The sequence below is a fragment of the Tamandua tetradactyla genome, chromosome 17 (assembly GCF_023851605.1).
Source record: "Tamandua tetradactyla isolate mTamTet1 chromosome 17, mTamTet1.pri, whole genome shotgun sequence".
Lineage (NCBI taxonomy): Eukaryota > Metazoa > Chordata > Mammalia > Pilosa > Myrmecophagidae > Tamandua > Tamandua tetradactyla.
This window is the reverse complement of record NC_135343.1, coordinates 49,593,544-49,737,722: the sequence shown is the minus strand read 5'-3', so window position 1 is coordinate 49,737,722 and position 144,179 is coordinate 49,593,544. Positions and strand designations below refer to the sequence as shown.

The 144,179-nt window shown below is 38.1% G+C and overlaps 2 protein-coding genes across 5 annotated transcripts; one reads left to right on the top strand and one right to left on the bottom strand.

The window, feature by feature from the left end:
* The first annotated feature begins 54,593 nt into the window (after window positions 1–54,593).
* On the top strand, window positions 54,594–116,234 carry GCFC2 (GC-rich sequence DNA-binding factor 2). Of its 4 annotated transcripts, XR_013164401.1 has the most exons (20): window positions 54,595–54,964; window positions 56,045–56,194; window positions 66,447–66,671; window positions 67,547–67,644; window positions 71,183–71,301; window positions 73,571–73,757; window positions 75,299–75,422; window positions 76,583–76,664; window positions 77,151–77,263; window positions 78,034–78,233; window positions 84,201–84,339; window positions 88,865–88,986; window positions 93,585–93,661; window positions 95,024–95,090; window positions 96,787–96,933; window positions 99,471–99,595; window positions 100,380–100,479; window positions 113,642–113,682; window positions 114,720–114,767; window positions 115,845–116,234. XR_013164401.1 is itself a non-coding variant. In XM_077134692.1 (17 exons), the coding sequence occupies exons 1-17, from the start codon at window positions 54,748–54,750 to the stop codon at window positions 100,495–100,497; spliced, it is 2,310 nt and encodes a 769-aa protein (XP_076990807.1). In that variant the 5' UTR covers window positions 54,595–54,747; the 3' UTR covers window positions 100,498–103,144. The 4 variants fall into 4 exon arrangements, 3 of the variants coding, with proteins under 3 accessions (XP_076990809.1, XP_076990807.1, XP_076990808.1); XM_077134692.1 differs by lacking the exons at window positions 113,642–113,682; window positions 114,720–114,767; window positions 115,845–116,234 and having other exon boundaries at window positions 100,380–103,144; XM_077134693.1 differs by lacking the exons at window positions 100,380–100,479; window positions 113,642–113,682; window positions 114,720–114,767; window positions 115,845–116,234 and adding an exon at window positions 99,889–100,365.
* Window positions 104,706–119,243, bottom strand: MRPL19 (mitochondrial ribosomal protein L19). The gene is made up of 6 exons (XM_077134695.1): window positions 119,110–119,243; window positions 118,840–118,957; window positions 115,772–115,890; window positions 115,427–115,561; window positions 110,347–110,528; window positions 104,706–110,228 (listed from the first exon to the last, which is right to left on the bottom strand). The coding sequence occupies exons 1-6, from the start codon at window positions 119,210–119,212 to the stop codon at window positions 110,007–110,009; spliced, it is 879 nt and encodes a 292-aa protein (XP_076990810.1). The 5' UTR covers window positions 119,213–119,243; the 3' UTR covers window positions 104,706–110,006.
* Window positions 119,244–144,179: the final 24,936 nt, after the last annotated feature.

The window sequence follows — 144,179 nt, the reverse complement described above, 5'->3', positions numbered from 1 at the left end:
GCGGGCAACGGTGGCTCAGTGGCAGAGTTCTCGCCTGCCATGCCAAAGTCCCGGGTTTGATTCCTGGTGCCTGCCTACGCAAAAAAAATAAGGAACCCTGAGGAGAACAGAGAGGTCAGGAGAAGATGCCATCACGTGCACTGTCATGTGATAGAAAAGCCAACGACCCAGGATTGCCAGCAGCCAGCCCTAGAATGCCAGCATTTAGGAAGAAAGCATGGCTTTGATGGCACCTTAATTTAGGACTTCTCCTAGCTTCAAAAGTATTAGCCAATAAATTCCCATCGTTGAGGTCCAACCCATTGCTTGGTATTCACTTTAACAACAAAGAAACTATAACATAAGGTAAAAGAAAAATAATAATTTCAGAAAAGCCAGCTTCCTGAAAAGTGAGGCCTTAATAAACCCTCTATGAGAATTCTGGGTGATTCCACTGGACATCCTCATTTGAAGAATACTCAAAGGACTACTTTGAAATTTGTCATTAGAGCTTTTGAAAAGGATCAACACCACCAGTGTGTGGACATGGACAGATTCTGATTAAAAAAAGAATGTTTCATCATTTTTTACCCAACTTCTTGGCTATAAGAACCCTCAGTCATTTTGCTAAGACCTTCACTGAGGTGTTTTGGAACTAGTCGGACTTGCCAAGTACAATTAACAATGGTAGGGGGCTGAAAAGCACAAACATTCCTCACTGCAGGTTCCAAGCATAAAAAAAGAAGATGTAAAATAAAAGGAGAGGAGAAAGAAAAAAAAGAAGGCTACATCTTTGCCTTCATTTGCAAAGGCAGTATTGGGTACTGGACTTTTACCCAGGAATTAGAAAATCTAGATCGTTTCTTCCCAGCACTGCAACTTTCCAAAGAGGTGTTTAACCCCTCTGCCCTGCTGAACCACACCTTTCATTTCTGCAAAATGAGGGAGTTAGCATAAATGAGCTCTAATTGACTCTCTTCCACTCTAACCTTGAGCCTCTCAGTCACAGCAATGGATTAGAAAGCTTCACAATGAGTAGGCAAAGACAGCTAAAAGTATCATTTCGGAGAGCCTTGGAAGACTGGCAGATTTGGAGGATTGCTCTTTGTCTCACCGGATGGGAGAGCCAGGTGGCGGGCCTCTGCTTTGCAATGTCTGCTTCCACCTGCCCATCTAAGCTCGTTGCACACTCGGAGCTCTGATGGACGTTAATGGAACCACGAGCTCCTGTCAATGCCAGGAGCCCTGGCTTGTGCTCCTGACATGCCTAGCATGGAGCCAGAAGGAAAACTATGACTGCAATGTAAAGCTTGTGAGCAGACAGAATTTCATTTTTGAAGGAATAAAATGTCCCAATTTTATGGTTCCCCTGAGAACATTTATACTTACATTTTACCCTATGGGGAGAAAATAAAATTAGACCCCTTGTTTTTAGTGAACTAATTCTCTCAAATTGATGAGTTCCAAGACCACCAGTGTCTTCCAGTGCTTCTGCTTTCCCAGTGTGGCCCACAAAATCCCATGATAATATGGGATGTGATACAGCAGAAAGAGAATGCAGAACTGTTTTTAAATAACCATTTTTGTCTGTTTTCACTAAGTAGCATTGACAGAATTAGCAGCACCTGGCACTAATTATGGACCTTTTACCCAGGAATTAGAAAATCGAGGTTGTTTCTTCCCAGAACTTTAAATTGCCTTTGCAGTTTCTGATAAAAACGAATTTGGTGATCAGCTGGATACCGTCAGCACACAACAAAGCTTGAAGATCTGAGGAGCAGAGGCAGAACATTAGTAATCATTTCAGAGCCTTTGGGGGCAAAATACAATTTTTTTTAAACAAGTCGTGGGAAATCGAGAATAAATATGATATGTATAATGTAGAATAAGGTTATGCTAAATAAATGATGTTCATCATTTTGTAAAGGATCAACATCACCAGCGGGTGTGGACCTAACTATCCAAATTTCCAATCTACTGCTTTTCAGATGTCCTGAGTTTCTTCCTTTGGGTGCAGCAGCAATGGCAGCTTTCCTGTTCCTGACACCATTTTGAAGATTTCACTTGTATGTTCAACAAACAGCTGTGGGGCACAGACTCCTTGTCTGGTTCAGCATTGAGGCTTAGGCACAGAGCTGTAAAACCCTACGCCACCCTCACCCTCCTTAGCCCTATACTCTAGAAAGGGAAGGAGAAATAGAAGAAACACACTCATCCATATATTATCACAAACTGTGACTACTATGCTGAAAAAGATTTTTTAAGATAACCCCATAGAGTGTATCCTAAGAAAGAAAAAGGATACCCTCCCTGAGAAAGCCCTAAAGGAAATCCATCAGGCAGCCAGGGAGGGGAAAGCTCTTTGCAGACCCACAAAAAAGCATGGGCAAAGGTTTTTTGAGGTTGGGACTATCCCTCCCCCGATTTAGCAAAAGTAAACTGATGTTCGGAAAGATAAACTAGCATTACCTAAGGCAATGCAGCTGGTAAGTGACCTGCTAAGTCAAATGCAAGTGGAAGGCCGGAGCTCTAATAATGAAGGAGCCCATGGAAAATAATGGAAAGTTCATTCTCAATCGTTACACTGGTTAGTTCATCACATCATATGTTTCAGCTCAAATGCCTCTGCTCTGAAAGCACTGGGAAAAAACGTGGGGACGTCATGCAGAGCATCTTACAATGCCTGGGCAGATCATTATTACCATTATTATTATTTGGCTATTTCAGAAGCCCCAGGCATTGGAGCACTGCCAATGACAGGAGATATGAAGTTCACTGAACTAGAAGAATCGTATCATAAATCCTGATGCCATTTTGAGAACAGTAAAAAGCAAACAACCCATTACATTATATAGCAAGAGCATGAACAAATATCACCTTCCCCCTGAATATGAGAATAAGTAGAAAGCTGGCCATCAGATATAAAGAACACAGCACTACTGGTAAAAGACAGGTGAACAAAATTAATCCCACTCTCCTGACCTGATAAGCCAAGTTATATGTTGGTTATCTCTGGAGTCCTCAGAGGACTTTGACCAGGCTCCTTTCTGAATCAGTGTCCATTCTGTGAATTTTTCCTAACTAGCATTTCAAAATCTTAACCAGCTGTTAGCAAAAGGGTCCCTCCAAAGTCACACAACCACAGTTAGAACTGAGATGGAATTGGGGGATTCAAGTAAGACTGGATCTGTGCCAGTTGTTAAAGGGTAATTTTCCAAATAGGTAAAGGACTGACTCTCATGGAGATAAAATAGAAAGAACACATACTAAAGATTTTATTTATTTAACTCATTAATTAATGAAGGAGGGAACATTGGTTCAAGAGGACTTTCATTCAGACTCTCTTAGACACAGACTTTCTCAGCCCTCATTCTAGTCTGGCATTGGCATAAAGGAAACTAACTTGTTATAATAACTATTATAATTCCCCCTGTAACCAGCTAATGGTAAAAATAGACATCACCCCCAGTATTCTAACTAGAACCATGTTTAAAAATTTAAAAAAATAAAATGTTAAAATAAAAAAAGAAGTCAAAGACTAGACACATTTATAGGTCAGGAAGATTAAAATAAGTGTGGAAATGGAGGCAACATTGTCCTCTTCCAAGTGGAAGGTAGTCATTTGAATTCATATTAGGACAGAATTAGCAATGCAAGAATTATTTTGCATTGCTATCAGTTATCTACAACTTATAGTTATAAAATAGCTGAAAGACAATGAAAAACTAGAATTAGATAATCCTGAAGAGGGACTCTAGAATATGAATAGATTTACAATGAAACGCACATTTTCCAAGTGAGATAAAATGGCCACCTGCATAGCAAGTTGCAAAGAGAAGACCACTTTTGAGAAGGGCTGGTGCAGAAGACAAAAACGATTGGCTGAATGCAAGAACGAGGTTTCTGGTGCAGAGCAAATTGAGCACCAAGACACAGGAAAGATTTCTTTTCCCACAGATCTTGATTATGCTGAGAAAATTAATCTCAGCCCATTAAGATTTCTCATGCCACTTTTCCCAGGGCTTCAGTTAGGTTTCAGTGGCTTACAGAGTACAAGGCAAGGGGAGGGAGCCATCTCTGGTTCTCTATGTCTTCTATCCCAACAGAAACTCTCGCATTTGGCCTATGGTCATCCGTTCATTTATCCCCAAGGTATCCCTTCTCCCTGTCACCTGGGCCTCTTCATTTCCCTGCTTTTGGTCACTAATGGCAGCTTTGGCTTAAGAGTGGTCATCTCTATGAGGCCATCCCACCACACCTCTTGTAGCCCCCTTCCCCTAAGTCGTTCTGCCTCCCCAGAGGCTCCTCTACACAGGAAATACTCCACACACATCTCTGCTCTCATCTCTTCCCCTCTGTCTTTACTCTTCTTCCACCAACTCTAGGAATCTTGGAAAGACACAGATGATGGAAGCCATTCCTACTTCAAACTCCCAGCTCTCAAACAATCAGTTCATATCTCCCTGGTCCTCTCAGCCTCAGTTCTATTTTAATTCTTGGCCAGATCATTCGTTGTTTTGGGGACTTGTTCTGTGCATTGTGGAATGTTTAGCAGCCTCCTACATGCCCAAAAGATGCCAGTAGCACCCCCAGCTGTGACAACCAGGAATACCAAATGTTTCCAGAATGCAAAATTGCCCCTGGTTGAAACCAGGAGGAAAGTGCCTGAATATTTCTTTTCTGCTTGCCTCTTCTCTACCCTGAGGCCCTGAACTAAGGACAGCTTACCTGTGTTAGTGAGGGAAGGAAAAAGGAAAGAAAATATTTAGGGGTGGGGATATGAATTAATACGTCATAGTATCTCTTTACCTGAACATTCCATCTCAGTGCTACTCAAACTCACCTGGGGACTTCCTAACAATGAATGCAGAATCTCCACCCCATACCTACTGAATGAGAATATCTGGAGGTGGGACCTACAATCTGTATTTTAAGGTCTCTAGATGATTCTTACACTATGTAGAAATAAAGACGGACAACCAAAGGGGTCAAGCAGAGGCTACTTCTTCAGAGCTTGCTATAGAAAAGGAGTCGATCACCCTGACTTACACTTGGCAGAGACTCAAAGGTGAGCAGGGGAGTGGGAAAGCTTTGTAGCATGAAACAAGGATAGCTTCAGGTATGCGCTCTTTGGAGGCTGCTGGCACGGGGAAGCTGGGAGTGAACTGCCTATGTGATTGGTTTGGAGAGCTTATTTGGCTTTCTCTGGACGGTCCCAAATTGGAAGAGTGGGCAAGAAATAGTGATGCTGGCAGTTATTTACCAACTGCTGACCATTCTGGACTTATTTCTAGGGAGGCTATACTTTGGCTTCCCAGACTATTTACTGCAGAAGCTGTGGTTCAGAACTCTACTCTCATGTGTCTCTGTCCATATACGAAACGGCCATTGTCCATTCATTTTTCAGACTCTCAGCCATTGAAGTTTGAGAATCATTGCTCTTTCCGAAATTCCTGGAATTTCAAAAAAATCAGAAGTCTCACGGCTCTCATAAGAAGGTAACTTCAAGGAGCTGATAATTTAGCAATGAAGAGTAACACTAAAACTACGGTCCAGCAAAGCACACTGAGGCAAGGGCCATATAGGAGGCAGAAGTGAGGTGCCCTGAGGGCAAAGTGGGGAGTAATTCCTTCTGTCAGGGAATCCAGGAATGTCTCCCAGATGGAGCCACATATGTGTTGAACCTTGAAAGATCCGTGAGATTTCAAAACAAAGAGGAGAAATAAGATAAATCTGCTACTTTTTAGAATTATATAAGATTTTTCAGTCAAGGGAAAGAGACTTCCAGGCTCCAAAATAAAAACTGGTCTCTTTAGGTTAGAAGCAAAGGATTGCTCTCACAATTTTCATACAACCCACGTATTGTTCTTTGCTGTATCTGTCTTTTTGTATCAGATATCAGGGCCAGTTAGAGATGTGTGCACATCCAGAAGCAATCAGCACTGGCCTTCTGGCAGGGAGCATCTCCGCCCTTGACCAGCCATTTAAGACAAAAGATGCGCAAATAGCAGTGCATGTGTAGTGGGAGGAAAACCCTAAAAGAGGAAAAAAGGTTCACATGAGCAACTTGTGGAGATAGGACAAATAAGTTCAAGTCGCAACTAAGAATGGAGCAAACTCAGGGACAAAAAAACTGGAAAGGCAAAAGGAAAGCAGAAGGAGAAAGGAAAGGTCAAAGGAGGAGGAGCACTCTACCAGAAATACAGGAGGGAGAAGGTAATAATGTCTCCAGAGGGAACAGGAGGACACAAGGGACTACTTCATAAAATTAAGGTTATAGAAAAGGCACCGAACTGGCATATGATCATGTCCCCAGTGTCGTATCCCCTCATGGGCTCCAAACCTATTCCCTGCCCATCCTCACTTTAGCAGGAAAGTGGGGAGCCAATAGTGGGTGGGGGGAGGGGGGTGAAATTCAACAGATTGCAAAGGATAGTAAGAGGGAAAAGAGAAGCAGGAACAGGCAACACAATGGTCTGCTAGCTGCTAGCTTCCCGGCAGTTCAGGGGACCCCAACAGCCTTTCTCTGCCTACCTCCCCTCTTTTGTTCCTAGGTGTCCAATTTTTATCTTTATTATACAAGGAAAACAAGAAGGGATAAAGCTAATCTTCATAGCTCTCATCTTCCAAGGGATACATTAAAAGAGAGATTCTCTTAGATTTCAATCAAGGCACAGACATGGATATTTCCTCATATCTTCCTCTAATTCCAACATCTTCCTCTAATTCCTTTGTCAACAGAAAACATTCTGATTCCTACTAGTTTTTTCAGTGAACATCCTGAAGGAAAGAGATATTACATATTGGTCAGGCAAGCTCAATTGTCCCTGAGAGAAGCAGCCCTCGGCTGAAGGCTAAATTAGGTATAATTGCTCCTTCTATAAGGGAAAACCAAGGAAGGAAATTAAGGTTTGATGGCAGCTGTTACATGCCAGGGACTAGAATCAGCACTTTTATACAAATTCATACTTGAGTTTTCAAAAAACCTGTTGGTTTAGTTTGAAAGCTGCTGGAATGCACTATACCAAAAATGGGGCAGCTTTTAAAGAAGGGAATTTAATAAGTTGCAAATTTACAGTTCTAAGGCAGTGAAAATGTCCAAATTAAAACAAAACTATAGAAATGTCCAATCTAAGGCATCCAGGAAAAGATATGTTGGTTCAAGAAGGCCAGTGACATTCAGGGTTTCTCTCTCACCTGGAAAGGCACATGGTGAACATGGCAACATCTGCTAGCTTTCTCGCTTGGCTTCCTGTTTCATGAAGCTCCCCCAGGGGCATTTTCCTTCTTCATTTCCGAAGGTCTCTGGCTGCGTGGGCTTTGTAGCTTTTTTCAAAATGGTTCCCTCTCAAAGAGCTCCAGTAAACAACTCCACCTCGAATGGGCAGAAACATATCTCCATAGAAACTACCTAATCAAAAGTTACCAGCCACAATTCGGTGGGTCACATCTCCATGGAAATAATCAGAAAGGTCCCACCCAGCAATACTGAACGAGGATGAAAGGACACAGCTTTTCTGGAGTACCCAAGATTCAAAACAGCATACTTGGAAAGCAAAGTCACCACTATGATTCAGATGGACTGCCAGAAACACTGAGGCTAGCCAAGTGTCTGTTAGGGATTGAACCATGTACCCCAAAATAGACATGTTCAAATCTTAATCCTTGTTCTTGTGGTTATGAACCCATTTGTCGATAGGACTGTTTTAGTTTTCCAGGCTTCCCAAGCAAATAGCATGAAATGGATTGTCTTAAACAATGGGATTTTATTAGCTTACTATTAAGAGGCCAGAAAAAGGTCCGTATCAAGGCATCATCAAAGATATGCTTTCTCCCCAAGAGTGTGGAGTTCTGGGGATGGCTGCTGGTGTCCCATGGTCCTTAGTTTGTCACATGGCAATGCACACTGAGGCGTCTGCTGATCTCTCCCTTCTTTTCTGGGTTTCAGTGATTTCAGCTTCTTGCTGTTCCTTCTGTGGTTTTCTCTCTGTGTTTGAATTCCATTCTCTTATAAAGGGCTTCATTAATGGGATTAAGACCCATCCTAAAAGAGGTGGAACACACCTTAACTGAAGTAGCCTCTTCAAAAAGTCCTACTTAAATGGATTCATAAAACAGGTATGGATTAATTTTAAGAACTTGTTTTTCTGGGGTACATACAGTCCCAAACTACCACAAAAACCTTTCGAAGACATTGTGGTAATTTAAGGTGTGGCCAAATTGAATCAGGGTGGGTCTTGGTCTGTATGACTTGAGAGTTTATAAAGAGTCAATTCTGACACTGTCAGACAGGGGAAGCCAGAGAGGAAAGTAATGGCCATATAAGGGAAGATGGCCATCACCAGAACACTACTGAAGAGAAAGCTTGTCTTGCAGACACCTTGATTTTGGACTTCGAGTCTTCAAACAGTGAGCCAATAAAATCTTCTTGTTTAAGCCATCCTAGAGTGTGGTAGTTGTCATAGCAGACTAAAATGGTGGCTAACCAAGCCAAGCCATCCCTTCAGAAAGTGGTAGAACTGAGGTCGGACTCTGCTCTGCTGAATCTCAATCTTCTGTCCCCTCCTTTTGCCTTCATGTCATATCTGCTTCACTTAGTGTTCAGCCTTCAAAATGTTCCTCAACTCTCATAGAGCCTTGCTCCTTGTGAAGGATTTGTTACCAATCATTTACAGCTTAGTATCATTCCAAAGTGAAAAGTATAGGTTCTATTGGCAAATAAATTGGAAATGAGTGGGCTAAACAAATTTAAACAGACGTTTTTACTGTAGGAGTTCTCAGAGCCTTGATTATGGTTGGTAAAATGAGTGGATATAGCAATAAGATGGAGTGAAACATCGAGAATGTGCCTCAGGACTCTCCAAAGGGGAATATTGTAAGGCAATATAATAGAGTGGTTACATTCCCAGTCTCTTGGGCCAGATTGGTTAGTTTCACACCCCAGATCTGTCACTTACCAGGTGTGAGGTCTTGGGCAAGTCACTTAGCCTTTCTGTCCTTATAAAATGAAGATAAGAATAGAATTTAGCACTTTCACAGAGCCTTGTGAACACTACGCAAATGTGCCTCTCAGATGTCCTGCTGCAGGGGTCAGAACTGACTGACAGCCCCTGCTGCCACTCCTCTGGATCCACAGTGCATTTGTGCTGAGGCCATGTTTTCTCGTACAATGCTCAGCATGGTAACCTGTGCAAGCCCATTCCTACGGGAAATGAACTCTTCTAACAGTGACTTCAGCTCTAAGATTTCCATCCTAGGGGGGACTTTCTTAGTATTGCAGTGTAATCATAGATTCTTTCTAACTAATTCTCCTCCTTTCCCCTGTTCCTTTTCTACCCACTCCTGCATCCTCCCCTTTATTGTGCAGGCATTTCCTTTATAAATCTCTTGCAAGTCTAATTCTGTTTGGACATCTGCTTCCAAACTGACATGGCCTAGTATAGCCAACAAGAGTCCTCAAAGTTGCCTATGGAGCCCCTTACTCAGAAAGCAGGAGATGTGACACATTGCATGCAACATACTTTGATAAATGAATGAATATATCTGTATGTTAACTTTACCCATAAGTGAAGGCATTTAAGCATTAAGCATAGAAAGGAGGAAAAGGGGAGACAAAAGCAGAAGGACTTCTAGTGATCCCCAAATTAAATTTCATACCAACTACCCAACTTAGCACATATGACTGGCTCTGTCTGGCATAATAAATAGTCTTTACTGATATTTTGAGACATGAAGTAATCCTCTATGACTCTGATGTCCCTTCCTGCAATAGGAGTCTGTGAACTTGAATTAGCTCTATGAGAATCCGATTTGCCCTGGTGAAGTTAGGAATAAAATGTGTCAGGGCCCCAGTTCTCAGTCATCTAGTCACTCATTTGTCCATTCACTTATCTAACAAGCAAGTCTGGAGTTCTCACTATGCACTGGTTTTGTTCCTAGGTGCTGGAGATAAAGTGAATAAAAGCTAATGCAAGATTCAGTTGTGGAAACAAATAACTCCAATAAAATGTAGCAAAGATTCCCTATAAGAAGGAATTAGGGCTACAAGAGTGCACAGGAAAAAGATTCTAGCTTTGCCTTACCCTTAGAAGGAGACTTTCAGAAAAATAAGGAGTCAGGGCACTCCAGGCAGAGAGACTTCCAGATTCAAAAGACTGGACAGTTTTGCTCAGAAGACTGGGGCTGATCATAGTGTCTAGAATCAGAGACTATGATGTGGTGCCAGGTGACAGGAAAGACAGACAGAGGTCACATCCTAATGGGCTTCCTATGGATCACTAAGGAACGGGCACTCCCGCAGGTCAAACAGAGGGCCAAGCATTTCTGCACGGAGCTGAGCTCCAACCACTAAATGTTGGAGTACTGGGAGCCTCCCTTAAGTGGCTTGGGCCCAAACTGGTAGCTGTAAAGCTTCATCAGTTCATGATATGGATGTAATAAAGTAGGAATGGAGCACATGAGAATTTGCACGGGAATACATGTGCTTATTGCTTTGCCCCTTAGAAGCAAGTAAGCCCATTCTGTTGAAAATCATTGATATAGAATTGATTTCAAGCACTTACAAGTAATAGAAATGCCTGTGTTTTCTGGGATAACAATAAAATAAATACCACCAAAATATGACTTCAGGGAGAGCTGAGGTTTCAAAGAAGCCTCTGAATTTTCTCTTTAACAAGTGCCAGGGTAAAGTTTATTCAACTGAAAAAAAAAGTTCTAAATCTGGAGGAAAAAAAATAATTTCAGGGTCCTTGTATCATGTCACTGTTCCTTTTGTGCCCTTATTTTACTCTGTGCTCACCTTTTTTTTAAATCCTGATTTTAAAAGCTCATGCATATTTTATAAATTGAGCCTAAATGTCCCATCATCACAAATTCCTAGGACTCTTTCTGCTCAGGAATGGATCATTAATGAATTCATTTTGTATTCTAGTGGCTGTCAAAGGCAGTTCTGAAGGTGTTACATTGAATTCTGACGTTAATTGATGAACACTTAAGCTCATCATAACTCTGCTGGGCTTCAGAACAGCAGGAATTAGAAAGATGAATTTCAGGAGATGAATCCATTCAAAAGAAATGTGACTTCAGAGTCATTACTGTTGAATGCTCAGAGTTCCGTGACATCCACACAGAATGCAATAAGGGCTCCTAGCTGCAGTCAAGCCAAAGGCTCTGGTGGGAAAAAAGGGTTATTCTGTGTGGATCAAGCACAGCTGGAGCAAATCAGCAGCTCAAATTCATGGTCCTCTATCCTGGGCACAGAAAAGAACTAGGTTTGCCTTGTTCTGTTAACTAATTAAAGATTAACATCTTGAAGAAAGAGGAAAAAACTACTTAAGAGGAAATTATGAAGAATTCTTATTTCTATTATTTCAGAGGATTTAAACAAATGGAAATGTTACTCTTAGACTAGCAAACAGCAATTGGGGCCATGGAGTCCCATCAGCTTTGAAAAGCTAGTATTAAATAAAGATGCAGAGCTAAGAGGGAAATAGAGAAGTTTTCCTTGATGAGAATGGGTGCTTTTCACCTCTGTTACTTGAATAGCTCATTGGAAGCTCAGTTAGGTTCTTGACATTACTGAGCTTCCTGAAAACAGGACAAGATGATGGAATGATGATTAGACAGGTTGAAAATCAATAACTATTCAAAATTCACAACTTCCCTGTCAACATAGCTCCCAACCTCTCTGGGGTCACGTTCTGGGGATCAAAAACCCAATCAACGCAAACACTGGCATTACTTTTTTCTTTCCTTCTGTTTAACTTTATGCTTCAAAACTCTGCAAAGGGGATTTTTTTGTTTTCTTTTGCTTTGAATGCTTACCTTCAGGCTTTCAACTGGGCACAAAAAAAGACTATGAGCCAAAGTTATGGAGGAACACGTAGAAACTCAGAGGGTTTCATGAAGACCTTATCTAAGTGAAGGCAAGAAAGTGATTACCCAAGTTTTTAGGAAATTCTGAACTCTTTAGAATAAGTAATATTCTCAATTATATCTTGACCTTTCTCTAGGTCAAAGAGCTAACCTCTAGATTTACTTTGTGTAACCTCTGTATGAGGAAAGAAGTACACTTATTTTTAATCTATAAATGAGACTTGGAGAGGTGCAGTGAATTTTCAAGCCCACAAAGCTGGTAAACTGAATTTTCGAGGCCACATAGCTGAAACCAAGGTTTCAATCACAAGCACCATATACTCAGAGTCCAGTATACCATTTCATCTCCAAAACATGCATTCAGTTGATTTATTCATTTGAAATGTGGGGTGAGCACTTCCAGTGGAGTCCTTCTTACAAAGGCTAGTGCTCTGTGATGCTTAATGGCTGATAGAAGCCATGTACTCAATATATAATAGTAAGTTTTTAGCCATAATAATGATATATATTACATATATAATTATAATAATATAAAATGATCTATGATTATAATAATATAGATCATAGAACTGTCCAAGTCTTCCTCTGAGTATTGCATTCAATCTTGCCTCTCAAAACCATTTCTAAATTTGGAAGTCAAGTGAATAAACCATCATCAGCATTATATTTTCTTGAATTTAGCATTCACCTCATATTCATGTGAGTTTGTTGCCTGTTTTCTGTACTTCTAAATTTTTTTCTTATAGTGAAAATAATATGGGCTAGCACAAAGGATCTTAATCAGAGCTCTTACCCTATTTTGAACCTAGATAATAATTTCAAGAATACTGGTCATCACATGGCACAGAGAGAGCATGGAAAAGTCAGTAACTGCCAACACCATGTAACAGGTTCTTTCTTGTCACTTTGGGGCATGCTCTGACTCAGATTAAACATACAAGATCTTATGTGATGAGTGCAGATATAATTTGCATAAAAGAGGGCTAATTTCTTCATGAAACATCTCTAATTTATACACTGGGATTGACATACTTTATGTGACATCTCCCAGTGAGCCATCTCCAAACCCTATAGATTTCAGACTTATTTACTATAAGCAATCCTAGCTCAACCAGGTACTTCTTTATAAAAGTATATCGTAGATAAGGAATCTCCCACTATTAAATACCATTAATCTGTCTGCCAGAAGTTCTGTCATTAGCATGTTTATAAAGGGACTTGACAAGGTCATCTTTCTTTCTTTCTTTCTTTCTTTCTTTCTTTCTTTCTTTCCCCAGGCATCCCTCCACAAAATGAGAGAATAAATGCAAGGCTGTTGATATTCATTTTCTTCCCAAATACATACTCACTGGAAACATGTTTGAAAATATAGAAGAAGCAAGATGAAAATAGACAAACTTATAATTACTAAGCATCAACAATCCAGAAATATTTACTATGAAAAAATGCACTGTCGAAGTATCATTCCAATCATTTATCTGTATAAATTATATTTCTATGCAAATTAATTACTGAGAATCATACACTGCATATAAGATGCATTGTAGATGGCTTATTACTCTGGACAATCCATTGGGATCATAGTGATATTTCTAAATACTATTCTAAAATATTATTTCACCAATTGCATACTATTATGGCCCTTGGATACATCATCTTTATGCCAATATTTTATACTTAGGTTCTTACATACCGATGAGGTTCTCCCCTCAGAAAATTTGAAATCTACACTCACACCATGAGTATATAAGATGGCTTATTTTTCTACACATTTCCAAATGCTAGATTTTTTTTTCAGATGCCATATTTTAATATACATATTTTTATTTTAATAATTAATCACAAGGTGGGATGTCACCAATGTAAGACACACTTGAAAAGCCTTCTCAGAGATTTAGCAAATAAAAGGACAAATCCCACTTGCTTTAGAATTCAAGGGTGTTAGAGACTGGAGAAAGACTCTACAAATGGTAAATTGAAGAAAGAAAAATCCCAGTAGGACAGTTCCATCCCAGATGCCAGTCACTTTCTGTTCCCTCTCCTCACTGGTTCCCACACAACTAGGAGGCACACAGAGGGAGCCTGGCTTTTTCCCACCACAGATGAGACTAGACACACAACAGTGAATTAAAACTCACTGTTTTAATATACATATACAAACACAAGGATCTAAGTTGACAGAGACCCAGGGCAGAAGACAAGCATCTGAGGAGCACTGCATACAAAAGGCCCCCAAGGGGAAAAAAAAGAAGAGAGAGAAACCCAATAGAAAGGCTGGTAAGAACTGGTGTGCCCTCACTCAATCCAGTTTCAGTTGGCTGGACACCTAATGGAAAAACAGATTTTTCTGAAGCGACTCATCTTTCTGGAATGACCCCATCTGGCTCCCTGGGGTGAGATATCCTAACAGGAAAGAAACCAAAGACAATAAAGCTTCACAAAGAAATAAAAAGGAAGGGTAAACTGAACTGCTGCAAGATAAGACAGGTCCTAGAAAAAAAAAAAAAAAGACAGGTTCTAGAACTGAAAAGTTTAAGGAAAACAGGGCACTGAAGGAGAGAATTTAAAGGATTAGAGGAGCTAGGGAGAAAAGTCTGCATAAAAATAAATAGAATGGATTAAAATTCCTGGAGAAGGAAAAGGGGAAAGGAAGCTCTTTCTTTGAGGTGAAATAATTAAACAAAAAGTATAATCTTAAAAATTGCACTGCATTTCCAGGGCACGAATCAGTTGAAAAAGAGCTGAGAAAATCTGAAGAGTTGAACAGGGGCTATTCTAAGGTCAAGATAAGTTGAACTAAGTGCCAAAGAGACTTAAAACAAAACCATAAGCAAGAGAGAGAAACTGACCTTCTGAGTAAACTCATCAAGATAATCAGATGCCTAGATATCAGTAAAAAATTACAAGCCGTTTCAGAAACAGGAAGATATGACACCATCGATGGAAAAAATTAAAACTTCAGAGGAGACACAGAATTTGGAACAACTAATCAAAGATTTTGAACAAATCTCCTAAATCAATTCAAGAGGAAGGAAAATATGGCTAAAGAGCTAAAGGCTATTAAGAAGACACTAAGTGTTTCGGTTTGCACGGCTTTTCTGGAGTACATAACAGTTTCAAAAGCACACTGGTAAGTACAAAATAAGAATTTGAAAGTATGAAAAGAAATATAACAGAACGTATGAAAATGAAAAGCACAGCAGATGAGACTAAAAATGCACTAGAGGCATAAAACAGCAGATTTGGACAGGCAGAAGAAAGAATTAGAGCAATCAAAATCTTGCAGACAGAAGAACATTTAGAAAAAAGAATGGGAAAAAATGAACAGATTCTCAGGCAGCTGAATGACAGCATGAAGCACACAAACATACATGTCATGGGTGGCCCAGAAGGAGAAGAGAAGGAGAAGGGGGAAGAAAGAATATTTGAGGATATAATGGCTGAAAATTTCCCAACTCTTATGAAAGCCATAAATATACATGTCCAAGACCTCAATGTTCTCCAAACAGAATAAATCCTAATAGACCTATTCTAAGACACATACTAATCAGAATGCGAAATGTCAAAGGAAAGGAGAGAATTGAGAAAGCTGGTTTGATTCATTGTATACAAGGGATCCTCAAGAAGACTAGTGCCAATTTCTCATCAGAAACCATGGAGGGGAGAAGGCAGTGGTATGATATATTTAAGATACTGAAAGAGAAAAACTGCCCATCAAAAAATTCTTTATCCAGCAAACTGTCCTTCAAAAATGAGGAGAGTTTGAAATATTCAACAAAAGATCTGCCCTACAAGAATTACTAAAGGCAGTTCTGCAGGTTGAAAAGAAAAGGTAGAAAAGAGTGGACTGGAGTCATCTGAAGAAATGAATACCATCAGTGAAGGCTAAAAGGGTAAATGCAAAACTCAATCAATAATATTGTATCTTATGACTCTATTCTTAAATTCATGAAAGAATCAAATGCAATTGAACAAGAAAAAAGGCATACTTCCTGATAATGGACAAGCAAAATATAAAGTGGTAAAGTGGGAGAAAAACAGCATAGAGGGAAAACAGAGGGATATGGGAACAGAGAACATGTATGCTATTGAAGCTAAATTGATATCCTTTCAGATTAGTAGGTTATAGTTATAGGTTCTGTAATATAAACCTCATGGTAACCACAAAGAAAGTATTTTTGAAATATATAGAAATGGAAATGAGAAAAAGATCAGTCAGATTCATCACAAAAGATCAACAGTACAGAAAAGGAGTTTGCAATAAAGGGAGAGATGAAAAAATAAATGACATACAAACCCAAAGCACAAAATGGCTGAACTAAGTGCTGCCTTTACAATAACACTGAATGTTAATGGACTAATCTCCCCAGTCGGAGGACAGAGATTGGAAAATGAATTTAAAAAAAACACAATCCAACAACATTTGGTTACAAGAGACTCACCTTAGACTCAAAGATACAAATAGATTGAAACTGAAAGAATGGAAAATAAATATTCCATGCAAATATTAACAAAAAAAGAGCTGGGGTAGCTATACTAATATTGGACAAAATAGACTCTAAGTCAAAAGCTGTTATAAGAGACAAAGAAGGATACTATATATATATTAGTAAAAGGGCCAAAGCACAAGAAGAAAAAATAATCATAAATATTTATGTACATATCCATGGTGCCCCAAAATACATCAGGCAAACACAGGCAAAACTGAAGGGATAAATAGATGTTTCTACAATTGAAGTTAGAGACTTCAATACACCACTCTCCTTAATATATATAACATCTACACAGAAGATCAATAAAGAAACAAAGAACTTGAAAAGCACGATAAATAAACTAGACCTAATACACATATAGAAAGCATTGCACACTAAAACAGTATGATACATTCTTCTCTAGTGCACATGGATCATTCTCCAGGATAGAATGGGTCACAAAACCAGTCTCAATAAATCTAGAAAGATTGAAATCATACAAAACATCTTCTCTGACCTTAATGGAATGAAGCTGGCAATAAATAACAGGTAAAAAGCCAGAAAATTCACAAATACATAGGAGTTAAATAACACTCTCTTAAACAATCAGTGGGTCAAAAAAGAAATTAAAGGAGAAATCAGTAAATATCCTGAGATGAACAAAAACAAGTACACAATATATCAAAAATTGTGGGATGCAGTGAAGGCAGTGCTAAGATGGAAGTTTATAGCCCTAAGTGCTTGCATTAAAAAAGACCAAAGAGCTAAAATCAAAGACTTAACTCACACATGGAGAAACTAGAAAAAGAAAAGAAAACTAACCCCAAAGCAAGCAGAAGGAAAGAAACAGCAAAAATTAAATTAGAAATCAGTGAAATTGAGAATAAAAAAAAAGAGAGAGAGAATTAATAAACATAAAGTTGATTCTTTGAAAAGGTCAACAAAATTGACAAACCATTAGCTAGGATAACAAAGACAAAAAGAAGATGCAAATAAATAAAGCCAGAAATGATAAGGGGACATTACCATTGACCCCACATAAATAAAAAGGATCATAAGAGGATACTATGAACCAATAAATTGGACAACCAAGGTGAAATGGACAAATTCCTAGAAACACACAAACAACCTTGCTCTTGTTTGCTAGCTGCCAGAATGCTATATACCAGAAACAGAATGGTTTTTTAAAAAGGGAATTTAATCAGTTGCCAGTTTATAGTTCCAAGGCTGAGAAAATGTCCCAATTAAAACAAGCTATAGAAATGTCCAATCAAAGGCATCCAGGGAAAGATACCTTGGTTCAAGAAGGGCCAGTGAAGTTCAGTGAGAAGTGAGAAGGCACATGGCGAACACAATCAGGGCTCTTTCTCAGCTGGAAGGGCACGTGGCAAACACGACATTATCTGCTAGCTTTCTCTTCTGGCTTCCAGTTTCATGAAGCTCCCAGTGAGGTGTTTTCCTTCTTCACCTCTAAAGGTCGCTGGCTTGTGGACTCTCTGCTTCATGGTGCTGCAGCATTCTCTGCTCTTTCAGAATCTCTCATTCTCCAAAATGTTTCTTCTTTTATAGGACTCCAGAAACTTCTCAAGACCCACCCAAATGGGTGGAGACATGTCAACACCTAATCCAGTTTAACAACCACTATTGATTAAATCACATCTCCAGGGAGATGATCTGATTACAGTTTAAAACATACAATACTGAATATGGATTAGCAGAAACAGCTGCCTTTACAAACTGGGATTAAGATTAAAACATGGCTTTTCTAGGGTCCATACATCATTTCAAACCAACACAAACCTACACCAACCTTACAAGAAATAGAAGACCTCAACAGACCAATTAAAAGCAAAGAGATTGAATTAGTCATCAAAAACCTCCCAATAGGGTGGGCAATGATGGCTCACTGGCAGAGTTCTCACCTGCCATGCCAGAGACCTGGGTTCAATTCCCAGCCCCTGCCCATGTTAAAAAAAAAAAAGCCCAATAAATAAAATCTCAGGGCCAGACGGCTACAAAACTTCCAAAAATTTGAAAAGAAGGGGACAATACCTATCCATTCTATGAAGCCAACATTACTCTAATGCCAAAGCCAGATGAAGATACTACAAATAAACAAAATTACAAACCAATCTCTTTAATGAATATAGATGTGAAAATCCTTAACAAAATACTTGCAAATCAAATCCAAAAGCACATCAGAAGAATTATACACCACAATCAAATAGGTTTTCTACTGAGTAAGGGCAAGGGTGATTCAACAAAAGAAAGTTAATTAATAAAATACAGCACATCAACAAAACAAAGGAAAAAATTGCGTGATCATTTCAACTGATGCAGAAAAGGCATTTGACAAAATCTGGCATCCTTTCTTGAAATAATACATAGAAAAATAAGAATAGATAATTTCCCCGGACCTGGCACCATGGGATCAACAATGCCATCCTGACCAAAAGACGGGAAAGAAGTGTAACAAATAAGATATCAATGGCTGAGACAGTTCGAACAGAGTTGAGAGGCTACTTTGGAGGTCACTCTTACACAAGCTTCAGTTAGACATTGCTACTTATCTTAACTTGCCAAACCCCAACCAAAACCGTTCCAGACAATCCTAAAGAATATCTAGGGCTATAAATAAAATTCTACAAAAGTTCCACGCACTAGGGTAACTTTCCAGAAGCCCACAACCACCAGATGGGTCCCTGGACCAGATGAGTCCTGAAACCTAGAGGGGCCAGCCTCTCCAGAACATCAACGAGTTCCATCCCCCTATTCCATATTATCGACAGCCCCTTCCAACATGAAAATGTTAGAATGGGCATAGCCCAAATACCCCTAAGGAGTGGGATAGAAAGATCAAAGGTGATGGTGGAGTTATACAAAGGAGGTAGGGTTTTACAAATGAGTAGGATTGCTGAATCATTATATTGATATTTCTTTCAGTCTCCAGTATCTTAGAACAGCTAGAAGAAAAACCTAAAATTGTGGAATTGTAACCCATATCAAACTCTGAAGTCTGTTCTATAACTAATTGTTGCACTGTACTTTGAAATTTATTGCTTTTTTGTATATTTTTGTGTTATTTTTCACAAAAAAGAAAAGAAAAGGCAGTTGTGATGATAAATGTGTATATATATATATATATATATATATATATATATATTTATTCCTTCAAGCTGCCAATGTTCTGGAGCAGTGAGAATTAAAAACCTGGGATGATGGTATTGTAGCCCACAACAAACTCTGGGGTCAGTCCTATAACTACTTGTTGAAGAGTGCTTTGAAAACTAAAAAAAGAAAAAAGAAGAAGAAGAAAATTTCCTCAACATGATGAAAAGCATCTATAAAAACCCACAGTCAGTACCATATTCAATGATGAAAGACTGAAAGTTTTCCCTCCAAGATCTGGAATAAGACAAAGATGCCACTATCATCACTGTTATTCAACATTGCACTGGAAGTTCTTGTCAGAATATTTAGTCACGAAAAGAAATAAAAGGCATTCAAATTGGAAAGGAAGAAGTAAAACTTTCCCTATTTGCATATGATATGATTCTATATACAGAAAAGCCTGAAAAATACACAACAAAGTTCATGGAGCTACTAAATGAATTCAACAAAGTGATAGGGTACAAGATCAACATCCCCAAACTAGGTAGTGTTTCTACACATAAGCAACGTATAATTGGAAGAAGAAATCAAGAAAATGTTCCATTCACAACAGCAACTAAAATAATCAAATATCAAGGAATAAATCTGTCAAGAATGTGAAGGACTTGTACAAGAAAACTGCAAAACATTGCTAAAAGAAATAAAATAAGATCTAAATAAATAGAAAGACATCACTTGCTCATAGATTGGAAAACTAAATATAATTAAGATGACACTTCCACTCAAAATGATTTATGGATTCAATGCCATGCCAATCAAAACTCAAAAAGCCTACTTGGCTGAAATAGAAAAGCCAATTATCAAATTTATTTGGAAGGGTAAGGGACCTGGAATAGCAAAAAAAAAAATTTATCGAAAAAGAATGAAGTTGTAGGACTCACACTTTCAGTCTTCAAAGCATATTACAGTGCTACGGTGGTAAAAACAGCATAGTATTGGCACAAGGATAGACATAGTGACCAATGGAATTAAATTGAGAATTCAGAAATAGACTCTCACATCTATTTCCAACTGATTTTTGACAAGCTGCCAAGTCCACTCAAGTGGGAAAGAATAGTCTCTTCAATAAATGGTGCTGGGAGAATTGGATATACACATGCAAAAGAATAAAAGAGGATCCCTATCTCATACCTTATATAAAAAATGCCTCAAAATGGATTAAAGACCTAAATATAAAAATCAGGACCATAAAACTCTTAGAAGAAAATCTTGGGCAGCATCTTTGGGATCTTGTGTTGGGTGATAGTTTTTTATACTTTATACCTAGAGCATAAGCAATGAAAGATAAAAGAGATAAACGTGGGCCTCCTTAAAATTCAAATTTTTGTGCATCAAAAGATTTTTTTCATGAAAATTAAAAGACAGCCTACTCAATGGGAGAAAATATTTGGAAACCACATATCTGATAAGGGTTTAATATCCAGAATATATAAAGAAATCCTACAACTAATTAATAATAAAGACAAAAAAATTAATGGACAAAAGACTTGAACAGACCTTTCTCCAAAGAGAATATACAAATGGCTAAAAAGCTCATGAAAAGATGCTCAGCATCACTAGCTATTAGGGAACTGCAAATCAAAACCACAATGAGATACCATTTCACAACTACTAGAATAGCTATTAAATAAAAACAGAAAATTACAAGTGTTGGAGAGACTGTGGAGAAATAGGAACACTCATTCATTGCTGGTAGAAATGTACAACAGTGCATATGCTGTAGAAGACAGTTTGGCAATTCCTCAGGAAGCTAAATATAGAATTCCCATATGACCCAACAATCCAGCTATCAGGTGTATATCCCAAAGAACTGAAAGCAGGGGCTCAAACAAACATTTGCATAACCGAAATTCATAGCAGCATTATTCACAATTACCCACAAATGGAAGCAACACAAGCGTTCATCAACCAATGAATGCATAAACATGTGATAAATACATAATGATGGATTATTATTCAGTTGTAAAAAGGAATGAAGTCCTGATGCATGTGACAACATGAATGAACCTTGAGGACAATATGCTTAGTGAAATAAGCGGAATACAGAAGGACAAATATTGTATGATCGCACTGATATGAATAAGTTATAATAGGTAAACTCATGGAGTTAGAATCTAGAATAAAGGTTATGAGGAATAGAGTGGGGTATAAAACACGGGAGCTGATGCTTAATTTGTACGGAATTTCTATTTAGGTTAATTGTAAATGTTTGGAAATGGAAGGTAGTGATGGTAACACATTATTGTGAATGTAATTAATTAACAGAGCAGAATTATGCATACATAATGAATGAATGTATTTGAAAGGGGAACTTTGAGGTCGTATATATTATTAGAATGAAAATTAGAAGATAAAACATGGGACTGGGGTCAATAGTACAAGTACAAGAATGTTCATTAACAAATTATAGCAAATGTACAACACTAATACAAGGTGTTTAATAATAGGGTGGAATATGGGGAAAATACACCTAATGTAAACTAGGAGTATAGTTAATAGTACATTTTAATAGTCTTTCAACAGTTGTAACAAAGGTACCAGGCTAGCGCAAAGTGTCAATAGTAGAAGGGGCCTATGGGAACGTTATCGTTTTTACATGGCTTTTCCATGAACCTACAACTTCTCTAATTAAAAATAATAATAATTAAAAAAATATTAGTCAGGAACCTACACCAGTCTGAATCTCTAAGTGATTATAATTAAAGGTTCACCTATTGCCCCACATTGGCCATATTATATAAGCAAGAAACACACTTTTGTTGTATTAATCCCTCTATATTGTAATGGTTGTTCTTTATTCCAACATAACCTAGTCCATCCTTACTAATACACTTGCAAATGTTTTTCTAGTTTTTTCTTCAATTTACATTAAGCTAATAGTGTTTCAGCAGTATATAATTTTATAAAGATACTCTCTCAGGCTTTGAAAATTATGGATTCATCTTTTGCTTATATGAATTGAAAGCTTTTTTGCCAAATAGTTATCTGATAAAAATTCACCTATGTTTCCTCTTACTAATGTATGGCATTTACTTCTTATTTTTAAGTAGCTTTTGCTGCATATGTTTTTTTTTTCCTAATCATGAGAATAATTTTCAGACTCATTTCAAAAAAACCTTGAAAATATATAACAAGGAACAAATGAAATAAAGACAGACATCTCATATTATGTCACCACCTAAAGATAACCAGTACTAAACATTTAATTATATGTGCCAACAATACAGGCAGGGGTATACATTTTTCTAGGCAGGGGCATACATTTAAGTGAATAAGTGGCATGACACTTTATGTAATATTTGGAGGGCCTATTTCAAATTGCACAAAGCATTATAAAGATTTCCTAAGTAAACAAATACTTTTTTAAAAAATGTCTGCGTAGTCTTTTGTCATGTTGCTGATTAATGGCCCTCACCATTGCCCATTGGATCCTTATGTTGGCAGTGGTATTGCTCCTTTAAAGGCTCACCATGGCCTCCATATCTTATAGTTTTCAATTTTTTATCCCTCCCCTTCTGTCTTTTCCTTGCCAGTGGCATCTTTAACCTAGTCTGCATGTAGGAAATGTAGAGAAATAAATATTTCTGGATATGGCAGCTTACTTCTTCAAGGCCAACAGGAGGCTCTTGCTCCAGACTGCTAAAATAGAGTGTTATATAATGTAACATAACCATGAGGGTGACTATCCCAGCATATTCATAGGTCCCTCTCACCCTCAATGGGAGGGGATTAAACAGAGTGTACACCAGGGGGCAGGAATCTTGGGGGTTATGCTAGAATTCCTCTGCTCACTATAGGGAACAAATATGAGCATTTCCTAAGAATGTTTCAATGCTGTATTTTATTATTTAAATACAGCATAGTATGTATGCTGGCTTGAAAATATTATGTACCCCAGAAAAGTCATGTTTTAATCCTGATCCACTTTTGTGGGAGCAGCCAGTTCTTTTAATCCTGATTCAATTACATGGAGATTTTGATCTGATTTTGGGTTTTGATTATATGGAGATGTGACCCCACTCATTCCAGGTGGGTCTTGATTAGTTTACTGGAATCCTTTAAAAGAAGAAACATTTTGGAGAGAGTTAGAAGTACAGAAACTTCAGAGCAGAGCTAACAAAGAACCAACACTTGGAGAACAGAGACACAGATATTTGGAGATGCTTGGACACCAAGAGATGTCATCATGAGATGCTAAGCAAGCCAGAAGGTAGAGAGAGCCAAGGAAAGCAAGGAGATCAAAGTCAGCCCTCGAGAAGCAAAGTGAGGAGCCACCCCCCAACACACAGGAGCAAAGGCTGAAAGCAACAGAGCCCAGGAGCAGGGAACTAGCAGATGCCAGCCCAGTGACTTCCCAGCTGACAGAGGTGTTTTACACCCATCAGCCTTCCTTGAATTAAGGTATTTTTATCTGGGTGCCTTAGTTTGGTCATTTTTATAGGCTTAGAACTGTAAACTTTAATTTATTAAATTTCCCTTTTTAAAAGCTGTTCCAGTTCTGGTATATCGCATTCCAGCAGCTTACAAACTAGAACAGCATGTCATGCTGAAATCCTTAGACCTTCCCTAGAAGCTGTGATAGGAGCATTAAGAGATAATTTGGACCATTTCAGTCTCTCTCTCTAGCAGATACCTTCCCCGTAATTTAAATTAAATTACAGGTAGTCCTATTACAAGAACCTCTGGTCATTGTTTGAAAATTGTAGTGACACTTCCCACAACTGAATTTCATAGATAGTGATTAAAATTTTTGAAGTGCTGGAATTCTGACTTCTATCACCTGACAAATTTCATTTTCTGCTTCTGTCTTGTTTTTGGTTGATTCCCAAAAATATTGTTATGACTCGTGATCATCATTTCAGAAAGCCTAGTTTGTGTAAATTTTCAGTCTCCCAACCTTGTTCCAGTAACATCTCTCATGTTTAATTAGTTCCAGATATTTCCACAGCACATGATGATCCGCTTCAGACTAATTACAGTTGTTAATGCAAGATAGTGATAGAGTGGCAATAAAAAGACCACATCAATTTTAATATTTTGGAATTTACGATAATCTACTCTGTAGCTCAAAGAGGATCGTGTTATCATTACTCAACTCTAAGAATTAAAGAAATGTCAGAAAACACATTTCAGTACACCATTAATATTTCTTTGCCCAGCAGGCTTTGCGGGCTTTCAGATTGCGAATCTAATCTGCTGTGTAAACTTTTCTTCCTAACTCTTGGCTTTATCCCCAGATTAGATACTGATAGCTGTTTTAGGTGCTAATTTCCATAGAAAGGCCATGAGTACTTCAAAATAGAGGCAATGTTTCCTTTAGAGTCACTTCTTAAGTCATGGAGATAAACTGGTGTTGTTTACACTAAATCAGCTAGGGAAATATATCAATTAATTTTCCATTGTTCATAAATCTATTACAGGTCCAGGGACAGGTAAAGTGAATAATAAAGGGGATTGACAACTGCCATATAGAGACAAAAAAAAAAAAAACCTGATAATTCTGTGGTATTTGTAATTAATTTTAAAAAGCCAAATTAGACAAGATAACATGATTAAAAACTCTAAAATTAGAAGCCCTGTAAATGAGATGATTAAATAATTATTTGAGAAATTCCAGGATACAGCCACAATCTGGTCAAACAGAAAGGAGAGGATGAGGCCATTGATAACCCAGATTCAAACTCATCAGAGCTCGGTACAAAATGGACTTAACATACATTTATCATCCTATAGATGCTTTGCAAATGTGCTAAAAACAGAAAAATATATAAACATTTAAAACACTCTGTTGTTATGGTTTCTTATGAAAAATAAAGACTGAGAAATGAGAACTGAACTTAAATATCTAAAAGTGGAAATTTTCCAAGACTGGAAAAAACAAGACCCAACCTCCACTGCCATAGTCTACCCTGAGAAAAGAAAACAAAGAGTCTGTAAGTTTTAGTGACCAACTGCTTGAAAATCTCACTCTGGGTCCCTGCCTGCAGCCTGCCTGCTTCCCCTAAATCCCAATCATTTAAGCCCACCCCCAAATCGCCCAAATTCTAGACCTACTTCCTTTCCTAGGTTGGTTAACTACCAGTCCCCACCCCAACCCACAGTAAGGTCTCTTTTTAAGACACCATTGAAACTGTTTTTGCAGTTTTATCCTTGCCCAGTAAAATCATGACTAAACCGGCTTCTTTGACACAGGCTTCCCTAGTGATCTTCATGAGGTTTACTGCACTTATTAGCTAAGCTTTAACTCTTTATTTTATTTATTTATTAATTTGTTTATTTATTTATTTATTGTTTCTCTTCCTTTGTTTGGGGGTTGTATTAATCGTCGTTCTCCAGAGAAACAGAACCAACAGGATACACACACACACACACACACACACACACTCAAACAGGATTGTTTATGTGTGTATATGTAACTATTTTAAAAATCATACTATAGGGATAGTTTCATGGAATCAGGGGAATTGACAAGTCTGAATTCCACAGGGCAGGCTATAAGTTGGAAACTCGATGAAGGTGATATTGAATTTCCCAGAAGAAACTGGCTGGCTGAAAAAGAAATAGAAATTCTTCTTTTCTGACTGCTGAAATTATTGCTTCTCCTTTTAAAACCTTCAACTATTAAAAATGTTCAAGGCCTTCAACCATCAGACTTCTTCTGATTGCTAAAGGCAATCCCCTTAGTTGATTGTTGATCTTATCAGCCACAGATGCAATCCACTTACTGATGATTTAAGTCCACAAGATGTCCTCACAAGAGGTCAGCATTTGCTGGATCGACCAGACACCAGAACCTAGCCAAGGTGACACATAGAATTAATCATCATAGGGCTTTTGTAATATTGATAATTAAAATAAAATCTGGGCAATTTCAGTTTGCCATTGTGCAAACTGAGCACTCCGGCTACAGTTCCAGCAAGCTACTGAATGTTCACTCATGTGTCCTGCTTGCATTCCCACCCTCTCCCCCAAGCAAGTGTCTGCTCAGTGTCATGAAACCGTGGTTCATGTACAACATGCTCAAGCTACACACTTAAAAATCCCATCACCCTACTCCTTAATGTCAGAGTCTTGCAAAGTTTTTCTTCTCTTCATCACCATACCTCCTGAGCTTTCTGTGAGACATGCCTTCAGTCAGATCAAGCAGGCACTAAGTTAAAAGAGTTCAGAAGATTTGTCATCGCCAGGTCCTGCACTCTTTCCAGACAAATTCTGAGTTCTGATATTCAGTATTTTCCAGTTTTCTATTTTCCCTAATCTTTTTGCTCAGTTTAATAAATAATAAAAAAAAAACTAAGCTTTAGAAGCAGGTAAATGAAATAATCTTTTAGACTCTTACTATCATAAAAAAGACTTTTCCCCCAGGAGACACAAGATGCCAGGCAAAAAATTGATCTGACCCTGTGACATTTCTTATTGTAGTCTGAAATAAAGTTGCACTTTGGTGCCAAACAATAGATACCTTCTAATCTGCAAATATTTTTTGTTTTGTTGTCTTTAGAAACTTAAAGGTTTTCCCCAAATGAATTATTTATCACTATTAATCTTCAAACCAGTTAATATAATCCCAGATAGCTGACATTTTATTGCCCTTGCACAAAAAAGCCCTCTTTGAAACTTGAGCAGGTAATTATAAGTTTGTGAGATATTAAATGAAGTAACTAATATAGCAGGTGATCACTATATGGAGTTCATTTCTCCAGGATGGGATTTGGGTAAAAATCTTGACGGGACTCAAGATTTGGTATCTTTTTTTTTTTTTCTTTAAGTAGAAAAAGAGACTTGATGTTATCGTATATTTTAATTAAAAAAAAAACAGAAACAAAAATATGGATAAACTGCCAAGCTCAAAAGAGTCACTAGGCTTTGTGTCCCCTACACTAATATTCCTTCCAGGGTATGTGTCTAGGTACTGTTCCTTGAAGGTCAGCAAGGTAAGGCTTCACTCATATGACCTTTCATTTGCCCTATTTTCTGTTTGTTAATAGCATGCTTTCACTTTTGCCTCGATTTGATGAGGTCTTTTTTTTTTTTTTTTGACTAAAATTTGCTGCCTAGAAAAACCACATAAATACTATGAAAAAGCTGGATCAAAGTTTTAAAGACACGTTCCAAGCCAAATTCTAATTGCTATACTGATTCTATCTCTCAAAACCCTTTTCCCCATTTGGAAAATTTTATTTTTGGAGTGGAGTATGTATGTAGACCTCGAATATTCAGGTGCCATGAGTTCAAGTTCAGAAAAGCCCCTCTAAACACACACACACACACAATCCACAACCATTTCAGAATGACTCCGAACCTTTCCTGTGTGTCCTGAAAAATAGAGACTTCAACACCCAGTCCACAGAAATGCTCATTTAAATCTCTATCTCATTCCTATTCCACAGCTGCCCCTGGGCCTTTCTCTCTCTGAAACTCCTCTTCTATCCCCAACCTACTTGATTTAGGATTGTCATCTTCTTTTCACTCCCTCAGTACTTTATTATGTAAATCAATGGTCCTCAAACTTTACTGTGCACCAGAAACACCCAAGGGGCTTGTTAAGCTACAGAGTGTGGCTCCATCCCCGGAATTTCTGAATTAGTAGATCTGGGATGGGACCAATAATTATCATTTCGAGCAAGTCCCCAGGTGAGGCTGAGGGTCCAGGGACCAGTTCTTTGACAAGTGCTGATGTAGATAATCTTAACCCTTTTAGCTCCTGCTTCTATAATCCTGTCCCTCACCCTTTTCCCAATTCTCAAAAATACCAAAACACATGGCTAGTAGATAGTTAACACTCATGGGATGGCAAAGACTGAATTCTTGATGGGCAGAGGAGTGCGGTGGGGAAGACTAAGTGTCCTCATTCATAATTGTTACACTATCACTTATATAAATTACACAACATCAAGGATAAATCTCAAAAACACTAAACTGAGGGGGAAAAAGTCAAATGCAAAAGATCGCATACATTAAAATTCCATTTATTCTAGAAATAACAAAAGTTTAGAGACAGAAAATGAGGCTAAGAGTTGGACAAGGAGCACATGGAAACTTTGGGAGGTGATGGAAATGTTCTAAATCTTGGTTATGCAGGTGGATACAATTGTCCAAACTCATTAAATACACTTAAAATATGTGAATTTAATTGTATGTAAATTGTGTCTCTGTAAACCAGAGGAAATTTTCGTCTACCCAATTTTCCTGATTTTAAAAAGAATTTTTTCTTTTTTGTCTTCCAGGCTAGAGGAACCTATCCAGGCTATATCACATACAATCAAATACCTGCATTCATGAATAGTGTGAGAAGGTCACTCTCCTCTCCCAGGGTTGAGATCAAAGAATGTGTATAGAACCGTGCCTGTGACTAATGACCACCGGCTACATTTGCTTTAGTTTCAACACATCTTACCTGATAAACTATAAACAAGGTTCAACAAAATCAATAGTGTGGTTTAAGGCAGAAGCTTCACAGATCTCTCATTGCCGCACCACTTGGTGTGGTCCCTTCTTTTCCATCTCCCAGAGGAATAATTACACGAGTTCTGCTTTCTGCTCACCTGCCTCCACAAGTCAGATTTGGCATCTCTATTGAAAGATAATTGCTGCCTGGAATATTCAATTAGCTTTTAATTAAATATTGTTCATTAATACAGCAGTAAGACAATAAAACACATGTCATTTGATTAGCCAAAAATTCAAATATAAATTACATTCATTTTTATGCCAACATGCACTTTACCTAATGAGACATTTGTCACCCTGCTATAAAAAAGATGGTGTGATCTTCTTTTAGAGATTTTTCAAATGCCTACAAGCAAAGTTTAAAAATTATATCCCAACCCATATTCTTTTCTTTATCTCTACATTAACTAGAAAAGAAAGCTACATAGTTACATCTCTGCATTAACTAGAAAAGAAAGCAGTGGAACTTCTTTATAACAACAGATGTTTAGATATTAGCTTAACCTCTAATTTGAGACTATGTCACTCTCTGTTTATTTAATGGGGCAGATGGTTTTTAATTTAACAATGTATTTTTTCTGATTGTAAAAGTGACCTATAGTTAGATAAGAAAACTTTGAATATACAGAAGGGAAACCTAGTAATATTTTGATGTATTTTTTTTCAAAGAACTTTTGGCCATGTTTCTTGTTCTGCTTTTAAAGTTAGAATTATAGTATGTATTATAACTTAGATCCCACAAATGCATGGCTTCTTTGCAGTGCCCCCTCCCCCATCTCTTGACCCCTTTTCTCAGTTATTAAAGTAAGATCATCAGGGGAGAGACCCACACCCCACTTCCCCAGTGAGAGGTGACTGCTCTTTAAAGTCCCTCAACCCTTAAGTGGGGTGGAACAGAGATGGACAAGAGAAAAAGTCAGAGTTAGTGGGTATCAAGGTCCAGGATTGGAAGTAGAAAAAGAGGCCCTACCACATTCTGTACTCCAGCTCTCCTTGCTGGCCTATACTTTCAAATTCCTTGTACTCCCTGACTCAATTCTGGGGCTCTACTTCAGCTATGAGTTTCCAAGTGGGGAATAGGGGCAATTGGTAGGATCTACTTCGTTAAGCCTCCAACAAAGGATATAAAGCAAGAAATCAGGGGATGTGCAGTAAAAATTCACACTCTGAAGCACTTCTTCTGCTCCAAATACATAGCAATGGTAGAAAAACTGTGAAAAGAAAGAAAACAACAACAAAACAGCATAAAACTGTGTTCCAAAACTAAAGAAACATTTTTCATGGACCAGCCTTGGAAAAGAAATGCAAAATGGGGGTTGGACTCTGAGTCGGTAAGCAAATAGGACCAACTGGAAAGCAAATAAACAAATGGAGTATGGGTGAATAAAAATGATCCCAAGGCCAGTCAGGGATCAGAGCAAGACTCACTGCCTAGCACAGGGTTTGGTGAAGTATTTCCAACTCATCAAAGAGCCTGATGACAACTCCTATCTCTCTGCCCAAAACTACAGATTATATGAGCCATGGGAGGTCAAAAGATACAGATGAAACAAAATTCCAAATGACATGACGATAGCTAATGCTAAGAAAGACTTTCAATAAACAACAATCTGAACTTTTATAGAACGTTCTGACCAAGGATTTAAAATAAACATGCTAGGCCCTTCAATGAGATAAATGAAGGAGATACACCATAAAAAAAGAAATGAAAGTAATCAAATAAAAGCAAGCATATGTTTTTAAAAGGACAGGTGGATCTGGAAAAACACTAATTGGAAATTAAAGGTAGACTATTGTCATTAAAATTTAAAAATCAATCAATGAGATAAACTCTAAAGAGGTCATGGTTGAATAGGAATCTAGTGAATCAGAAGAGAAGCTGAGGATTTACCAAAAATAAAGTAGTAAAAACAGAAGAAAATATGTACTTGAAGTCAAACACACATACACACACATGTATACTTTTGTGATATATGTGGTATATATGATTTATATATATATGCTAGAGCAGTAAGAGGCATGGAGAAAAAAATGGAGATAGAGCAGCATAAATTTAATAGGAATCTCACATCCTAGAGGGAAGAATGGGAGAGCAATCTTTGACAAATTAAAGACTGAGGTCTTTCCAGAATTGAAGAACGCATACATCCTGACAGTAAACATGCACTCCAACTACTGAGCAGATAAAACAAAAATAAAGCTATGCTGTGTTACATCAGGATGAAATTATAAAATGTAAAAGAAAATGAGAAAACCTTCGAAGTTTTCAGAGAGGAAAACATATTATTTAAAAAGAACATTAAGATGAGCAGCAGATTTCTCATCTGCAGTAAAAGCAGCTAGACAACAATGGAGTAAAAGCTCAAAAGCACTGAGCAAGGGACGATAACTGTTGATATTGCCTTTTTTTCTTTTGGTTTCTCCTTCACAATGTATTCAATATCTAAATGTTAAAACATTCCACAGTTCAGTTCTTGGAACTCTTCTCTTCTTTATTTCCTCTCACTTCCTTATGAACTTATCCCAGTCTCATTGCTTTATATGCCATCTATATGTTGATGAATTCTATTTCAGTTACCTATTACTGTATGTAACAAACTTCCCCAAAACTTAGTGACTTAAAATGGCAATTTATTGGTCCTCTGGGCAGCTGTTACTTGGTGTCCCTCCTATGATTACGGCAGCTGCTGGCTAAGACCTTAGGCTCATGAGGACTTTCTCACAGGTTCTAGGCCTGGGCTAGGATAACTGTTACAGCCGGGGGCCAGTTGGTCATCTCCATTTCCATGAAAGGTTTTAACTTCCACACAGCACGGTAGTCAGAGGAGTAGATCTTATTATGTGATGGCTGACCTTCCCCAGAGTGAACATTAAGAGACACAGGCTGAAGCCACAAGCCTTCTTATTACTCAAGTCTGAAAGTCCTAGAAAATGGCTAAGTAAGTCACTAAGGACAGCCCAGATTCAGAGGAAGGAGAAGAGTAGAATCCACTTCTGTAGGAGGGGATGGCATGCGCTTACATGGAGAAAATAAATTGATGCCAGGCATCTTGGAGATAACCTAATTTTTATCTCAAGCCATGACCTCTACCCTGAATACAAGACTCATATACACAACAGCCTGCTTGATTTCTCCACTTGACTGATCTTGAACTCAATATATACAAATTGAATTCCTTGTACATGTCCCTGCAAAAAAAAAAAAAAAAAAACAACCCATCCTTCTTCTCGTACTTCATACCTCATACCTCCAGAAATGGCAACTCTGGTTTTCCAGCAGATCAGGCCAAACACTTTGGAGTCATCCTTGACTCCTCACTTTCACATCCTATATCCTATCATCAAAAACTCCTGTTGGTTCTATTTTCAAAAAATAACCAGAATCTGACCATTCTGAACATATCCACCCCACAACCACAGTCCATGCAACCATCTTCTCTGGCCTCCTAATCCCCCTAGAGTCTATTTTCAACACAGCTGCCAGAGTGTTTATTTTTAAACTATGTCAGACCATGTTATTTCTTTGCCCAAAACCTCCAATGGCTTCCCATCTCATTTGGAATAAAAACCAAAACCATGAATGACGTGACTTTATAAAATCTGATTCTTGTTCTCTGACTCCATCTCAAAATACTGTCTTCTGTCCTGCTTTCCCCCAGCCCCAGGCATCATCCCACCCCCAGGCACAGTAGACTCCTTACTATTCCTTGAACACACCACACATCATATGTCCGGCCACCTCAGGGCTTCACATTTATTTCCTCGACTCAGCCAACTCATCCACCAGATATCTGTACAGCCTCCTCCCTCATTTCTTCAGAGATTTGCTCAGATGTCACCATAATCAGTGAGGTCTTCCCTTACAAATCTCCTCACCACCCTGCACTCATTATGCCTTCCTCCACTTTATATTTTTACCATAGCAGTTATCATCATCACAAATACTATATAACTTATTTATCTTTGTATTGACTGCCTCTGTCAACTAGAATGTAAGTTCCATGAGGCAAGAATATTGATATGTTTTGCTGTCTGTTGTAGCACATACCAAAATGGTGCCTGGCAAATTGTAGGTGCTCAATAAACAATGGTGTGCTGCTAAGTGTTTAATAACTAGTTCTCAAAAACAGGAAATGAAACAAACCATGATTTGTAGCCAATTTCCATGATTATCTACAAAAGACTAAAAAATACACATTGTTTAGTTTCCTAATTTCCTTAAAAAAAAAAACAGGAGAAAATATGGAAAATTCCACATTTCAATATGCAGTGGGAAATGGAGCAAAGAAAAAAGGTGATAAAGAGAAAACACAAAATAAAATGGTACAAATATTTCACAATAAATATAAACAGATTAAATGCTCTTAATAATTTACAGAAGCATATTATTTTTCAAAATTCAACTTTATATCCAAGACTTACACCTAACTCAAGATAACAAGAAAGTTTGAAAATGAATGGATGGAAAGCTAGACCAAACTTTCGAGTGAAAAAATGCCCAACTAAACACATGCATTTTTTTTCACATGCATTTACATTTGATCGATTCTGAAATCCCACTAAAATAGCAGTAAATATTTTTAAGGTCTAAACCCACAAAATCAAAGACAATAGAAAAAGATATTAGCCATAATATGTTGGAAGTTGTGAATAAGTAGATTTTCGTAATCAACTTGGCCAGTAGTAAGGAAAATAAGAAAGTGACCTGATTTAAACTGTAGATTCAAATTGCTCAGGATTTGGTGGCACCAGCGATCTCTGGAATGCAGGTGAAATCATGAAAATTATGCTGAAAATAGAGAAATTGGCTGAAAGTGTTTAAGAAGCACATCCCATGATCCCGTTCATCAGGCTCTTTAGGAGATTACATGAATAATAAATGTAAACCACTAAAAGAGAGCCTTGAGCAAAGCAAATTTCTTTCTGTGTTTGTTATTATTCCATAGTGAGAGGTCAATAGAAAATTCTATCAAAAATGGAAAACTTGCACTATAAGCATTCTCTAGGGTAGGAAACAAGTGTTTACTATTTTATTTTATAACAAGCTTCATAAAATATTTGATCCTATTAACTGTGATAAAAAATAAAAATATAAAAGGTAATAAAGAATAAAAAGCAGGGAATCTGGTAGGCATACTGGCAAATACCAGCCAAAATAAGGCTAATATAATAATATTCATACCAGATAAAACAGAATTCAATTATTTTAGAGACATAAAGAGGAACACTGCATAGCTAAAAAAAAGTACTTTTGAACTTGTCTGTACCTAACGGCATAGCAGCACAATAGATAAAACAAAAATGGACTAGATTGCAAGGAGAAATTTTTTTTAAATACACAATCTTATCACCATAGTCAGAAGTTGGTAAATTACATGATGAAGAAAAGAGAGATGGGTTATTTCAACAATACAATTTAAAAAACCAATCTGTTAGATATTGAAAGAATCCTTTAACTGACAAAAATTCAAGTGCATCTGTTATATTTATAAAAATTGGCCAAGTTCTAGGTTATGAGAAAAGTCCAAACAAATAAAAATAAAATAAAAAAATCTAAGTCATACAGACCATGTTTTATGGCCATAATGAAATTGAATTATTTATCAACATTAAAAAGAAAAGAATTTTGAAAAAGAAATCCATGTGTTTGAAAATGTAAAATATTCTCTTAAATAATATATAACGTTATTGTTATAAACAACAATAAAAATTACTAAACAAAGGTAATAAAAATGAAAGTTCTGGGTACCAAAATTAATAGGACACAGCTAAAACAATGCTTATTGTTATATTTATGCCTTTAAATGAATATTTAAAAACTAAAAAAATAGAAATTAAATTAATTAACTGCTATATCAAAAGCCAAAAACAGTAAAAGAAAATAAGATCTAAAGAAAATAAAGTGCAGCTTATGAAAAGATTCAAAAGTTAATTCATTAATTAAAAAAAAGAAACAATAGAGACAATCAAACAAACAAAAAGCAAGTTCTTTAAAAACCTCTGTCAAAAATGATAGAGAAAAAATCAGTGAAAAATGTTAGGACCAAAAAAGGTACAAAGCTATACACAGAATTGAGATTTTTATGATAGCAGTGTTTTAAAAATGTATCCCCTCCCCCAACAAGATTGAAAACTTGAGTAAAACAGACAATTTCCTGGAGAAATGTAAATTAGCAAAATTGACTGAAGATGAAATAAAAACCAAAGTAAATGAATAACCATTAAATATATTTATAAGTAATCAAATGTTTTTCCCACTCTCCCCCACAAGCTGTAACAGGCTTAGATACTTTACATATATGAGTTTTCTCAAACTTTAAAGAAGCATCTAATCTAATGTTTTTCCATAGAAATATTATGTAAACTGCTTGTGCTATTTTGAAGCTGTACCTCAGAAAAGACCATGTTCTTTTAATCCATTCCTGTGGGTGCAGACCTATTGCAGATGGGACCATTTGATTAGGTTATTTCAACTGAGATGTGGCCTTCCCCATTCAAGGTGGGTCTTAATTATCTTACTGGAGGCCTTTTTGAGAAGATAAAGGACAGAAAAAGCAGAGAGAAAGCTTAGAGACAAAAGCTTGGAGAGCTTAGAGAAGCCCCACAGAGAAAGCCACTGGAACCATAGCTGAAGGCAACGCAACCCGGGAGTGATGTCAGCCTTGTGCCTTCCCATGTGGCAGGTATCCCAGATGCCAGCAGTCTTTCTTCAGAGTCTAGGTATCATCCCATTTTGCCTTAATTTACATATTTTCATGTCCTAAGAACTGTAAATTGTAAGTTAATAAATCTCAATTGTAAAAGTCAACCCATTTCTGATCTACTGCACCAAAACTCCACCTATGCAATTTTTAGGATGGGTCTTAGTCCTAGTTCTGGATCCTTTATAGACAGAATGAAATTCATACAGACAGAAAAAGAAAGCCAGAGAGAGAGAGAACAATGAGAGGTGAGGTGATGTTCTAGTTTGCTAGCTACCAGAATGCAATATACCAGAAACGGAATGGCTTTTTAAAAAGGGGAATTTAATAAGTTGCTGGTTTACAGTTCTAAGGTAGAGAAAATGTCCCAATTAAACTCCAAAAACTTATCAAGACCCACCCAAATAGGTGGAGACATGTCATCATCTAATCCAGTTTAACAACCCCTCTTGATTAAATCGCATCTCCAGGGAGATGATCTGATTGCAGTTCCAAACATACAGTATCGAATAGGGATTATTCTGTCTTTATGAAATGGGATTTAGATTAAAACATGGCTTTTCTAGGGGACAGACATCCTCTCAAACCAGCACAGGTGGCAATGAGCAGCTGAACATCAGTGTAATCTGGAAGAAAAGAGAAAGGCCACGGGAGGCTGCTATGTGCCTTGCCATGTGAAAGAAGAGTCCATGGCTAAGGATCACCAGCAGCCAGCTCCAGAATGCCACAGTCTTTGGGGAGAAAGCATCATCTTGATGATGCCTTGATTAGGACTTTGTCCTAACCTCAGAACTCTGTGCCATTAAATTCCCATTTTTTTAAGCTGGTCCATTGCAGGCTATTTGCTTGAGCAGCCAAGGAAACTAAAACAATGCAACCTACAGAACTCTGTCACTAAAACCACATGAGAATAACAGAAGAAAAGACATTATCAACCAATTTCATTTACACTGCAAATGGAAATATCTAAATATAATGTTATATGAAATTCACATGAAAAAGCCAATACCCAAGACAATTTGAAGACAAACAAGACTGTAGAACTTTCCCTACCAGATATTAAAACTTCTTATAAAGCTATGTAGTTAGGATTGTGTGATATTGGTGCAGGAATAGACAAATACATCAAAGGTACAATGTAGAAAATATTGAACAGATATTTTCAATATTTTCATAGACTGAATAGTCTGTGGTTCTAGGACAATTTCTTGTTCATATGATGAGAAAAAACTTACCTAGATTCCTAGCTTAGATCCTACGTAGAAATATACTCCAAATGATTAGAAAACCTAAACAAGAGAGATGAAACTTTAAAAATTGAAAAGAAAATACGACTTTAACATTAGGTTTCTTGAACAAGATTTTCTAAGAAAGATGCCAAAAAGTACACCCTATTCAGGCAAATATTTATAAATTTTACAACATCAAAATTTAAAACTTCTGTAAAACAGAAAGCATCACATAAACAAATTGTGGAAACAATTCCCAGGCTTGGAGAAGACATTTGTAGTGATACTAATAAAAGAACAGAAGTGGGATACATAAGGAACTTTGAAAAATCATTATAAAAAGAACAAAAAATCTAACTGCAAAGTGGACAAAGAATAAGAAGAGGAAAAAATATTACAGCAATAAAATAAACACAAATGGCCATTAAACGTGAAGAAATGTTCAACCTCAACAGTGATCAGGCAAGAGTTTTTAAGCAATACTGGGATAATATTCACACTTATAAGATTAGTAAAATATTAGTTTGATGATTCCAGGGATCAGTGAGACAGTGGGCAGCAGAAACTCCATTAGTCTGCAGATTGAGGTATGAATTTGAGCAACTACTTGGAAAGCTATTTAGCAGTACCTAGTAAAGTTGAAAATGTGCAGGTCCCATCACCCAGCAATTACATTTCTGGGTAAACACGCTTGAGAAATTCTTCTTGTTTATTATCCAGACTGATTTGCCCCTACTCTTATCCCTCCAGGCTAGATCCAGAGGTGACTCCAATTTCTCAGTTCCAAAATGCATCAAGATACAGCACGGTATTTTCTTATATCAAATGTGAAAGCAGCCTCCCTGAGATAATTATGTCACTGCCCTCCAAGACATAAGTTGATATAGTCAACTTTGTTTAAAATAGCAATTTTCCCTTCCCATCACAGACACAAATTCCACTGTAGTAAGAAAGTAATGCCAATAGAAGGGATAAAAATGGAAGTTATCTTTGAGTCCTGCCACATTTTAGAAAAGAGTCCACAATCCTTAACAGAGCCCGTGAGGTCCTAGATGCTTCCTCACTGGCCTAGCTCTCCAGCATCAAGAGCCTCACTCTTCACCCAGCTGCAAGGAGCACAACCCAGCACCTTGAACACACCACGCCTTCTCCCTCCAAAGGGCCTTGCTGCTCCCTCTGCCTCAAAACTATTTCCTCTACCTCTTTGTCTTGCTGACTCATACTCAATTTATAGGTAGCATTTCTTACCAAACAACAAACACTCCATAGATATATTTTGTCTGACATAGACTGACTAAACACTTAAATGATTTGTCCTATTTGATTCTTTGCCATTAGGTGTTGAGCCTAGTATAATGCCCATCAAAATCAGGCCACAAACTAGGAGCTGCATTTAATGCCAAAGGAATAAGCGGTCAGAAGAAATCCACAGCAGGGTGATTTATAAAGATGCCAGTGGAAACAGGTACAGGATTAATAAAGCGGGACATCTTTGAGAAACCGTCCGTCATTTCCAAAGCGTGACATGAATGGAAATATGAAAAGGGATATACTGTAAGGCAAGACCATCTCAAAAGTGTATAGCAATTTCTGTAGGTGCTGGAGTCTTTTTTGGGTCCTGCTGTAAATATTAGATATGATATATTTGAAACTTGATCTGTAATGTATGTAACCCACAGAATCCCTTTGAATCTGCTTTTGTAATTTGGCTGGCCAGGTGACATCATGGCATAGTCAAAGTACCAGGTGGAGTCCAAAAAATGATGGACAGTCTCCCACCCTTGAGACCAGCACACCTATGCATTCAGCCTTGACCAGACTGTGAGCCCTGGGGCTCTGGTTCTCAAAACAGTACTCTTGCATGTGGTTGTTTGCTCCTGCAGGACTGCAGAGTTCTCAGGCTAGAGGATTCTCAGGGGGTAGCTGTCTCCATGGCCCTGAGGTACTCTAGATTCTAGCTCCCCTTGAGTTTAGGCTGGCAAGTAAAGCATGATAAAAAGCAAAATATTCAAAGACTACACCTCCAGGTCATTGTGAATGTCCTCATCTCTCTCAGGAGCTCTGAGCTTTGGGGGTCTCCATGCTGTGGCATGCCAGGCTTCTCAAAGCAGCCTTCAAAAATCACACATGCAAGGAGCGGCTAGCTCCTCATGAGATACTGCTTTCAGATGTAGCCCACTTCCTGGAGACCTGACACAAGTCCTCTAAGCCAAAAAACTGCCCAGAGTCCTGAGTTCACTAACATTTCAGTGCTAAGGCAAGGATCTACCACTCTGATTTCCATGAAACAACCCTTTCTGTGGCTGGGACCCAGGGTGCGGTACTAGAGCCTAAAAGCATTAGGTCCTGAAACAGAGAGAACATCCATCCAGAGATCCATCACCCTTGGAGGCACTGTCTTGGCTATGGAAGGGTCTGCACTGCCATCCAGCTTGGCAGCAATTAGGGGGATGAGGGGATTGAGGGGAATCTCAGGACACAGCCACAGGGAATTGTGGACACAGTCCTAGATATGCCTCACTATTTGCAGTGGGAGAGATCTGTCCAGAAATCTGCAAGTCCTCGGACACTGGCTCACATTTACTCAGTGTGTCTTAAAGCTGGCCCACAGAGTCTGTCAACCAGATTGCTTGGTTCAGGTGGGAGGCCCAAGTTGATTCCAAGCAAATGATGAGCGGGAGGAGAGGTACTACCCACTTCTCCTTTTCTGCCAGGTTAGGAAATGCACCATGCTCAGCTCCTCTGTAAAACTGCAGCCTGGCATTTCTAGGTGCAGTTGGAAGAGGACCCCAACATCAAAGTGCAAAATGGGATCTGTATCCTTACAAAGCCAGCCGAGAGTAAACTAACCCCACCTCAGTCCAAGTAAACAGTGCCTTTATGTAGAAAATCGATTTAAAGAAAACAAACTCTTGTGGGTGACCTAGAGTCACCTTTTGTGACCTGTTGTTCAATGAGTGTTTTCAAGAACTATGCAAAAGGAAAGTTACCCGCCACCAACCTGGAGGTAGCCAGCTGCAGATCCCCCACAGACCACAGTGGATACAATTTTGAAGCCAAATACTAAAGGAAGTGTTGAAGTACTACATGCAAAGAACAAATTATATCTTTCATCATATAAAATTTAAATCAGGAGTTGTAACAGAGAGGATAGGATTAACTAAGTGTGACTGCTGAATCAGTATATTGTATTTCTTTTAGTCTCTAGTGTCTTGGAGCAGCTAGAAGCAAAAACATGAAATTGTGTGTAAACTGTGCCAAAATCTGAAATCTGTTCTATAACTAATCGTTAAAATATATTTTGAACATTAGTGCTTTTTTTGTATGTATTTTACAATAAAAAAAATTAAACCAAGAATCCAACCAGGGTCTCAGGCGTGGCAGGCGAGAATTCTGCCACTGAGCCACCGTTGCTCCACCCTCCAGACAATTTATTCTTCGCATGAGAAAAAGTAAGGAAGTAAATACAACATCTAGATTATAGAAAATTCTTTTTTTTTCTTGCCCTCACTATATAAAGGTGAGCTTCGGGTTGCCGGGTGGAGGGTGGTAATTTGAAGGGGCGCCAAATTACACATCTTCCTCTGCAAACTCACCTCCACTGAGCCCTAAGGCACTCCCTAGGAAAGCGCAGCGTGGCATCACAAGTTCACTGGTGATTTTGTTTTCTGGGGGACTTGGGCACACTGGGCACCAAGAGAGCTCTTAGCTTGGTTCCCTGAACACTGAGCATCTGTGGAGGGTCGGGAAGGGCAAGGGGGAGTGCTCTGAGAACGGAGGAGAGAGAAGGGTCTCAACTTCCGTGGAACAGAGGACCCCACGCTGGGCACTGTGGGGCCCAGGGTCCAGTTTGCTGAAACTGGCAACCCCCCACAATTCAAGGCTTGTCCTGGAGAACCCGCCGTTACCGGTTACCAGTACAGCACAGCCCCTACCCCTTCATGTCCGGCTCTGTCAACTCTTTATCGCGGCGACACTTACTCTTGGGCAGCTATAAGCTCTGAATCCTTTCGGTGTCCCCTTCTCCCTGCCCCGAGGCCCTGCCCAGACCCTTCTTTCTTCCACATCCAACTTAGGCACCTGCTCCTTCAGATGGCTCGGATGTCCGCGCACGCAGCCAGCTCTACCCTAAAACCTCTCAACCCTGAATCCAACAAATCTACGCTGCTTTTTCCTCTCTCATGGCATCCGACTACGGTGGGAGAAAATCGCATCATCCTGAGTGTCCAGGCAATTTAAATCTGCGCTATTGGGCCTCAGCGCTTCTTAGAAATCTATTTATTTCTCCAGCCTTAGCTATTCTGAAACTGACCTGCTTTCCTGAAGTTAATTATTCTCCCCTGCAGATCCCACACACTCTCTCTGCCTGTAACCTCAGCTCTGATCTTAAAGAGGAAAAGTAAGACTAGAACCCAGAGTGCAGGAATTCCTCAACTTCCCGGTGGCCAGCCGTCAGAAGTGTTTATGTCTACTTCATCTTATCATTGCTACTATTCTCTCTTCGTCCGGCTCCTTTCCTTCTTTCATCTCGGTACCTCAATCTTCATATCTGTAAAATAGGGATAGTAATACTGAATCTCATGGGGTGTTTGCTTATTAAATAAGTTATAAATTAAATAAATATTTATAAGGTTTTTAAAAGAAATATATATACAGAGAAGTAATTCACTCTTTTAGTTTCCTTGGCTAGTCAAGCAAATACTGTGAAACAGGTCAGCTTAAACTATAAGAATTTATTCGTTCACAGTTTTGAGGCTGAGAAATAGTTCCAATCAAGGCATCATCAAATGAGATGCTTTCTTCCCAAAGAACATGGCATTTGGGGGCTGGCTACTGGTGATCCTTGGTCCTCAGCTTGTCACATGGCAAGGCACATGGTGGCATCTCTTGGTCTCTCCTTTCTCTTCTGGTTTGGTTGATCAGCTTCTCGATTTGTGTTGTGGCTTTTCCTCTGTCTAAATTTCACTCTGCTTATAAATGACTCTAATCACAGTATTAACACCCATCCTGATTGAGGTGGGCCAAACCTTAAATGAAGTAGCCTCATCAAAAGGTCCTACTTGCAAGGTGTCCCCACCCACTGGAACGGATTAAGTAAAGAACATGTTTTTCTGGGATACTTGCAGCTCTAAACCACCACATGTGCATACCACAAAATTCACAAAGTTTAGTACATTCCCAGAGTTGTACAACCATCACTACAATCTAAGTTTAGGATATTTTCATTTAGAATATTTCCCCTAAAAGAAACCCTGTACTCAGGAACAGTCATTCCCCATTTCCCTCTCCCCACAGTCCCTGGCAACCATTAATCTGCTCTCTGTCTCTGTAGATTTGCCTGTTCTGAATATTTAATATAAATGGGATCCCACAGTATGTGGTGACTGGTGTCTTTCACTTAGCATGATGTAAAAGCTCGTAAGGCTTTTAGAACAATACCTGGCCCACAATAAGTGTGTCACGTGTGTTACTATTTGCTTTTCTTATTTCCTGAACTTTTTCTTTCCCAACAAATAAGTCCCAACATTGTCTAAACTCTGGGACTCCTGTAATTATTCTCCCTCTGCATTATTTTTAACTCTGCTTTTCCACTTCAGAAATCTGTTTTGGCATATAAACACTCTCGAGCCTATCTAATATCTAGTTAACTCCTATTTCTTTCTCTGACCAGAGAAAATGAGTTTAAAAACTATTGTTTTTGTCCCATTTTCCTAATAACTCTTGATTAGTGGTCTAGCATTTAGGAAAAGACTTCTCTCAGAATTGCCACCAACTCTCCAACACAGCCCTCTAGAAATCCATATTTGTTCTATTAAGTTGAAGCATATGAAACGGCCAAAATGCAATCATTTTTTACTTAAAAATATGGCCATTTGGTATCACTGGACCCGTCAATGCCCTCCAGCCAAAGGTTACCAGGAGCACACTTGCAGTTGAGCAAGTTGGGTTCATTGCTGGTTGCCATGAGGAAGAATGCACACCCTAACTATATTAGTTAAGGGAACTAATTATGTAGAATCACACTGAGAGGGTGTTAGAAAACATTGTAGGCTTTTAACTTGTCTTAGATGATTGGGAGGCAGGAAGGGGAGATAAGGAAGCAGGTTTTTACTCTGGCTTTGATGCTGTCAGGAAGCAGAGGCAATTCTATGATTGGGTCTCCTAAATCTTATCTAGAAAGAGGGCAGACTAGAATGAAGTTAAAGCTATAACTGGCAAAAAAGCAAGAGTCATTTATATCAGCCAAGATAAAGGAATGGCTGGTCATTTTTGTGATTTGAGCAGTGATCATGTTCTGTCTGTTTTGGGACATGATTACAGGGTGGTCTTTTTTATGTCTTGATTCATCACAGTCACAGAACGACCATGCCTGATATTGAGGTTTTGTGAAATTATCTTCAACAGGAGAACATGACAGCCCAGCTGCAGGTGCCAGGTCAGCTCCCAGGAACATCAGGGCTTGTGGATAGTAAAGCTCAGTTTCCTATGTAAGAGAATGCTTTTCATTTCCTTCATCCCCCTTTTTGGCCAAGAGCGGATGATATCCATGATTCCCTGATTCCCACCACTTGCTGAGATTTTCTCACCAAGATCAGAAGGATATCCATATAACAGAGTCTATAGCTGGAATAGGATTTTCCCTCCTTCTCCCTCTGTCACAGCATGAGTTGTTGAATCACATGATATGACAATTGCTGTGCAATAATATTTAGGACTCTGGACAAGACATATCAGCCTACTGCTAAAAAGCAATTACCAGAAACAAAATGATCATTCACCTTTGTAAATATGTCTCAAAGCCAAGGGAAAAGACTATAAAATCCTGGTAATGAAAACAGGCCATAGAGTTCAGCTGGGTCTGTTTTGGAGAAGCAGCTTTTGTTTTGTGCCTAGTCATGACCTGTTTTACTTGCCTTCTAGTATATAAGCACAATGAGAAGTGACTGTTATGCCATAAATTTCTCCCTAGCTAGCTAAGAATAAATTAAAGGCTATGTGATTATCCATGATAACTCTAGTTAGTGAATTCAAATATAAACTGGTTTATTGCACTTCCAGAGATGAACTTGTATAATTCATGACTTTTGCTAGGGTCAGAGACAAGTTTTTGTTGACATCCTTTTCCAGTTGTGCTGTTTTGTTTTGTTTTGTTTTGTTTCACCATGGGCATTGAAGCCCTAAAACTTGCATGAAGAGTTTTTCTCACTGGGAATTTTTCCAAGGAGGCTGTTTCTGCCTCTTCAAAGAGGTTTCTGAGCATTCTTTTCAGGAAAGCATGGTCCACTAGTAGTTTTCAATGTCTGAAAATCTCTAACAGTTATCCCGAATACAGAGGTTAAGTTAGTGTGTGGCAGGCAGATGTAAGCCTGATGCTCATATAAGTATCACTCCAGTGGGGTGCATATTATATCGAGACTATAAATACAATGTAGCTCAACAGAGACAGGCCAATTTTTCATCACTCAAATGGGAAGTTTCCTTGAGTGAATTAAACAGTTCCTGCAAAGGAGGTTGGAGTGTCTCTAAGGAGAATAAACTGACTATTTTAGCAAAGATGGCCCTAATATTTGTTCTCATTCCTGAAAGGCTAGGTTTTGCTGATACAGTTGTGATGAATTTACAAAAGTATTTTGCTGAGGTGAAGTTTGGGTCTCATTTTTACCTAACTAAACAAAGGATGATGGGAGGGAAATTTAAGTTACCTAAGGTCCTATAATAAAGAATCTACCTTTTGAAGTTTTTGAAAGACCAGCTGTTATATGTTGTCACCAAGGCAGTAAAACTTATAGCACTAACTATGATCCAAATAAAGCACATCAGAAACTTGGTTTATTTTTCTTAAGTGGCCAAAGACCATACAGAGTCAAAAGGAACAAAATGAAGATAAGGGGGATTATATTAAGTCTTTCAGTTAGTTAACAGAGGATATCAAAATTTAATACTAAGTTAGTACAGTGGTAGAGTAAAAGAAAAGGAAAGGGCAATGAAGAATCAGAAAAATTAATCTAGCTTTTTTTGTAGGCAGAGACTAGAGACTTCAGGACAATTCCTAAGAATCCTAAGCTTAAAGTCTCTAAATGGAATCTATATCAAATAGTCAGAAAAAGTGCTGTAAGTCTTTTAACTTTAAATACCTTGGAGTCTAACTGCCATGCCAGTGTTAACATTACCAGATAAGGTCTATTCCATCAAAGGTCAGGGGTAGCTTTTCTCTAATGTCTTATTTAGAAGACCGAATATCCAGGTTTCATATCATGTAGAGTCTGCTTAGGTGGGCATTTTAGAAATGCAGCTTGTAGTGATTAAGCTAGAGGCAGCATATGAATCTCTTGTAGTGTTCCATCGTATCAGGTTGTAATAGGGTAAAGTCTGGGACTAGAAACAAAACCCAAATTCATGGGACACCCTGTTTTTAGCTCAGGAGGAGGTAACTTGTACATCCTAGAGAAAACTGATCTTCTTGTTATCAAGGCTAAAGGCAATAAATTGTGTCATGGAAATTTGAGGTTTCTGAGAGTTTGATATTAGCTTTAAAATTTCCTGAGTTTTCATTTTTCCTGAACTTTGTAGATGATAAGGACAGTAGAGATTCTGAGTAACAGGTAAAGCTAGAATAGAGTAAAGTGAAACTCAGGCGGACTTCCGCCTACTATTAAAACTAAAATGTTGAGAATGAGTGTCAAAGAGAGATGAACGAAACAGACATTCAGAAATAAGCAAAGACAAGGGTTGGAATGAGTCCATTTCCCACTTTTAGTCCCTGCCTAAGGTCTGGCTATATTCTTATTCATAATACACCCCTGTATGCTTATAATAATTTCTCCTTTTTTTTTTTTTTTTTTTACTTAAATAGCTTGAATTGGTATATATTACTGGCCCCCCTTGGCCAAAGTTGGGAAACTTTGATTATCAATCGCAAAAATAAGTGCAATGATTTGAAATACATCAAATATGTCTAAATTTAAACCATGAATACATATGAAACTTAAAAATACTGTTTTTTCATTATTAAAGGAAGATATTAACAATTTATTATTTTGAAACCTGGTAAATAAAGGGAAAGAAATAGGTAATTAAGGTTCCTTTCCTACATGAACGATACCACCAAGTAACCCAATATTAGAGAAGTTTCTCTTCAAAGAAATACTTCAGCTAATAAATAAAGAATACATTATAGAATTAGAATGTCACTGTTTTTCAATACTTAAAGAATTATTGGATCTAGGCAGTAAGCCATTAAGCATTAATATTAGGCAGCCAACATATCTCTCCCTTCCCCCTTACAAACACATGCAAACACACACACACACCAACATGGAGACAACCAAGCATTATATGCCTCCTGGTAGAAGAAAACAATCCTGCCTATGTGATATTCTTGCCAGAAAGTTGACCCTGAATTTGAACTAGCCTCCCTATATTGGCACCCCCAAACCCATATTCCCAGATTGTGGGAAAATTCACTGTTTTTCAATATGCAAATTCCAAGAAAGCAAAGGGAGAAATTGAAAGCAAGAATAAGAGTGAGTAAGTGAGAGAGAGAGAAAGATTACAGATTTTAAAAGGCTTAAAAGACATCACTAGTCACAAGTGTGGACTTTATTTGGATCCTGATTCAAATGAACTACGAAAAAACATACATCTTTGTGTCAAAATTGGAAATTTGAACACCAATTAGATACTTTATGATATTAGGTATTATTATTAACTGTTTTTCAGATGTGATCATTGTATTGTGATTATGTTTTTTAAGGGTAGTTATATTTTACAGATGCCTGAAATATTTATGGATAAATGGTATCATATCTGGGATTTGTTTCAAAATAATATGTGAGGAGAGAAGTGGAAGGGAATAAAAATGAAACAAGATAGTCATGTGTTTAAAATTGTCAAAGCGGAGTAATGAGACTTCATTAAACTATTCACTCCACTTAGTATGTATGTTTATACGTTTTTTCAAATATATTTTTAATTGAATTCTGTCAGTTAGATATCCATATGGAAAAAAATGAAATTCAACTGCCATCTCACTCCATAACTCCTTTCCTCCAATCCCAATCATTTCCAGATATCTGTATAATATAATAACAGAGAATATCTTCTGGAACTTGGAGTAAATAAAGATTTCTCAAAAAGGATACAAAAAGCAAAACAACCACAGTCTTCAGAGAGAAAGCACTGCCTTGCTGACATCTCAATTTTGGACTTCTCCTAGTCTCAAAATCATGGGACAATGCATTCCCATTGATTAGGCCAACCTGTTCTGTGATATTTGTGGAGTGCAGCTGTGAAACTAAGACACAGCCCAAAACTGAAAACAAAACAAGTGTGACAACATTAGGATAGATAAATTAACTGTGTCATATTTAAACAATTGGATTTGACAGTAATAAAAATGAGTGGACTACAGTTAGCACAATGTGAATTATAATACAAATATATGTTAATCAAAAGATAGAAAACAATAAGCACTACATGATTCCATTTATATCAAGTTCAAAAACACAGGAAAAACCAAACTGTAGTGTTAAAGTAAGCAAGCTTAAGTGATAAAACTGTGTTTTTAAAGCAAGATAGCTATTGCTAAACAAATCATCATAATGATTACTTTGGGGGCAGGAAGGGTAAAATGATTGAAAGGGGGCACAAAAGGTATTTCTGGTGGTGAATGCAGAGGAACCTGTTTGGCAATAAATCATGGAACTGTATATTTTTGTTTTATACATTTGTACGTATGTGTGTGTGTTACATTTCATGGTAGGGGAAAAGGTTCAGTGAAAATTCCAGTGGAGGCCCTGAAAAGAAGCATGGATTTGTTAGAAAATTAATTTGTTAGAATAGAATTGCAGCTCTAAGATTTCTCTTAGAACCAGAGGCCATAAGATTCAAAATGAAGAAAGTCATTCATGGACACCCCTGACACCATCCTTTTATGATGGCTTTTCTTCTTACTAAATTGTCATGTTTACTGATCTCAAGCTGATTTCCACTCATAAACAGGTTGACGTCAGGTAGCATAGTAGGATTCACTTAACATAACTCCTTTTTACTGAAAGAAATTGCCTGAGTGATGTGCCGGGCAGTAAAAACAAAGGGTTTCAGATGTTGCTGCCTGAATTGAATCTCCATCCCATTCCTAGTTAGTGAGCTCATTGCCTTGGAACATTTTTAAATTTCTCTATTCCTCCATTTCCTCATCTGTAACAAGGATAACAGCCCACATTGTAAGGTTGCTGTGAGTCTAAAACAAGATTTGTTAAATACTTGTTTGCCACAGTACTTGGCACACTGCAATTGTTAGATAGATGTTGACTGCTGATAGCACTTCATTATCTGCCAGGAACTGGTGCTTTTAAGATCTCACCCTTATGAGTACAGAAACTAAAATAATTCCCTGTCCCTGCATTAGACAGTAATGGGATCAAGTTTTGGGGGGAAGCACACTTTCCTGTTTTGTGTGTGTGTGCTAAACAACAGTGAGACTGAAAAACAACAACCAAATTTAGCTGCTTGCTCTAAGAAGTGCCTGCTCCTGGAAGATAAGACTGAGAGTCTACTTCCCTATAAAGATTAAAACAGCTTTCTCATTCAAGCTCACCTGAAGACCTGGCTTCCCTGGGCCCACCAATCTAAAACGATTATGCCATAAAATCTGCCCAAATCCAGCCAGTTCCCTTCCTTACAAGACCTGCCTTAAAATCACCCAGCTCAGGCCCTAAAACTCTATAAATGTATTGCCATATTTTTCAACTTCCAGACCCTTCTGAGACTCTGTCAAAGTGATATTCTCTTATTGTAGTTTGTCTTAGATCAATAGGTTTGCTTGGTCAATAGGTTTATCCTGTGATCTTTTGGGTACTTGACAGCCTTAATTCTCAGAAGGATAAATCTAACAAATAGTCATTTGTACTGCAAGATGGTCAACACTATAATTTAATGATCTTGTAACAGTTCCCTATTTTCCTAATGTATATGAAGACAGAATTAAGATGTCTACATTATGCTGCTCATTCTGTATCTATAACAGATGGTTGAGAAAATAATTTCAGTTCAATAGAAGAGATTAGTTTAGACCCATAAAAATAACAGTCCAAAGACATCTACTCTTTCTGAAAGTCAAGATCTACTATTGAAGATATTCTCAATACTTGAGATTACAGGAGGCCATTAAGAATTTCCATCAGGCAGACCCTTCAAGCTAATAGGCTACTCGCTCCTAATGTGGGAGCAAGACCCCAGTGTTTTGTCACCCTCTGGTCCCAGCACAGGGATCTCATTATAGTAGGGCTCAAAAATTGATGCTGAAAAAGTGAAAACACAATTATTAGGTCTATGTACTTAAGAACATTTCTACAAGAAATTGTTTTTAATTCCCAAAGGAGAGTGATATTTTGTTTATAAAATAATTTCCCAAAATTTGCCCTCAGAGAAAGTATGAAGTAGGTTGGCTTAAAAATTAGAATATGGGCCATGGTGGCTCAGCAGGCAAGAATGCTGGCCTGCCATGCTAGAGGACCCAGGTTTGATTCCTGGTGCCTGTCCACGTAAAAAAATAATAATAATAAATAAATAAATTAGAATATATTTGGTGCTTATAACAAAACTAAATTTTAAAATAGCTCTCTAATAGGAAAGGAAGCAATTTCTAAAAGACTATTTGACACAAAAACTTCTCTGTTAAGTATCATATTTCTCACTAGAGGGAGCTCAGAACCCACTAATAAATGAGAAAGCACCCTGACTAAAATGCCATTTTACTTTAAGAGAAAAGCAGTCTGTTTGGAAAATTATGACAGATTTCCAGCGGTTGGAAATTTTTTATACACCAATTTTTTCCAATAATTAATCCCTGCAATTCTAAATCATATAAAAGGAATAAGGCAAAGTCTCCTAATAATCAGCCAATTAATTAATTAGCAAGCATCCTATAGGGTGAATAAGAGATGTGGTATTTTCATTGCCCTGTCAGGGGAAAAAAATCCTAATATTCATAAGGAAGGGTGAATAATGTAAGGCAGTGATAATTGTGGCACCTGGAAAGATTGGAGAAATACAATTCTTTCTCTCTGCCTGCCCTTTTCCTGTCCATATCTGTAACCCTGAGGAGTCTCTTCCCCTTTGAAGATTCACTCTCTGGGGTTCATTTGCAAAAAGTTTCTATCTCCCAGCCACTCCCGATCCAGGTGTGCGCGGCTGCCTGCTCTGTGTCGTCCATTGCATTTCCTCTGACATTCTCAGCCCTGAAACCACACATCCACGGCCCCTTCCTCCCGCTAAGGTGCTGCCACCACCCTGACCTCAGCAGCTGAGTTCTTCAATCCCAACAGCAGTGTTAACCCAGGATGGGAGGGCTGGGGATGGGGTGAGGATAAAGTTTTACTGAACTTTGGGGGAAAACAGCACCTTACTTTAAAAGTCTCTTGGCTCTCTATATGCTGCAACTGGGAATGCCTCACTGGCCATCATTTTCTCCTCAGGTTCCAGAACCACCACCTTTACCCTTTTTCCCTGCTCTTTGAAATTCTTCACGTTGCTTTTTACTTCAGACTAAGAACGCAATATGTTCCATGCAGATATGTCAAAAATATTGCATAGAATATACTGACAGAAAAAAGAAAAAAGAAAAAAATTGTTTTTTTATCTGAAATTCGATTTTAATTGGTCACCCTATGTTTTGGTTCCCCTAAATATGGCAAACTCTACTTAGGACCCTCTGCTCCACTTTTTCCAAGGCCCTTTATTAAACAAATTGTTTCATCTTCTCCCGTACAGACCATAACCAGAGAAACTCACTTTTCTCACCTCTCTTTCTTAGAACAAAAATTTGGTTTTTGTTTTAAAAAGCTTTTGTTTTTGTTTTTGTTTTTGTTTTTCATTCTTTCTCTCTCAGTAGTTTATCTCCTGGGTGTTAACAGGTGTGACAGAGTGATTGACATGTTCTCACAATTCACTGTTATTGACTAAATACAGGAGTTTTAGAATCTCCTCATCTACACATTCAGTTTGATGTCATTCATGTTAATTTGGAGCCAATCACACACTCCACACTCCACACCCGTACCAGATACTGGGATACCCAGATGAACGAGAGAGGCAGTGGAGTTTAAAATGGGGAGGTAAGCAACCAGCCCACATCAGCTGATGGCATTGAACCCAGATGACAACGTTGGACTCTGCATGGTATTTTCACATTGTGGTTGAACATTGTTTGTGCATTGATGACTTTCAAAGGGAGAGGACAGCCTCTGGGACACCAACATCACACTTTAGCCTTAAATAAACTGCTCTCTTTGTAAGCAACAAAGTGAATTCTGTCCTGCTGACCAACTTTCAAACTGAGACAAACACTAAAGCACTTTGAAGACTGATGGGAACTCTTCTTGAGAAGATGTAGACACATATCCCGGAATAACTTTCACAGTTAGATAACCTCAATCAGTGTGAACAGATTCGTGTTAGTTTTCCTCTCTGATATTAATTATACAGTTTCCAGATTATGAGATACATAAAGACATTTATGTGCTGTTACAATATGATTTGAAGCTCATCATTATCAAGTTACCAAGAACATTTTTTTAGGTAGTATCTTCTCTGGGATCCTGCTATTTGAACTATGATACTTAAACCAGGAACCTTGGCAACTCCTTGGAACATGCCACAAATGAACTTGCCCAGCACAAACCTGTACAATCAGCATCCACATTTTCACCTGCTTTGGAAAGCATTAGAATTGAGGAGCCCTGGGCTATCTGGTGCACACTAGCTGGATTGTACAATATATCACTACATTCCTTCATATAGTGCATGAAAAAAACACTGAATTTATGACAATCATGATCATCTTTCTCACTCTCAAAATTTTAAAATCATACTTTACTTTCTGGTTTTGCATTAATTGCTTTGTACTTTGATTTAGAAACACACCCTCCTCTGCAATGGGAGAATGGAGTAGCATTCATGGCAGAGCATGGGAATTCTACTTGGATAGACAGTACCCTAGAAAACACTAGGCCAAATCGAACATCTCCCTTCACCTACCTCTCGATCCCCCCCACCCCATCCCACCTCCAGTCTTTGGAATTCATTTTAGCTATAAGGAGTTCTCGGTCCCTAATAGAAAACAGCTCTTCCAGATAGTACAATCATCTCCATTTTCCAGAAGTATCCTTTTCACACTTCTTGCCACCATTCCAACAACAAAAAAAAGCTTTGGGCAGTACCTTAAATTTACTTGTGTTTTAAAAGAGAAAGTTCTCTTCAAATTGTCATTAATAAATTCTGAATAACTGATAACACTTTATGACAGCATTTCCCGAGTGTTCTAGGTGGTACCAGAACATCGAATAAGCTATAAACATAAAGGTTCTGGGGCTGGTCAGCCAGGGAAACTTTGCCGGTTCTCCAACCCTTTGTTAGAATATACACAAAGGAGTATGCTAGTAAATATTTAATATCAGTCTCTCTGGGGGGAGAAAGTCCTGATTTGTATAGGTTGCTAGTATAAGTGGTATAAAAACCCCCACAATTGATGATTTCAAGCTACCAACATGACATCACTGAATACAGAATCAGAAGAGATGCATAACACAGCATCAACTAGTATTTCACAATAAAGAAACCGTAGATATAAATAAATCCAAGAGCATAGATAATAGCTAAAGGTAGTAAAAATTTCAGAAATGGTAAGTTTAAGTATTTTTTACTTTTGTTGTAATATAATTTCTCTAATCATTCATCTATATAATTTAATTTTTAAAACTTTTTTATTGTATAATATAACACATATAAAAAGCAAAGAAAAAAAAAGGAATAATTCTCAAAGCACTCTTCAACAAGTAGTTATAGGACAGATCCCAGAGTTTGTCATGGGCTACCACTCCATCATCTCAGATTTTCCTTCTAGCTGCCTCAGAACATTGGCAGCTAGAAGGAATAGATATATTTTTATCAACACAATCAACTTTTTTTCTTTCCTGTGAAAAATAGCATATATACAAAAAAGCAATAAATTTCAAAGCACAGTGAGACAATTAGTTGTACAAGAGATTTCACAGTTTGGGATGGGTTATAATTCCACAATTTTAGGTTTTTACTTCCAGCTATTCTAAGATATTGGAAACTAAAAGAAATATCAATATAATGATTCAGCAGGCCTCCTCATTTGTTAAACCTTACCTTCTCTGTATAACTCCACCATCATCTTGGATCTTTCTATCCCATTCTTCAGCAGTATTTGAGCTATGCCCATTCTAACTTTTTCATGTTGGAAGGAGCTGGCAATACTATGGGGTAGGGAGATGGAACTAACCGATGTTCTGGAAAGGCTTGGACCCTCCAGGTTTCAGGACTTAACTGGTCCAGTGACCCATCTGGGGGTTGTAGGTTTCTGGAAAGTTACCCTAGTGCATGGAATCTTTATAAAATCTTATGTATTGCCCTAGGTGTTCTTTAAGATTGGCTAGAATGGTTTCGCTGCTGTTTGGCAAGTTATGATAAGTAGCAATGTCTAAATGAAGCTTGTATAAGAGCAACCTCCAAAGCAGTCTCTCAACTCTATTTGAACTTTCTCAGTCACTGATATCTTGTTTGCTATACTTCTTTTCCCCCTTTTGGTCAGGATGATATCACTGACCCCATGGTGCCAGAGCCAGACTCACCCCTGGGAGACATCTCCCACGCTGCCAGGGAGATTTTCACCCCTGGATATCATGTCCCACGTAGTGGGGAGGGCAACGATTTCACTTACACAGTTGGGGTTAGAGAGAGTCATGCCACATCTGGGCAACAAAAGAGGTCCTCCAGACATAACTCTTAGACATACCTATAGGAAAGCTAGGTTTCTCCGCTACATACATAAGCTTCACAAGAGTAAGCCTCAAGGTCAAGGGCTTGGCCTATTAATTCGGGTGTCTCTAATGTTTTACACAGTATCAGAGATTTCCCGGACAATAAAGTTCAATAGTTCCATAATTTTTCTCCCACCCCTCTAGGGACTTTGCTAATCTGTTTTGATTACTTGCTTAATATATTCTGGGGTGAGTCCAGGCATTACATTAAACTATGCAGGATTAAAGGCCTTCATTCTTTTCTTGGGCTCCCTGTGTTCTCATTGTTTAAGTGAGCTATCCAGACAGGGTGAGTTAAAGATTTTGTGCTACAGAAAATTAAGGTTCTGAATAAAACAAACCTTTCTTTCTTTGTTCTCAAGAGTAGACGAGGTTCTCACATACAATGTCTTCCTTCCCTCTGTGTTCTGAATTACCTTAATCCTGATCTGATCAGCTTCCTTCTTATCTCTAAATATCAGGTTAGACATTTATAAAAGAGCTTCTGAAAGTCCAGAAATAAAATAATGTAATTTTTAATAATGGCCGGGTTTAACAACCGGCTTGCAAAATTCCCCATAATTCTGCCGTTGGTTCTCCAGAGTTCACAGGGATGCCCCAGCATCAACTCTCACAGCTCAGACTTTGACAAGCTACTATTCTTGCCACGTGCAGAGAATAAACTGGTGTCATTCTCTAATCGAATTTCCTGGAGACAGGATTACTGGAAAAGTATAGGTCAGATTATCTATGGGGAGAAATTCCTAAATAATGAAAACTGCCTTGCCGATTGGAAACACAAAGAGCACTGCAACGCCCGCTTCACCACCAGTCCCAGCACAGTACAAAACTCCGCCCACCGGATGGACCACGGCAAGCACGCATGCGCACTCCCAACGAAGGCGGCAAGGCGGGAGTCGGAAGTCCGCGGAAGCGGCGCGCCCACCAGCCGGTGAAGAGGCTGCGCGCGCGCCTGGGTTGTCGCCGAGGACTGCGGCTGGTGTGCGCTGGTAGGGAGCGCACACTAGGAACCCCGGCCTGTGACATGGCTCACAGGCCAAGAAGGAATTTCCGGCAGCGCCGAACCGATTCCAGTGATGACAGCGACGGCGGCGAGGAGCCGTCTGTAGAAGCCGTAGCGCCCAGGGAGAAGGAGGAAGAACCGCCCCGCGGAGGAGGCCGCGCAGAGGCGAGGAAACCAGCGCCGCGAGGCCGGCGCCGGGTCTGGGCGAGTTCCCGGCGCGCAGCGGAAGCGGCCCCAGGTGACGCGGGGGCGGGGCGGCCGCACAGGGTGACGTGAGGGCGGGAGGGGGCCGCCGCGTCTCGGGAGCTCCTGAGAGCTCCCCCCGGCGGTTCCTGTACCCCGCTGGCCGGCACCTGAGACTCCTGAAAACAGTGGGTTATACAGCGGTCCGGCGAGCACCCGCCCCCTACCTGCATCCCCGCATTGGGCTCGTGAGGGGAATTAAACCAGTCGGTTTGGGAGGACCTCTGTGTTTGCACCACCTAAAGACCTTCACCTGTTATAGCTGTAATACAGTACTTGGGCATATGAAGAACTTAAGTCATCACTAAGTTAAAATAATTTTAAGTACTCTTAATACAGGACGGTTGTATAAACCTTTTTGAAATTTAACCAGTTGAGAATTGAACCATTATTTTTCTAGAAGGCGCATTACCAGGCCAGTTTATTAGAAGATTTTGAGTGACAGGCTTTGTGACATTCTCTTTTGCTTGTTTTTCTTTTCAGTTGTTATTTACAAAAAACTGAGATAAAAATAGCAACATAAATAGTGCTGAATAACATGAGTAATAGAGATAGACGACACCGTGAACTGTAACCAATACAGAGGTTGATAACGTACATTGTAGTAATTTTGATGTGCCTCTGAGTTCTTAAATAGGAGAGTCTAGGTGCAAAAAGTAGCTTACAGAATATGTGTTGTTTATCTCAGCTTCTTTTGGAGTTTAATAAGGAATACTGGTTTTAGTTAGTCTTGAGGTAAAAAATAAAATTTTCTTGCTGTTTTAGTTCATTAAAGCCATCCTGATGTTGCTGAAATTTTGATAACTATTTATATTTGCTTTTCTGCTCTGAAATATATGCTATCCTGTTAAGCTTTAGGAAGGAGTATTGAGACCAAGAGTTCTTTTTTGGTTTTAGAACTTCTTTGTATTCTTACGGATGACTCAGGATGCCAAAGAACTTTTGTTTCTGTTAGTTATATGTATTGATTTTTGCCATATGCAAAATTAAAACTGAGAAAATTTTGTTAATTAAAAAAAAAATACTGTATTATATTCCAATTATTGATTGCAGTATCCTGGATCTTTCTTGTTAGATACGGAAAATAGCCTTTTAGAACCCAAAATAGTTGATCTTTCGACAGATGAAGAGGAAGGAACACACCACTCCTCAGAAAGTAAGGATGATCAGAGTCCATCTTCTGACAATTCCAGCTCTCCAGAAGTCAAGGAATTTTCATCAGTAGGTTGGTGATTTTTTATAATATTGGTTAGGAACTTTATTTCTAATATCAGTATTTTCTGTTCTAATGATTTTCATTACTGATAACACAGAAAGGTATAGTAACGTGTGGGGCAAGTAATTTATTACTAATGATATCCAAGGGGCAACATCGATGACTTCCTTCAATTATATAACATGCCCAAGGTCAGACAGCTTGTAAGGAGTAGAGCTAAGATTCACACCCAGTCTGCTCCAAAGCCAATGTTCTTAACCATGTGCTGTACTAGGTGACTTAAGTTGATATCTGAAGGACATAAGAGTTTGTCAGCGAGGATTTTTCATGTAGAAAACTATATATAAAGAAAACAGGGGCCTAGATTGTAAGCTCTTATAGCAGATGCATTTAGTCTGGAATGGTATTTATTATTTCTGAATTTTGAGAACTGGTTTGTATATGTATAACCTGATATTTAGAGATAAGAAGCTGATCAGGTCAGGCTTAAGGTAATTCAGAACACAGGGTTAAGGAACTGCACCTACTCTTTGAGACCAAAGGAAGATAGGTTTATTTTGTCTAGAGCCTAAATTTTCTGTAGCACATGATCTAACTCAACCTGTCTGGATAGCTCATTTGAACAATTGAAACACAAGGAGTCCAGAATAAGAATGAGGGCCTTTAATCCTATATAGCTTAATGTAATGCCTAGATACATCCTAGAGTGTGTTAAGCAGATAAGTAAAATGTATTGACAAAGTCCCTTAAGGGATGGGAGAAAAATTACAGAACTATTAAATATTACCATTGGGGAATCCTCTGATTTCTGTGTTAAACTATAGGGACACCCAAATCAGTGTAGACCAACCCTTGATCTTGAGGCTTACTCTTGTGAAGCATATGTATGTAGCAGAGAAGCTTAGCCTACCTGTAGGTATGCCTTAGAGTTATTTCTGGAGGACCTCTTTTATTGCTCAGATGTGGCCTCAGTCTCTCTAAGCCTAATTCTGTAAGTGAAATCATTGTCCTCCTACATGGGATATGACATCCAGGGATGAAAGTCTCCCTGGCAGTGTGAGAGATGACTTCCAGGGATGAGTTTAGCCCTGGCACCATGGGATCAACAATTCATCCTGTCTAAAAGGGGGAAGAGAAGTGTAACTAATAAGTATTAGTGGCAGAGAGAGTTCAAATAGAGTTGAGAGGCTACTCCGGAGGTAAGTCTTACACAAGCTTCAGTTAGGCATTGCCGCCGATCATAAGTTCCCAAACCCCAACCAAAACTATTCCAGCCAATACTGAAAAACACCTAAGGCAGTTGTATTAGTTAGGGTTCTCTAGAGAAACATAATCAACAGGGAACACTTGCAAATATAAAATTTATAAAAGTGTCTCACGTGACCACAGGAACGCAGAGTCCAAAATCCACAGGGCAGGCTGCGAAGCTTATGACTCCGATGGAGGGTCTGGATGAACTCCGCAGGAGAGGCTCACCAGCCGAAGCAGGAATGGGGCCTGTCTCCTCTGAGTCCTCCTTAAAAGGTTTCCGGTGATTAGATTTAGCATCACTAATTGTAGAAGATGCTCCCCTTTGGCTGATTACAAATGGAATCACCTGTGGATGCAGCTGATGTGATCATGACCTAATCCTATGAAATGTCCTCATTGCAACAGGCAGGCCAGTACTTGCCCAGGCAGATATACAGCTACTGCAACTTGACCAAGTTGACACGTGTCCCCAACCATGACAGCAGTATATGAGATTCCATGCACTAGGGTAACTTTCTAGAAACCTACAGCCTCCAGATGGGTCCCTAGCCCAGCGAAGTCCTGAAACCTAGAGGGCCCAGCCTTTCTGAAATATCAGCTAGTTCCATCTCCCTACCCCATAGTATTGACAACCTGCTCCAACATGAAAAAGTTGTAATAGGCATAGCCCAAATACCCCCCTCAAGAGAGGAATAGAAAGATCAGTGGTGATGGTGGAATTATACCAAGAAGAAAGGATTTAACAAATGAAAGATTGCTGAATCATTAAATTGTTATCTCTTTTAGTCTCCAGTGTCTTAGAATAGCTAGAAGTGAAAACTGAACTTGTAGAATTGTAGCCCATACCAAACTCTGAATTCTTTTCTACAACTAATTGTTGTGCTGTGCTTTGAAATTTTTTGCTTTTTTTGTATATATGTTATTTTTCACAAGAAAGAAAAAGAAGTTGATTGTGATAATAAAAATATATTTATTCCTTCTGACCTCCTATATTCTGGAGCAGCTAGAAGGAAATATCTGAGGTGATGGTATGGTAGCCCATGACAGACTCTGGGATCTGTACTGTAACTACTTGTTGAAGAGTGCTTTGAAAATTATTACTTGTTTCTTTCTTTGCCTTGTATATATGTTATATTATACAATATATAATATTGTATACATCCATGTATGCAACATCCATGTATAATATTGGAATGCATCCATGTTCATTCATTTATATGTTTCTTTGGCTGCTTCAGTGGCAGAATTGGTTAATTGTGACAGCGACCTTATGGCTGAGAAAGACAAAAAATGTTTATCTGGTCCTTTACAGAAAAGTTTGCTCTCTGTTGTCTAGCTCAAGAGCTCTTACATTTGATTTTGCTCTGGACCCTTTTGTCAGTCTTGTGAAGCCTTAAGACTTCCTTCTCAGAAAATGTATTTAATAACATACAAGCGTAGTAAAGACAAGCAAATATATTGAAGTATTATTGTTAAATATATTTTAAAAACAAATTTTGATATAGTAACAAGTACTTCTTTATTTACCCATTAAATAACAAGAAGTAATAGCTCCATAACTTTGTAATGTTTTTTTCTCATCCAAGGTCACAAGGTACAGAAGTACAACATGATGAAGTAAATACTAAGAATTGAAGTCTTGTAGACAATTGAAACTCTAGACACAGCATTGTCCAATAGAACTTTTTTCAACAATGGGAAAGTTCTGTATCTTCACTGTCCAGTACAGTAGCCACTAGCCACATGTAATTATTTTACTCTTGAAATGTTCCTGGGGTGACCAAGAAACTAAATTTTTAATTTAACTTATTTTCATTTATTTAAATTTATATAGCCACATGTGGCAAGTGGCTGCTGTATTTGACAATGCTGCTGTGGAAGATGGTGTGTTAGACAATATAAAGAAGTAATTTTGAAGTGTGGGCAGAACCCACCTCAGAGAGAGAACAGTGTCTGGAAATATGTGAGAGAGTCTTCAGTTATCATAGTGACTGAAGTGTTGCTTGCATGTAGTGCCCTGGAGCCCAAGGGAGGATAAATATCCTGCAGAATACAGGACAGTCCAGCCACAGGAAATAATTGCCTCTTCTCCAGATGCCCTTTGAGAAACACTCACAAAAGTATGAAAACCTTATCCCAAAAGGTTTATAGGGGATATGTTGAAGAAGAAAAGATGAAAGAGCAATGTAAATAAGTTTAATGACTGGTATGTGGAAGAAAGAGTATATTTATTTTGTATTCAGATGATAGAATTATTAGAATGATACATGTTTTAGTTTGCCAAAGCTGCCAGATTACAATATATCAGAAATAGGTTGGCTTTTACAATGGGGGTTTATTAGTTTACATATTTACAGTTCTCAGGCCATGAAAATGTCCACCTTAAGCCATCAACAAGATGATACCTTCTCTGAAGAAAGGTTGCTGGCATCTTGGACACCTCTGTAACATGGCTGGTGTCTGCTGGTACTTCTTTTTTGGGCTCCATTGCTCCCATCTTCTGGCTTTAATGGTTTCCTCTCTCAGCTTCTGTGGGTGTGTCCTTGTCTCTCAGTTTCCCTGGGGCTTCTCTGAGCTCTCTTAATTTCATCTCTCTTAAAGGACTGCAGTAAAAGGATTAAGACCCACTTTGGGACAAGTCCCCAGTTGAAAGAACCTGAACAGAAGGTCCTATCTACAATAGGTCTGCACCCACAGGAATAAATTAAAAGAACATGGCCTTTTCGGAGCGTACATACAGCTTCAAACCACCACAGTGCAATAATGGAATATTACCTTGAAATGTTCCCTGTGGCAAAGGCTGCTTATTACCATTGGGGGATACTATTCTTAGATGATTGTATATCAGATAGGATGATGTGTGTGAAAACAACTTGTGAGTTACAGATCTGTGAAAACATGATGTTCCCATTATTATAAAACAATGTGGTAGGTTTATTAACTCATTCCATTTCTGTCCAATTTCTACCGTTAGGAGCCTTTGACCTAGGTATTGGATGTGGAGACTCAGGACAGGATAAAAAACTCTCCCTTGAATGTTTACTTTTTTATTGTATCTTGAAAGAGCTTTAGTTTTTGTAGTACTAACATCTCACTAGTATCATTGCTTATGATTGTTAAATATTAAACCCCACCAAGTCATTTTCAGTAAATAGCTTCCAATTCGATAATTTCTATTTTGGTATCCATACACTTGAGTATTTGAACCTAAAATTATCTTAAACCTGCCTGCACATTAAAATCTCCTAGAGAGTTATAAAAACATACTGCCCCTCAACTCTACTTCAGATTGACTGACAAGGAATCTCTGGCACTGGGACCTGACATCAATAGCTTATCATGCTTCCCAGGTAGTTCTAATGTGTGGCAAGGGTTGAGAATTCCTAATCTCATCTGTTGTGAGGATTTTGAATTTTAGTTTTTCTTTGGGTTATATTAACTCTACTTCTCAGCTTTAAAGACATGATCTCATCTTCATCCACATCATAGTAAGATCATTAAACCAGACAGGATAAAGTACAGAGCCCTTTGGCAGGTCCCTACATTGCTTCATAATTGTTTTAGTTGCTAAAGCTGCCAGAATGCAACACACCAGAGATGGATTGGCTTTTAATAAGGGGATTTATTTAGTCACAAATGTGTAGTTCTTCAGAGGTATGGCAGCTGGCTTTCCTCTGGCTTTTTTCTGTCACATGGAAAGGCACACAGTGGACATCTGCTGGTCTTCCCTCCCGGCTTTTGGGTTCAAATGGGTTTCTCTGGGGTGATTCCTTTCTGTATCTCCAAATGTCTCATTCAGAGCTGAGATGATGTATGCTGAGCTCTCCTCTGCCCTCTCTTAAGCCTCCAGCTAATTAAATTAAACCTCACTCATTGTGCAAGGCATTTACCTTAGTCAACCATAAATATAATCAGCCATAGATGAATTTCACATACTGATTATTTAAATCTGCAGCAACAAAACAATGGGGCATCATGACCTGGCAGAGTTGGCACCTGTATCTTAATACTATCACATATCCACCCCTTGTCAACTTGGCAGCTAAATACATCACCTTAAACCATATTTAATCTCTAAATAGAAAATAGTAACAGACACATGTTTTTTCACCTAACAATGTTCATCTATCCTGCATACAATGCACTGAATCTTTCCATATACAAAATACATTTTGTTTCATCATAATATCACAAAAGCCTTAAGTCATTTCAGTGCAATACAAACACAATACCAACTCAAAAATAGTACAAAATCCCATCAAAGTCGGTTACAGGCATGGTCTGTCTAGAGGCAAAATTCTCTGGCTATGGACCTGTGAACTTAGAACAAGTTATCTGCTTCCAATATACAAAGAAAGAATAGTAATAAGATAAATAATCCCCTTGCCATAGGGAGAAATCGGAAGAAACACAGGGGTCACCAGTTCTATTGTGTAAACCTGGAGGGCAACTCCACTGGATTTCAAAGTCTGAGAGTCATTTATCTTTGGGGTTTTAGAAAACGGCAATCAAACCCTTTCCAAGGCATTACATAGTGGCTTTGCTCTCTCCAAACACTGGGGTGGTTGCAGTCTTAGGGGACATGGGAGAGATCACCTTTTTCTTGGCTCCACCCTCTCCCATCTTCAGGGTAGTACCTGTGATCTCTGTCAACTCCAGGGCACACATTCAGCCCCTACAAAACAATAGTGTGGCAGCCAAGCTCCCCCCAATGCCCAGTTTATGCATTCCACCCTCTCCAGTATTGGGGGTGGCATAACCCTTCCTGAGCAATGACACAAAAGACCTGCCCTCTTGCTCCTGGGGCAAACTCACCCTCTGCAAACATATGGCCTGAGATTTCTTGACTTCAGATCTTAGCTTCCATGGTTCTGCCTTTGAAGTTGTTTTTCAACCAATTTGTCCTTTTTCTGTCCTTTTAGTCTGGACTGGCAGTGGTTGCATTTATACAAGTTCCGCAACACTCTTGTTGATTTTCTATGTGGTATGCTGGGATCATGCCTATCAGACAAAAGAACTTTCCACAAATCCTTTCTGGATAACTCCATTTCAAATCCTCACTTATCCTGTAATTGCTGACTGCTTCCATGTTTGGTTAAATCCTCATGTAGGGCACTATTCTTTGGGGTCTCCCTTTCGGGAAACCTAGAATTTTCCAGACCATTGATTTCTGGTTTCTTTGTATGCAGGAGTTATTTTTCAACTTATCTCTTTCCTGTCACATTTCACTATAAACTGCAAGGAACGGCCAGACTACATTTTCCACATTTCTGCCAATAGCCTCTTCAAAGCATTCAGGCCTTTTCTAACAAGCTCTTCACAGTTCTTCCAAAGTCTTCCCCTTATCCATTTAAAAAACTGCAGTAGCACCCCACTCCTGGTACCAAAATCTTTTAGTTTGCTAAAGCTGCCAGAATGCAACACAACAGAGATGGATTGGCTTTTAATTAGTAATTTATTTAGTTACACATTCATAGTTTTTCAGAGGAATGGCAGCTGGCTTTCGTCTGGCTTTATCTGTCACATGGTGTTCTAGTTTGCAAGCTGCCTGAATGCAATACACCAGAAACAGAACAGCTTTTAAAAAGAGGAATTTATTAAGTTGCAGTTTTACAGTTCTAAGGTCATGAAAATGTCCAAATTAAGGCAAACCTATGAAAATATCCAAATTAAGGCATTAACAAGAGGTTACGTTCACTCAAAAAAGGCCGATGAAGTTCAGGGTTTCTCTCTCAGCTGGCAGAGCACATGGTGAAGTCTGCTAGCTTTCTCTCCTGGCTTCTTGTTTCATGAAGCTCCTCCTGGAGCATTTTCCTTCTTCAACTCCAAAGGTCCCTGGGGTGTGGGCTCTCATGGCTCTTTCCAAAATGGTTCCCTCTTAAAGGGGTCCAGTAAGCAACCCCACATTGAATGAGTGGGGACGCATCTCCATGGAAACCATCTAATCATAAGTTACCACCCACAACTGGGTGGATCGCATCTCCATGGAAACAATCAAAATGCTCCCATCCAGCAATATTCAATGAGGAGTAAAGAACTTGGCTTTTCTGGGGTGCACGACGGATTCAAACCAGTACACATGGGAAGGTGCAAGGCAGAAGTCTGCTGGACTTCCCTCCTGGCTTCTGGGTTCAAACGGTTTTCCCCAGGGTGGTTCCATACATCTGGGTCTGAGCTGTGAGTGTTGAGATGAGATATGCTGAGCTGCTTGGGCTGTGCTGTGCTGTGCTGAGCTCTCTTCTGACCTCTCTCTTTTAAGCCTCCAGCTAATTAAATTAAACCTCATTCTTGTGGAAGTCACTTCTCTTAGCCAACCAGAAATGTAATCAGCTGTAGATGAATTTCACATATTGATGATATAAGTCCAAGGCAACAGTACAGTGGGCCGTCATCACCTGGCCAAGTTGACACCTGAACCTAGCTATTACAATGATCGACATTTTTTTTTTTTGAGTGGTTATTCAACCAGCTAAAGTTCTAACAAATTTTGCAATTTAGCCCACATATGTTAATATCCTATTAGCTGTTCTGTACTTTGGAAGGAGATAGAGACACCTATCGTGCATCATTTCCCTGATACACTGATCTATAAAAAAAGTAAATTATTTGACTTGAAATTTCTTGTTCTTAATGAACATACTGGTTTCTAGTGATTGCAGTTTACTGTTTCTTAATTCAAGCACTTTTTGTTTTCCCAAGAACTCATGTCAAGCATATTGGACTGTAATTCTTGAATCTGTCTCTCTTTGTCTGTTTTTGAAACATTTGCCCATCTCCAGACATATGATGTTTCCTATCTATTTTTACAAAGAATTTGGACCAATTTGTGTCAAAGACTAGGAAATTTTGCTTAAGCCTCAGCAGATTGACACCTCTTTAATCAATATTTTGAAGTGCTTGAAATGGGAAATTCCTGTTAACGTTTTGTTTGCCTTATCAATTTGCTTAGGAAACCATTTTTTTTCCAGGGTATAATGATTTGCATCTTATATCATACATGCATAAAGGAACTTGTTTTGAATTGGAAGAGTCCATATTAATGAGGTTTCTACTATATGAAATTAGGAAAAAATAAAATAAGACTCTATTAAAGGTTGTCATTTAAATATTTTTCACCCGGCCACTGAACCTGGTTATTTCCATTACATTTTTCTACTCTTTTCATGTGGAATTCAACACAGGACCTTGGAGGCTTATGTGGCCATGCCCTGTTTCTAGTCCATTTCACACTCCTGTATGGCTAGATATCCACAGGATTGTGGAAGTTATAGTGAAATCTGTCTCCTACTTGGTAAGTTAGAATGATCTGTCATTGATGCTTGCAGCCACTGGATCTTGCTGGCTGAGAGACTGTATCCTTAGCCCATTCCACATCCCTAATCAGATAATCTCAGAGCTTTTGGAAATGAGAGCAAGCTAGCCCTGTACAGAAATGCCGCGGTCCAGCCGCAGCAGAGGAAACGGGCTTGAAGGTGTGGAGGGTCGTCGGCGTGAGAAGAACACCAAGAGACAGCTTAGAGAATTCCCTTCTGAGAAGAGTTGCTTAGATTTATTTTTGCTTAACTGATTTTATACCCTTATTCTTGGCAAGAAAACAGGTATCACAGGATCATGGTTGTGTCATGGCTTACATTTTAGGTAAAGTTACAGGTTAAGAGAAGCAAAGCGAAAGTACACGTTCTGATTTTCTTAGGAACATTTACACAAGATTTCAATAGCAGCAAGATATTGGCTTAAACCGCAGACATTGTGTTTGCAGTTTTCTGAGTTTAGACTTTCTGTTTCTGTTATTCTACAGATGAGGCTATATGTCAAGACCTATTTTAATCTGGTTAAAGGTTAGCTTGTTTTGATTAAAAGGTTACATTGTTTATTTAGATTTTTTATTGTTTCATAGCAATGGACCGGTGCCGTGGTGGGGGAGATTGGGTGGTGATAGGTATTAGTTTTTCTAATTCTTTTATTTCCTCTTGAAGTTTTTGGACAGGTTCCCTGAACCAGGGGCAGCATGTTAAACTCCATTTTAACTGTGATTTTATTAATTGTTGTAAAGGATCTCGTTTTGTTTTAGGCCCCAAAAAGACACCAAGGGGGCTTGCTCTTCTAAGTTTTTCTATAAATGATAAAGAGTTAAATCTAACGTGCCTATCATTGACATTTACAATTCTATGGCTATCTTCATTGTAAACTCCTGTGTATGGTAATGGAGGGTCAGGGAATCTTTTCCCATTGACATTAGCTCCTTTAGGGGGTTCTCACCATTTGTCTCCAATTTTATATTTCACATTAGGTGGTCCTTACGTGGTGGGAAGTAAATTTCTAGGATGGCTCAATGCAGGGTTTTTTAATTGTAATTGTTTACTCTCTATGGAGCACTTTTCTGTGACTTGTTCTAAAAGCACTTCTGCCTGCTGCATCTGCAGCATGACTTGCTTAATGGGGGTATCCTAACCTAATTTTTCCCAAACAGTCATTAGTAAAGTTTTGCAATTTGTACAATTTGTATCATTTTTTCCAATTCTTTTGCTTTCTGATTCGTTCTGATATAATGCTTGGAGCACAACCAGCAACAAGAAACACACAATTAGTGTCGTTAATCCCAGTATTTTTCTGTTACACCATTTTATGCCTTGTCCTCTTTTGGGGCGTTGAAGGCCTTGCCACCGCCCTTCCTTCCAGGGAACCTTGTCAAACCGGGGAGGAAAAAGAGGACGCGGCACAGAAAGCAAAAACCCCTGAAAAGTAAGAGAATTAAAAGATAAAACTGAGTGGTTTCAATGTTTTCTGCTGCTTCTAGATTTAATTTCTCTAAGTGATACTTAATTTCTATCAAATTTATTTTCTATACTGATGCACATTTTGAGCCATTTAATAGTTAAGTCACATACTTATATCAAAATAGTAAAAAATTGCTAGAAAGTACCTTTTAATTTTTTTTTACTTAAATATGAGTGCTATTTATTTCTGTTAGTGTTTGGTTTTCAGCATCCTCCTCTTTTGTTTCTTTCAGTTCAGATCCCTGATACAGCTTTTATTCAGGCAGCCCGCAGAAAACGTGAATTGGCCAGGGCCAAAGATAACTATATTTCTTTGGAGGTAAATCTCCCCTCTACCATCTCTGTTGCAAAGAAGAACAGCGATGAAGATCCTGAGAGTGAGCCTGATGACCATGAGAAAAGAATACCGTTTACCCTCAAGCCTCAAACGCTTAGACAAAGAATGGCTGAAGAAACAAGTACATAATTTAATTTATTTACCATTATATGAAGATTAATGCATTCTTCATTTGAATATAATATTGTGATAAAATCTTTATAAAAGCATAATTATAAAGATATGTGATTATTCATTTTTATTTTATATCCATTTGGTCAATGACATGGCCTCTAGGAGACATGTCTGTAACAAAGTACTATTGTCAAAGCATAATAATATTTACTATTACCTGACCCCCCAATTAATCTTTTAACAGATTTTTTTTTATTGTTCAATGTCTTGTTTTTGAAACTTTGAAAACCATGGTTACCTTTATAAAGATTATTTTTTAAACATTATGGCATCTAGTAATTTTAGGTATATATTTAAAATCTTCCTTGCTCTACTAAACAATTTTCTTTTATCCATAATCCTTATGTCTCAAAGAACTACTTTGGCACTTCTCATTTACAAACAGTGTGAATTTTACTGAGATTTTTGCTGCTTCAAATAATGCTTTTCAGAAAGTAACTTTGGTTCCTCATAACCCAAAATTATTTTTAAAGTTATTTATAAGTGTTTGGATTCTCATGCAAGTATTAAGAGATCTTTAATGAGGATAACCAAACATTTCATTGTTTCTACTTTTCTGCATATGGTGTTGTAGCATTTTGAGTGGAACAGTTGGTGAAGAGAATACAGGTTCTGGAATCAGTTCACTGAAGTCCTAGTTTTAAGACAATCCTCAGATATTTAACCTCCTAGTAGTTGAAATTCCTCATTTATAAAATGAAGGTAATAATAGTGCCTACTTCCTAGAATGGTAGCAAGAAATGATTAAGTTAACACAAAATAAGACCCCCAAAATATTAGCTCCTGCTACTGTAATGGAATAATAAACTTTTTTTTTTGTAGCAACCAGAAATGAAGAAACAAGTGAAGAAAGTCAGGAAGATGAAAACCAAGATATTTGGGAACGTCAACAAATGAGGAAAGCAGTTAAAATCTTAGAGGTAGTAATAATTTTTTGGTACCATGTGTATTAGCTTTCTGTGGCCGCTGTAATAAAAGGCTTAAAATAACAGTAATTTAAATGTATTCTCTCAGTTTTGTTGGCCAGAAGTCTGAAATCAAGCTTTCAAAAGAGCCACTCCCTCTAAAGGGTCTAGGGGAGATTCCTTCTTGGTTCTTCCAGCTTCTGTGACCCTGGCCATTTCTTGGCTGTGACTGCGTAATTCCAGTCTCTTCACATGCCTTGTGTTCTTCTCCTAGTGTAACTCTTATAAGGACACTTGTCATTGGATTTAAGATTCCCCTGGATAATCCAGAATGAGCTCACCTCTAGATCCTTAATTACTTCTGTAGAGCCTTTTTTACCTGAGGTCACAGTCACAGCTTCTTTGGTGGTTAGGACCTGGTGATATCTTTTGGAAGGTTACTTTTTCACATCACACCATGTATATTATGTCCATTTTCCACTAGAGCATAAATACCTTCTGTGTACTATAAGCCACTTGAGCAGACCTTATCTTTTTTAGCCTCACTTTTGCACTAACTGGCAGGTTATATGGAGTAGGTGTTTAAAAGTGAATCTAAACAAATAGTGAAAAACTAACAAAAAATACTATACTTGGGGTGAGAAGTTCTGAATTTGGGTTCTGACTCTACGTAGATGCTAGAATTTAAGCTCTGTGAGGTCAGAGATTGTTAACTGTTTTGTTCACTGTTATAACCCTCAGTGCCTCATTGTAGGTACTCAGTAGATATGGGAATATGGGTATAGTTTTGAGCAGATCATATAGTTCTTACTTTGCTCAGGTTTATGTAATTCCTTTGTATTTCATGTGTTTTGCATGTATGTGTTTTAACCTAATGGTTTAAGAGATTCCCAAGCTTTCTTGTTCATGGAGCCCTTACTGCTTCAGTAATTTTATCACAGTGCATAGGACAAAATAAGTACCAAACAATTCTGTTTATTAAGTAGTTAGGACCACAGGTTTTAGTAAGATTTATGTCCTAACGACTTAGTAGCCATTTGGAAAAAATAATGCAGTTAAATTAAAAGGAAAAATAATTTTTCTTTGTTTTTCATATTTCAATTATTGAAGTTGTATTTACAGAAAAAACGCAGAGAATATGGAGTTCCCATATACGCCCCACCCCCACTCCCATACACAGTTTCCTCTGTTAACACATTGCATTAGTATGGTACCTTTGTTACAGTTGATGAAACAATATTATTGTAACTATACTATTAACTATAGCCCATTGCTTTCCTCAGAGCTCACTGTTTGTGTTGTACAATGTTGTGGTATTTTTAAAATTTTTATTCTAGTAACTTATATACAACCCAGAATTCCCGTATTAACTATATTCACATATATAAATTCAGTGCTGTTAATTCCAATCACACTCTTGTTATTAGTGATCATCCATTACCAAAATATTCTGTCACCCAAACAAATTCTGTATCACTCATTAACTCCCTATTTTCTGTCCCCACCCCAGCCTACGGTAACTTGTATTCGGGTTTCTGACTATAAATTTTCTTGTTCTAATTATTCCATACCAGTGGATCATAATCTTTGTCCTTTTGTGTTTGGTTTATTTCCTTCGACGTGATGTCTCCTAGGTTCATCCATGTTGCTGCATGGGTCAGAAGAACTTAATTGCTTTATAATAGGCCATTGTGTGTGTATGTATATGTATGTGTGTGTATGTGTACGAGTGTGTGTGTGTGTGTATATATATATATATACATACACACACCACATTTTGTTTATCCATTCACCTCTTGAAGGACACTTGAGTTGCTTACATCTTTGGGTAGTTATGAAAAATGTAGCTATGAACATTGGTGTGCAAATATCTGTCTGAGACCCTGCTTTCAAAAGGGTTCTGACATTTGATATATTGGTACTCTGTCTGGGTGGGGTTGTCAAGTTTATTCTGTGTGGGATTCATTGGGTTTCTTAATTGTGTATTCATATGTTTCATTAAATTTAAGAAGTTTTCTGCTATTATTTCTTTGAATATTCCTCTGTCCCTTTCTCTTTCTTCTCCTTCTGGGACTCCTATAATGCATATATTGATATGCTTGCTGATGTCCCGCAGGTCTCTTACAGTCTGTTCACTTTTAATCATTATTTTTTCTTTCTGCTCCTCAGCCTGAATCGTTTCAATTGTTTTGTCTATACATTCACTGATTCTTTCTTCTTTCCGCTTCAACTATTGTTGAAACCCTCTAGAAAATTTTCCCTTTCAGTTATTGTGGTCTTCAAGTCCAGTATTTCTGTTTGGTTTCTTTCTAAAATTTCTGTCTCTACTGAGATTTTCATATTGTTTATTTAACATTTTCTTGATATCCTTTTGTTCTTGTTCTGTTATTTCCTTTATCTCCTTGAGCATATTGAAGATGATTTTTAAAAAATTTTTTGCCAGCATGTCCAAAACCTGGTATTCTTCATTGATGGTTTCTGAGTTTTTATCTTGTTCCTTTAAATTGGCCATCATTTCCTGTTATTTTTATTTTTATTTTTTTTGGCATGGGTAGGCTCCAGGAATCAAACACAGGTCTCTGGTGTGGCAGGCGAAAATTCTACCACTGAGCCTCCTGCTGTTTTTTTATTTTAAGTTCTGTTGCACTCTTGTGTTGCACACTGTACATTTTAATATTTTAATGTGTTAACTCTGGATTTAATTCCTGAGCTGTCTGTTCTTTGACTTATTCAATAGACTTTCCCACCCTTCCATGTGCTCTCTTGTATGTCTTCAGGCTGGTAACCCTTTGCCCCATGCTGCTTTGAATTGATTGCTGTTTGAATGAACAGCTTTAGCTGTCTACAATTTGCTTCCACCTGCAGGGCAAGTTCTGGGAGAGCAAGCCAGTGATGAGTTTCCTGGTTCACCTTTCAGGCTGCCACTTGCTAGGCTGACAGTGACACACAGGCACCCAGTATATGCATAGCAGTTGCTCTGCTCCTTCTGGAACAGGGCCAGGGACCAAGAGTGGAAGTGCAGGCTGGCTCTACACTGCACTGAGGAAGGACTTGTGGAAGGGTCACCAAAAGAGCCACAAGGTTCTCCTACTGTTTTTAAAACTGTATTTTCTTGATTTGGCACTCACTCAGTTTTTGCAACTCTCTATCTGTTTTCCAGAGTTTTGAGCAAGATACTTCTGTCATTTTTTTGCTAGTTGTTGAAAGATTCTGTGGGGGGTGACTTTCCCCATCATCTTGGTCCACCACAAGCCTTTTATTATTCATTTTTAAATAACCACAATTTCTTCTTATTAATGGCATGAGACTGTAAATGAAATAAACTTTAAGAACTTTGAGAATTAAGCTTTTGTGAAAAAATATGATTTTGTAATATTCTTACATGAGTTTAAAGTTCTAGATTTAAGACTGAGGATTTTAAAAACCTTTTATTGTAAATGTGAAAAGCTGGAATTTTTGAAAAAGAGACTTTGGTATATATTCTCCTTTCACGTTTTAACATTTTTAAAGTGAGTGAGATATTTTAAAAACATTAATTTCATCTTATTTTAAGGGAGAAGATATAAATCGTTCCCGGAGCAGTGAATCTCAAGCAGTGAAGAAAAAGTTTGATACTTCCATTTCATTTCCAACTGTAAATTTAGAAATTATAAAGAAGCAATTAAATACTAAGTAAGTAATTCATTTTGGAATTTACATTTGTTGTAGATATTTATAGTGGAAAAATTAGCACTATATTCTTTCTATTTATTAAATTTTAATATCAAATTAACTATTAGTTGGCCATTAGTTCACTGTTAATGAATCAGCAGTGTATATTAAATCAGGTGTCTTTAAACATAAACACATATGAAACAGTTATGTTTTGATTGGTTAACATTTTCATAACTAGAGGCTTGCAGGAGCCTAATCCTGTATTTCCTGCCAGATCATTGATACAGTATTCTCTAATTCAGTATTCACAGTGACTTTATAGAACATAACTACCACTAATAATGGAAATCAACTGTATATCTATACAAGTACATATTTATATATAGGCCCCTTTTCTGTACAGAAAGATCTGCAGTATATATATCCTATTCTGTATCTTGCTTTTTTTCACATAATATATACTTTTAAGTTTGCTTTTATCACCAATGATATTCTGCATAATTAAAACATTTTATTAATAATACCTGCTGTGTATTGTTATCTTGATTTATTTCTTAACTCTCACTAGTCTTAGCCTTTTCATGTTCTTTGCATAAAGCCAGGAAATACTGAAAGACACATGGATGTAGTCATTTAGGGAAACTCAGAGTATTTTGGCCTAAGCAAGTGCTAAATAATTTTTAGGATCAGAACATGTGAACAGAAATTCAATTTAAAAACTAAGTCTGATTTACATACCTTGAATTTGTTATTTCATTTGTAATTAATTCTCTGATTTTAAGTCATTCGGAATTCAATATTAGGGGAAAACATATTACAGATATTTTTGAAGAAACAGTGTTTATTATTCCTCTGTTGGCATGTATATGTGAGTCTTAACTAAATGTTTAAAAAAAAGCAGAAATTGATTTTATGCTTGATGGTTTTTTCATGTAACATCAGTTGATAGATCTGACAGTCAAAAGAGCTGAAAGGAAGTGTGATGCCTTAACCTCAATAGAGGGGCATATAAGGGTTACCGCAGCAGAAGAAATGAAATATTCCTCAAGGAACATCAAATTCTAATGACAAATAAAACTGAGACTATTATGAATTACAAAACAGATAAATTGTATCAGACTATAATGTGCTCAAATGGTTTTACATTTAATACCAAGAAAGACCACAGACAAACTAACAGTAACTCTATGTGGACTCCCATGTGTTCTAGTTTTCTAGCTGCTAGAATGCAATATACCTTAAACGGAATGGCTTTTAAAAAGGGGAGTTTAATAAGTTGCTAGTTTACAGTTCTAAGGCTGATAAAATGTCCCAATTAAAACAAATCTATAAAAATGTCCAGTCTAAGCATCCAGGGAAAGATACCTTGGTTCAAGAAGGCTGATGAAGTTCAGGGTTTCTCTCTCAGGTGGGAAAGGCACATGGCGAACATGGTCAGAGTTTCTCTCTCAAGTGAGAAGGCACATGGCTGACACAGTCAGGGTTTCTCTGTTAGCTGGAAAGTCACATGGTGAACACAGCGTCATCTGCTAGCTTTCTCTCCTGGCTTCCTGTTTCATGAACCTCCCCAGGAGGCATTTTCCTTCTTCATCTCCAGAAGTTCCTGGCTGGTGGACTGCTTCATGGTGCTATAGCATTTTCTGCTCTCTTTGAATCTCCTGGCTTTCTCTCTTGTCATTCTCTTTTATAGGATTCCAAATAGGTGGAGACATCTCCACCTAATGCATTTTAACAGCCATTCTTGATCACTCAAGATCACATCAAGATTACATCAAGATGTGACTCTGTAAGTCACATCTCCAGGGAGAGGATCTAATTACAGTTTCAAACATACAGTACTGAATAGGGGTTAGAAGAAACGGCTGCCTTTACAGAATGGAATTAAGATTAAAACATGGCTTTTCTAGGGTACATACATCTTTTTAACCAGTACACCTGTGTTTTAAATTTAATATCACTGATTGTTCCTATAATCCACATAGGTTATAAATTCTGATCAATCCTTAGACCACTTTTATAAACATTCCCTCTAAAACTATCCTGTGATTAACTCCAGCCCCTGCAATCCTGTAAGTACCCTTTCCTACTTTTCCCCTTTCCAGACTTCTTTCAGTATTGTGTTCTCCTTTGCTCAGCTAGACTGATAAACCAGGTTTCTATAATCACCAGTTTCTATAGTGGATTGTCTGTAGGAGAGCTTTGGGAAAAAATCTTCATTAGATTGCTGCTTACTATAGTAAAAATAAGTTTGAAAAGAAAGCGAAGTCTTACTAACTATTTTGTTTAGATTAATATTACTACAGGATACTCATCGTTCACATCTGAGGGAATATGAAAAGTACAAAGAAGATGTCAAGACTTCAAAGAGCACGATCCAGAATCTAGAGAATTCATCAAATCAAGCTCTAAATTATAAATTCTATAAAAGCATGAAAATTTATGTGGAAAATTTAATTGACTGTCTTAATGAAAAGGTACATGACTATAAGTCTTTTTATCTGTTCCTATATCTAGAGAATCCCAACACAATTTTTAAAAAATTGACTAAATTCCACAACAAAATACATTCTTCTAGTGTTTTTCCTATACATTGTTGTATGAGATTAAGCATCCTCTTAATGATGGACTTTAGGGTGTTTTATAATTAGTTTGCTATTATAAATGGCACTGTTTAAAATTTTATTTTTAATTTTTGTGTATAAAATTTCATCTGTTTAGGAGAAATTCCTCAAAAGTGAGTTAAGTCAAGAGGTCTAAGTATTTTTAAGGCTTATGGAGCATATTGCCATATTATCCTCTACAGAGATTATGCCAGTTTTACTTTATTAATTTCATAGATTGAAAAAAAAAGAGTTTTTTTGTTTATATGTTTTATCTTGATCCCAATCAAGCCCTTTGCTTATTAGCAATCGTTGTTTTTCTCTTGTTGTGAACTATTTGTTTTTCATCTTTGCCTTGTTATCCTTTTGGTTCTTACTGGCGGTTTTTTCTTTTTCTTTATTTCTTTTTCTTATTTTTTTTCTAACTTTTATGTTGAACAATTATTTTATAGTTTAAAGATTTAATGCTTTATCCGATTTGTTGTAAATATACTTTCTAACTTGCTTTGTCTTTTGATGTTGTTTGTGATGGCTTTTGACATTCGGCTGTGTTGAAATTTTTATTAGATTTTTCCATCTTTCCATTTATATTTCTATTCTTGTTTTACACATACTAAATCCTTCCAGTGGGCTCTGTGGTTGTCCTTTTTTTTGTTTTAAGTAAAATAACCATTTTTGAAATGTTAGGCTCTACTTTCAATATTATTATTTATATACATTTAAAATGTTAAGAAACAATAGAATGCATTCCCCACATTGCTGTTTTAAGTTGGCTACCTTTAACGTAGTTACTTTCTGAGATATTTATTACAGTATGATTTTCTCTCTTCTCTCATCCTTGAGGTGAATTTTACTGTTAAAGTCTTGTCTTCCTACCCATTGATGTAATGCATGGCAGCAGCTGTGGAACATCATGGGGTGGGAGAAATTGTTGGTCCAGAAATGTAAGAATGCCACTTTCCTCTCGTCTCATTTCTTCCCCACAACTTTCTTATCCTGATTAACTCTTTCATTCCTAATATTTCAGACTTAACCAGTTTCTTCACCTGAGTCTGCCCCTATGAAAAAGAGCTGCACACATCATTTTCCTCCCATACTTCAGTCTCAGAGGAAGAGGACTCCTTCCTCTTATCAAAGACTAATTCCTCCATGTTCCTGACTCCATTACATTGTGTTTCATTATTTATTATATTTTTATCTGTTTCCAGTACTGTATGTTGATTTTCTGTTTTTAAGAATTTTGGCAACTAGTTCTGTTGATCAGTGTTATATAATTGAAATGCGGTAGTACTGAAGTTGTTTATGAGAATTGAGAAATACATATGCTTTTGTATATCTTCTAAATATTACTTTTTATACTTTTTGATAATTTGTTGCTCATGACCTTTAACATGTTACTTATATATGTATTTCAGATTATCAGCATCCAAGAAATAGAATCATCCATGCATGCACTTCTTTTAAAACAAGCCATGACCTTTGTGAAACGCAGACAAGATGAATTAAAACACGAATCAATGTATTTACAGCATTTATCACGTTAGTGTTTTTCCTATCAGTATAATTTATTATTTATTAAGTTAAACTATCAGCTGGAAATTTAAAAATATTTTTATTCCTGTTTAAAAAATTGCTTTTTGCCTATTTTCCCACCAACCCTTCACCCATCTACATTCAAATCCAGAATATTTTGAGCTAGGGATTCAAACTGTCTTAAATTAAGTCTGACTAAAAAATAAAAATGGCTTGCTAATCAATTTGAGTATTTGAGATAAGACATTTGTCTGGCCATTTAATGAATGCTTTGAAATGAGTTCACATAAATCTTTATGTTTTTATAAGCTATATTTTTATAAACTTTAAGTATTTCTTTTTATAAACTATAATTATTTATAAACTATAATTGTTCAACATAAAAGTTAGAAAAAAATAAGTGATCTAACTTTATAAAATTTCTAGGCCTCTTTCACAGATTGGTTAGGCAGATTCAAGAAAGTCTGGTAGGGCCACGGTGGCTCATCAGGCAAGAATGCTTGCCTGTCATACCAGAGGACCCAGGCTCAATTCCCAGTGCCTGCCCATGTAAAAAAAAAAAATAATAATAATAAATGTAAAAAAAAATTCTGGTAGATTTCAGTATAGATCCATTTATAATATCTTATATAAGATTTGGATGCTCTCTTTTAGTTCTCACACTGGTTTTATATTTTCAGAGATGTCTTCCTTGGACTAAGGTGTGTCAGGAATAGTAAAAGAGACTGTAAATAGCTGATAATGCAAAGGCAAAGAGACTTTCAACCACGTGACATTTTTGTTAGTGATAAATTACATGTACATATTGAAATAGGAAATAATATGGATACTATATTGGTAATGCAAATATTGCTAACATTGGGCTATAAGGACAGAAAAAACTGGTAAAAACTGATGAAAAAGAATATGAAGAAAAGTATTTTGTTATTATTCTCAAATGCTCAGGTATGTTTTCTTAGGCCAGGAAACTAAATTTCTCTTAATATTGTGATGGGAAATTAACACTGCAATTTCACTGCATCATAAAATATGTAATTTGGGGATATTGTGGGTGTTTATATAAACATAGGTATATGTACACACAAGATATTCCTTTTGTTTTCAAAATGTTTCACTTTATTTGTTCTGAGAATTTGCAGTATGAAATTAGTTTCATTCATTAACAGGCATGGCTGAGACATCAACAAATGGAAGCTTGGCTACTGATGGAAATGCTCAACGGGTTTTAGAAGAGATTGAATCCCGAAGGTAGCTATGAAAGTAAAGACTTAAAAGATCATTGAGCAAGTATTCTTTGCTACTTAATATTAGTAACTATAACTTGACATGCTAATTTGTGGGAATAATATAAAACCAAAATTTAGGTAAGCAGCCTATAACCTCAGGGTTTAAAAACCCACTGGTGTATTTGGTTTATTTGAAAGAAATAGATAAAATGACATTTATCAGTCTGGGAATTGCTTGTACCTAGAAGCTAGCCCTAGTTATACTGTTACCTCTTCTCCAAAATCTGGTTAACCTATGGGAATTCCTATATGAGAATATCTTATGATTAGGAAAAGCAGAAAGAATCACCAGTTCAGGCTAATGAAGTTCTCACACTGGTTTTATTTTTTCAATTACAATTGAATGTTAAAAATATTAACATAACTTTACTTCTTTTTATATTAAAGCATTTATTTTTAGCAAGAGCTGTTTGCCTTTAATTCATTTTCGGTTTATTGCAAAACATAGGGCACGAAGAAGGCAAGCCAGGATGCTTTCTGGGAATTGTAATCATTATGAAGGGACATCTAGTGATGATGAACTGTCTTCAGCAGAAATGACTGACTTTCAAAACAGCCAAGGTCAATTACCAAGTTTGTAATGTGTTTTGTTTTGAAGTACTTAAAGAGTGAAAATGCTTTACTGTGACTGGGCTTGTATTTTTATGTTTTTATCCTTAAATTCATAATATATATGAAACAGTTGTTAAAATTCGGGAAAAGAAAAAACTTTTTTTTCCTTTTAATGCTCTCTTCCTATCCCTGAAAAAGTGGGATGAAGTGAAGGAAGAGTATTGTTAAGTATTCTAGCATCTTTATATTGTTTTCCCTCAGCCTTTTTCATCTCCTGTTAGAAGTGGACATTTTCAGTTTTATTTCTATACTACATACTTTGTATATTATTTTGAATTTAACAGCTGAATGTAGGTAAATGATTTTTAGCAGTCAGACATGATAGGTGTGCATAATTCAAAGAGTGTGGACTTTGGAGTCAGATAGACTTGGGTTGATAGGGGCTCTGCTGCTTACTGCCACTGTAAGACATCCTGGCCTGCCTAAATCTGATGTTGTTGTACTGTTTGTCGTTTGTCTGTAAATAGGTAGACAGAATGAAATAATATATGTGTAATACTTTGGTATATATTGGAATCTCAATAAGTGGATTATTAGTGTTACAGTTATTCCTATTACTATTAAAGTGATTTTTTGATAGACCTGATTTGTATGTTAATATCAAAGAAAAGTTTTCATGTCATTTGATTGTATGGTGATAGATGACTGTGTCTATAATGAAGCAAATTTAAAATTCAGACTTAAAATGCACAATATAAAGAAACATGTTTTGTTCACAGATGACATTTTACAGAATCGTAAGAAGATTTTTGAAGATGTACATGATGATTTTTGTAACATCCGGAATATTTTGTTGAAATTTCAGCAATGGCGAGAAAAGTTTCCTGATTCCTATTATGAAGCTTTCATTAGTTTCTGCATACCGAAGCTTTTAAATCCCCTAATACGAATTCAGTTGATTGATTGGAATCCTCTTAAGGTATTTATGCTTTACATATGAAAAAAATAATCCTGATCACATTATTTACTTGAATTTCCTTACTATCAGGTTAGATATAAAGTAATTCACCCTCAGAGTTTGAGCTGATAATTAGCACTTTGGCACAACAGTCTGGAAATGTGTAGCTACATTCTTTTCTTGATTCTCACTCAATTTTTAAACTTTTTTTAATTGTATAATATAGCATACATACAAAGTAAAGAAAGAATAAAGAAATAGTTTTCAGAGCACTTTTCAACAAGAAGTTACAGGACAGGTTCCAGATTTGTCATCGCCACCATACCAGCATCTCAGATTTTTCCTTCTAGCTGCTCCACAATATTGGAGGCTTGAAGGAATATATATATTTTTTTATCATCACTTTTTTTGTGTGTGTGAATAATAGCATATATACTAAAAAATTTTTTAAAGCACAGAACAACAGTTAGTTGTGGAACAGATTTCAGAGTTTGGATAGGTTACAACTTCACAATTTTAGGTTTTTAGACATAGCTGCTCTAAGATACTAGAGACTAAAGGTAATATCAGTACAATGCACTTGATTTTTAAGTCTGAGTAGCACTAAATAGCAGTAAAATGAACACTTTTTTTTTTTTTTAGCTTCTTCTATGTTAACTTTGGGATCCCTCCCCACCCCCCAAAATTATTAGGTGGCATTGGGCCTTAAGAACTTATGGTTTTCTGTTTATGGAAATGAAGCATAAGACCCTTGTTGCAAGAGTTCTGAAGCTGGAGATGACAAATTGGAAAGTGTTAATTAGAAAAGCTGTTGAAAAGAAATTGGAACCAAGCTTTAAAAGGGCAGGCAAGATTTCAGCAGGTGGCAAGAGAGGGAAAGGTATTTCAGAAAGGTGATTCCCTTTATAAAAATGGCAACTTTCCAGAGAGAAAAAGGTTTTGAAAGAAATTTCACTTCATAATTAATGATATGATAATGATGTGAATAATATGATGAATAGTACATCTATGTGGTTAAGCCTAGTGAGCAAACAGAAAAGATCAGAGCTGAAGATAAAAATTTAACAGAATGAAAGATGGATCCATATCTTTTTCTCTCCTTTAGTCATACAAGCCTGTTGGCTATGTTAGGTTCAGGGCCATGTGTCTTCACAGTACAGGAACCAAGCTTATTCTGGAGAAAGTGCTGGGTTGTTTGTTGGCAGCAGCATAGTTGTTAACCATTCACATTGAACTGGGTGCTTGGTTATGCCTGTGATCTGTTAATTCATTCAACAGATTCTATTGGGGGACCTGCTATTTGCTTGGTAAGCTCAACTAATGCATATTACACAGTTTTGCCTATGAAAACTTAAGGAGCTGGAAATCAGTTGTGCTTAAGATAGATGAGCTTTTATAAAGAACTTCCTTGGCTCTTTCATGTGCTTTTCTAACAAATGTATATTTTACACTCATAGGTAAATATTTGCACCTAGCCGTGTAAAATATACCATGCAAGTAGGCTCTGAACTTCCTGGCACACAGTTGGCACTTACTGAGTATTTGTCATATGAATAAAAGAATGCATGAAACCCCGCTTAACTTGTCTTGTTGTTTAGATTTCATGTCTTAGTCAGGTCATCCTGTCCAGCCTTGGTGGTCTGCTCCTATATAAAATATGAATTATTCTCCTTTGATCCTTAAATGGTAATCACCAGAGCTTTTTTTAAAAAGTTGTTGACAACCATTTTAAAAATCAACTAATGGCTTCCGGGTCAAGATGGCGGCTTAACAACGTGCGCATTTTAGTTCATCCTCCAGAACTACTAAATAACCAGAAACAGTACAGAACAGCTACTGGGGCCACGTCAGTGACCATACACACATCGTATCCCAGTCTGGACCAGCTGGACCGGCTGCGAGCACCCCCCAGAACCGTGAGTTCCCAAAGCTGTGGCAGCCGGCGCCCCTCCCCCACAGGCTTCTTCCCAGAGGGGAAAGGAAAGGACTTTACCAGCAGCAGGGGCTGGGCACAATCAAATGCCAAATATGGAACTAATTAACAAATTCTGACTACTAAAAATAGGCCCCCAGCTTAGGTGAACCTGATCAAAGCGGAGGTTGCTCATTTTTGCCCCAGTGCCAAGGGGGCAGGACTGACAGAAAAAGGGGGGGAAAAAAAAGAAGGAAACAGAGGTTTTTGTGGTTGTATATCTACAAAGGCTTGACTGCCTCTGCATACAGCGGCAGGACTTTTCAGGCTGCAACTGTCCCAGGCATAGGCAGAAGTGAGCTCTTTTGGGGGCTTATCTGGAGCCTGTGCCTTCCCCAGGGCAGGAATCCCTCCATCAAGGAATTGAGACACCAGGGCTTGGTAATTTGAAGCCATTAAAATCAGCCTACAACTTCTCCTCTGCTTCCACCACACCCCCAGCAGGGAGAGTCTGCCAAAGTTAAAGGTACCACATCATCTTATGCTGGTGGGACCTGCAGTCAGACAAGCGCCGCATACTGGGCAGGATAAGAAAAACAGAGTCCAGAGACTTCACAGGAAAGTCTTTCAACCTGCTGGGTCTCACCCTCAGGGAAAACCTATGCAGTTGACTCTTTCCTCCTGATAAGAGGCCAGTTTGGTCTGGGAAAATCTGGCTGGGGTCTATAATATCTAAGTAGACCCTCCTAAGTGTGTATGAGGGGGAAAGGCACCCCACAAGCAGGGCAAGAAACAGGAAAACAAGAACTGAAAAATTCTCCTCTGTTAAACAAAACTTAAGCTAAAGGTCCAGATAAAGCTGAACAAAATGTCAAAGAACAAATAGACAACAAATTCATCCAGCAAGAAAACCCTAGATAAAAGAAGCGAAAGCAATCTCCAGAATAAACTAATTAAGGTAATTAAATGCCTAGACGCCAGCAAAAAATAACAAATCACACTAGGAAAACTGAAGATATGGCCCAGTCAAAGGAACAAACCAACAATTCAAATGACATACAGGAGCTGAATCAATTAATTCAGAATATACGAACAGACATGGAAAACCTCATCAAAAACCAAATCAACGAATTGAGGGAGGATATAAAGAAGTCAAGGAAAGAACAAAAAGAAGAAACTGAAAGTCTGAAAAAACAAATCACAGAACTTATGGGAATGAAAGACACAGTAGAAGAGATGAAAAAAACAATGGAAGCCTACAATGGTAGATTTCGAGAGACAGAACATCTGAAATCCAACAAGAAACAGAAACTATAGGAAAAAAATGGAAAAATATGAGCAGGGACTCAGGAAATTGAAAGACAATATGAAGCGCATGAATATACATGTTGTGGGTGTCCCAGAAGGAGAAGAGAAGGGAAAAGGAGGAGAAAAACTAATGGAGGAAATTATCACTGAAAATCTCCCAACTCTTATGAAAGACTTAAAATTACAGATCCAAGAAGTGCAGCTTACCCCAAAGAGAAGAGATCCAAGTAGACATACTCCAAGACATTTAATAATCAAATGTCAGAGGTCAAAGAGAAAGAGAGGATCTTGAAAGCAGCAAGAGAAAAACAATCCATCACATACAAGGGAAGCCCAGTAAGACTATGCTCAGATCTCTCAGCAGAAACCATGGAGGCGAGAAGACAGTGGGATAATATATTTAAATTATTAAAGGAGAAAAACTGCCAACCAAGAATTCTATATCCTGCAAAATTGTCCTTCAAAAATGAGGGAGAAATTAAAACATTTTCAGACAAAAAAATCACTGAGAGAATTTGTGACCAGGAGACCAGCTCTGTAAGAAATAGTAAAGGAAACACTAGAGACAGATATTGAAGACAGAAGAGAGAGATGTGGAGAAGAGTGTAGAAAGGAAGACTATGAGTAAAGGTAAAAAGAAGGAAAATTAGATATGACATATAAAATCCAGAAGGCAAAATAGAAGAAAGTACTACCCATGCAGTAATAACACTGAATGTTAATGGATTAAACTCTCCAATCAAAAGACATAGTCTGGCAGAATGGATTAAAAAACAGTACCCATCTATATGCTGTCTCTACTCAAAGGACACAAGGCCAAGGACACAAATGGACATTTACACACCAATGTTTATAGCAGCATTATTAACAATTACCAAGAGATGGAAACAGCCAAAATGTCCATCAACAGACAGTTGGCTAAATAAACTGTGACATTTACATAAGATGGAATATTGTGCAGCTGTAAGACAGAATAAAGTTATAAAGTATGTAACAGCATGAATGGACCTTAAGGACATTATGCTGAATGTGATTAGCCAGAAACAAAAGGACAAATACTGTATGGTCTCACTGATATGAACTGACATTAGTGAATAAACTTCGAATATTTCCTTGGTAACAGAGACTATCAGGATATAGAAATAGGGTAAGATATTGGGTAATTGGAGCTGAAGGGATACAGATTGTGCAACAGAACTGAATATAAAAACTCAGAATGGACAGCACAATATTACCTAACTGTAATACAATTATGTTAAAACACTGAATGAAGCTGCATGAGAGAATGATAGAGGGAGGAGGGCTGGGGCATAAATGAAATCACAAAGAAAGATAGACGGCAAAGATTGAGATGGTGTAATCTAGAAATGCCTAGAGTGTATAATGATAGTGACTAAATGTACAAATTTAAAATATGTTTTTGCATGAGGAAGAACAAAAGAATGTCATTACTGCAGTGTGCTGAAAATAGATGGTACATAATATTTTAAAATTTCAACTAATGTGTGAGACTAAAGCAAAAAATGTTTATTTGGTACAAATCTACACTTTGACTAGTGCATCTCCTAATATAACTTATGTAGATAGTTGATTGAACACTTTAAGTACATGGAACTTTATATAGGACATGAGATTTTGTTGGTTTGTCCAGGTGATGCCCTGATGAATCCCAGAGTGATTTGATCAGTGAGTGGAAAAGTATTTGCAAAGTCCCCTTCGGGGAATGGTGAGAACGGGGGAAAACTCAACTTCCCCAAGTTGAATTCTTGATATTCTCACAAGCTGTGTGGACAACCAAAGCTATAGGCTGAGCCCCCAGTCTTGGGGTTTGTTTATATGAAACTTAACCCCACAAAAGATAGGGCAAGCCTACTTAAAATTAGGCCTAAGAGTCACCCCCAAGAGAACCTCTTTTATTGCTCAGATGTGGCCTCTCTCTCCAGCCAACACAGCAAGCAGACTCACCACCCTCCCCCATCTACGTGGGACATGACTACCAGGGGTGTGGATCTTCCTGGCAGCGTGGGACAGAAATCCCAGAATGAGCTGAGATTCAGCATCAAGGGAATTAGAAAAACTCTAGAATGAGCTGAGACCCAGCATCAAGGGATTGCGAAAACCTTCTTGACCAAAAGGGGGAAGAGTGAAATGAGACAGTGTCAATGGCTGAGAGATTCCAAACAGAGTCGAGAGGTTATCCTGGAGATTATTCTTATGCATTAAGTAGATATCACCTTGTTGTTCAAGATGTAATGGAGAGGCTGGAGGGAACTGCCTGAAAATGTAGAGCTGTATTCCAGTAGCCATGTTTCTTGATGATGATTGAATAATGATAAAGCTTTCACAATGTGACTGTGTGATTGTGAAAACCTTGTGTCTGATGCTCCTTTTATCTACCTTGTCAACAGATGAGAGGAACATATGGAATAAAAATAAATAACTGGGAGAACAAATGTTAAAATAGATTTAGTCTGAAATGCTAGTGATCAATGAAAGGGATCAGTAAGGGGTCTGGCATGTAAAAATTTTTTTTTTCTGTTTGTTATTTTTTTCTCTTGTCTTTTTATTTCTTTTTCTGAATTGATGCTAATGTTCTGGGAAATGACCATGATGATGAATATGCAACTATGTGATGATACTGTGAATTGTTGAGTGTATGTGTTGGGAATGCTTGTATTTCTTGTAATTTTTTTAATTAATAAAAAAATTTTTAAAAATCAACTAATGTTTAAAAATTTGCTTATGACTTTTATAATTATTTTTATAAGCTGGATTGCATAGGTTTAAAACACATGCCTTGGTTCCTGTCTATAGAAGAATATTTGGAAGATTCAAAGAAGGAAGATAGTTCTGATAAAAAAATCTTGCCTGCTGTCATCAACAAAACAATTATTCCTCGACTTTCAGGTACTGTTTTGTAATTACATTTCTAATTTAATTTGAACTTTGACAGAGTATGAGATCATTAGTTTCTATTACAGTCACAGATACATTTTTCAGAAGTTTTTGAGCACTAGGAAATATAAGCAGTAAAATTCATCAAATGCCATAATTGAGGCTGGCTCCAAAATGGTTTTTTTGCACATGATTGGCTGCTGAGCTGCTCCTATTCTGAATCTGGCACGTTTGTGACATTTGCACTGTTTTGTGGCACCTGCATGATTTGTTAGAGGTGTGCTTCCATCCATACTGCATCTCCCTTTCTTTCCCTTAACATCCTTCCGTAAGTTTCTGTTCTTTACTTTCCTTTTTCTTTAAAAAAAAAAAAACTTCTCTATATTTTCCTTTCATCTGCTATTGGCAGTCATAATCACTTAGCCCTGAAGACTGAAGATTCTTGCTTTATCTGCAATTGAATTGTATTTGTACAATTAATTGTATTTATTGCTCAGCCCCCTACTCTATAAAGAATAGCAGGCACTCAATCTTTGACCATTTATTTCTGAACTTGTTAGAAGCCTAAATTTCTACATTTGAGAGGCCACTGTTTTTGTTTGTTTTTATTGTTTATGACCTATTTAGTTTATTCTGTTATTTAACTTGTATTCTACAGGTATCTGCCCTTGCCAGGCATTATTATCATTCATCATATTCAGCAGTGAATAAAATAATGGTCTCTGCCCTCACAGTCAAGAAGACAGATGATAAATAAGACAGATAAAATCAACAACATATTAGTTATAAGTTCTAAGAAGAAAATAGTATAAGGAAAGGGACACAAATTATCAAAAAGCATGCAATTTAAGAGAAGGTAGCCAGGGAAGGGCTCCCTGAGGAGGTCACAGTTGAGTAGAGATGAGAAGGAGATAAGAAAGTATTCTAGGTTGCAAACTACTGGAATGCAATATACCAGAAACGGAATGGCTTTTAAAAAGGGGAATTTATTAAGTTCCTAGTTTACAGTTTTAAGACTGTGAAAACATCCAAACTAAAGCAAGGAAATAAAAATGTCCAATCTAAGGCATCCAGGAAATTGTACCTTGGTTCAAGAAGGCCAATAACATTCAGGGTTTCTCTCGCAACTGGAAGGGCAATGGTGAACATGGCAGTGTCTGCTAGCTTTCTCTCCAGGCTTCTTGTTTCCTGAAGCTCACCCAGGGACGTTTACCTTTTTCATGTCCAAAGGTCTCTAGCTGCATGGGCTCTCATGGTTTTCTGGTGGCTCTCTCCAAAGTGTTTCCTCTTTTAAGGGATTACAGTAATTTAATCAAGACCCACCTGGAATAGGTGGAGTCACATCTCCCTCTAATCAAATTGGATATGTCACATCTCCATGGAGATAATCTAATCAGGTTTCCAGCCCACAGTGCTGGATAGGGATGAAAGGAAATGGCTGCCTCCACAAGAAGGATCGGTATTAGAACATGGCTTTGCTAGGGTAATAATCCCTTCAAACCAGCACAGGAAGCGAGCCACATGAGTATCTGAAGGAAGAGCTTCATAGGCAGTGGAAACAGCATGTACGAAGACCCAGAGGAACAGCAGATAAGTCAGAGTAGCAAGGTGGGCAGAGGGTGGGGAGAGTAGGAAGAACAGGTTAGGAAAATAACAGAGGACCAGGTCATAGAGGTCCTTATAATCATTGATAAGGACCTTATTTTTTACCATGAGAGTAAGAAGCAATTGGAGGGTTTCGAGCAGAGAAGTCATGTGATCTGCCTTAACCTTTCAGCAGAATCACTCTGGTTTACTGTACTGAAGAAACTGTAGGGAGACCATTTAGGAGGCTTTGCAGTGATCCAGGCAAAAGGTAATAGTGACTAGGGTGTTAAAGGTGGAAGTGATGGAAACTGGTTGAATTCCGTATATATTTTGAAGATAACAAGAAGTGATAATGGATGGGTTGAGAGACGAGAGAAAAAGAAAGTCAAGAATGACTCCATGAGTGGTCCGTATGTTCTAAAAATGATCATGGTGATGAATATACAACTGTATGATGTTATGAGCCAGGGATTGTGTACTGTGGATGGGCCGGGTGTGTGTGAAGATTTCTCAATAAAAATTTAAAAAAAGACTCCATAGTTTTTGGCCTGAGCAGCTGAAAGGGCAGAATTGTCACTTCCTGAAATGGAAAAGACTCTGAGAGGGGCAGATTTATGGTGGGGAAGTACATCAGGTGCTTAGGATGGAACTTAAGTTAGAGATGCCACATAGGCTGTTGAATATATGAGTCTGAAGGGGGAGGGCCACCTGGAGATATAAATTTGATATTTTACGTCAAGACTGGCGTTAAATAATAAAGGAGGAGGAGGAGATTTAAATAAAAGATAAATGACCTGTATTCCAGCATTTTGAGGTAAAAGATCTGGCAGGCAGTCAGCAAGGGAGAACAAAGAGGTAGGCCTGAAACCAGAAGTATCCTCAAAGCCAAGTGAAGAAGGTGTTTCTAGGAAGAAAAAATGATCAACTATAGCAGTTGTTGTTACATCAAGTCAGATGAGGCCTAGAATTAACAATTTGATTTTGCAATGAGAAGGTTATCTGTGACTTGATAAAGACAGTTTAGGAAGTTGTGTGATGGAAAATAAGGCCTAATGGAAGGGAATTCAAGAGCTAATGGGATGAGAGAAAGTGGGGATAACAAGTTTAGACAGTTTTTTGAGAAATTTTGCTGGAAAGGAGAGAGAAATGTTGCAGTAGCTGGAGGAGGAAGTAAGGTCAAGAAAGTGTTTTCTTTTTTTAATACAAGAAATAATAGCTTGTTTGTAGGCTCATGGGAAAGATCCAATAAAAGTGAAAATGAAGGTCCTGGAGTGCATAGGTAGAATTGCTGGAGCAGTCTTCCAGTTAGTCAAAGATATAGGTAATTAAGGCATAATAAAGCATAAGCCTTAAAGAACTGGAGTCAAAACTGTCTGGGCACGGATGCAGGTATATGTGTAGATGCTGTTGTGGGAGCTTGGAGAGCCTCTCTTCTAATTCTGTTTTCCTCATCAAATTAGGAAGCATAGTATCGGTTGTGATTGAGGGCAAGAAAGAAGAAAAAGGTATGAAATAATCATCTAGGCAAGAAGGAGAATGAATGCAAAAGTAAACAGAATATGATTACTGGGCAGCATTAGGGCTTATTTGCTTTTTATGATGATGAATTTAAAGTCTATTTTCCTCCAGTCTTTGCATGGTTGTAGGCACAGACTTGGTGTTAAAGTGAATTCACCTAGAGTGAACTTAACGTGGTTGTTTTACCAGGCAAGTTCACGAAAGCCCAGGAGGAACAGGAAGTTGAGGGTATATCTGCAAATATGTGATTGTAATGACTGGCTATGAATTTTAAACGAAATGAGGAAAATGACAGTAGGAGTGAGGGCTTTGGAAAGGTGAGTGAATCAGTAGATCACAAGTCCCAATGAAGGTGAAGGATTGTTAGAGTCTAGGTACTAGAGAGAATGAGCTGGAAAGATAGGGAGTGATTATCATGTAGCAGGGTGTATGAAATTGTGATTATGGAGGGAATACAGTTAGTGGTCATGACAAAATATAGAGTACAGCTATGGGAGTGGGTGGCTGAGGAGGGGTGGCTGGTAGAGCATTGTGAGAACACATACTCAGGCATAACAGAAACCTTTAGCGAATGACTGCTTTATTACTTGCACAGCACAAAGGGTCCAAAATGGCAGGGAAAGAGATCCCGTCTTGGCCAATGCCCCTGGGAAGCCAACCACTGGGGTCAAGGTGGGTGGATGGAGTTCCACATGCCCCACTTCGCCTCAGAGAGGAGAGATAAATCTGTACTGTCTGCGGGTAGGGTATTTATACATCCCAGGGTGGAGGGGTCCTGCCACTGGGAGTTCCCACCCAGATAAGCAATCAGGCTGCTTGTTTCCATTTTTGGGTTCAAGGTACCCAAAATGGTCAGGCTGCTCTTTTAGACCTAACTTCTCTCCTGGTTGAGGAGTGGGAGATGTTACCAGAAACACCTAGAATTCTGGACCCTCACTTGATTCCTCTGCTAGTGGAATCATGGAAATCTTCAGGGGTCAACCAGTTGTATTCCTTCTTAATCTTTCATAATAAGAGACAATTATGTTTTCCTTTTAATGTTAATTGATAGGTAAGTAGGTAGATAGAGATTGGTAGAGATGCATATGTAGATAGATATAAATGGTTATTATCTGGTTAAAGTCTTTATGGCTAGCCATTAATATGTTGTCCTTCTTTCTACCTGATAGTGTCTTTAGAAAAAGGTTACCATTTGAGAGAACAGAGGAAAGCATAAGCTTTATTTATAATTGAAAAAGAACACTTAATTTTGAAAATGCCCAATAAGGAAAACACGGTTTTGTGGAGTTTTTTGTATAAACCATGAGAATGTCAGTAGAAGTACTTTCTATCAGTGGCTACTACTGCTGGATCCTGAAACTTGTCATTATTTATATATGACAAGCAAGCAGAGTCTAGTAAATAAATCGTGCACTATTGAAATTTGTTTCAGACTTTGTAGAATTCATTTGGGACCCCCTGTCAACCTCGCAGACAACAAGTTTAATAACACATTGCAGAATGATTCTTGAAGAACATTGTACTTGTGATAACGAAGTTAGTAAAGCCAAACAGGTAATGATATATATAGTTACAAATGTCCTGATTTATTTATAACTAATTTTCATTACAAATCTTTGTTTTTAGAGGAAGTACTTAGAAGACTGTTTAAGGAAAAAATGAGTTTACTTCTGATTGAGAAGAACTAGGAATAACTAGTTTTCCCATTTTTTGTAGTAAGATCAAAAGAATAAGCCATTATACTCAAAGCTGTAACAGGAATGGTGATCTTTATTAATTAAAGGATACACATACATGTAATAAGACCCAGATTATTGCTTTTATTCTTATTGAATATGCTCTGTTCAATGGTCTCATTCATATTTTCATGGCCTAACCAGCTATCTTTCAGGTTTGTGAATATTCATTGTTGGTTCTCAAGATGAACAGACATAAATACATTAGTGTAAATTTATTCCTCCTAAAAGGAAAAAAGCAAAAACCAGTTCATTGCCTTTATTCTTTTGGCAAAAGTTCAGGGGCATTTTGGCCTCACGTTAACAATGATTTCAAAATTAGTCTACTGTTCATTATTTGAACTTCTTGTTTGTATTCTGCCAAAGGATTTTAATCTGCTTTAAGGATTCGAAGTTCAGTAGGGTAAATTTTCAACTTACAGGGATCTAGAATTGAGTTTCATGAAATAAGACAATGGAAACTTTTTATGGTGGCCTTGCTGAGAGTGTGCTGATTCTTATTTTCAGTGTGGTATTCTGTTATTATCATTCTGTTTGTTGATGAGACTGCTGCATGCTTATGCAGTTATCTAAGTAAGACAATTTTATGTTGAGCTCTTTGGAGCACACGCAGAGCAGAATGACCAAGGTGGCTGAACAGCAAGAAGGCATTTCATACTCAAATTGCAAATACTATTAAACTTAACACTTGCGGTGGGGTCACAAAGAAGGAAAATGAAAAGAATAAGAGGGATATGACATGATTCTACCCTCAAGAAGTATGTAGTCTTAAAGGAAACAAGATAGGTACATGAGCTGTGATTTAAAATAGGAAGTGAGAAGTGAAGAAGGAAAAGTGAGGAAGACAGGGAGCACTTATTTTTTAATTCCTGTTATGTGATAGGCACTTGGTCAGATCTTCTCCCTGTGTCATCTCACTTAATCCCAACAACCTTATGTAAACTGGGTGGTGGCCTCATTTGCAGATGAAGAAACGGAGTTTCAAAACCTTGTTCACACTTGTAACAATGAGAAAGTAGGATTTGAATCTTGGTTAGTCCTCCTCTAAAGCTTGTGTCATCTCACTGATCACATTGCGTTCTTATGAGCAGCACAGATAAAGTGCTATGAAACTTCAGAGGAGAGGCAGGGAAAGAAGTTACTTTCAGCAGTGAAGTTAGGAGAGAATGTATGTTAGAGGTGGCATTTGAGCTGGGACTTGAAGAATAAGATTTGAATATGAGGCAGTTGATGGAGAAAGGGTATATCTCCAACAGAATGAAAGCACAGGTAAGATATGAAAACCATTGCAGCCATTGGAGATACTTAGACTAAAGGAAAGAAGATATTCAGGGAGATGGTGTTTATGTTCAAGGAAGGAATAGATTTATTCAGTTGTTACAGAACATAGAACCATAAGAGCCAAGAGGAGAGCAGATATATAATCCTGTATTTTCTGTCTTTATATGATTACATAATTACAATCTAAATGTAAAAGTGTTTTATCATTTATAAAATACTTGCACATTTCACACTTCTCTTCACAACCCTCTGAAATCTATTAATTTTAATTATTTTACAGTTGAAGAAGCGGGGGCCCAGTAGGGTCAAATCATTTATAAAAGATGACTTGCCTAGAAAGTGGCAGGCCTGGCTCTAAGTAATCACTGAAGCCTTTCAGCGGTATTTTGGGTTCACTCATGAAGGTTTGCATGGGAAATTTTAATTCTAGAAGTCCTCCCCCTGTGAAGGCAGAAAATGGGTTCTTTGCCTTATTAGGAGGGTACACTACACCAGGGATCCTCAACCTCTGCACTATTTACATTTTTGGACCCGACGATTCTTTTTTGTGGGGGGCTGTCCTGTACACTGTAAGATGTTTAGCAGAATCCCTGACCTCTACCCACTAGATGCCAGTAGCATCCCCCAGTCTTGACAAGGACAGAAGAGTAAAACTAGGACCAAGGAATGGTATAAGAGAGAGAGGTTTGCTCCTCATTACTAACTGAAATCTCATAGTCAAAACCTATTCAGCGTTATGCATGGCCTCAAGGGATAGTGATTCCCTGTCACGAAATATTCCAGGCATAGGTTGGATGACCAGTTAGTAGAGATGTAAAAATGCACCTCCACATTAGGCAGATGTTCATATAGATCAATGATTTTCAAACTTCTTTCCTGAGCACCCCAGTCCCTGCACAAATCACCCAGGTGTACGTCCATGGACATGCAGAGCAGTGTAAAAACCACTGGATAAAGCTTATAAATGCCTTTACAGAGCTACTTTAACTTGTGTATATAGAGGTATGTTTGTGTAAGCCCAAATGTATACTTCAGAATGCTTGTTAAAACATTAGTGTTTGGAGAACTTTTATTTTAATCACCAAATAAACAACATATTTTAATGTTTGGAAAAAAGTTGATGAACTCAGCATTTTAAAATATGTTTAGGTTTTCCATTATTTTGTTTTTAAACACTTATTTGGAAATAATTTCAAACTTAAAGTTTCATTAGTAAGAATAGTATACATACTTAATGCCCTTTTACCCAGATGCATGTCATTAATATTGTTTCCCATTTGCTTTAGCATTTACTCTCCATTATATATACACATATTTATAATAAGAGTAAGTTGCATATTTGCTGTGAGTAGAGATATTCTATTCTGTTACGTAATCATAGTACCTTATGTACTTCAGTAAATTTAGTACTATTCTATATTCCACTCTTGTTAGTTGACTCAGTAATGTCCTTTCTAGCATTTTCTAGAGAATTAATTTTAAGAAACAAATTTAAACAATATGGAAATATTCGTTGTTTGGTATTCAAAATAATTTGAATTACATGAAGAAAACATAAGTATCTTTTCTAGCACACACATCTAACTCGATAACTTATACAAGCACAGATACTGCTTTGTAAAGATATTATCTAGAAAATGATTCTTCTTTTAACAGAATTCACAGTGTTTAGGAAATTAAGTAAATTTGAATTTTTGTTTGTATTGTTAATTAATTTTTTTTTTCAAACATGTGCAGGCACCGGGAATTGAACCCGGGTCTTTGGCATGGCAGGCAAGAATTCTGCCACTGAGCCACCATCACACCACCCCGTTAATTAAATATTGATATATGAAACTTGAGGAATATATTACAGATAATTAAGTGGAAAAGAAACAGGATTTCGGTTAGATGTACTTTTTATGAAAAATATTTTATTGAATTCTGCATTTATGAGTAATTTGTTAGTATAGGATACATAACAGCTCTATTTGTGCTATACACACTTACATTAACTATTTAAAAATCACTTTCTAGTATGTAGTATGTTATTTTAATTTTCAAATGGGGATTCTTTTTTAAAAATAATATCATTATAGAATTTTTTTTAATTGATGAAAAAAATTTAACTCCTATTATCTCTTCATCCTAGTAAAAGTACTGATACCATTGTAGGATATTTTTATTCAGCCTTTTTCAGAGTTACAATCGTAATGGACGTGTAAGTTTGTATCCTGCCACTTTAACTTAACATTAGCTCAGTAAGTATTTGCTTGTATTACCGTCTTCATTAACTTTAGCTAGATAATAATTTTATGCAGCAGATTGATAAAACATGGTGTCCTTAAATTTCCCCATTGTTGAATATTTTGGTCATTTCCAATTTTTGACATAAAAACGATAAAATGAATTTGCCAAAGTGAATTTACTGGGTCAAAGGACATAGTTAGAGTATGAAAGCCTTCTACAAACCAATAAGAAGGAAAGAACCTAATACAAAATAACAGTACAGATGTAGACAAGCAACTTAATTAGGCACTTAGCAAAAGGGCATGTCCAAATGGCAGATAAGAATATGAGAACTTGCTCAACATCACATTACTGAACAAGAGAAATGAAAATAAAAACAAAATGACATATGACAACATACCCATCAGAATTGTAAACATTAAAAAAAAGTTTGGGGAAGGATGTAGGGGAACATTTCTCATACACTGCTGGTGAAAGTGTAAATGGAATACTACTACTTTAGAAAAAGTTTGTCATTTTCTACAAAATTGAACATATGGACACATCCTGTGTCCCAGCAATTCCAGTTCTTTGTATATACCCACTAGAAATGTGGATCCATGTGGACTAAAAGACATGTATTCAGGAACTTTTATAGTAGCATTATTTGTAATAGCCCCCAAACTTAACCATCTACATGTCCCTTCAGTTGTATTCATGCAGCAAAGTATTATACAGCGATGAAAATAAAGAACCTATAGCCATATGCAACAACATGGATGAATAAAGTTCTCTTACACCCAGTAGTTATTTCTAACACCTGATTCTGTGAGCATGTATAAAACTTCACTACTATTAAAATTCTTGTTGATAAACCTGTTTCCACCTGTGACTATCACTAATGCTTTTCAATTTTTTAAATACTAGGATTTACTTAAATCCATTGTCTCAAGAATAAAGAAGGCAGTAGAAGATGATGTGTTTATTCCTCTGTATCCAAAGAGGTAAAAAAAACTGTTAATTTTTAGGTTGTTTGAAATAACAAGTCAAGTAATATGAATTTAAGAATGTAATGCCAAAGAAATTATGTTAAGTACTTTCAAAACATACCTATATATACTCTATTAATTAAGATGCAAATTGAGATTCCAAATGATATTTCTTGGGCACTTACCATAGGCCGGACACTTGATGTACATTTTTATGGCACCCTAGGAATATGAGAAGTGTCATTGTACAATGGTTAGAAACACAGATTCTGAAGTCCAGATCTAACAATTCCTACATATTTTTTATGTTAGTAACATGAGCGTAAATTCAGTTCCTCTCTCCCAGGATGTTCCGAGGATGAAGTCAATTCTTAGAACAGAACAGAGAAAGTATAAGGCCTAGAATGCCACTAAGGGCCAGAAACTATAACTTTGAATTCTGTATTTATTTAGGAAACAAGTAGTATTTAATACATGTTCTTACGGTTACTAAAAAGACATCAGTTATGATGTAATGGTTTATGAGTTGTAGTTATCCAGTGAGTACTCACAAGATAGACAAGTTTCATGGAAGGGGAAAAAGGAATCACTAAGCTTTCTGCATAGCTGGATGATAGATTTAACATTTTGAATCATGAAGAGATGTCTGCATGTAAAAGTTCTGTGCTGGTTAAGATTGTTTTGTGAGTTTGTAGATAAGTCATACATCCTTATGGTTCAAGAATGTGAGTGTGTTTATTTTTATTTATATTTAAAATGAAAGTTTTATCTCTCCTACCTTGACATCCACTCACCCAGTTTCTACCTTTCCTCCTCTAAATACAAACGTACACAATGCTTAATAGTCATTTATTAATGTTTGTTTATCTTTCCAGAATTTCTTCATGCCAGTACAATACTATGTGCTGTAATCTTATTTGTCCCTCCTTTCTGCAGAAAAGGGGTATTTTGTAAATCTTATAACTACTGTTTTGTACCTTTTTGACTTCTATATTTTTGCTATCTTTTTATGGCATAATAGAGGTGAAGTTTCCTCATTCTTTTTTAAGCTACATATTATTCCGTCCTATAGATGTATTGTAACTGCTGAATATGTGAATGGTTTTCATTATCAACAATGATGTGAATAATCTTATACACATATTCTGTACAAGTGCAAGTATATCTACAGGAGGCTTACCCAGAAATAGGACTAGTGGGTCAAAATATATATGCACTTATAGTTTTAATAGGAATCACCAGAGCACTTCCATTTACATCCCATTAAGGCTTAGTTTGGTTCCTAAAAAAAAAAACTATTTTTAGGTCTTGGTTCTGAAAGATTAACTATAATTTACATTTTTTTTCTCCTTTTTTCTTTCCCTTGTTTCAAATAAGTACCATAGAAGACAAAACATCACCACATTCAAAGTTCCAAGAAAGGCAGTTCTGGTCAGGTTTAAAGGTAAGCAGAAAACTGCAAAAAATAAAAATATAGATTTTTTTTTAACCCAGCTTACTATAAAGCATAGATCAGCAAACTTTTTTTGTAAAAGGCCAAATAGTAAGTATTTTAGGCTTTGTAAACCATGTGATCTCTGGTGGAACTACTCAGCCCTTTCATTGAAGCCCAAAAATGACCATAGATGAATCATAATTAAATGAGCATGGCTGTGTTCCAATGAAACTATATTTATAGACACTGAAATTTGAATGTCATATAATTTTCACATGCTACAAAATATTCTTCTGTTGATTTTTTCCAACCATTTAAAGATGTAAATCCATTCATAGAGTACAGGCTCTACCAAAATAGGCAGCAATCTGACTTGAACTAAAGACCACAGTTGGCTAATCCTTGGCTTGAAAAATAAAGGGTGAAGTCATTAGCCTTGTCAGTGGTGTTAGGGATGGTATGGGGAAGTTGGGTTCAAAAGATGTTTAGGATGAAGTATTTATTGAAAGGACTTGATCAGTAATTAATTGCATGTGAGTAGTATAGGGTGGTAGCCAAATTTCTGACTGTGATGACCTGTAGCTGATGATGGCATTCTTTGGAGACATTGTAGGGCACACAGGGAGAAGAGAAAGTTTGGGAGGAAACGTAAGATCTGTTTTATACGTGATGAGTTGCGGATATCTGTGTGGGACATGTGTAGGTACAGAGGTCTAAAGGCAGTTGTACATATGAGTCTGAATTTCAGGGGATGGAGCTGAACTAGAGATTCAGGAGTAAAACACATTCAGACAGTATCTGTAGTCCTGGTCATGAATAAGATTAGATGAAGCATGAGAAGATAGAACCTTAGGCAACGTAATTATGAGAGGTGGGCAAAAAAAGTGGAATCTTCAAAGGAGCCTCAGAATGATCACGGGAGAATAGCATTAGGGAAACTAAAAGAAGGACTTTCAAGAATAAAGACAAGGGTACTAAATGCCACTGAAGAGAATTAAGAGAAAGACTGAAAATGTTTATTCAGTTTGACAATTGGAAGGTCAGCAAGAACAGTTTCAGTAGGATAAATAGACATTTGCCATGTTGTGTCAGGAAAAAGGCTCTCCAGGAAGAGGGAGCAACATGAACAATGACTTGAGGTATGGAAAGTATTGTGTGTGCCAGTAAAGCTGGAAGTAGTTCAGCACTTCGAGTAACAAAGTACTGGAAAGAAAGTGGAAAATACTATAAAGTTCACTGAAACTTCTAGATTTAGAGAGCACTAAAGGCAACCAATATTTATTTTATTAGAATGTATTATGGGTATTTTATCTAAATTATTTCCAAATTACAGGTTATTAATAATCTTGTTTTTCGTATCAAAGAAATGAAGCTCTCAGCATTGCACTGGCTTTGACTGCAGGACTTGATGAGTTCTGGGGTCCTGTGGTCGTTTACCCAATGGTCCCTGGGTCTGGTAGAAGTTGGACTGAAGAAGAAAATTATTGATCTAAAAGGACTCTAATGTGAAGTTATTTGAGTCAGATTTTACGTGATTATCCTAAAAGATGAAAATTTGATTAGGAAATAACACTGAAGTCAGATTGGGAATTTATTCAGAAAGGTTTTGTAACATTAAAATGTTTGACCATCACTTATGTTTCTTGGAGACCATTAAGTTTCCCTTTGGAGAAAAGATGCATATTCACTTCATGTTTTATCTTAGCTCCTCAGCAATATTCTTCTTTGGAATGGACTCCTTCCAGATGAGGCCTTACAAGAGCTAGGATTGGAAAAGTTGCTAAATCGCTACCTTATTATAGCTCTTCTTAATGCCCTGACAGGGCCAGATATTGTTAAAAAGTGCAATCAGGTAAGTTGTATAGAAATTGATTCTAATTTTATTATTTAAAAAAAAATCAGTTATTATATCTATTTGAAAAGCAAAACAATTAAAATTGTGGTGCTGACGTAAGAATAGACATCAGTTTAAAAGACCAGATACCTAACCTAAGAAGTTGTTTATTGGTGTAAAGTATCACCAGTAGGGAAAGGAAAAATTACTTAATGTTGGGACAGCTGTTTATGAAAGGTATTAGATCCTCACCTCTCATATACACCATTATAAATTTCAGGTAAAAAGAAGTAAATGTAAAAAGTAAAACTTAAAATTACTGTATCTGAGGGTGGAATCCTTTCTAAACTTAAAAGAAAAAGTAAATGAGAGAAAAAAATAATTTGACAAAAATTAAAACTTCATTGGATCAAAAACATTAAAGCAAAAATGATTAATTGTTCATTGTTTGAACAATTACTGGAAGATAGGTAGATGGAGCTCATGGTACTAGTCTTTCCATTGTTGTATATGTTTGAAATTTTCTATAATAAAAAGTTAAAAGGAAAGAGAGTTGAGGAACAGAGAAATAAAAGTATAATACATACCAAGGGTTCATGTTTTATCAAAAGCTTTTACAAATCAGTAGACAATTGAAAGACTCCAATTAAAATGGCCAACAGACCATTTTATGGGCAATTCACTAAAAAAAAAGAAAAAAAAAAAAGGTTATTTCAAAATAACTTGCAAACATGTGAAAAGGGTTAACAGGACTAATAATCAGAGAAATGCAAATTAGATAGTAAAAAAATTTACCTGTTATGCTGGCAAATAATTTTTTTGTTATTTTTATTTATAATTCCCAGTGTTTACAAAAGTACACGAAAACAACAGCCCCGCATCATTCCAGGGGCACCATTCTCACCAAATGTGCAGTGCTGCAGTTCCAGGAAACAGTCTAGGAATCAGCTTTTATTGTTATTATGCCAAAATATATAGGAAACCTTTAAAGTTCATACCCTATGGCATACAGTTTCATTTCTAGGAATTTATCTTAAGTTAAAAGTCAAAGATGCACATCTAGATTTAAATACAAAAAGCCTTACAGCACTATTTATAATAGAAGACGATACTTGGAAACCATGTAAATGTCCAAAAATCGTTACGGTCCATCCATAAAATAAAAGTCATGGTGAAGAAATTTTTAAAACATAGGAACATATTCACTTTATAATATAAAATTTTAAAAAATAAAATATAAAACTTTATACAGCAGTTCCTTGTCATCCATGTTTTTTCTATAGTTTTTATATCATGCAGTTTTAAACGTCATATGTAAAAAATTAAATCATCATACGTATTATGTATTTAAGGTCCAGTTTAGTCCCCTTTGACCTTGTGGTCTATGATGAAGATGCAGAGAGGGGGGGAGTATATTTACGCTCCCCTTTCCGTAAAATATGCCTAGAAGACCAGGTCAAGAAAATGTGACCTTAAGTCCTAAAGTACTTGTGACATAAAAGGGGAAAGCAAGAACAAATGACATTAGATTCCAAACCAATAAAGGTTGGTTGTAAAATTAAAGAAAAAAAAAGAGATACAATTTCCATAATGAAACTTGTAAACCTTCTAGGTGGTCACAGTGTGTCCGCATTTTTTTCTGAACAGTTGAAAAAGGTAATACAAAAATAAGATAAATCTTTCTCATCATTTATATGTTTAATTCTGACCATTCACTTTATTTTAGAAAGAATGCTCTCCAGAACTCCGATTAAGTATATTTTATAATATATATTTGGTACATTTTAATTTTTTTTCACAACTTTCTATTTTCTATAAAATACTAAGCTTACAACCTCCAGCATAACTTGTTTATTCAAGAATTTCTGTGAATAGTACAATTTCAGATTTTCTTCCTCCCCTTCTCCCTTCCTTCTTTTTTTTCCTTCCATTGTGTTTTTTTCCTTTTATTTTTCCTTAACATTTTTTGTTATTAACTACAAATTTCCCCCAAACCATGTATTGCCTTTAGGATAAGATTAAATTAGATAAACTTGGTTTTGTTCTCCAAAGGAAAAATCATATGCTTATGCATTGAATAAATATGCTGCCAGGAACATTTAAAGCAGTGTATTAAATTGGTAAAAGATCATAAACATTTTTTTTACTGTTTATGTTAGAATTGCTTACTAGACTTCTTACTGCTAATTTTGTAAATGGATCACCCAATTTCTCATTGTGAATTAGTACTGAATATATGTATTTTATAGAAGTTATACAGTTTTCTGTTCAGGCCTTTTGTTTTTTAGTTCTAAATTCTATTTGTACACATTTAATGGCTCAGGAATGTAAGAGTATAGAAGAAGTATAACTAGAGAGTATTCATAAAGAGTAAAATATGATATTTTAAAAAGTCTTTAGTCCCTAACAAAGCAAATAGGAAAAATTCTTAAAAATTTATTTAACCACAAACTATAAAACGAGAGAATAATACTCCACTTGCATGACATTATGTTGGCAGAAGTCCTTAGATAATAACTGTCATTGTTGTGATCCAGAAGTGTTTTGATTTACAGGTAGCAGCATGTCTACCAGAACAGTGGTTTGAAAATCCTGCCATGAATACGTCTATTCCCCAGTTAGAAAACTTCATCCAGTTTTTATTACAATCGGCACATAAATTATCTAAAACTGAATTCAGGTAAGGCATATTTTATTTTCTCTTTCATAAGCATAGTTCAAGGATTTTACGATGCTTTCAGCAATTTTTGGAGTACTTGTACTTGTAAAAATTTGTTGAGACTCTGGAATACTATATAGTTACAGGATATTTTCATATGTAACCTTTGGAATTACTCACCATTTTATACTCATACCTTGCATGTTAGTTGATATTTTTAAAGCACTTCCAGAAAACTATAACACAGTATACTTAGAATTAAAACCATAAATCAAAAACTTAAGCATTTTTTTTAAGTTTCCACATTTTTACAGTCTTCAGCATTTGCTGTGTACAGATCTGCTGCATGATGTTCTGCTCACATCTGTTGTACGGTGCCAGATGTTTAGGCACTTAAATACAGTGATGTTCTTGTAAACTACCTCTCCAGGAGAAAAACAAGCTCAGATTTATCACACGATGTTGTCTGTGGAATCAGTGCTCTGCCTCCGCCTATGGCTCATGCCATCACAGCCTATACAAGCTGGTCCTGTACACCACTCTTTCAATTCTTGATGCTTAAATCCCTACTCTTCCACTTGTTGCAGTCATTTGCATCGATATTTGCAAAAATACAGCTACTAATAGTCAAACAGTATGTAAGCTTTATAATTATGCTGAGAAGGAAGCATCTCTATGTTTCATGCTGTTTAAGGTATACCTTTGTTTTAAATTAACCACTGATGACTAGGTCATAAATTCAGCACTGGGTCTCTGTACAATTGCATTTTTAAGGGGAGAAATGCTTTTTTGTTTTGTTTTTCAGGAATGAAGTCAAAGATATAATTCTTATTCTGGTGAAAATAAAAGCTTTGAAACAAGCAGAATCCTTCATACAGAAATATCATCTAGACCATCTTAAATCAGTAATTAAAGAAATTTAAGTAAATTGTTGTAGAAAAGTATTAAAATGAGATTTTAATATAGTCACACTCAGTTGCTGGCTTGAAAACAAGCTAGTGCAGTAGCCTTTTCTTCATTTCCGGTAACGGAGCGGTAGGACAGGTGATAAAAGCGGGACTCCATCCTCCCATTCCCCAACCCCCACATTCTATAGACCATGTACAGTCGGGAGAGGCCTCCTGACTCTGAGGTGTTGGAAGAAATTAAGCACACAGAAGCAGTAAGAGTTCAATTTCCCTTTGATTCTTTTGACTTATCTTCCAGATTAAAAAGGGAGTTGAAGAAATCTTTTAACTGTTTACCTGAAACATCTTTTCTCATCTTTAACTATGTCTTAAATAGACATTTTAATAAAACAGATATTTTAAATACTCAGATAAGTTGAAAATGGAAATTATAATGATATTCTTAATTGGAATGAATTATTTGTTAATTATACAAATGATTAAGGCATTTTAAGGCTTTTGGTAACTGATTGTCAAATTGCCCTTCAGAAATATATATCAATTTATTTTATCAACATATGTATAACAGTGTCATTGAACCCCTCCCAGCAGTAAGTATCAGTACTTTTTAAAAAAATTAATTGCAAGTTTGATAAGGTGAAAAATTTTATTTTAATTGCTGTTTTGCTTTGGCTATTAAAGAGTGAACACATTTTTATTGGTCATTTGTAATTCTTTTTGAAATACTCTCATTTTCTTATGGATTTGTAAGACATTTATATTTTAAAGGTATTAATCTTTTGCTTGTCCTGTTTTGTAAAGTTTTCCTCTTTTGCCATTTTTCTTTTAATTTTGTGTATGATATTTCTGTTGTACTGCAATCATTACTTGTTATACAGTTACTATTTCTCATGGTTTTTGTCGTTGGTCATAACCTTAGAAAGGAAACAGATATTTTAAATAAACTCAGAATGTAAGACTAACAAAAATCTTATAAAAATTTGTATAATTGAGTAAAGTCTAAGGCAAGGTAATTGGGTAGAGAAACTAAGAAAATTTAAGGTCAGAGTTTACTAGTAATTTTTCTTTAATCTATTTGCTAAATAATTCAAGAGCAACCCTAAATATATGATTTTCAAATTAATGACCAAAAGAAAAACAGGGAGAAAATTTGATCATATTATAGGATTGGGCACGTGGCCTCTAACATTATCACCACCTTTATTTTTGAAGCTGCATGTAATATACTTTAACAGTCTGGTGTGTTATTTCTCCTGCTGTGAAGATTCGTGAATTATTAGTATGAAAAAATTTTATACGGAATTTTAATTATACAGATCATGCAGGAATAGTCTCATATGGAAAATTGAAACCATTCCTGAAAAGCATTTAGCATTCTCATGCAACTATTATCCCCAAAGATAACTGCTGTTTTCACTTTAATGTTATCTTTTCAAACATCTTCTCTATCTATATAAATGTGTACACATAACTTCTTGTTTTTTATATAAATGGCAGATATGTTATTGCATATGAAATTTGTTTTTTTTTAACCATAAATAGATTTGGTAAATTTCCCTGAATTTTGAATTTTTAATTGAAAATGTGTTTTATATGTCTGCATTTTTAAATTGGACTGAGAGACCTGTCTTGCATTCTTGGAATGAAAAATACTATAAATTCTTTCAAAACTACAAATTGATTTAAACTACTGTAATAGTTTCTGATTAAATTTCATTATGCTTGCACTTGGAACCTCAAGATTTTTATCTGTCACATACTATAATTGAGGATGTTCAGAAACATTTATGAAGTTTACTAATTCTTAGTGCAGAATTCCTTTTTTTTTTCCCCTGTCAAATGTATTGCATGAAGGGAAAGAACACAACCAGCAAGAACAAACCTTTGAGTTGGTAACTCATCTCACATCTCAGGGGTTTTTTTCCTGGAATTTTTCAGCTTTTTGTTAGTAGAAGAAATGTGTGTGTGTTTTGTTTTGTTTTTACAGAATCAGTTAGTTGACTTTTTTTTTATTGATATATATTCACATACCATGTAATCATCCACAGTCTACAATCAGTGGTTCACAATATCATCCTATAGCTGTGTATTTATTATCACAATCAACTTTTTTTTCTTTTTTGTGAAAAATAACATACATAAAGCAATAAAGTTCAAAGCACATCACAACAATTAGTTAGAGAACAGAATTCAGAATTTGGTATGGATTACAATTCCACAATTTTAGGTTTTTACTTCTGACTGCTCCAAGATACTGGAGACTAAAAGAAATATCAGTATAATGATTCAGCAGTCATATTCATTTGTTAAATTCTATCTTCCCTGTATAACTCCACCATCACCTTTGATCTTTCTCCCACTCTTTAGGAATATTTGGGCTATGCCCGTGGTTTAGATGGCTTTTTAAATTTTTTTACAATTCACCCCTTAGAATCATCCAAAGGCTCAAGAGTTGGCAGATCCAGTACCTCAACAATTGGGGGTCAAGGCGGGTGGTTAAAATAAGGAGAACCTAGTGAAAATTATTCTCAGAGTTAAATCCCTGATATACTTTCCTCACTCCCCTCACTGGCTGTCTGCCCCTTTTCCACACCCACAAAAATCCAGAGATTAATTATCTGGAGAGTTTTCCGGTCTGTGGGAATGGCAGGCACTGTAGTGTGGGTTGGGGTGGAAGGGGTCAGGAAGTGGGGGAGGGAGCAGGATAGGATGGCTATATACATGCAGTGTCAGTCACAGAGACCCGATGCCATTCTTCTTCCACATGGCTACCAGAACAGTGGCAGCAGACTCCCTCCAAGCAAGAGACTGGGAGCTGTGTCTCTGGAGAATCTGACTCAACCAAGAGAGAGGCATGGAGGAGGGGACTCCCAAAAAGGTCTACCTAGATAACTCTGGAGACAACCCCTTCCCACAAGTTCAAGGCTTCCAATCAGGTTTTTAGTGCCCTACTCAACCATAAGCAGACAGCCAAGGGTTAGCAGATATCCTGGAAAAGCCTAAAACATAGAAAAGAAAAATGAATACACACAGGAGAAATGTGTAGGGAACAGATGCTGCTAGAAAACACGGAATGAATCCATAGACTAGAGCATAAAAAGGGTAGTATATATATATGGAATTTTGAGAAATAAAAAAAGGGATCTTGAGATTTCAAAATATGATACTAAGGAAGAGTTGGAAGATTGAGTTAAGGAGCCAACAGACAGATGGAAAAAACAAAAGGTAAGAAAATTAGAGATCCAGTCTTAAAGATCCAATATTCAAATATTAGTTCCAGAAGGAAACAGAGTTTTATTATCAATGAACGCAAAAACGTTCCCTGAACTGATGGATGTGAGTACCTACACTGAAAGGGCTTACAGATGCCCAACTCAATCCATGAAAAAATGCCTACATCTAAGCACATCTGTGAAATTTCGTTATCCTGATGGCAGTGATAAGATTCTACAAGTTCTCAAGTCATATACAAACAGGTGTCAGTACAGCTTTACATTTGTTAACACTGGAAACAAAATAATGGAGCAAAACCTTCAAAATTCTAAAGGAAAATTATTTTCAACCTAGAATTCCATACTTTAAAGTAGCAAGTATGATAGACATGCAAGGTCTCAAACATTTTACCTTCATGCACATTTATTTCCTCTACAAGCTCCTGAAGGATGTGTTCCACCAAAACAGATGAGCTAGTAACCAATAAATGGAAAACATGGAATCCAAATACAGATCAACACAGAAGAGACATATATAGAAATTCTAAGATAGCTATGCACCAGAGGGTAGATCTGAGCAGTGTGATTCAAGAATCAAGTTGAAGACTGCCCCCTTCAGGACCCATGCTGGTATCCTTTTAACCTGAGGAAGATCATGCCCAGGTAGACTGCCCCAAGTTGTCTCTATAGGCTTGTCTTTACATCCCAGCTTCCGTTCCATGCCTGGCTGCAAAGAGCAACAACACTCTTATCACCCCAAATAGGTTGTTTTGACCTTTTCCTAAGAGCTTAATTCATCATGACCTTAGAACCAGAAAACACGGCAATCTTTTACTCCCTCTGACCATAGCATCGCCAGACGCTCTGACTGTGGCGAGCCTCGTATTTGAAGAACGCACTCATGACCTTGGCCATGGGTTGTTAAAGGAAACTGCAGCCAGACTACAGCCCAAAGACTATGTTCTCCCTAAAGCCATCATACAACAACAGCAATATTGCCCACTTATTTGCCCACTTATACTTGCTCACAGATTTTTTGTTGTTTATTAACTTTTTTTATTGTGAAATATATACAAAAAAGCAATAAATTTCAACATACATTTTAACAAGTAGTTATGGAACAGATTTCACTGTTTAGTATTGGTTACAGTTCCACAATTTCAGGTTTTTCCTTCTAGCGCCTCCAAGACACTGGAGAATGACAGAAATGTCAGTATATTGATTTAGCAATCATACTCATTTGTTAAATCCTATCTTCTCTGTTATATTCCTTCTCTTTAAATAACATATATACCTAAAAGCAATACATTTCAAAGTACATCACAACAAGTAGCTGCAGAACAGATTTCACAGTTTGGTATGAGTTACAATTCCACAATATTAGGTTTTTATTTCTAGCTGTTAACAGGTACTGGAAGCTATAAGAAATATCAGTTAAATGATTCAGCACTTATTTGTTAAACCCAGCTTTCTCTAAGTAACTCCGACATCACCTCTGATCTTTCTCACACTCTGTAGGGGGTATTTGGGCTATGCTCATTCTAACTCTTTTTTTTTTTTTTAACTTTTTTTATTGTATAGTATAACATACACATAACGCAAAGAAATAAAAAAGCAGTAGTTTTAAAGCACTCTTCAAAACATGGTTACAGGATAGATCCGAGAGTTTGTCATGGGCTACCATAAGATCCTTTCCTATTTTTCCTTCTAGTTGCTCTAGAGGGCTTAAATCACAATCGACTTTTTTTTCTTTTCTTTTTTTGTGAACAATAACATATACAAAAAGCTATAAATTGGGCGGTGGCTCAGCAGGCAGGGTTCTCGCCTGTCATGCCAGAGACCCGGGTTCGATTCCTGGTGCCTGCCCATGCCAAAAAATTTTTTAAAAAGCTATAAATTTCAAAGCACAGCACCACAATTAGTTGTAGAACATATTTCAGACTTTGACATGGGTTACAATTTCACAATTTTAGGTTTTTACTTCCAGCTGCTCTAAAATACTGGGGACGAAAAGAGAAATATCCATTTAATGATTCAGCATTCAAATTCATTTGTTAAGTCCTATATTCTTTGTATAATTCCACCATTACCTTTGATCTTTCCATACCTCTTTGGGGTTGTTTGGGCTATGGCACTTCTAAATTTTTTATATTGGAAGGGTCTGTCACTAATATGCGGTAGGGAGATGGAACTATCTGATGTTCTGGAGAGGCTGGGCTAGGTTTCAGGACTTATCTGGACCAGGGACCCATCTGAAGGTTATAGGTTTCTGGAAAGTTACTCCAGTGCCTGGAACCCTTGTGAAATCTTATATATTGCCCTAGGCATTCTTTAGGATTGGCTGGAATGGTCCTGGTTGGGGGTTGGCCAGATTATGATAGGTAGCAAGATATACTTGGACTTGCATGACAGCAACCTCCAGAGTAGCCTTGCGACTCTATATGAGCTGTCTCTGCCACTGATAATTAATTACACTTCTTTTCCCCCTTTTGGTCAGGATGGAATAGTTGATCCCACAGTGCCAGCTCTGGATTTATCCCTGGGAGTCATCTCCCACATCACCAGGGAGACTTTCACCCTGGATGTCATGTCCCACGTAGGGGGGAAGGCAATGATCTCACTTTCAGAGTTGGGTTTAGAGAGACTGAGGCCACATCTGAGTAACAACAGAGGTCCTCCAGAAGTAACTATTAGGCATACCTATAGGTAGTCTAAACTTCTCCACTACCTACATAAGCTTCACAAGAGTAAGCCTCATGATCGAGGGCATGGCCTATTGATTTGGGTATCCCTAAAGTTTGACACAGTATCAGGGGATTCCCTGAAGGTAAAGTTTAATAGTTCCATAGTCTTTCTCCCCTCCCTCAGGGAACTTTGCCAATACTTTTTAATTATCAGCTTAATATACTCTAGGATGTTTCCAGGCCCTTCAATAATCTATATAGGATTAAAGGACCTCTTTCTTATTCTGTGCTTCCTGTGTTTCAGTTGTTCAAATGAGCTCTACGGATAGGTTGAATTTGATTTGCACTACAGAAAATTTCAGTTCCAGATCAAATAAACCTTTCTTCCATTGGTCTCAAAGAGTAAGTGTCTAAAACATAGGCACTGTCTTCCTTACCCCTGTGTTCTGAATTACTTTAACCCCAACCTGTTTGGCTTCATTCTTATATCTAAATATCAGGTTATATATATAAAACAGCCTCTTAAAATCCAGAAATAATAATCACCCTTCCGGACTTAATGTGTCCGCTCTAATTTACAATCTGTGTCCCTGTTTTCTTATAAGCATTTTCTAAACGTGACCATACCATTGTTGTTTGTTTCTGGCTTATTTTGTTTTACCAAATACCCCACATGTTCATTCGCATCATTGCATGCCTCACAACACTGCTCCTTTTTGTAGCAGCCTTTGTTCTTATGATGTCTTTACATTTAAAGTCTATTTTGTCCAGGATTAGTGTAGCTACTCCTGCTTTCTTTTGGTTACAACTTGCATGGAAAAATCTTTTTGTATCTTTTTGTCTAAAATGAGTCTTGTAATCAGTATATATCTGGATTATGTTTCTTATCCATTCTGCCAATCTGTATCTTTTAATTGATAGGTTTAGTCTGTTAACATTCAAAGTTATTACTGAAAAGGTGTTTCTTGATTCCACCATCTTATCTTTGTCAGATCTATATATTCTTTTCCCTCTTTCTCTTTGCATTCTTTAACTTACCCTTAGTAATACTCATTCTGTGCCCTCCTCCACACCTCCCTCTCCTGTCTTTTTTTTTTTTCAGCCGGCAGAACTCCTTTTACTGTTTCTCGTAGTGTTGGTCTCTTGTTGACAATTTCTTTCAGGACTTCTGTCTGTGAAAACGTTAATTTCTCCCTCAATTTTAAAGGACAACTTGGCTGGGTACAGAATTCTTGGCTGTAAGTCTTTCTCTTTAAGGATCTTGAATATATCATACCACTTTCTTCTCACCTCCGGGGTGCTAGTTGAGTAGTCTGTACTGTCTCATTTGATTTCACTTGTATGTAGTAGATTGTTTTTCTCTTGCCACTTTTAGGATCTTCTGCTTCTCTTCAACATTTGACAGGCTTGTATGTGCCTTGGGGAAGGCCTATTTGGATTTATTCTGTTTGGAGTTCTTTGGGTTTCTTTGACTTGTATATGTCTGTCCCTTATGAGGGTTGGGAAGTTTTCCCCCATTATATCCTCAACTACTCTTCCTAGCCCTTTACTCCTCTCTTCTCCTTCTGGGAATATGATTCTTATATTTGTGCACTTTGTTTTGTCTATCATTTCCTTGAGTTCCCACTTAATTTTTTCCATCTTTTTTACTATTTGCTGTTTTGAGTCTTTGAAGTCAATTATCTTGTCCTCTTTCACTTATTCTTTCTCCTGTCTCTTCAAATCTGGTGCTGTGTGCCTCTAGTATGTTTTTTATTTGGTCAACAGTCTTTAATCTCTGTGATTTCCACTATTTTTCCATTTATTCTTTCAAATTCCTCTTTGTGCTCGTCTACTATCTTCTTAATCTCCTTTATGTCATTTGCTGTCTTGACTAGCTGTCCCAATGTCTGTGTCTCCTCTGGTGTTTTCATTTGGTCATTAGTCAGGGCTATATCTGTCTGCATTGTGATATGCTTAGTGATATGCTGTCTTCATCGCATGTAAATATCTTGACTGATTTATTATGGGAGTTGATTTCTTTCAGTACTCTAAAGCCTTGTGTTTATGGGATGATTGTACAGCAGGGAGCAGGGCACAGGGTGGAGCACTCAGTACAGTGATTTGTTTCAGGGCAGGTATGGGTGCAGGTTGGGGATGTTACGCTGATGCTTATGGACGTGGGTGCCCAGCAGCCAGGGAGGATGTAGCTGTGCAGGTACACCTGTCTGGGAGAGCACAATCCTGGCGTGTGCTGGTCTAAGGCACAGGGCCCTTTGTGCACATGCATATAGCTGTGGCAGCAGGTCAGCTTCATGGATTGGGGGCAGATGTGATCCAGCTGCACAGGTCAGCACTTTCTCAGAGCTGGGAAGTGAGGCTGAGGGTCGTGCGCATGCGTGGTTCTATGACTGCTGTAAAGTGTGGTTCCCAGAGCTGAATGACATTGATTGGGGGTCTGTGCGCATGCGTGGGCCTGGGAGGGCTGTAAATGCATGCATTGAGCTCAGGGTGGTGTGAGGCTGTGCAACACTATGGGCAGGGACTGGGAGTAGCCTAGGTATGGAGGTTAGTGCCTGCAACCTTAAAGCGCTAGCAACAGACTGCAGGGAACAGGGAGGGGGAGGTAGTACTCAGGAGGGGTGCAGGAGAGGTGGGTTGGGCTGCACTCGGGGTGGGGTGTGGAGCAGGTACATGCACTGGGAGCTTGGTGGGGTGGGGGTGCCTGGAGTGCGGGGAATGGGAGCGTGACAGGGTTCAGGTGCATGAGGTATGGGGTGAGTTGCCAGTCATGGGGCTACACTGGTGAGGGTAGTACACCCAAGGAATACAGCCTGGCTTACTTCCTAGTCCCATGTTCCAGTCTGTGCACTCCTGCAGACTCCGCAGCTCTGCGCCTCCGTGCCAGGCTCCAGCTTTCTACCTCTCAGTTCTTTGGCCTCTGTAACCAGGGCTGCCACACATGGTGCAGAAGGCTCTCCCAGGTCAGTCACACTCCTGAATTGCCATCTCAGTACCCCTTCCTGTCCCTTCTCTAATTTTTCCATGGAGAATCTCGAGCTTCTCTAGCCTGTTAACAGGTTTTTCAGAACTAAGTTCACTGTTTAAGAATGTATACACTTACAATAAAAGTAAAAGAAATGCAAGGGAATGATTAACACAAAGTCAGGATATTGCCTACATCCAGGGAGCGGGGAAGGAGGCAACAAGGACACACAGAAGGCTTCTTAGATCCTAGTAAATGTTCTCTTTCTTAACCTAAGGGTGAATGCATGAACATTCATTTGATTATTCTTTAAATCATATACTATTCTATTTTTACGATTTACTTCACAATTAAAAAAAAATTATCCTGCCCACTGCCCTTGCTCAGACTGCATGCTCACTGAAGAGCATTCTGGTGATGGTTTTGCTTCTGTTGTAGTTTTGCTTTCAGTAGGAAAACAGACATCCAGAAAATTTGGTGATATATTTCTCTTTTTAAAGAAATAAATTGGAATACTAATTTTATTTTTTAAAAAAATGCTACTGAAATAATGAATGCTTCATTTAATAACTATGTCCTTCATAAGGGAAATTAAGTTAGATTCAATACCAATACTCTGAGAATCAGAATATCCTCTGCAAGTCATCAAATTCATTCTCAGGATCAGGACTTTTGTGATGCTTTAATTTCATCCCATATTGCTGCTTCAATTTTTGAAGTATCATATTCCCTCATCATATCAAATTCAAGCCACGGCTGACTCCACTTCTGAGCCTCTTTCATTTGTTCTTCAGTTAAAGAAAGATCAAATCTGATTCCTTTAATATTAAATTTTGGACGTTCCCAGCGTTTGGACCAGGGCTTAGGCTTCATTTTTACTTTCAGCTAAAGAAGATACAAGAAAAGTTACAATTAGGCTGTTTGACAAAAAAATTTTTTCTAAAGTTGCATTAAAGATTCATTCTAATATTTAAACTTCCAGTTTCAAATGTACAGCCTGTACCTTATTAACTGGAACTTCTTGGTTCGGCTCTTGTGCTACTGGTTTCATATTCATATCAAAAAAGCTATATTCAGGAAGGGCATCTCGTAAGTATAACAAGCTCTCATCCAGCCGTTTTTCTAATTTGACCACTTGTATCTCCTGAATTCGAGGATTATAAAGTTGAAAGCAAATCTCAACACCTTAAAAAAAGAAGAAAATATATTCTTACAATCTAAGTCCAGACATCTGCATATGCCATTCTCCAGTTAAGATTATTCCATAAAGGAATTCGCACAGGGTTTTTCACAAAGGAAATGTCAATTTAAATTTATAAGTTTTTTAGACGAAGAGTATTGAAAGAATTAAAAATAAACTAAAATCCATTTCAATAAAAAGTGAGAAACCCTGAATGAGAATGGTAGTCAAAAGAAGAAAATGCTTATAAATATGCTGAATCACATACTGCTTTAATTATGATAGTATTAAGTTTGAGAAATGAGTAAATTCTTCACTCTGTCATATTCTCTATTTCCTAATTCTGAATTAAAATCAATCTTCCATGTTAAGAACATCAGTATTAATGATGCAAAAAGAATTAAGGAAATGTTTAAGTTCTAGCTTTAGTTTAGAAGCACCTTTTAAGAAAATGGCCTAGGTTTTTTTAACACACTTGAACCCTCCGTCTGAGGCAAGCTAGGAACAGCTTCGGGTATACCAAGATGCCAAAATAAACAGCCCAAGTGTCCATTAACTGATGAGTGGAAAAATAAATTGGAAAAAATAATTGTGGTATATATATACAATGGAATATTAATGCAACTGTAAGAAGGAATGACGTCCTCTGATACATGCAACATGGATGAATCTTGAGGACATTATGTTGAGCAAAATACAGGACAAAAACTGTATGGTCTCACTAACATGAACTAATTGTAATGAACACTGGGAGCTGAAACCTCGAGTATAAGTTACCAGGAGACAGAGAGAGAGTAGAGAATGGGCAGATGATGCTTAAGGTATACAGAATTTTTAACAAGGCTGACTGCAAATGTTTGGAAATGGATAGAAGTGGTGGTAGCACAATACTGTAAGTGTAATTAAGAGTGCTGAGTGTGAGTATTGTTGAAAGGGGAAGTCTAGGGTTGTGTGTGTCACTAGGAAGAAAGCTAGAGGATAAAACATGGGACTGTATAACAGTGAAACCTGTCCAACATAGTTGGACAATAACTGTGGTTAACTGTACAAATATAAGAAAGTTCTTACATGAACTGGAACAAATGTACATCACTATTACAAGGTATTAATAATAGGGTGCAATGTGGGAAAAAATACAATTAATGCAAACTAAAAACTATGGTTAACAGTAACACTGTAATATTCTTTCATCAATTGTAACAAAGGTACTATGCCAAAGCTAAGCATCAATATTAGGGTGGTACAAAAGGTATGGGATTTTTTTTTTTTATGGAACAATGAAAATATTCTCAAATTGACTGTAATAGTGAATGCAAAACTCTGATTATACTATGAACCACTGATTGTACATGAGAACCACTGACTGTACACTTTGGATGAACTGTATGGTGTGAGAATAAAACTGTAAAAAAAAAAGATTCAAGGAAAAGTAAAACATCCTGAAGACAGGCAAAGAAGCTCCAACCATAGATAATATGAGTCTCCTTGAAGAAGACAACCAGAGCAAGGGAACAGGTCAGATACTAAAAACCATAATTCCAGAAAACATTCCTAAAATAAAGATATGAAACTATATATTGAGGGTAGGCAACAGTGGCTCAGTGGCAGAATTCTTGTCTGCCATGCCAGAGACCTAGGTTTGATTCCCAGAGCCTGCCCATGCCCCCCCCCAAAAAAGAAAAAAAACTACATATTCAAACAGCACAGTATATATATTAGTTTATAGGTCTCTCCAAGACATAATATACTAAAATTACTAGGATCTAAAGGAAAAGAAAAAAAACCCTTTGGTACTGTGGTGGTTAGATTCAATTGTCAACTTGGCCAGGTGAAGGCACCTAGTTTTGTTGCTGCAGACATGGGCCAATGGTATGTGAACCTCATCTGTTGCTGATTACATCTGCAGTCAACTAGGAGGCATATCTGCTGCAATGAATGACGTTTGACTTAACTGGCTGGTGCTTAAATGAGAGAGCACAACTTAGCACAGCCCAAGCAGCTCAGCATACCTCATCTCAGCACTCGCAGCTCAGCCCAGGCCTTTGAGATGCAGAAAGGAATCACCCCAGGGAAAGTTGTTGGAACCCAGAGGCCTGGAGAGAAGGCCAGCAGAGTACCCTGAGCCTTCCCACGTAAGGAAGAACCTCAGATGAGTTAGCTGCCTTTCCTTTGAAGAACTAACAAAATAAATCCCCTTTCATTAAAAGCCAATCCATCTCTGGTGTGTTGCATTCCAGCAGCCAGCAAACTGCAACAGGTACCTAGGCAAAAACAGTAGCTGACATATAGGAAACTATTAGGCAAATATTAGATTTTCAATAGCAACGGTTATGCCTAAAGAAAACAGAGAAACATATTCAAGATAAGGAAAGAAAGTTAATCAAAGATTTCATTACTGGCAAAATTGATTTTCAGGTGCAAAGGGTTTTCATAAACCTACAAACATACAAGCCCATTGAATTAAAAAGGAAAAATGAAAAAGGAATTTTTTTTCTTGTAATATTAAATTCTTCCTCCAACTAATAAAAGACTGAAAATGATTTTAAAGAACAAGAAATGACAGATATGTTTTGAAGGAATACATGAAACATTAAAATAGGATCAGTCCATCTGAAGAAAATGTCAAGCAAATCGGTGATCACTGTTCCCTGTTTTAATTAATAAACATTAAGTACTAAATTAATCCTCATAGAAGTAGGAAGGAAGTGGCTATTTAGGGAAATAGTGGTCTTTTGTATCCATTCTTCACCTAAGGCTGTTTTCTAGTAAAAATAGTTTTGGTCAAGATAAACATTTGACCTTTTATTGTGTTAATTTAATTTTCTGAACAAATACATTGTTCATAGTTTTGTTTCATTTATTATTATGCACTTGATTTTTTATAAGAATTTACAACTCTATTTTTGAATAAAGTAATTCTGCAGCCTGGCATAAAAAAATATGCTGCATTAATAGTTTAATATATATCACCTGTATCTATAAAAACTTAAGGGCAAAAGTGTTTTCTGGAATAATCCCAAAAGAATTACATATACCATTTTATGTGATCAACATTAATGTTCAATGTTTGGTACCAGGAAGCAAGACAAACCTTTACTGTATACCTATTATGTTCTAGGCACTGATCTAGGAGCTTGGGCTACACCAAAACCAAAACAGGTAAGATCCATTTCCTCTCATAAAGCTTACATTCCAATGCAAGCAAATCAACAATTTCATAGAATGAAGAGAATACAGGGTATTGAACTTGTGACTAGAAATGGGGCAACTTTAAATAGTACAGTAACTAGATGACATTTGAACTAAAGGACCAAGAATGCCCCAAGCAGAAAAAGCAGCAAATGCAAAAAAACTTGCCACATTGGGAAAACCAGGAAAATGCCAATATGGATAGACCCAGTAATTCAGTAGACCAGGAATGAAAGTCAAGAAATACTGCAGAAAACACAGGCAGGTAATGCTGCTGGCATGGATGAGAGAGAATAAAGATGGAGAAAGACAGAATTGGGCTATATTTTGGAGGCTAAGCCAAGAAAACTTACTGATTAGAAGTGTATGAAAGAGAAAATTAAAATTAGCTCCTAGATTTTGGTTTAAGTAAATGGGTAGGCAGTGGTACCATTTATAGAAATGGAAAACCACTGTGAGAGGAACACAGTATGAGGAGTAATAAAGAGTTCTGTTTTGAACTTGCTTATGCTCAAAAGACATCCAAGTGGAGATGTCAAATAGGTAATTTTATGTATAAATCTAGGACTTGGGAAGAGTCAGTTCTGGAGATATAAAGGTAGGAATTATCATATGGATGGTAAATTTAAAGCCACTGGAACCACTGAAAAAGGAAATATCGGTGGGGAAGGACAAAGTAGATTACAAATGTCAAAACCTGTTGTAGAGAAGGGCAAGAGGGAGTTAATGCTTTTTGTGTGGTCTGTGCCCAAAATTTCATGTGTACAATATCACAGTCATTTTTCAATTAACAACAACCTGATCAAGTAGAAACAATTATCATCTACAATTTTTTTTTTTACTGTTAAACCCATTTCATTATCAGCTCGGCTATAACAGAGCCTCCAAAAATTTCATACAAGAATGTTTGTATGTTAAGAATTACAATATCATCTACATTTTAAAGAAGAAACTCAGTCTGTCAGACTCACCTATACTCATTTCTTTCTATTACAACCTGATTACAGGCACAGATTTCTGTACTTAATCCAGTCCTGCTGACAGGTCATTACATGGTAAGTAAGACAGCAACTGCTTTCGATCTCTTCTAATACAATTAACACTTCACTGTTGTGGACCATGAAGCGTATGACTTTAAGTATGAAAATTTTACTGATCCTGCCCTTTTTATTCATAATCTTTCTAGAATTCTACCACTTATTTCTCTGCCTTACTAGGTCCAATATGCAAACGTAATTTTATCTTTTTTAATGCTTCTATGTCATAGAAAACAGTGCTGACTGTGGTGGCTGCTTTGTGTCATAATATAAAACAGAATGGGGGCATTCATTCTGGAAGCAAATTGCTCAAGAGGACATCATTATATTATCTTAATGTCCTCATAGGCTATTTGTCCCTAAACTGAAAATCCCACCCGGCTTTATAGTCACTTGTCTCCTCCCTTGAGTTGCCATGGTTGGAACAAGTTCACTTCTAATAGCTGTTATCCCCATAACAAAGGAAGCCAAAAGAAAGTAGACAAGCAAACGTATTCAATCAGTAATCTCAACTCTCATACCATTCTGAGACCACAAACTCACTAAGAGCACTGCTGTGTCTTTCCACAGAGCCCCCTTTCACTTTCAAATTCCAGATGTCTTATCCCAGAACGCAGAAACAAAAAGAATCCTAAGATAACACTTTCTAGAAAATCAGATAGTGAAATGAAACCCACCTTGTCCTTCAATAGTATTCCTAAGGATGAAAGTAGCTCCAAGTCCTTTTCCTGATCTCTGGATACAAATCCCCAGAAACTGACTAGTTTTTCCACTGGCAAACAGGTCAGCCGTAGTAACACGAAGTATGCTTCCTACACAGTAAAGAGAAGTGAACTTTTATATGAGATGCAAAAACAAACAACATTTCTAGGTAACTTCATTACTTCCTAAATATTTCAATATAATATTAGGAATAAGTACCTCATATAAGCAAAATCCAAATATGCGAAAAACAACTTTCTCTATGCCAAGAAAACTAACCCTCCAACCACTAATAATAAAAGTATCCAGCTCTTACTGACCAACATAGAACTCTGGGATGTGGAGTACTTTTCTCCTTTCTAACATATCTTTTCTTTCCAATTGAAATTTCAGAGGATTTGTTCTTCCCCTTGGAGGAATGAATTCAGGACTCAAGAACCTGTGGGAGGAAAAATTTTAAACAAACTTAGACCACTAGAAGAAAACATGTTGCTTTAAAAGAAATGAAAGAATATGCTGTTTAACTTTTTTACTCTTCCATCTCTAAATAAGAAAAGTTGATCTTATTTCTAAACTTGTTATCAGTGCTCATGAAACTAGATAAAAATTCTTGAATACTTGCCCAGCATTTTTAAAAGCTTTATTAAACATCAGCAGCGTTAATCAAACCCTTATAACAACCAGGTGGGTTATCTTTTTTATAGATGATGAAACGAAGCTTGGAGAAGGTAAATATCTTTACTGATTGTTATGTTAACTATCAATCTGTCAAATCAGAATTTAAATGTAGGCATATCCATTTGACTCCGCAGCCTGAGACCATAACCACAGGCCTCATGATGAGCTGCCCATGTTATAATAATTTTGGAAAAGATATATACATTTAAATCATTAATTATAAACTGACTAAAAATGTCTTCCTATTTGCTTCTTTTGTTTTTAAACTCATGATAAAATATTTGCACTATAGAAAAAAGTATAAATGACATTACAATTCACACTCATGTCCCTACTGTCCACCTCAAGAAACAAATTATCAACATAATTGAAGCCCCTGTGCGTCCTTTATTCCCCATAGTTAATCACCATCCTGAATGTGGTGATGATTAAGTTCCCAAAATTTCTTTCTGTTATTTCAGCTTTAAACTTTGAAAATTGTCAAACCTACTGTGCTGGTTTGAAAGGATATATGTCCCCTAGAAAAGCCATGTTTTAATCTAAATCCCATTTCGTAAAGGCAGAATAATCCCCATTCAATACTGTATGTAATTAGATCATCTCCCTGGAGATGTAACCCAATCAAGAGTGGTTGTTAAACTGGATTAGGGAAGGTGTGTCTCCACCCATTTGGGTGGGTCTTGAATAGTTTACTGGAGTCCTATAAAACAGGAAGCATTTTGGAGAATGAGCAGAATGACAAAGTCACGAGAAGCACAGAGCCCACCAGCCAGCGACCTTTGGAGATAAAGAAGGAAAATGCCTCCTTCATGAAACAGGAAACCAGGAGAAAAAGCTAGCAGATGACACCATGTTCACCATGTACCCTTCCAGATGAGAGAGAAACCCTGAACTTCATCGGCCTTCCTGAACCAAGGTATCTTTCCCTGGATGCCTCAGATTGGACATTTCTATAGACTTGCTTTAACTGGGACATTTTCTCTGCCTTAGAACTGTAAACTAGCAACTTATTAAATTCCCATTTTTAAAAGCCATTCTGTTTCTGGTATATTGCATTCCAGCAGCTAGCAAACTAGAACACCTACCAAAAATTTGTAGTAATACCCTGTTACATTTCGCTATATATATATATTTTTTTTTCCTGAACCATTTGAAAAATGTCAAATAGCCAAGCATTTCATCCCTCAATACTTTAGAAAGTGTCTGCTAAGAATAAGGACTATCTCATTTCCTACATGATCACAGTATGTTTATGACACCAAAGAAAATCAGCTTAATTCAATAGTATAATCTAATATAAAAGTCATATTCAAATGTATCTAATTGTTCTGGAAACAATCTTTTATAGTTGTTCATTGCCAATCTTAAGATACAATCAAGCTTCACATATTCTGATTGTTAGTCTCTTTAGTCTCCTAAACTAGTACTATCCCCAATCTTTGTATTGGGGATCATCTTTTGAAGCGTCAAGGCCTATTGTCTTACAGACTATCCCTGGCTTCTGGATTTGTTTAAATGTTTCCACATGATTAGACTAAGGTTAAACATTTGGGTAGGAATATTAAAGAGGGGATATGAATTTTTTATTCTGACACATCAGGAGGCACATGTCAGCTTGTTCCACTATTGGTAAAGCTAGTTTTGACTGCTTAAGGTGGGGAAATTCCACAACCATCACCCCATTTTTTTAATATTTTACTTATACATGCATGTCCAAGCAGTATATACTACTGTATAGAGTGGTTTTAAATTTCATAAAAATTTTATATCATACTATATAAATCCTTCTGCAAATTGTTTTTTTCACACATTATGTTTGCAAAAGTCATCCATATTTAAAAGTTAATGCTATTCCATTCATTTTTGCTGCTGTATAATATCTCATTGCATAAGTACATTTGTCTATTCACCTACTGAGAAATATTTAGGCTGCCTTAAAATTTTTGTTTGTTACAAACAATACTGTTATGCTCATTCTTGTACATGCCTCCTTGTACAAATGTGTGAGTTTCTTTGGGTTACACAACTTTTGAGTAAAAGGCATACACAATCTCAAAAAAGACATCATCCGGAGCCCTTCATAAAGCCTAAACTCACACCAAGTTTTATCCCCTATAACTGGTTCTTTTTTTGTTGTTTTTAAACTGGTTCTTTAAAAGATTGTTACACCGCAATAAAGAAACACTTTCCCACTTCATCTAAATTTACATTTAGCTCCAAGATTACCCCCAATTATTTAAATGAACCGGGATTTTATGCACAACTGCTTTGAAGCGCTAACTTCAGACACAGGTTGGTGGAGATTTCTAACATGCTACCACATGAGCACATGTGCCAGGAATTCCCACCTAAAATACAATGCATTCTGGCCAATCCATTACCACTCCGGGTTAAGGGTTTTCTGCGAGAACAAATCGATCTGGAACCTAAACAGGTATAAACAGAATTTTCACAGGAAAATTATGGCACATCGGAAAGCGCTTCAAATCTGAGTCCCTCCCTACTGATAGGTCTGATTAATAAGACTGAAAGTTCAATGCCGGCAGCGGGAGAAGAAAGGAGACAAGCCTGGAGTGAGCTTACCACACGCGGGTTCCTGAATCCTACACACATACCCTCTTTGGAGCTGAGATCCTAAAACAAATACTTGTTTACGCGCGCACTGCGCAATGATTTTGAAGCGGGACTCGTCTGCACACCCAGGCCTCACCTCCTCTCCTGGCCCGGAGGGCGGCGCTTGTCCACAATGACAGGTTTCGGCGGCGGCTGGAACGCGTCAGGCCCCGAAGGCCCGGTGCTCTGCGGTCGCCATGACCCCTCGCAGGCCCCTGTGGGAACGGATGGTGGCGATCAGGATTGCTCAAGACCGCACTAGGCCCAAATTCAGCCCGCTGTCCGCCGGGATCACCCCCGATCTCTTCCCCTCTGGACCCCCTCGAGCCCCTCCCGCGCCCCGGCCCGCAAGCTCTCTTCCTCTTACGGCAGGTGGCAGAGACCCAGGCAGGGAGCAGCGCCCTGGAGACTTGGAGGCTACGAGACAAGCCTATCGCAGGGCCACAGCCCCCGACCATGCAGGCCGCCATGTCCACTCGCGCGGGTTGGGACTACAACTCCCAGTAATCAGTACGACGAGGTCGCAATCACCCGTGCTGGATGGCGGCTGCTATGGGACAAAATAGCCAATCTTTTTCACCTCGCCGATGATCCCTTATACCTATTTCTTCAGTTCCGCGTAGTCTGCTGCAAAGCTCTCTACTCTCCAGCCCAGACTTCACTTTCTCAGGCAAGCATTCCCTACCTCAAAACCCATTATAGGTTTTCATTCCTATTACAGACCTTTGCTTAGCAGCACTGTCATTTGCAATTTTTTCTTTACTTTTGTAATTAATGAATTAGTGTTTTTCTCCACCATTATACCATAAGCTGCAAGAGAGTAGGAACGAGGTGTCCTTGTTCTCATCTTGATATCCCAGCACGTAGCTCGGTACCTAGCGCTCAAAAACTCATTGTTGCATGCCAGAAAAGGAGGGGGAAAGCATCAGGCGGAACAGCTGACTGAGTCCCTGGGGCAGCAGAGAGCGGTGCCCCCTGGTGAACTGAAATCGGGGACTTGACTGCTGTGGGTAGGAGTGACTGCGAGAAACTGTCAGTTCATATAAGAAAGCTGGAATTTTATCCAGTCGTGGGCCATTGGAAAGCTTTAACTCTCAGAGCAAGGGGATTAACTACTTACTGGTTATTCCAGCTGGATTAACACACCACAATCTTAGCATGGCCCTACTGAACATATGCTCGCCTCCAAACCTCTCCCCCAGTGTTAACTATCTCAAAAAATGTCTTCAATATCCATTCTGTTGCTTAAGTCAAAAATCTCAGGACTGTCCTTGACTCTTCATATCACTCCCTGGATGAAGTTCCTAAAACTACAACTGGCACCACCAACTTGCCCCCGAATCCTTACACTTTCTTATACTCCTGTAAGGTCACCATCCTTTCTCCTCAAGACCAGGGAAAATCACCGCAACTGCCTTCCTATGGCTCTACCCCCCCACCCCACCCCCCTTCCCTCCAGTCCTTCTCCGCAAAACAACCAAAGGATGGCTGGAAAATGGATACCTAGTGCTTGCCTTGCTCCAGTTTAAAGTCGTTCATAATTTTCTGTTGATCCTGGTATGAAACCAAATCCTCAACAGGGTGACTCTCTGCTGCCTCCCTATCTTGCTTGCCATCCTGAAAATAAATGAGCTATTACCTCAGTTTAGGAAAGGGGCTGTGTTTTGAGGAGCTTCTATTTTAACTGCAGTTTCCTTGATTAGAACCAGAGCTCCTATAATAACAAGGAATCAAACAACTAAGATTTCAGATTAGCAAAATATTCAGTTCTTTTCCCACCCATCCAAAAAGTAGCCTTTAAACCATTAAGGCACAGCCAATTCAATCTTTAAAAAAAAAAAACAAAGTTGGAGTCTCAATCTTCCTGACTTCAAAACATACAAAACCACAGGAATGGAAAAAAATGTGATACAACATAAAGATACACATACAGACCAACGGAATAGACTTGACAGTCCAAAAATGAACCCACACGTCTCTGGCCAACTGATTTTGACAAGAGTGATAATGCCTTAAATGGGGGGGGGGGGGGGGGAATTCATGCCTTAATCTCTTCAACTTGGAAAACTGTTGTTCACATGCAAAAAAATAAGTTTAGATCCCTACTTCATACGATATATAAGTAACTTAATCAAAATGGATCAAGAACCGACACATAAGAGATAAAACCATAAGAGTCTTAAAAGAAAATATAGGAGGAAACCTTCACAACATTGGACTTAGCAGTGATTTCTTAGATAGGACAGAAAAGCACTAGCAACAAAATAAAAAAAATAGATAAAATGGGCATCATCAAAATTAAAAAACTTTTGTAACTCGAAGAATATTATGAAGAAAATGAAAAGACAACTTTTCATTGATTTGGAGAAAAGAGTTATGAGGTAAGTAAAGTGTGTAGATCTTCCTCATTCATTCACTCATTCATTCCCCTCTAAGAAGTTTTTTTATTCTTCCCCTACTATATGCTAGGCACCGGGCCAAGTTCTGGAATTTAAGAAATGAATAGTCTGAATGTCCTCATAATACGAGGTCACAGTGCAGGGGAGAGACTGTCCAGCAATCACAATATAACCTGCTAAATAAATAGAACAGGAGAAGGAGGCACTGAGTTCTGTAGAAATGTGGGGAGGGGGCAGTGAGGGCTGGGACTATGACACTGGATCTAAATTTGAAAGTATTGATAGGATGCAAGTTCTGCAGGGTTATAACTATCTAGTTTCACAAGTTCTGCAGGGTTATGACTATCTAGTTTGGAAGCAGGCCTTCTCCACTGGTGCATAGAAGGGCAAATGTGGGAAAAAGTTACCACCTTATCTTCTCTACAAGTCTCCCAATCTTACTTCTGTATTGTTTCTCCTAATGTCTCTCCATCATAAACGTAAATATAAGTGGTATTCAAAATATTTAATTATCTTTATGATAACCAGCCAGAATGCATGCCAGCCAATTCTTGTACATACCTGCTTCTGTCAGCCTAATATCACTCTATAACAAAAGCTATATAAACATATTACATTAAAAATGAAATATGAAGTTCATATTCCACTTTTTAAAATATATAAGTATTATCCTTGGTGGATTGCCATCCTTTATTTGAATTACTTTCTGTTATTGAACATTTAAGTTATTTCCACTTTTCCAGCCTGTCTTAGTTTGCTGGGACTGCTGTAGCAACATACCACAGACTAATGGGCTTAGATAAGAGAAATGTATTGTCTCCCTGTTCTGGAGGCACGAAGTCTGAAATTAAGGTATTGTCTGGACAATGCTTCCTTTTAAAGAGAAGAATCCATTCCATGCCTGTCTCCTGACTTCTGGTTGCTGTATCCAATCCATAGGGTTCCTCTGATGATAGTTGCATAACTCAATTTCTGCCACTATCACGTCTGTCTCTCTTCCTGATTGTGTCCCAATTTCCTCTCCTTACCTAATCTAGTTTGGCCATATCATAATAGCATCTTCAAATCTCCTATTTCCAAATGGGATCACATTCACCAGAGGATACATTTTGGGGAACACAATTCAGTCCGTGACAGTCCTTGAGACAGTGTGATTCAGACACTAAAAGCACCCTTCCTATATTAGAGTATCCTGAGACAAGGAGCTGCAAACAACAGAAACCAATTCTGTTAACTCAAGCAGAAAAATAATTTATTGAAAAGATACCAGATGGTTTACAGACGTGTGGTCAAGGACTCAGGCTTGGAGAATGAGCAGGAACGAGGGCTGTATTCAGCTAGCAGTGCAGGCCAAGCCATAGCACAGAGAAGAAAACGACACAGGTCTCTGGCACCAGCCCCCAGCCCTGCTATGCTCAGGGCACGGTTGTCACCTTACCCACATGGAGGACTCATGGTGTCCCCACCCCCATGGCCCCTGGCAGTGGGAGCATCCAAATGGCATAGGTCACCGACTTCCTGTAGCAGCCAGGGAGTGGGAGAAAGAAGATGAGCTATTATCGTTCTACCCTCTTTCTTATGCCTGGCTAATAGCCTTCAGGATCAACTCAAGCAGTAGTTGCCCTTGAAAGCATTCCCAGCCTGACCTTCCCCTTCCACCCAGGCCAGAAGGGCCCCCTCTGACCCTTTATACCTTGCGCCTCGGTGGTTAAACTTACATTTACTTCTCTTCCTTCCCAATTGACTGTTACGTGAGAGAGAGACCAGATGGTTTAAGGAATGAATGATTTAATCAAAAAAGGAATCCGGTCTTGAAAAGACTAAACCAGGTGGTTCATTTCTCGGGAGACTGGTACCAAGTAAGTACCTTCATGAGGTGTGAATGAGGAATTAGAAAATGTACATTAATAAAAAATTGGGAAAAAAAACAATATTCACCTTAATAGGGCTGGCTGAAGAAACTATGGCTATTCCATAATATAGAAAACTATGAAAGAATTAACAATTAGATCTATATCTCATTTTTACCCTAACCAGGATGATACAGATTATAAAATCAAAAATAGCATATATCCTTGATTATATTTATAAATGTGAATGATAAGGCCAAAGCCACTCTCCCCTGGGAAGAGTTAATATCCTAGGCAAGATCTGCACTAGAATATCCTCTGTATCTTGGCATGAAAATGCATTTAAATCATTTTTTCAATAGGAAGGCACTCCCTTTGTGGGTGGTGCCAGAACCCACCCACAAGGCAAGGGGTGAGCAATGACTTTAATTGATTTGGGTTCGGGCGGAGTTTTTAACCCTTAAAACATTTGCTAATTACCAAGTTCCATTCCCCATATCACCATATCCTTGCCTCAGTTCCTATGACTTGAGTGGGGAAATATTAACCACAGTGGTCAACAGATAAATTGCTTGAGATTGGCTATTGTGTTGTACTATGCTTACTAGAAATTCAGAGACCCAAAATTTGTTTTTAAAAACTACTTAGCTGCATTCTTACTGGGCACAATTTGCTTTCCTATGGGCAGGAATTGTTTGTATTACTCTCGATTTGCTACAATTTACACGTTGTCAAATAGCCCAAAGACGACTGAAAGCACAGATAACCCAGATGGCTGAGCCCATTTCAAAGTCATCCAAGTTTCCCCACACTGGAAAAGTGTTCTTGGCCCTGCGGTGCACTGGGTTGTGTGAGGAGAGATCTCACTCTACCCTTAGCTGGAAGCTTCCTTTCTGGCAGCTGCTACTTATCATATATGATTTTCTTGGAATCGTAAATGGCATAAATAAGGAGGAGAGAATGTGAGCTGACTGGTTACCAACTATAGTAAGTTCTTGAAAACAGCTGAGTTTCTTAATTTCTTAGTTTATTGGTAGGTTTTCCAGTAAAATGTCCCAAACCATAACAGCAACCTTATTCCATCTTTCCCTTAAAAAAAAATTAACATTGATTCTTTAGCACAAAAGGAATTGATTACTCTTACTCTTTTTTTTTCTGTTTCAAAAAATGTATTCATCAAACATCTACTCTGTTTCAAGAACTGTAAGGGACCCAGTAATGAACTAAGTGAAGTCTCTACTCTCATTGAGCTTATACTCTTGGGGAGGCCAGAGAAGGCAGGTACAATACAATGTCACACAGCAGTGAAGTACTTCAGAGCACAGAGAATAAAGCGGGCCATGCAGAAAGCTGAATGAAGTGAGGGAACAGGCCATGTGAATAATTGGGGGACGACTTCCCATTTTAAAAATACTCACATAGATAGAGATGTTACCTACCTATAGACATATGTAGAATTATTTTGTCAGCTTTTTCAAAAGCGTACATTATGCCCTGTATTTGTCAGGATTATCCAGAAAAACAGAGAAACAGATATATATATATATCAATTATATTTATCTATCTCAATCATATATATATATATATATATGTCCGTGTGTATATATGTGTGTGTATGAATACTAAGAGATTTATTATAGGAATCGACTCATGTAACCATGGGGATTGGCAAGTCCAAATTCCATAGAGCAGGCGACAAGTTGAAAGCTCAGTGAACATGAAGTTGGAACCCCAGGAGAAGCTGCAGGTTAGACTCTCCAATGAAGATGATGTTGAATTCCCCAGGAGAAGCTGTCTGGCTAAAGTAGAGATAGATATTCTTATTTCTGAATGCTGAAACCCTCAATTCTCACTTTTAAAACCTCCAACTGATTGGATGAAGAGGCTCCGTCAATGCTGAGGATAGTTTCCTTTGTTGATTGTAGATACAATCAGGCATAGATGCAATCAAATGAACTAATGATAAATCTGTCTACAGAATACCCTCACAGCAACAATCAGCCCGGTGTTTGCCCGACCAAACGACTGGACACCATAACCTAGTCAAGTTGACACATAAAATTAACCATCACAAACCCTATTAGATTTATTATTCTAGAACTTACACTTTTTGATATCTTAAAAATTTCAGAATACAATGGAAAAATTGCCAAATGGTCCAAAGTGTTACGAATGGGACTGCCATTCGTCTCAGGCTGAGGTAACTGAGAAGGTTCCCAGAGGACATGGCTTTTAAATGAAAAAATTACCTTCTTCTGAAAGCACTTATAAGTGGGGACTGATAACATAATAACAAGAGTGGAGACAGAAAAAACTGAGAAAAGGCTGATCTAAGGACTTAAGTGCACATTGATGAGGCCAAGTGGTGCAGGGAAAATAAATCATAAGAGCACCCATTATCCCAACAAATTCATGCAGGTTCAACTGGTACATTTAACAAATTTTTCCTGTGCCCTTTCTATGCAAGACACTGTCCTTTGTGCTTAGAATACAAGTCCTTAGGGAGGCCAGAGCTAGCTATAGACAGGAATAAGTAAAGAGTAAGCTATGTTTCTTTCTATTGATTTCCTGCTAACTCCCCCCTCATCACACACTATTTTTCAAAATCTAATTCAATTGGCTCTTCCCCAAAACATTTCTCAATCATTTGTGCTAAATTAGCCTCCACTGTATTTTCTCAAAAGACATATATATTTGTATTCAGACATGGTGTCTCCCCAAAATTTGTTTCCACCCAGAACTTGTGAATGTGACTTTATTTGGAAAGAGGGTCTTTGCAGATATAATCAAGTTAAAGTGCGGTCGTACTGGATTAGGGTGGATGCTAAATCCAACGCGGTTGGTGTCCTTAGAAAAGAAAAGTTTGGACATATCGACAAAGAGAGGAAAATGCTGTATTATGGCTGTTTTCATTTGTTACAGCTGCTGGAATGCAATATGCAAGAAATGGGATGGCTTTTAAAAAGGAAATTTATTAAGTTGCAAGTTTTCAGTTTTAAGCCTTTATGTCCAAATTAAGGCATCCAGAGAAAGATACCTTGACTCAAGAAAGGCTGATGGGTCCGGAACTCCTTTGTCTCCTAGGAAGGCACATGGTGACATCTGCAAGCTTTCTCTCCTGGCTTCTTCATATGGCTTCCAAGGGGGGCATTTTCTTTCTGCATTTCCAGAGGTCTCTGGCTGTGTGGGCTCTAAAGCTTTTCCTAAATGGTTCCCTCTTACAGGGCTCCAGTAAGCAACTCCACCTTGAATGGGTGGAGATACATCTCCTTGGAAACCACCCAATCAAAAGTTCCCAACACAATTGGGTGGGCCACATCTCCATGGAAACAACTTAATCAGAAATATCCCACCCAACAATACTGAATGAAGCTTAAAGGACATAGCTTTTCTGGAGTACGTGGCAGTTACAAACCAGCAAAATGACAGAGGCAGAGATTGGAGAAATGCGCTACACACCAAGCAATGCTGGGGATTACCTACCGCCATAAGGAGCTAGGAGAGACGCACGGAACAGATTCTTCCCTAGAGACTTCAGAGGAGGACTGGCCCTGCCAACACCCTGATTTTGGACTTCGAGCCTCCAGAACTATGAAACAATACTTTTCTGTTATTTTAAGTCATCCAGGTTGTGGCACTCTGTTACCGCAACCCTAGGACACCAGTACAGGCATTTATTATGCTCAGTTGTAATCACCTTTTGGTGTTTGCCTTCCCACCAGGTAGCACACTCCCGGAGAACTAAGTCACTGCTATACTCAGTTTTGCCTTTTTGGAGCCAACAATGCTCTAGCATCTAAACCCTGGAAGGCTCTAGCTATTGATAAGTTTAGGCAGAGGGGACAAAATATGCTGCCAAATTAATGATCGTCTTAAAAGAAAAGTTGCTCTGACCCTTTAATGAGATCCCTGGGCTTGTATTTGGAGAGGGAGCGGACTCAATGCCTGCACTGAATTTTACAATCCTAAATCAATGTCAAGTGGCCTAGAATGTAGGTCAAGCTGCAGCCATGTCTAACTTTCGAAATCTTATAAATATCCTCTAAACTTCAATTGTTGATTTTGCTAGTCATTCATAATTCTTGATGATGTCCCCATGAAATTATTATGAGTAACTAAAGAAAGCATAATCTGAGTGGGTAACTAGGGGGACCTTGCTTTTTATCTTTTACATCCACATTTTCTCTAATAAGCATATTTTGGTTTTACAATGGAAAAGCAACCAACTTTATTTTTAAAGCAGGAATGCAGGCTATGGCCAATTTGTTAATTCTTTTACACAGTTTTCTCTTTTAAATGGCTCAAAAGTACATTGGTAAAAAAATTAAAAATAAAATTTTAAAAAGTACATTGGTTTTGTATTAAACTAATACAGAAAATGGTGAGAACAACTCACAGGAAATAGTTATAACAAAGTACTTATAATGGTAAAGAGGTAATGTAATACTTTCTATAAAGTATTTCTTCTGTAAAGATTTTCATCCAAATAAATGACTTCTAATTTTTTTTTTTTTTAAACCATTGGGTTTCTTGGGGGTTTGAAAAGCAGTTCCACATGTTAGGCTGCCCTCTGGCGGATCCAGCCCACATGGCACGGTTGGAAGTTCCAGGTTACAATCTGACTTTTCTAAAGAGATTCTCTTTAAAATACTTGTCTTTCTACAATGAAATGCCCGATACCCTCTGCAAACACCCCCAGAACAGAAATTGGAGAACAAACCTTGGAGCATAAATGCAAGATTCTGATATGTCAAACATTGTTTAAGAATCCTATTCCTTCCCGGTGCCTGCCCATGTAAAAAAAAAAAAGAAAAAGTTAAAAAAAGAAAAGCAAAGAGATAATAAATAAAAAAAACTTTAAAAAAAAAAAAAAAAAGAATCCTATTCTTATGAAGGAATTGCCTAAAACACTGAGTTCAACCTTATCACAATGCCTTAGGCTAGAATTCTTCTGGAATGACGAGAAAACCGAGGCTTGTGATAGAGCGGTGACTTTTTAAAAGTCATAGATTGGGCAGGCCACGGTGGCTCAGCAGGCAGAGTTCTCGTCTGCCATTTCTGAGACCTGGATTCGTTCCCGGTGCCTGCCTATGTGAAAAAAAAAAGCCATAGAGTGCATGCATTAAGTGATTCACACTGTCAACAAATAAGTGTTGTGCACCTACTATGAGCTAGTTGAGAGATGGACAGAGAACTAATGTCCCCTGGAGGAGCAGTTACTATGGAGAATGATGATGGGTGGGAGGGCAGTTTGCTCCATTGGCTGCAGTAGGCAGGCAGGTGAGGGAAATGCATTTGCCCAGACTCCACAGGAGAGAGTTTCCCAGAAGATGGAGGACTTGAACTGGGCTGTGAGGATATAATATACGTAATGGAGGAAGTGAGAAGAGAGATAAGAGAATGGCATCCCTCTCCCCTCCCCCCCCCCCACCACACCCATACACGAGACTCCAGTTAGAAGACAGATGCAGGATGCCCTATTCTACAGGACAGGCTGGGGCTGCTCTGGAGTGTTTGGCATATTGAATAATACGTGTTTTGGAGTGATGAGGTTTACCGCTTTGGGTAATATACACATACTTTTAAACCAGCAGCGCATACTTTAAAAAATCTATTACTGATTGTGCTGGTTTGAATCTAAGTACCGCGGAAAAGCCATGTTCTTTTTTAAAAATATATTTTTATTGCAAAATATCCATACACATATAGTCCAACCACATTATACAATCAGTGGCTCACAATATCATCGCATAGTTGTGTATTCTTCACCATGATCATTTTTAGAACATTTGCATCACTCCAGAAAAGAAATAAATGGACTCATACATCCCATACCCCCTACCCCTCCCTCTCATTGACCCACAGTATTTCAATCTACCCAATTTTTACTCTTTATCTCCCCCTTTATTTATTTTTTATACTGGTAATTTTTTTATTATTATTATTACTCATCTGTCCATACCCTGCATATGGACATACCAGCACAGATGGACTGGTCTTTTTTTAAAAAAACTCTGAGCATGCCTTAGTGCCCTTCCCATTAGGCTGACACTCATTATGACTTCCAGCTCCCTTCATGCCCTGCATAAAAGGAGCATCAGACACAAGGTTTTTTCATAATCACACAGTCACATTGTAAAAGCTATATAGTTATACAGTCTTCTTCAAGAATCAAAGCTACTGAAACACAGTTCAACAGTTTCAGGTACTTCCCTCAGCCACTCCAATACAACATAAACTAAAAAGCAATATCCCTATAATGCATGAGAATAACCTCCAGATTAACCTCTTGACTCTGTTTGAAATCTCTCAGCCATTGAGACTTTATTTTGTCTCATTTCCCTCTTCCCCCTTTTTGGTCAAGAAGGCTTTCTCATTCCCACGATGCCAGGTCCTGGCTCATCCCCGGGAGTCAGGTCCCACGTAGCCAGGGAGGTTTATCCCGCTGGGAGTCATGGCTCGCGTGGGTGGAGGGCATTGAGTTCACCTGCCAAGCTAAGTGACGTTCTTTTGATCCATTCTTGTGGGGGCACACCTACTGTGGGTGGGACCTTTTGATTAGGTTGTTTCCATGGAGATATCACCCAGCCTATTCAAGGTGGGTCTTCATCCATTTACTAGAATCCTTTAGGAGAAAAACATTTTGGAGACAGCTATGAAATTCAGAACACAGAGGCCTAAAGAAAGAAAATACCCGAGGAAAAGCCAGAAAGACCCGCAGGAGGTGAGGGAACCATTTTGAAACCAACCCAGGAGAGAAGGGCCGGCAGACACGGCCACGTGCCTCCCCATGTGACAGAGGATCTCTGGATACCAGCTGCCTTTCCTCCACAAAGGTATCCTCTTTTTGGTGCCCCAATTTGGACATATTCACAGCCTTAGAATTTTAACTTGTAATGTAATAATCCCCTTTGTAAAAGCCAATTCATTTCTAGTGTATTGCATTCCAGCATTGTCAACAAACCAAAACACTGACATTCTTAGTACCAAAACCAGATCTCTGTTACCTTCCCTAAATTGTTCCTCCTCCTGATTCTTCATCTCAGCAAACAGCAAACCAAACTCTGTCCAACTTCCCCAGTGGAGTCCCTGATTAACCTTGTCTCCTACTTCCACAGCATTTAGGGCAAATAGTAAATTTTTTTTCTGCATTTTGTTTCTTCTTTATCTGCCGCTCCCTTTCAGACTGTAGGATCTATGACATCGGGGATCAGGCCAGTCTTATTCGTTTGCATTTAACCTGAGCAGGAGATGAGAGTTAGGAGGTGAGCAGGGGCCAGGGCATGAAGGGACCTGGAAGTCATAATGAGTGTCATCCTAATGGGAAGGGCACTAAGGCATGGTCAGAGTTTTTTAAAAAAAGACCAGTCCATCTGTGCTGGTTTGAAAGGATGTATGTCTCCTAGAAAAGCCATATTTTAATCAAAATCCCATTTTGTAAAGGCAGAATAATCCCTATTCAATACTGTATTTTGAATCTGTAATTGATCATCTCCCTGGAGATGTAACTCAATCAAGAGTGGTTGTTAAACTGGATTAGGTGATAACATGTCTCCACCCATTTGGGTGGGTCTTGATAAATTTCTGAAGTCCTATAAAAGAGGAAACGTTTTGGGGAATAGGAGATTCAGAGAGAGCAGAGCAGAGTGACATAGCCATGAGAAGCAGAGTCCACCAGCCAGCGACCTTTGGAGATGAAAAAGGAAAATGTCTCCCAGGGGGCTTCATGAAACAGAAAACCAGGAGGATAAGCTAGCAGATGGTGCCGCATTTGCCATGTGCCCTTCCAGATGAGAGAGAAACCCTGACTATTTTCACCATGTGCCTTTCCAGGTGAGAGAGAAACTCTGACTGGGTTTACCATGTGCCCTTCCACTTGAGAGAGAAACCCTGAACTTCTTCAGCCTTCTTGAACCAAGGTATCTTTCCCTGGATGCCTTTGATAGGACATTTCTATAGACTTGTTTTAATTGGGACATTTTCTTGGCCTTAACTAGCATTCCAGCAGCTAGCAAACTAGAACACCATCTTTTCCCATCTCCATCTCTCTTTCCTCCCTTTTGTTTCCCTCTCTAACTAGCACAATATTTTGCTAGTGCCTTTGAATGACTCCCTTCTGGTGAATCCATCTAAAAATTCATGTTCCTTTCAGAGAATTCCAGTTCCCTGAGGTTTTACTTAGGAGGCCCTTGGAGCCCAGTGGTGCATCTCTGTGTGTGTCTTGTTAACTAGATCGCTTAATCCTCCCAACTCCACTCTTAAAAATTGGTAGTCCCAGCTGGATGAATTCTTTGAACCCTTTTCTCAGAAAGCCAAATTTAGTAACATTACTTGGCAGAGCCAAAGCACCTCTGAGCTTGTTTGCATTCTTTCATTTCATAACACATATCGTTTCTCTTTGTTTGATTTCTTGTGGAGAATTTAATACTGGCTGTGATCTGAATTTTTCAAAGAAAATTGACTGAATTCAAATTACTTGTTTGTAACAAATACTGTCACCCTGCTAAATTGCTATTTATACCAGTAAATATAAACTCAGAAGAAAAAAAAAAGATCAGTCCAACCATTTCTGGGGTACATAGATTCAAACCAGCACAAGCAGTAATACGTTTTTAAAGTATGTGCTGCTGATCTAAAAAGATCAGAGACATTTAGGAAGGTCTCTGTCATTGCACAGTGAAAGAAGAAGACTGGAGGCAGGGTTTTGAGAACTGATTTAAGAGGTAGGAACAGTAATGCCAGCAAGTAAGAAATACTCTGGACTCGGGTGGGGAGTGAGAAGTGGGTATTGAGGGGTAAGAATCCACAAACACTGCTGATGGACAGGTTATGGGGGAAGCTCCCAGATTTCTTCCTGGGAAATTTGGTGGGTGGTGGTGGCATTGTCTGCTGAGAAAGGGGGCATGAGAGGAAGAACAGATTTGGGGGAACAAGATAAATGTGCTTTGGAAGCGTTGAGCTTGAGGTGCCCATACTTGCCACATGCAAGCAGAGACGTCCACTGGAGCGCTGGAGGGGAGACCTGGGCTTCCACTGAGGGGTGAGGGTATCAGCCACTTGAATTGTTGGCATGGAGACCACCAAGGGCAGGGGTAGGGGATGGCGCAGAGGTGCAGGACAGAACACTCCCCCTCCAGATGCTGCTGCAAAGCTGCCCCTTCTAACGGACATTTGGGTAAAATGAGCCATAAAGCATTCAGAGAAGGAACAGCCAGAGAGGGGTAGGTGACCTGTACGTGTCAGCAAGCCCTCGTCAGAGAGGAGGTCATGGAGGGATGGCCAGCAGGGCCAAAGGCCCTGAGCTGTCTGGTCAGATGGAACAGAAATCTGGCCTTTTAGTTCCCAGGAGTTCAAATAACACATTAGTAAGAGCTGTTTAGCAAGAAGCCACATTTCTGGTTCTAATTTATTTAGTTACTTTTATTTTTTAGGAAGTGTGCAGGAGTTAAGGAACTGAAAACAGTGAGTATGAATGCTTCAGGATGACCTGCTGAGATGTAAACTAATTGATCTTATCACTCCCTTTCCCCCATAGGCCTCCTTTGTATTTTGAAAGGTGGGAGTCAGCAGTTCCTCCTCTGTCCCCACCCCAGGGCCCCAGGATAGTCCAGAATTTGTGGGTTTCGGGTCCCTGAGGAATATTCTGCTTTTCCCTGGGGAGACAGGTAGGGAGGCCAAGGCTGGTGTATCTCTCTCACTGCTAGTGAGGAATGGGGCAGGGGGGCAGAAAGAACAAGGGGAGGGCAGAGCCCAAATGTGTGTCAGAGGCTCAATATTGCAGGATGCCAACCTTAGAAAGAGATGGCCGCAGATGGCCTGGGACTGTAGAGGAGAATTATTTTTACTAAAAAAAAAAAAAAAAAATTTTCCTGAGAGTTGAGGAATACTGGCTTGAGAAATACATGTTTTCACTCTAAAAGGAAATCTTCATAAAATGCAATGCTTTAAGCTCACCACTTCCAGTCCTCTAGGTATTTTTTTTTAAGAGAAACCTATCAATGCCTTTTAATCAATGTTACCTAAAGCATCTTGGGAAGAAAGTAACAACTTGCTAGAGAATTATCATTTCTCATTTATAATAAGGGTGATTGGCTTTCTATGGTAAAAGTAACATGTACTTAAAGAGACTGGGAGTTGAGTTTACCCTACTTGGAAGCTATGAAGCTAGTCTGTTATTGTTTCATGGACAACAGTAGAAGGCGCAAGAGTCCTGGGTTCCAGACAAAGTACGTACCCAGGAAGCAGCATCACCATCAGCACATTTGTCACTGTTCCCCTTCCCTCCAGGTCTGGGAGCTACCCACGTGGGTTCAGATGGATGGAGCACACAGTGGGTTTACTGCACAGCTGAGGAATACAGAGTTTAAGGAATCCACAGCTTCTATAGCAAGCAGGAAACACGCCTCTTCTTTGTCCTTGCAATGAGACATTTCGTCCTCCCTCAAGGTTGCTCCCTGCAAACACAATGCTGAGAAATGGCCTAGAAAAGAGTGGTCAGGGCCCTCCATTCTTGGCATAGCCAGCAAGACCTGTAGGAGTGCAGGAGTCCATGGCAGCCGTCTCTCCCAGTAATACCCCCCACAGAAAATGTGAAAAAAGAAGTAGCAAGGCAAGCTTACCACCTCCTTACATTACCCAATTAACGCATCATAAACTTAGTCGCACAAGCTGGATGCAGAGTTGAGCCAGGTTTAGGGTGGCTGCTGGGTTCACACTGGTGGTTCAGGTATAACAGTTTTGAAACCATGACAAAAATACCCCTGTTAGGGACAGTTGAAGCTCCTCGTGCCTTCTTGGTCTCACCACTTGGGATTGGGGTTACCCCCTCAAATGGCATCACTAAGAGGCCCATTCTCCATTTCCCAGTTCCTGAGGAATCTCCTCTTTCAGGGGTTCCAGGGCTGGTGCTGATGTCCTATGTCTCTGATAATGGTGAGAGCTTCCTTTCAGACCCTCCTTGAGATTGTCTGCTTCTAAGCACCTGCCCTCTGCCCAGGATGCCATCAAATTGGGCTTGTGATTGCTACACCAGAACATCAGCTCTCAATTCTGAGCTCTGAATACTCCCCATTTGTCAAACTGAATCAGATTTTAGGACTCTTTACATTGCTCCACCGTGTGTTCATTATTTATTCTTTCTTCATTCAGTTTTTCAAATATATATTGAATGGCTGCTAGGCAGAAACCCTACTAGACAATGAGAGTGCATATTTCCTATGCTCAAGACATTTGGACTTGAGGAAATCTCATCCAAGTGTTCTTTTCTCACTATTATGGAAGTCAACCATGCTGTGTGATTTTAAAAAAAGAAAAAAAACTAAGTGAGACTCCATGTTAACATTAAAAATAGAGAAAAAAATAATGGCTTGCTCTTACCTGAGAGGAAGCTATTACACTTATCTGCTTTAATATTATTAACAAAGATGCAGTTGTGATTTTTATTTTATTTGTTTTGCATGGGCAGGCACCGGGAACCGAACCCAGGTCTTTGGCATGGCAGGCAAGAACTCTGCCACTGAGCCACCGTGGCTGGCTCAATGCAGTTGTGATTTTAAAATTGTAACAGCAAAAGGAATTAAACAAATTATATGAGAGCATCAAGAGACCGCTTTGATAATCTGTGAAAAAGAAAAAGGAATGAAATGTCCAGATTGAGCAACTAATTACATAAGCTAAGATCAGATCTAAGAAGATGATGGTCTGGGATAGACTCTTCCCCATTCACTTTCCTGGGGGAAAGAGAATGATTCTTCACGTGACAACACTAATCAGCTCAGCTGTGTGCTCCCAGCTTTACAGCCTCCCCTGTTGGTGCCCAGTGCTCTACAGGTCCAGAAATACTGCTTCAGTAACATTTTAGAAATAAGCCCTCAAGGGGTAGTCATGCCACTTTCACTAACCCGTGTTAGTTGTAGAAAACACACTCTTTTCGTAGATAATGAACACTTTATTATTTCACTGGCTTTTTGGAAAAATTGCAGCCATGTACGTTCTAGCCAACACTTTTAAACACTGAATTTTTAAAGAAAAACTTCTTGGGCTCTGTTGATTAGTATTTTCTTAAGAGAAATTTAGTCTCCTACTTCCAAATTACCACTGTACCACTCAGCCAATTACAAGTCAGAGTTCAGTCTCTAGCATATATATTCCTTCAGGCAATTTTATAGAAAAAGATGTGAAGTACTGGTGATTGTGGGGACAGAATTTCGCAGTGACTGAATCTTTGATGTGGCTGAAATTCGGCTAAACTGTAATGAAGTAAGGTTATAGCCCACCCTTTCCTTCCTGCACCAGGGAGAGACTGAAACTAAGGGCCCCAGGCTTATGGGCCTTGACACCCAGCCAACCAAAGAAATGCCCTCAAATCAAGACCATACCTACAAGAACTCTGTGTTACTAGTATTATCCCCAATTTGCAGAACGCTGAATTGATTAACTTGTCCAAGTTCACTTTCACTTAGGCAAATGGTGTTTGATTCAAACCAGGTATATATCAAATCTCTAGATTTGTGCTTTACAAGGCAGAAAAGAGAGAAAGTTTGCTGAAAGTGGGAGACAGTGGGTGGAACGATATTCCCTGCCCTTCCCCACAACCAGAGCAGCTCTGCTCTCAGCAATTTTACACTTGGAGACTCTGGCTGAGATTGCATTTGAAGAAATGCTTTTGCGGCTGTCTGTTTCCCCACTGTTGTGACAAATACCACACAGTGGGCTGACTTAACAACAGGAATTTATTGGCTCACGGTTTCAGAGGTGACAAGGCTTGTTCCTTCCCAGGGTTGGCAGGGCTCGGGTAGACTGGCAATCTTTGGGTGTCTTGGCTTTCCTTTCACGTGGTGATGTCCTCTCCTTTTTCTTCTGGGTCCTCTGATATCCAGTTTCTGGCTTCTCCCCGTGGCCTTTTTCTCTAGTAATAGGATTAGGACCCATCTTTATTCAGTTGCCCGTACCTTAACTAAACCAATAAGTTCACACCCACAGGAATGGATTAAGAACATGGTTTTTTTTTGGGGGGGGGGGGGCGGTGAAGGGAGTTGTGTGACTCAATCTGCCACAGCTGGTTTAAAAATGAAAAAACCCTTCTGGAGCTGCTCTGAGACATTTTGAACCAAATTAAATAAGATGATGTTTATTTGTTTATTATCAAAATGTGCAGACCACAAGTGTTTCTTAAATGTTATGTACTTAAGAATGAGCTTGAGTGTTGTTTATCCTGGAGATTCCTGAGCCCCTCCCTCAGAGATCTGATTGCATAGTTCTGGAATCTGGAGTCCCAGGAATCTGCAGTGATAACTGGTGACATAGGAGAATGTGATGCACTTGGTGAGAGAACTACAATCTAAACACTGAGCAAAGGTATTTAAGAAAAATACTTAGGGCCGTGAGTGCTAGAAGTGGTCTAATCTTAATTTGTTCAGCTTAAGTACCACCCTTCTGGGAAGAAACTCAAACCAGCTAGCAAAGACTTGTCTTAAACCCTGGGTCTCTACCTTGGTTGAAACTGGAGAGTGAGGAGCTGATGCAGTGGGAAGGAGAGGGGCTGAGTCCTTAGGGCTCAGTGCGAACTCCTTCCCTAACTCCTAGAGGCTAATAAGAAAGGAGCTGTTAAAGGGAGAGCTAAGGACAGTTCAAAGCCAGCAGAGAGGAAGCCTGCAATCAGAAAAGCAAATGAGAAGAAATAAAAGGAAGAAACTAAGAAATTATCCTCCCAAAGGCTATTGAGTAGTATTTTCTTAGGAACTCTGAGGAGGGTACATTCTAATCTATTAATCACAGCCTGACAAGAGTCACAGGCAAGTCTGAGAAGCCTTCCTTCTTGGACTCAGCATTGCTGACACATCCTTGAAAGGTTTATGGACAAAAACTGCACGAATCAAGTGATATTATTAATGTCAGCTCCAGATTTTCATTGCGGAAGGAGTTAGATGCAGCAGTATATAGGTAGGGGAAGCTTGAAGCTGTATTTGCTGAGAACTTTACCTGATGACATTGAAAAAATATATAAGCCATAACTAATTTATCTCCCTAACGAAGGTAAGTGAGGGGTAGTTGTGGTTTAACTGTCCCCCTCCCCAGTCACCCACACACAGGATATAGAATTTGGTGATTAGTGGGATTTACTATTTTTCTTCCTTTATCACCAAAACAGCAAGTATGGCCTGGGCTCAGCTCTTTTCCCCAGGAGAGTTGGAACTGGGGTGAGGGCTCCAGTTTCATTGGATTTGTACTCAACTTGCCAAGGTTTGCATTAGCTTCTCATCCAGGAGGGGCCACAGGGTCTGCAGGGGGCCCACACTGCATGTCCGGGTGGTGGATGTTCAGAGTCCCGGCTGGCCAGAACTTGGGCACAGATGGAACAATCCCAACAGCATGGCTGGCCCAGGATGAGCAGTGGTCCGGGTGTGTGGGTGGGATGTTCTCCCCCGGATACTACTAGTTCCTATGGCCCTGTAGGACAATGAATGGTTCCTAAGCCTGGCTGTTCCTTCTCAGTCTCTTGCATGAGGTCTGTTTCCATGCCTGTTTCTTGCATGTCCAGAGATGCCTGGCTTGCAGGGCCTCTCAACATGTCCTCCCACAGGTGTCTGAAATTCACCATGTCCCAATGGGATTAATCATTTCCTATCTACTTGGACCTACTCCTGTCTGTCTGTCTTGATGAATGAAACCCTCAGTCACCCAACTTCCAAAACCTCAGTAATCTTCATTGACCCTTCCCATTCACTTACCCTGGATCATTCTGTCAGACCAAGTACTGCTGATTTTATCCTGTCAATATTTCTTGTATCCATCCCCTCCTCTGGATCTACTTCAAGTCCTCATCATTTTGCCAGTTAGATTTGCAGAGGTTTCCTTACCAGTCGTGCTTCCAGGGTTTCTTCAAGGAAACCTGCTACTGATGTTTTAGGAAGGACAACTGTGCATTTCTGCAGGATTCTTCCAGCATCAGAGGATTTTTAACAGCCAAATCTGCAGGCAGGGTCAGCAGGGCCCCTCTTTGTTTTAAAAAACAAACCGTCAGGCGGGCCACGTGGCTCAGCAGGCAGAGTTCTCGCCTGCCAAGTCTGGAGACCCAGGTTCAATTCCCGGTGCCTGCCCATGCGAAAAAAAGAAAACAGAAACAATCTCTCCTTCCACGAAAGTCACAGGAAAGGAGCCAAATGCTAGTCCGTCATGGGGCAGAACAGAGCCCCAGGAACCGCCAGGGGATGCTCTGAACCCTTGTGCAGTTTCTCTACCTCCTAGGGCAGGAATGCAGCTTCCCAGGGGCTTAGATGCAGCAGACATTGCATCTCAACCTCATCCCCTGTCTTCTTCTCTTCATGTCTTGGGTCACCTTTGTTTTATTCTTGTCACTCTATGCAGTGCCCCTGAAAGACTTATTTCCCTGGCCATGTAAATGCCAGTTTTTCACAAACTTGCATCTCTAGTTAAGATATCTCTTCTGAGCTTGAGACCCCCCCCCCCACCATGTAGACAGAAATTTAATAGATTGAAAAACAAGTGGCTTTTTAAATCAGCTTAGAAGGTAAATTATTCAACAAATAGTGTTTATACATATGGTGAAAAGCTGAGACAGATACTTGAAACATTTCTGGAAATGTATTCCTGTTAAAGAAATTAACAAAATTATGAAGTCTTTGAAGAAAACATAAAAGGTGTGCAAAGTTTTCTTAAAACATAAATGCAAAAACTATGAAAGAAGAGATTGATAAACCTGACTGCATTAACGTTGAAATGTCTGTATGATACAAGACACCATAAACAAAATTAAAAGACTAGTCTAACAGTCAAAACTCATAAATATGAATAAGAAACACACACAGTCCAATAATTAACTGGATAAAATACATTAATAAGCATGCGCAGAAGAAAATAAACGAATGGTTATGAAACATGAAAACAATTTTAATCTAGTTAGTAATCAGGGAAATTAAAATCAGAGTAGCAATAAGCTATTTGCTCTTGGAAAGAAAGAGAAAGGGAAAGAGAATATAGGAGTGAGGACAAGATACTTACCCCACCACACACTATTGACAGAGGATAAAATTTTAGTGCTGAATTGGAAGGATATTTGACATTAGCTTAGAACTTAAATTATACATGCTCTTTAACTCAATAATTCCACATCGTATCTACCCCAGGAGGAAAACTCACACACATGCACAAGACAGGCACAGAAATATTCATTGTAGTAGTGCTTGCTATAGCAAAGAATGAAAGAAAACTACATTTTCATCACTAGATAATATACTATGGCATATCGATGGCTAAATATACGATGACATATTCATATCTCAAAATACTAGACAACAGATAAAAATTAATGCGAGGCATTGGCACCGATGCAGACTTTCAGAGAGAAGATAAAGGTTCATAAATAAAACATTGCCACATAAGGAGACATATGGAAATAAGTAGACTGCAAAGAATGCTTCCGCTGAGACAGTTTTGGGTTAAAGAGTGGATAGCCAAAAAGGAGTCAAACCTTCAGTTTCTCTTTTTGAGCGGTTTATTTTGAAATACTTCCTTAATATTGCCAAAAGGAAGTCGAAGTAGGGAAAGATACTGGATACTACCCTTTTTCCCTACTGAATAGTGATGGGAACAAGCCACAAGACTGAAGACGCAAAATGCAAGCAATCACGACAATGCCTTCTTCTCTCTTATCCTTCCCTGAGGAACAGCGACTTTCAACATCAGGCAGCTGCTACCACCAGGTGGCGCCCGCTGCCAGCTTAACTTTCCGAGAGCCGCTAAAGCGCCCCTTTCTGTGTTCCGGTGCCCTGCCCTGTTCAGAGACACGCTTCTAGTAACCCACTATAGAAATGATCCCTGCAAGTGTCGCCCTAAACCTCTGTCTTTGCCTCTCTTGGGAGTAAGAAACTCAGTCTTGTTTTGCTGATGGAGAGATTTACCCCCACCTCATACCCCCCAAGAGCCCTTTAGGAAAATATATGTACCATAATCACGTTCTGCAAATTTAACAAAGCACCTTGGACTCTGGTAAGCATTACGTCCCAGTCACTAAGTTCCTAATTAGGATTGTACCACCTAACTGCCAATCAGAAGCCATTTTCATCCGGTGATGACACTTCCCTAATCCCACCAGGGAGTTTTCTCCCTTCTCTGCAGCATTTAAACACACAAGACCCCAGTTCCCCGTTGGTGGAGGGTGATTCTCTGTGGTAAGGAGATACTAGAAAGTGATGTTAGCCCTCCACTGGAAGAAACCAGGTGTGCTTCGCTTAAGTGTAGATTTGAGGTTGTTTTTTCAAACACTCCATTATGGTAGAAGTTCAGTGCCAGTGAGATTAGTGATGCTTGAAGTAGCAAAAATTATACGGCTTAATTTTGTTTCTTAGATAGACAATTGGAAATGGTGAATTAGCAGGTGATATAAAAGTCTGGACCATGATGCCGTAATCTGGGCTAGAATAAAAGACCTGGTTTTGAGTATTTAACAAGTATTAAAACACTATGTTGAAATATTGGTTGATGTTTTTTCCTCCCTTTGCATATTTCCTTTTCTAGCATTTTCTGATCTCTCAGCTCAACCACCTCCATCCAAGAGATGAGCCAGTTTGAATTAATTGCCTCAGAAGAGTAGAGCGCTGGGAGAGAACAGTCTGCCCGTCTCTAGCTAAAGCCCAGACTTACTAAGGAGATTTAGCTGGATATCCCTGAGGATAAGCATCACAATAGAAAGAGTGCCTTTGAGTCAAAATCATAAATATTAAGAATTTCCTTGAGTGGAGTGAAGGAGGAGGGAAGTCTGGTGTAAGAGTCTGAAGAGGTGGCAAAATTCCAGAAAGGGAGGTTTATGGGGCATGTCTCTGCAGATGCCGACAGCTTTGCAAATGTTCCCGAGCCCCAAAGCCAGAGTCTTGGATGGGTCCCAGAGGGAAGGACCACCCACTGTGCTGTCTGTGCTGGTTTGAAAGGATGTATGTAGCCTTGAAAAGCCATGTCTTAATCAAAATCCCATTTTGTAAAGACAGAATAATCCCTATTCAATACTGTATGTTTGAATCTGTAGTTAGATCATCTCCCTGGAGATGTAACCCAATCAAGAGTGGTTGTTAAGCTGAATTAGAGGTGATGTGTCTCCACCCATTGGGTGGGTCTTGATTGGTTTACTAGAGTCCTATAAAAGAGGAAACATTTTGGAGAATGAGAGATTCGGAAAGAGCAGAGAAGAACAGCATAGCCACCAGAAGCAGAGAGTCCATCAATCAGCGACCTTTGGAGATGAAGAAGGAAAACACCTCCCAGGGAACTTCATGAAACAGGAAGCCAGGAGAGAAAGCTAGCAGATAATGCTGTGTTCGCCATGTGCCCTTCCAGCCGAGAGAGAAACCCTGACTATGTTTGCCATGTGCCTTCTACTTGAGAATGAAACCCTGAACTTCATCAGCCTTCTTGAACCAAGATATCTTTCCCTGGATGCCTTAGATTGGACATTTCTATAGACTTGCTTTAATTGGGACATTTTCTCCACCTTAGAGCTGTAAACTAGCAACTTATAAATTCGCCTTTTTAAAAGCCATTCTGTTTCTGGTATATTGCATTCTGGCAGCTAACAAACTAGAACACTATCTGAACAGAGTTTTCCGGGGAGTGGGGAAGATTAAAAGGCAATGGAACTCCAGAGAGATCTTAGGGAACCCAAGACCAGTGAGAAGGTAGCGATATGTCTCTGCAGGAGAACTGATTTTTAATTCTCAGCAATGGCACAGAGGAGGCAGAGAGCTGCTGCTTCACCTGAAAGGACCAACGTGGCTGGCAGGTGAGTCATTCCTGGAATCACTGCCGAGCAGGATGTGGGTCAGTGGACATCTCAGAGACACCTGTGGGAGGAGATTACTCTAGGCCTTTGGATTCTCATGTCTTGGCACCATATGTGAACCTCTTAGTTCAGGTGTAACTGTGGGATAAAGGTGAACCTACATATATTGAGATTAAACTTCTACTCTTTCTGATGGAATGGCTGTGATGGTGGTGGTGGTCATAGTAGATGATTCCAAACAGAAATTAAGTTGACTTAAATCTAAATAAAGTTAGATTTCTGTTATATGACTCTAAGGACTGAAAGTCCTTGAAACAGACAGATCTTGTTTCTTTGTCGATGCTTCACACTAATGCTAATTTCTGGGAAATCTCCTGGAGCGTCTGTGCTTATTTCATCATGAAATAGCTGCATGGCTCTCTTTTTTCCTGAATTACATCTGGAGAAAAAAAATGCAGATATGGAAGGGCAAACCACTCAGTTTAGAGCTATAAGCAACCAGGGGCACTGGGTATTGGAAGTTGGTTCTCAGTAAATCTCATAAAGTTAAAGGACAGACAGAGGACCCTTCACTCAAACGATCACAAATTCCGCGCACTTTCTGGTTCAATATCTTTTACAGATAATCCCCTAAAACTCCAAGCCTTCTTATCTTGTCAAGCAACATGTTCTCTTAGCTGAGCTCTTACGCTAATCTGTGGGTTCAACCTGTTTGCGATGGCTCGTGGTTTTACGTCTTCCAGGACAGCCACAGGTACAGACCTGCAGCTGCCTGCCGGCCTCTCTCCAGGGGGTGTGCTACTGAAACTAGGACTCAGTATGTCCAAACCGCAAGTCTTCATTCTTATGTTACTCTGTCAGAGAATAAATAAGCACTGGAGCGTTTAGAAATGTAGTTTATTAAAGTGACCAGGCGAGGAATACACACCAGCAAAGAAATCTACTGAGAAGTTTACTGAAGTGGTGGGAGGGAAGGGGGTGAGTTAGGGGCTAGGAAAAGAGAGTTCACGCTTGTTATGCTGGTTAAGGGTTGAATGAATCGATAGGTCTGCCCCATTATTCACTGGTCAGGAAACTTCTTCCAGTAGATCTGATTAGGTCTGTCTTCCTGGGGTCACTCAAGTTCATGGTTTTTTTTCAATTTCAGCTGGCTAGAGGCAGTTGGTTTAAAACACGGTATTCAGTGTTGTCACCTCCTAGACAAATGTAAATGACAAATTCTCCTTTGTCAATTTTATTTATTTATTTCAACTAAAGTCAATGGTTGTTTTGCATGTAAATGCTGCTTGGATTGTAGCTGTAGATTTTCAAAATGAGCTTGCTGGTTCAACAGGTATATGAATGGTGATTTTACTAGAAATTGTCAGAATGTCTTTCAAAGCACTGGAACAGTTCACTTACACCAGCAATGTGTTGCCTTCTGTTTCCTTCTTCTTTGCCAGTTCTACATGTTAGCTCTCTTATGTTTTAATCAATATCAGGTATGAAAATGGCATTTTCTTGTTGCATTAATTTACGTTTCCCTACCAGTTTAAATTGAGTATCGTTAAATTTCTAGATAGAATATAGATAAATAAATTTATTACTTATTGGCATGTCTTTCCCTGTGAATTCCCCGTTCACATCCTTTGCTAATTTTTCCATTTGTCTACTTTAAATCCATTTGTACGCACTCTTTATATATCAGATGTACTAACCTATCTGTCATATGTGTTGAAAGTATTTCCCCCGCTGTATTATTATTTTTTGTTAGTATTTTCTTTGTAATCTTTTGTCTACACATTAAGAAATAATAGTCAAAGATATCAATCTTTTCCTTTATGGCTTCTGGATTCATGCTTTCTTAAGAAGAACTCCTTATCCCCAAAGTCCCATGATTATTCTCCTAATATCACCATATGTAATTCTGTAGTGTTCTTCTCTCCCTTTGTAGAGCACCCAAAGAAATGGATCATTTTCCTCCTGCAGCCCGGATGTCACTCCAATTCTTGGAGACTCTGCAGGGGCCTCCACTTGCATGGAGTAGTGCATTTAGTGACAGCATGTGCCATCAGGAGCCACGGTTACTCTGTCCAGACTCTGAGGAACAGGGACACGGATGGGGAGGCAGAGAAGGAGGGCAGAGAGGTGTGGCTGCGGCCAGGTACTACATGGAATTTAACCTCCTATGATGGAATTGGAATGGAATAAAATGGGTGCTGTGGGGCTACTGGGGGAAGACCTCTCAGATGCCCACTCCATGTTGTGTTCAAGTGACCAATGCATCTATCTCTCTGAATGAACAACTTCCTCGAGGGCAAGAAGGGATTGGAGAGTTTTGGTTCCAGAGCCACAAGATAATGAATGCTTTTCTTGTTGGTGTCCACAGAGTGGGTGCAGACCTCACCCTACAGTTGTA

Excerpts from the sequence above, each read along its gene's own strand:
- GCFC2 (XM_077134692.1), top strand. The coding sequence starts at position 54,748 with ATGGCTCACAGGCCAAGAAGGAATTTCCGGCAGCGCCGAACCGATTCC. Across the intron at positions 76,665-77,150 it reads GAAGAGATTGAATCCCGAAG|GGCACGAAGAAGGCAAGCCA; the intron begins GTAGCTATGAAA and ends TGCAAAACATAG. Across the intron at positions 77,264-78,033 it reads TGACTTTCAAAACAGCCAAG|ATGACATTTTACAGAATCGT; the intron begins GTCAATTACCAA and ends TTTTGTTCACAG.
- MRPL19 (XM_077134695.1), bottom strand. The coding sequence starts at position 119,212 with ATGGCGGCCTGCATGGTCGGGGGCTGTGGCCCTGCGATAGGCTTGTCT. Across the intron at positions 115,891-118,839 it reads CCTCCGGGCCAGGAGAGGAG|GTTCTTGAGTCCTGAATTCA; the intron begins GTGAGGCCTGGG and ends TTCCTCCCACAG. Across the intron at positions 110,529-115,426 it reads GAATACTATTGAAGGACAAG|GTGTTGAGATTTGCTTTCAA; the intron begins GTGGGTTTCATT and ends TCTTTTTTTAAG.